This window comes from Eleutherodactylus coqui, chromosome 7, assembly GCF_035609145.1.
Source record: "Eleutherodactylus coqui strain aEleCoq1 chromosome 7, aEleCoq1.hap1, whole genome shotgun sequence".
Classification (NCBI taxonomy): Eukaryota; Metazoa; Chordata; class Amphibia; order Anura; family Eleutherodactylidae; genus Eleutherodactylus; species Eleutherodactylus coqui.
Window position 1 is genome coordinate 73,828,612 of NC_089843.1, and position 144,179 is coordinate 73,972,790.

The 144,179-nt window shown below is 43.9% G+C and overlaps 2 protein-coding genes and 1 non-coding gene across 5 annotated transcripts; 1 reads left to right on the forward strand and 2 right to left on the reverse strand.

Annotated features, from left to right (window-relative positions):
• Positions 1–20,626: 20,626 nt before the first annotated feature.
• Positions 20,627–52,903, reverse strand: ZCCHC4 (zinc finger CCHC-type containing 4). Of its 2 annotated transcripts, XM_066573219.1 has the most exons (13): positions 52,797–52,903; positions 50,754–50,872; positions 48,831–48,913; positions 48,455–48,730; positions 45,647–45,727; positions 45,249–45,321; positions 43,440–43,590; positions 39,085–39,182; positions 37,038–37,159; positions 34,881–34,956; positions 26,271–26,322; positions 22,908–23,052; positions 20,627–20,863 (listed from the first exon to the last, which is right to left on the reverse strand). In XM_066573219.1, exons 1-13 carry the CDS (start codon positions 52,885–52,887, stop codon positions 20,743–20,745), a joined length of 1,488 nt encoding a protein of 495 aa, XP_066429316.1. In that variant the 5' UTR covers positions 52,888–52,903; the 3' UTR covers positions 20,627–20,742. The 2 variants fall into 2 exon arrangements, 1 of the variants encoding a protein (XP_066429316.1); XR_010785808.1 differs by lacking the exons at positions 20,627–20,863; positions 37,038–37,159 and having other exon boundaries at positions 22,967–23,052.
• Positions 52,904–55,245: 2,342 nt separating this feature from the next.
• Positions 55,246–55,319, reverse strand: TRNAI-AAU (transfer RNA isoleucine (anticodon AAU)). Its single transcript has one exon. It is a non-coding gene; the product is annotated as a tRNA-Ile (tRNA).
• Positions 55,320–55,528: 209 nt separating this feature from the next.
• SEPSECS (Sep (O-phosphoserine) tRNA:Sec (selenocysteine) tRNA synthase) lies at positions 55,529–96,657 on the forward strand. Of its 2 annotated transcripts, XM_066573220.1 has the most exons (10): positions 55,529–55,722; positions 57,695–57,849; positions 60,045–60,163; positions 60,248–60,406; positions 61,627–61,780; positions 61,875–61,977; positions 63,546–63,767; positions 72,348–72,441; positions 85,785–85,875; positions 95,908–96,657. In XM_066573220.1, the coding sequence occupies exons 1-10, from the start codon at positions 55,609–55,611 to the stop codon at positions 96,194–96,196; spliced, it is 1,500 nt and encodes a 499-aa protein (XP_066429317.1). In that variant the 5' UTR covers positions 55,529–55,608; the 3' UTR covers positions 96,197–96,657. The 2 variants fall into 2 exon arrangements, with proteins under 2 accessions (XP_066429317.1, XP_066429318.1); XM_066573221.1 differs by lacking the exon at positions 85,785–85,875 and having other exon boundaries at positions 95,908–96,143.
• Positions 96,658–144,179: the final 47,522 nt, after the last annotated feature.

The window sequence follows — 144,179 nt, forward strand, 5'->3', positions numbered from 1 at the left end:
GATGTACAAGTGATTAGAGTTGTGGCATGATTAGGTGAATGGTCTTCCGCTTGAGGCTCTAATGTGCTATTTAGATAGGCCAAGAGTTGTCTAAATGACTGCTCGAGCGCTGATGTCACGCTAATGTCATTAGTGCTTGTTCAGAGCGTTTAGACCTTTAGACCGGCAGAGAACACCTGGATCGCAGGCTTCTCGCTAGCTTCTCACCTTCTATTTGAAGCGTTGAGTAGGAAGCATTTACACAGAGCAAAAATCCTGCGATTCACCAATTTTTTTTATGCTGACAAAGTCAGAGATAACGAGAGGTGAGTGAATAGTAAATTATTTTTTTGCATTTACACAGGATGATTATCGCTCAATTTTATTCTTTTGAACAAATTTTGAGCAACAATCATTCTTTGTAAAAAGTTCTTAAAAGCGGTTCCACTCTTGGCCTACAAAAAGGCTGTCAGAGGCTACTTGTGTGTAGTAGATCTCTTTTTGTGAACCACTAGACATAACTTTACAATGCAATTAAAGAGACAACTGAGTATGAGAGTGGGCACGTTATTGAAATACGAGAAGCTTGATGAAGAATTGCCTGCCACCTGGGCCATTTCAACGTACACAAGCCGACCCGGCTCAGACCACCACTAGAGAAGATTATCTGGTCATTCGATAAGCACAAGCAGCACCAACTGTTTCGTTGTCTGCCATTCAAAGACAGGTGACAACATTATTACAGGACCCAGGGTCTGTCAGTCTGTTTTTGTCAACGGCAGCTCCACTGTCCCTCGCTGGAGTACTTAGGCACGGTTCGGCATGGCAGCGCGCAGTGGTAAAATAATAGAAATGGTGGTGACTGTTTAATTTGGAATGTTCACGTGATGCCAGTGCCTCTTAGAGTAGTGAAACACATGAATCAAATAAAGAGTCAATAATCCAATAGTTGGTTGAAGTGGAGGCACACGGTTTACTTAACATTGCACTTATAATTTGCGAGGAGATGTGTGAAATACTGCATAATTGCACAGGAAAAAGAACACATCTGGAACTCATTAGCCATTTCAATCTTTGTGTATTTATTTGCCGTGTGCAAATGAGCATGCCTTGCAGGCGCAAAAAGTACAGCAAAATATGCCAATACGCATGCAAAAACGCTACGCTAAGGCATATGCCAATACGCTTACGCTCGTGTGATGCAGGAATTATGCATGGTATTTCTACTCTGGATGACTTAATTTCTTCTCCAGCTCTAGTACTGCCATTAGTGGTAATATTAGGCATTGCCCAGATTAAGGGTGAAGCCACACGAACGTATATCGGCTCGGTTTTCACGCCGAGCCGATATACGTTGCCCTCGTGTGCAGGGGGGTGGGGATGGAAGAGCCAAGTGCAGGAACTGAGCTCCTGCCCCCCTCTCTGCCTCCTCTCCGCCCCTCTGCACTATTTGCAATGGCGAGAGGCGGGGCAGGGGTGGGGCTAATTCGTGGAACTTAGCCCCGCCCCACCCCGCCTCTTCCCATTACAAATAGTGCAGAGGGGCGGAGAGGGGGCCGGGAGCTCAGTTCCTGCTCCTGGCTCTTCCATCCTCCCCCCCCCCTGCACACGAGGACAACGTATATCGGCTCGGCGTAAAAACCGAGCCGATATACGTTCGTGTGGCTTCACCCTAATACACACCTGAATCCCATCTGTTGATGGAAGCACAAGACAAACTAGAAGGTCCCAGATTGTTTTCAGGTCAGTTTAACCAAATATACATGGAGCGTGCTATTGAAGCCGCTGCAGTATTTGCCTGGAAATTATTTGACTTCTTCCCATCTGATAAATCCAGCTTAGAAAAGATCTCATTGTGCGCGGGAGAAAACCTTTACTCTGGGCTTTTTAGCAGGATGACCCTGATCGTATAACAGGTGTGAGATTAGCAATTGAGGAGTCCCTCACAACATAAGATATACATCCATAATTCACATGTTGGGGTTAGATTTGGACTTTTCAGCTTCTTTAACAAGCTAGAAGGAAACAAAGAAAGCTCACATAGTACACAGTGTAAAGTAAAATAGTTTGATCTCATCCCTCTGAAGTCACACAGGGACTTTCTGCTCTCCCTTTAGTTCATGGTCTGTCTGCCAACTACTGCACACCACTCAGGAGAAGAAAGCAGCAGAATGTTCAGTGTTAGACTCGAATATTGGCATCAGTTTTGGGGCGTCCGGCACGGCTCTGCTGTCTGTTACAGAGGTGCATCTCTTTTTGCCATATAAAAAATATTGTTTAATAGTTGTTGCCCAGGAGGACCACTCATGGTTTGTTGTGTTTCCACATCACCTTCACACATGTCCATAGTGCTGCAAAGGCAAGCTCAGCCTTTACTATTGCAGGCTAAATCTAGCCCACCGCCTAGTTCCTTGACAGAAGGGAAAAAAAAGAACCTATAGCATGACTCCTTGCACCACAGTGCATGGCTGTGCTGTTCCACCGTGAGCCGGAGAAGGGCTCACAAAAAGAGTTTTAACTGCGTAGTCCGAGGTGGAAGGAGAGCCATAGCCATCGATTAAGCACAGTCCACTTTATCCACACAAATGGAACTCTTCTGTGTGTGTCAACTGTAGGGACTAGAAAACCACTTCCTATCCCTATAGTGAGTGGAAGGGTGGTAGGGGTCTTTTAAACTCTCTGCCTTTCTGTCCCTGCACAGGTCAAGGGGCATCCTTCATTAGTGCTGCAATGATTGGATGAAATGGAAAAAACATCTTTTAAAAAAAAGTGTGAAAAAGTAACAAGATAATAAAAAAACTATATACATTTTTATCGATGTACTGACCCGCAGAATTAATTTAACTTATTATTTATACTGCAGGGTGAACACTGTAAAAAATAAATAATAAACCATGCCAGAATTGCAGATTTTGTTAATCTTGCCTCTAGAAGAAAAAACAGAATAAAAGTGATCTGAATGTTATATGTGTACAATTAATATTGCAATTAGGTATGGATTTTGAAGCAGATTTTGGTGTGGATCCACAGCAGATTTCACCCTTTCAATTGACTTACTAAGATATCAGTTTTCATGCTGACCATAGAAGTCAACGGAGAAGTGGAAAGAGGGAACTGTTGAAGAGAGATTCCAAGAGATACTGCTGCTAAAGGCTCTAGTATGTGCTCTATATCCGCCCAGTGTTGGATTAACAGATGCACTGCTTAATTGCTGTATAATGTCCTCCATGCTGCTGTGTCTGATGGCATGATCCAGCGAGGTAGAGGAGCAGGATATCCTCTTCTCTTTGTGTACAGGTTATGGGAAACAACATAACAGCTAGTTTAAACCCACCAGCTTAGAAAAAATAGCAATTAAAAATGGGGCCTGAAGAGGAAATTAACCCCTTAGTGACGAAGCCTGTTTGCGCCTTAACGACCAACTAATATTCAGTCTTTTCATTGTCGTATTCCAGGAACCATAACTTTTTAATTTTGCCATTGACATAGCTATATGAAGGCATGTTTTTTTGTGGGACAATTTGTATTTGGGTCGTGAACGACTAAACGGCTAACAACAACAACAACTGTATAACCGTTATTAATTTTTTTTTAGGGGGATTGAGGAAATAAAAGAAATTATGCTTGTTTTTCGGATTTCATTGCTTTTGTGTCGCTGCATTCCAAGAGCCATAATATTTTTAGTTTTGCATCGTCAGAGCTCTATGAAGGCTTGTTATTTGCGGGATGAGTTCTAGTCTTCGTTTATCCAATTTTGGGAACATTATGAGAACGTATAACATTTTAATTGCTTTTTATTCCATTTTTTCTAGAAGCAAGATTAACAAAAATCTGCAATTCTGGCATGTTTATTTTCAACAGTATTCACCATGCAGAATAAATTTGTCCAACTTTTGTTTATCTTTATCATCATCTTTTATCACTCTCCTAATACACTACTATACTTCAATATGATCAGCCATAGGCTGAGCCTCATAGGCCCTGGTAGCTGGCAGACCCAGAGGCTATATTCAAGCCTCTGGGTGCCATAGCAACCCATCAGGACCCCTTGATCACATGGTGGTGCTCCGATGGGAGAGAGAGGGGGCCTCCTTCCTCTGTCAGCTTTTTACATGCTGGGGTAGCACTGACAGCGGTGCATTAAAGGTTAAACATTGGGAAACTGAGGTTTCTCTGGTCTTTGATCTTAGAGCAAGTGCCCAGCTGTCATCCAACAGCTGAGCACCTACTCCACCCATCACGGGAAACCTGAGCCAGCCTTCTAATGTGGCACCGTCAAAAGACGCATGGGCAGTCATTAAGGGGTTAAAATAACTTGCAATCGATACTATTGAAAACATTACACAGCTAAATGATTTTTGCAAAAACACATGCTGGATGGTTTAGCCCCTTTAGTGGCACACCCGGAAAATCTCCGGGCCTTGCTGCACTGACCATGCAGTTAAACCCTGAAAGATTTCCGTGGACAGCTCTAGTGCTGAAATGTGCAGAGCATTGAGCTGTCATCTGAAATCTTCCGGGGTTTTTACTGAATACTCAGCGGAGCAAGCCCGGAGATTTCCCTGCCACAATACCAACTGTCAAAGTAGTACAGTACTTTCAAATACTTGCGAGATTTAATTGCATTGTTGACTCATTTAAAAAACCTGCCCTGTGAGGCATGACATGGTAATAATAAACCTGCCACTGAAGGGGTTAAACAGTACCAGCCAGACAGTGGAGCCTGCCATTGCACTGGTAGGCTACCACAGGAATAGATACCCGCTGCCACTAGTATTTTTTTCCTTGAGGCTTAGAGTTCCATAGAAATTCCCAAATGGGCCAATGACCCTAAGTGCATCCTGTTACCTGCACCTCCAGAGACAGCAGAGTAATTGCATTGGTATCTGTCCCTACAAAGCCCTAGAATGTCCAAAATTACAGATCAAAGCTGTTACCAAAGACTGTATAACAAAACACAATTGCCAAAACATACAATTAAAATATCCTTGCAGTTGCAAACAATACCACTTTTACTCCAAAGATGTGATTTGGCGAAACTGCACACAGCGTTCCTGGCTTTTGTGTGGTCATGTAAGAGACCGCGCATTGCCTTGAAAAAAACTAATGCTCCCCAAGAGTGGAGGAGGACTCAACTTCCCAGACATTCGATTATATAATGTCGCCAGTCTCATGAGATACTCCTTGAACTGGCTACGGGGCTCCAGCGACTATTTAAATACTACCCTTGAAGCAGAGTTGTTTGATCCATGGAGCCTCAATGACCTCCTACATACAACCTACACTAATCTCCCTGTCGAATGTAGCTCTCTATTATGGCAAAAGACACCATAGCTGCCTGGAAAATAACTCGCAAGACGTTCAGACTGTCATTTAAAATTTCCAAACATATGGACATATAGAATCACCCAGAATTCAAAGCGGGGAGAAAAAATAAAATGTTCAAAATATGGCGACAGAGAGGGATTATGAAAGTCCACCACCTTCTTCACCCAGAGATCCCTAGATACAAGACCTTTGGAGAGCTGTGCGGAGAGTACGACTTACCCCCATCCCATTTTTTGCCATTTGCCGAAGTGCGGAATTTCCTACAGGAAAGACTAGCTGATATATCAAGAGAAACGATAGTTAATCCAATTGATATCGTGATAAAAAATCATACATGCAAACAATCAATTTCAAGTTTGTATACCAGACTTAGAGAGGGGTGGATGGAGGAAAATGGTTCCGGACTGTTCCAAAAGTGGGCATGAGATTTACGGGACCCAAATCTACCGGGGGGAATAATTAGGAGTTTGGGTGCTGTGAGACAGGCGATATCGAACGAATGTTGGCGAGAAACATATTTTAAAATAATCCTCAGGGCAATATATGGGTTTAACAAACCCCAGAACTCTAATGGCCCAGCTAGACTACAAGCTTGCCCCAGATGCTCTCTACCAAACTCTGACTTTCTTCATGGCATCTGGCAATGACCAAAAATTAAGAAATACTGGGAAGGGGCCCATAAACTGATTCAGGATATGGGGGGGGGGGGGGGGGGGGCAGACCTTGCAACTCACTCCACAAATTTTCATATTCCACCAAATACCAGATAACACGAGAAAGGCCAAAATGATCCGTAACAAGTACAGAGTGCATGGCAGAAAAACAGAAAACATCTAATGCAGTTCCTTGACCTATAATTACTAAGTCACTACAGTCAAATGAAAGGAACCATAGAAACCAAAAATAAATTTGTTAAGTAATTCAATTATTACAATGTCCAATTATGCACAATCATCAGGCAGGTCCAGAAAATAAAGCATGTAAGACTTTTATTAGTTGCACAGCACATCACAACCCCATTTCAATAGTTTAAAAAAGCTGTAGTATCACGTGTAATCTTCATGATCCTGTTATCTGTCAGCACTATCATCCTACCCATCATCGTGCTGTACACACATTTAAATAGATAGGTTAAAGGTTAATTTGATTGAATGATTTTTCTTCTGGCACATGTCCAAGATGTGTGTTCCAAAATAACATAATATAATATACTGCTCATCATCTCACGACTGCCAATATGTTTTGTGAGTTTTTATTGAAGTTAGCATGTAATAACTCATGTAAGATCTGATATGTGATGGAGCCAGATGAGACCGATTAAGATTACATTGTAATTGTTTTACTACCAACCCTGACCACAAATAACTTCAAATGAGTATTTGCTTGCACAGCTGTAAATAAGGCTGACTTCACAGCGTGCTTCACTGAGCTCCCCAGCCTTTCTGTCATGGGGTTCTTTCTAAATCGCCAGAAACGACATTAAGACAGAACCATGTACAGAACCATAGGCTTCCATTACTCTATTTGACCATTTCCTTTCCTTTCTGCCATTTTTTTCTGGACAGAATAGAATAGTTGAATATGCTATTCTGTCCTTCAAAAATCGCAGAAAGGAAACTTGGTCAAATGGTTGTTAGAGTAATAAATATGTATCCATCTTGTATCTTCCTTCATGAGAACTTTGCAGATATTATGTCTAGTATAATTTTGCTTGGTCAGAACTTCCTGTATGTTCTGTACTTTTAGACAACAGGACCAGACTACACAATCCTGGCGCTGTCAGCAGTGTACTACATGAAAAGGCCATTTTACAGAATTCCTATGAGAAATAGTTCCACACGGCCTGAGACAAGTCCTGCTTGACAACTAAGACGTCACTGTTCTTGTTTAGGATTAATAATCAACGATAATAAATTATAATTATTACAAGTGAGGCGTGTTCTAGCCTCGATGCAAACGTCTTTGTAGATCTATATTTCTGATTGTGAATGGAATAAACAGGTGATTTCCAATCAAAGTCACAGAGGGGGCAGCCAAAAAGTCTCCAAAAACTATTAAACCCTATCACAGAGGGGACTTAGAATAAAAAATAAACTTTATTGAATAATTTATTTTAAAAGATTTCATACTAGGGTACAACAAATAACACGAACAACAAAAATAATAACGTGTGTCGCAGCTGCCGCGGCACATCTCATTTATTTTAGGACAGACCTTGGTTAATCATTTGCTGTTGGTAAGCTACTGGTTGGTCTGTGGTGTTATGTTTTCTACACCGTCAGAAATATTGAGCTACACAGCCGATTGATTATGTAGTGCTTATTATTTGCACTCTTTATGATGCGTAGTTCACAAAAGCTCTTCAGTTGTTGTCATTAGTACTAGACTTGTTCAAAACTTAATGCGTTTCACCACTTCATTGAGTGGATCCTCACGAGTGTTGCAGTACTTAGGTTTGACTCTTCAGGAGTGTTTTTCGATTTTGGCCAGTTATGCCAAGATGGAATTAGTCCTAAAAATATGAAACAGCTACGCTTCCAAAAACAGAGTGATAGAAATGAATCAAATGCTACATGCATATGCCGAGGGTATGTTAGAACTCATTTGTTCCTATAGTTATTTCTATTTGCCGGCTTAACCTGAGGAATCTGATAGTGAAGCCACAAACCATCTAATTAGCTTGTTAACCGGCAAAATTCTGATCTAGCCGGTATCCAGACAGGCTAACTAAGCTTTCATTAGATATGCTCTGGGACATCTGACAGAGTCCCTGGTAAAATAGGCAGGCGAAATATGGGAGGATTGGCTCTAACCTTGCCTGTCACAACCTTTTGAAGTTTGGCTTCCACTAATTGGACTTAATCACCATACCCTATAGGAAAGCTATAAACTATCTAATCAGCTTAGCAAGCGGCATACCTCTGTTCTAGTTACCAACTAGACAAAGTTGTGAGGTTTAATAAAAACAAATCCGGGACGAATTTGATTCCTCAGGTTAAGCCGGCAAATAGAAATAACTATAGGAACAAATGAGTTCTAACATACCCTCGGCATATGCATGTAGCATTTGATTCATTTCTGTCACTCTCTCTGTTTTTGGAAGCGTAGCTGTTTCATATTTTTAGGACTAATTCCATCTTGGCATAACTGGCCAAAATCGAAAAACACTCCTGAAGAGTCAAACCTAAGTACTGCAACACTCCTGAGGATCCACTCAATGAAGTGGTGAAACGTGTTGAGTTTTGAACAAGTCTAGTACTAATGACAACAATTGAAGAGCTTTTGTGAACTACGCATCATAAAGAGTGCAAATAATAAGCACTACATAATCAATCGGCTGTGTAGCTCAATATTTCTGACGGTGTAGAAAACATAACACCACAGACCAACCAGTAGCTTACCAACAGCAAATGATTAACCAAGGTCTGTCCTAAAACAAATGAGGTGTGCCGCGGCAGCTGCGACACACGTTATTATTTTCGTTGTTTGTGTTATTTGTTGTACCCTAGTATGAAATCTTTTAAAATAAATTATTCAATAAAGTTTATTTTTTATTCTAAGTCCCCTCTGTGATAGGGTGATTTCCAATCACATCCAATGTGCGGTTGATTTGTAAGCTTCTTTGAGCTTGAATGTAACCAATAATTTGAATTTGTAAAAACATACCAATTAGCAAATATTTATTGGTACTAACATGGTCTTCGCTTGACTAATGAAAGCCTATAGTATCATTTGAATGCAGTTAGCTCCTCCCCATCACCTTCCATTGCAAACAGCCGGAGGAGAGGAGGTGAGCTGTCTCTCCCCATCCTATGGCATTGCAGCCTCAGCGTATATGTGCCGGGCCCGGGCCATCTGAATGAGTACACAAACGTTAGATTTTATGCATGGATAATCTGCCCATGTAATAGGCAGTCACTCTGCTTCCTTTCAGCGAGCAATTATTGCACTTGTGTGAAAGCACAGAAGTGATAATCTTTGGGATGACTGACAGGCGCTTAAGTACTCATCAGTTGCCATGTGTAAAAGCAACTTGAGAGATTACGGTGTTTTTGTTAGAAGATTACTACACTGCTGTTTTCAATTAAAGTAACATTCAATTGATCATAAAAGCAGTCCAGATATTGTTGGGGTATCTTTCTATACTGCAGTTTTCACTCTGAACTTTATCCCCAATCATAGTTTGACACATCTTGTTCTGTGGAAAAAACTTTCAGCAGTCATCCAATTATCATCACAGGCAGGATTACAATGAAAGGCAATCTATATATATATAACGACGAATGCCCTCTCTAACTGACTCGCAACCAATTTTCTAACTTCCCAGTGTCCTACAAACGTAAAATTTTGCACAACCATTTTTTATGTCCTAAATGGGAAAATAAAAGGGGTCTGAACTTGATTATTCATTTCTAAGTGCAAAAGTAAGTGCACCCCTATGTAATGTACCTAATCTAATTCTTTAACTTCCTGATGTCATACAAGCTTGAAATTTGGCATAACCATTCTTTTTTTTTTTTTTTAATCAATTTTTATTAGTTTTTACAATAAGTCGGGTTACATACAAGTAAAATTGTCTGCTATTCCTGATAATGATGGAAAAGCTTGTCTTAGCATGAACATTGCCAGCAATTTAACTAATACAGACAAAGCTGCAGTATATTCCGTTCTCAACATTCTGAACTTACAGAGTTACTACCATCAGTTTCAAAACCAGATCAAACAGCTATGGGACGGTCTCTCAATAGTTGTTCAACTTGACTGCAAACTCTCTAACCATGTGGCTTTGGAACCGCGTTTGGAACGGGAGATATCAACTGGGTAGAATACAGGGGAAAAGGGTAGAGGGGATGGAGGGGGGGGGGAGGGGGTAGAGGTTAAGGAGGTGTAGTGAGTAGCTACGGTAGAGGGTTAGGAGGTATGAGACATATGGATGAAGAGTCCTATTTCCTCCTGTATGTGATGTGGTTCTTACCTAGTCCGGGACAGCGAGGGCTCCGGTCCCAATTTTGGCTGCGGCACTTTACTCAGCTTCGGATGTCCAGGGTCTGAAGGTCCCCCCCGACTTAGTGTTATCTGGGAGTTCTTGAGCATAACGGTCAAGGTAATCCTCCCTCCAGACGGGACACGGAAAGAGACAGGGGAGAGTCGGCAGGCGTGCGGTGCCAGAGGATGTGGTAGAGCAAAAAGAGTAGAGGAGATAGGGGAGGGGGGTCTAAGAATTGTGTCTCAGATTTCTCCATGGGGCCCAGATTTGGAGGAACTTGTCGTGCGTGCCTTTATTCCAGCTCGACATCTCCTCCATGTTGCACAGCATTTCTGTTTTTTCCCTCCACTGGGTTACGGTAGGGGGTGTCTTTTGCAGCCAGTGTAGGGGTATTAGCGCTTTGGCTGTATCTAAGAGGAAGGCTGTCAATTTATTTTTCAATGGATGAAAGGACTTAGAGGGCTTCCATAAGAAGATCATGTCTGCCCTCAAGGAAAGATTTGGGTGAACCTGTCTGAGGATCTCCTCGATCCCTCTCCAATAGGGAGTGATGCCTGGGCACTCCCACCAAATGTGGAGGTAGGACCCGACATCCGCATCACACCTCCAGCATCTGTTGTGTGGAGCTAGTTTATAGTTGTACAGCCACTGCGGGGTTTTATACCATCTGGCGAGCGCTTGTAGGTCTTCTATCCGCTTATTGTATGTTCCCTTCCACAAATTGGAGATCCCTGAGTTTTGTGGGATACCTAGTATTCTGTATAAGGTCTGAAGTGGCGCTTTTGGTGACGGTTAAGGTGCCAGGGAATCCTTCAGCCCGTCCCAGATCTCGCAGGGTCCTCTAAGTAGAGGGTTGAAGTTTTTTGCTCTATATGTGTTTTTCTTTGGGAACCAGAGGTCCTCCAAGAAGAAGTCTCCATGTGCCTCCTCTGCGATAGCACACAATAATGGATCCTTATTATTGTTAGTTAAGTCGCACCAGTATCTGAGCTGGGTGGCTTTGTAGAAGTCTTGGATAGATGGGAGGTCTATTCCTCCTTCGGCCCTTCCCTTAGTCATCAAACTATATGCCAGTCTGGGTCTCCTCCACCTCCACACGAACCCCGAGAAAGCCGTCCGTACGGTTTTAAAAAAGGACACCGGTAAGTGTATAGGGAGCAGACGGAGTTTATATGTTACGATAAGCAGAATATAAGATTTTAATACGTTTTTCCTACCAAACCAGGATAGAGCTGGAAGGTCATAGGAGCGTAAGAGTGCTTTTACCTGGTCAATTAAAGGTAGGAAGTTTTGTTCAAATAGGTTTTCTATTTTTTTGGTGAGCTTTATGCCTAAGTAGTCTACCGATGTCTCCGACCAAGAGAAGGGTGAGCTGGCCTTTAAAGTATTGCGATGTTTCTTGGGTATCGAGATGTTTAGTATTGTTGACTTGGAAAAGTTTATCTTAAAATTTGAAAAGGCGCCGAAGTCATTTAAGAGGGATGTAAGTCTAGGAATACTTCTCTCCGGTTCTGTTACGATAAACATTATGTCATCCGCAAAGGCTGCCGCCGAGAGCTTATGTTTGCCTATTTTCAAGCCCTTTATCACTGGGTCTTGTCTCACCCATTGAAGGAGGGGTTCCATAGCCAATATAAAAAGAGTGGGGGAGAGGGGGCAACCCTGGAGGGTGCCATTGCGGATGTCAAAGGGGGGAGATAGTATATCATTGATTTTTAACCTGGCGTGGGGTTCTGTGTATATTGAGAAGATCGCGGCGATGAAGGGGGCTGGGAAGTTAAAATTGGAGAGTACCCTTTCTATATATGTCCAGTCCACCCTATCAAAGGCCTTCTCGGCATCGGTGCTAATCAATGCTAAAGGGATGTTGTGCTTTTGGGAGTACTTTATTGCGTGTAATAGGCGTATGCAGTTGTCCCTGCCCTCTCTGCCTTTCACAAATCCTGCTTGTTCGGGGTCTACGATGGCTGGGATAAAATCTTCCAGTCTTTTGGCTAATAATTTGGCCCATATCTTCATGTCCTGATTAATCAAAGAAATGGGCCTATAGCTGCCGCAAGCTTTGGGATCCTTGTTTTCTTTATGAATTAATGTGACATGTGCTTCCTGTGCTTGTCTGGGAAGCTTTTCTCCTTCAAGAAGGGCGTTGAACATTTCTGTCAGGTGTGGTGTCAGTTGTGATTTGAAGGTCCTATAATATGCTATTGAGAAGCCGTCCGGCCCTGGGCTTTTTCCTTGGGGGCACGAGTCTATTATCTCCTCTACTTCTTTTATTGTAATTGGGTTTAAGAGGGTAGCGGTGTCTTTGTTGTTAAGTTTTGTGAGGTTTAGGGAGTTCAGGAATGAGTCAATCTGGCTTTTAACTTTGTGTCTGACTGGCGAGGTCTCGCTATCCTCTAGATTATAAAGTTGGGAATAAAAGTGTTGAAATTCATGTGCTATTTCTAAGGATGAGGAGACTACTGGCCCTGAACGTGTTTTTATCATCTGGATATGGTTTCTGGATCGGGCCTTCTTTAGCAAGGCTGTTGTCAGTTTGCTTCCCCTGTTGCCATGCGCGTATATTCGCTGTTTAAGGAAGAGATGTTTTTTATTAAACGCTTTGTTAAGGCAGCAGCGCAGATTTTTCCTTAGTATAGTTAGTTCATCTAGGTTCGCTTTGGACTGGGTTAATTTAGTTGTTTGTTCTAGTTTAGCAATTCTTGAGAGATAATTGTCTATCTCTTTTTGTTTTTGCTTTTTAATTCTGGAACCCAGCGCAATTAGATGGCCCCTAGTGAACGCTTTGTGAGTTTCCCAAATCAATGGGAGTTTGGGATTGTCTTTTCGGTTTATCTTAAAGAACTCATCTATCAGAAGCCCTAAGCGCGTTCTCTCGTCGGTAGAATCTAACAGGGATTCGTTTAAGCGCCATTTCCATTCGCGGGGTGCTTCAGTGCCTAATATGAAGTCGGCGTGTACAGGGGCGTGGTCCGACAGTGTTATAGTGTCGATTTTAGTCTCTCTGAGGCTGTGTAGGAGGCCGGAGGAGGCGAAGACATAGTCCAGCCTTTGGAAGGAAGCGTGTATTTGCGAATAGAAGGTGAAGTCCTTGGAGGAGGGCCGTGATAATCGCCATACATCCACCAGGCCCAGCTCCTGCAGCGACTTGCCAAGTCTCTTTAGTTTAGCCTGCGAGATCTGGGAGCGGGCCGAGGAGGAGTCTAACAGAGGGTTTATGGTGACGTTTAAGTCTCCTCCTAAGATTATATGTCCTTCAGCAAATTGTTTAAGTATTTCAAGTTGTTTTATTAACCATGGTATTTGTTCTGAGTTTGGAGCGTATAGATTTGCAATTGTTAGTTTAAGGCATAACCATTCTTTAGGTCGTAAATAGGAAAAATAAAGGGGTCACAACTTCAATATTTAATAAGGAGTGTGAAAAACTACGCAAAAATCCGCGATACATGAGATCTTTTCTCAGAAACCATAAAGCCCATGGAAATAATTTATATACGGAGGAGAATCTAAGGCTTCTCTATATGCATATACTGAAGAGAATCTACTTCACTTCTATGTGTATATACTGAGCAGAATCTAACTGACCTCTGTGTGCATATACTGAAAGGCTGTAAAGTGCATAAGGAAGTGGCCATGGACTGCAGGTATGGAGAATACCTTTTAGGCTAAGAAAGGGCTGCAACCTCCAGTCTGCGTTAAATTTGGATAAAAAGGGTAAAAAGGGAGGAGAGTGGGACGGGTTGCACATTCTGCAGAGGTATATCGGTACATGCAGTCTGAGGAGAATCTAACGCTCCTCTATATGTATACATATTTTATTCCTTGGTTCCTCTAAAGTAACCATGACTTCATGAAATTTTCTCTGCGAACAACGGGTAAACACCTGTACCAAATTAACTCGGGCGAAGCCGGGTATATCAGCTAGTACATACATATAGATAACACTGAAGACACCATTCACAATAGGTGATAATCACAGCTAACCTTCTTCCCCCCCTGCACAATGACTTCTGCACAGGTCACAGAGCATGTTGAGAAAACTTTCCTACAGGAGTCAATGGTTCAGGTCTTGTCCATTGTCTCCTATGGTCCATAAGGATGCTGTAAAGCACATATTGAAATACTGTTAAATCGACCCTCCGGTCTCACAACAAAATTTTATTTCAGGATTGGAGGGGGTAAATAAGCTGCTGCTGTTCTTCTTCGTCGTCCCTCTATTCCACCGATTCAAAGTCCCATTTTTGGCCATCGAAGACATCAACAAAATCTTCCCCATAGTGCATTTGTAATATTAGTGCATTGGTTATCTATGTCAACATTCTAGTTGGCCAGATCTGCTCATGTGATCAGCACTGGCTAATCAGAGCAGTGCATTGTGTGTTTAAGATAGTCAGAAGATTGCTGTAGCCGTCTTGGACAGCTGAAAAGGAGGGCCAGAATCAACAGGTTGGAGGGTCAGCAGAGAAGAACATAACGCTTATACAATTAATGTGCCTAGGGTAAAATGTGGGTGCAATGCTATTTTTTTAAGCCAAAATTAAATTTCAAACTTACTCGGTCCATACCCTAAAAGAAAGAATACTGCGTCTCAGTTCAGATATGCTGTGCTCTGAAATGTGTCATATAGTAGAGGGAATTATACGATATTACAACAACAAAGTGATGCCACCCCGCTGTCAGAGGGCGCCAGCCAGACTATGAGCGATTGTTATAGCTCAGACAGAGTTTATAGTCCTTCCAAGAACGAACAAGGCTCATTCGGGTCTGTGCACCCAATCATTAATCCTTGTTTATCAGATTTCCATTGTCATTTGATGATGAGAAAATCATTACATTTTGTGCCACCCAGTGAAAAGGATATTCATTGAATGGCTGTGATTGATTCAGCGAGCACTTGCTCTGATTGGTTCTCGAGTTCTGCTGCTCAGCCAATCAGAGCAATTGCTTGCTGGAGGTGGGGTTTACAAAACCCCGTTACCAGCAAGCAATGTTCTGTCGGCGTTGAGAACTGCAAGTAAGCCTGACGGAATTGGAGAGACCAGTGGGAGGGACTCGGATGGCGCCTGATATGTAAGTATAAGACATCCCCAGAAAAGAAGACCCTGTGCCACTTATGGGGCAAACATTACTATAGGATAGGGTCTTATTTTCAAGGTAACACAGTACAACCAAAATGCTTCTGCAACATAACGGACGAGAATAAAAGGTACAATTTATGATGGGAGTTCAGATCATATTTAGTGCTTAGTCACAAAGGCCTTTTTCACATTTGTATATCTGATCGATTTCACACAAACCCATTATATTCAATATGGCTATAAAAGAAATGGATGCATTTCCTATTCTGATTCGTTTTCACAGATGAGAATAGTTCATGCAATGTCCAGTGCATTTCAACTCCATTTCAATAGTTAAAAAAAAAAGTCATCATATAATATAGACCTGGTCCCCCTCATTACAGGATTGAGGCATAAAGTAATCTGCTACCTTTCAGCACTATCATCCTCCCCATCACCGTGCTGTACACACATTTAAATAGATAGGTGAAAGGTTGATTTGATGCAATGATTTTTCTTCCCGGCATATGTCCAAGATGTGTGTTCCAAAATAACATAATATAATAATAATCTTTATTTGTATAGCACCAATTTATTCTGCAACGCTTTCAAGCATAGTAGAAATGCAAACAATACAACAATTACATTTGAAATGCCATCAGTTTGAAATAAAGGGGGTGGGGGTGGTACAGAGGTGGGGGCGGGAGCGAGGCATGAGGAATACAGGCAGTAAGGGATTTCATGTGGAATTCAGTTATTAACAGGATGGGGCGGTTAGGGGGTGCAAGGGTAGAGGTTGTATGTGATCGGCAGGGTAGAAAGTGTGGGGAGTCATAGGGAGGGGCGGGAGCTAGGTCAGGAGATTTGGTATGCCTCCCTGAAGAGGTGCGTTTTTAAGACACGTTTGAAATTTTGTGCATCGGGAATTGTCTGGATGCCTTGGGGTAAAGCGTTCCAGAGGATGGGTGCTGCTCTGGTGAAGTTCTGTAGGCGAGCATGTGAGGTTCGTATTAGAGGGGTGTTTAGTCTGATCTTGTTAGCGGATCGGAGTGAGCGGGCTGGGTGGTGTACGGACAGGAAGGAGGTGATGTATGGTGGTGCGGCGCCATGCAGAGCTTTGTGGTGAAGTTATGGAGTTTAAATTTAGTTCTGCAGTGGATGGGCAGCCAATGCAGGGACTGGTATAGTGCAGAGGCGTCTGAATAACGGCTGGATAGAAAAATGAGCCTAGCTGCCGCATTTAGTATGGATTGGAGTGAAGAGAGTCTGGTGCGGGGGAGGTCAATGAATAGTGAGTTGCAGTAGTCAAGTCGGGAGTGGATGAGGGCGACCACAAGTGTCTTTAGCATGTCCGTGGTGGGAAGCGGACGTATTTTAGCAATATTCTTGAGGTGCAGGTGGCATGTTTGGGCCAGAGATTGGTCTTGGGGGGGGGGGGGGGGTTAAAGGAGAGCTCAGAGTCCACTGTGACCCTAAGGCAGCAGGCGTGCTGTCTGGGGATTAGAATGGTGCCAGACACTGGAATGGAGATGTTGATGGGAGGTCGTTTGGAAGGCAGAAAGACGAGAAAGTCAGTTTTAGAGAGGTTAAGTTTGAGAGAAAGGCAGGACATAGTTTTAGAGACGACAGCGGACAGTCTGTGATATTTTGGAGGAATGGTTCAGAGATCTCACAGGAAGAGGTGTATAATTGGGTGTCATCAGCGTAGAGATGGTATTGGAGGCTGTATTTGTGGACGGTTTGACCAATTGGGGCTTTATAGATAGAGAAGAAAAGAAGACTAAAGGACCGAGCCCTGGGTTACCCCGACAGCGAGAGGAAGTGGAGGAGAGGTAGAGCCAGCAAAGGAGACACTGAAAGAGCGGTCAGAGAGGCAGGAGGAGAACCAGAAGTGAGCAGTGTCCTTTAGACCAATAGAGCAGAGCATAGTGAGAAGGAGGTAATGGTCAACAGTGTGAAATGCAGCAGACAGGTCAAGGAGGATTAGTAGGGAGTAGTCACCTCTCAACTTTGCCATCATCAGGTCATTTGATACTTTTGTGAGGGCAGTTTCGGTCGAGTGTAGAGAGTGGAAACCAGACTAGAGGGGGTTGAGGAGTGATTTGTCAGAGAGAAAGCGTGTGAGGCGGGAGTAGACCAGGCGTTCTAGTAATTTTGAGATGAAGGGGAGGTTTGAAACGGGTCGGTAGTTGGCAGCATCAGTCGGATCAAGGGTTGTTTTTTTAAGCAGAGGGGATATGATGGATTGCTTAAATGAGGAGGGGAAGGTATTAGAGGTTAGGAAGAGGTTGCAGATTGTGGCAAGGTGAGTAATGAGAGCTGGGGAAAGGGACAGGAGGAGGTGAGAGGGGAGAGAGTCGCTAGTGCAGGTGGTGGGGCAGGCAGTGGAAAGCAGCCTGGAGACTTCTTCCTTTGTCGTTGGTTCCAACATAGAAAGTGAGTAGGTGATGGACGCAGTGATGAGGAGACTGGGATCGGGGCTAGCCATGCAGTTTTTGGAGATTTCTTTTCGGATGTTGTTGATTTTTTTTTTTTAAATAGGCAGCTAGTTCTCTAGTAGTCAGATCCGTCATGGAAGCCTGTTCTTTGGGGTTCGGGAGGGAGTGGAAAGTCTCAAAGAGTCGTTTGGGGTTGTGGGATAGTGAGAAGACAAGGGAGATGAAATAAACTTGTTTGGCATGGTGAAGGGCTAGGTTATAAGTTTTAAGCATAAATTTAAAGTGGGGGAAGTCTGCGGGCAGCTTTGATTTTTCTCCACAGCTGCTCAGCGCACCTAGAGCACCACCAGATGAAAGGTTTTTGGGACGTGAGCCAAAGTTGCCGTGGTCTGCGGTTGACGACTCGGGTCATGGTGGTGCCATAGCCACGTCATCCAGGGCACTGCTGAAGGTGCTCATCACTATCATCTCACGCTTGCCAATATGTTTTTTTGTGTTTTTATTGAAGCTAAAGTGTAATAACTCATGAAAGATTTGAAATGTGATGGAGCTAGATCAGACAGATTAGATAACATTGTAATTGATTTACTACAAACCCTGACCACAAATAACTTCTTCGAAATGAGTATGAGCTTGCACAGGCCGGCTTCACACTGAGCTTAATTACACTCCCAGCCTGTCTGTCTCGAGGTTCCTTCCAAATCACCAGAAAGGACATTCAGACAGAACCACAGGCTTTGATTAGTCAAATGGAGACCCAAATTGCGAGCTTTGGTCTCTATTTGACCAAGTTTCCGCTCCTTTCAGATATTTTTTCTGGATAGAATGGAATAGTTGAAGCTGCTATTCTTTCCGCCAAAAATGGCAGAGAAGAAACCTGGCCAAATGGAGACCAAAGGGGTTTTCGTAGGACTAATGGTATCATCTGAATGCAGTTTTCAGTTCTTCGCATGTAATCCTAATACAGTAAGGCAGGGCTACACTGAAATGCAGTGTGAACCAACATAAGTTACGCTACAGTTCAAAAGTTTTCAATCACTAAGGACACTTTTACATGGAATGATTGTTGGTCAGATTGGAACGTGCGAAATTGAATGATAATCATTGAGTGTAAATACGGCCAACGATTCAACAACCAACGATAATTAATTTGCGTATCATTTGCCGTTCATTTTATGCAGACTTAATCATCCCATGTAAACAGGCAGTCGCTCCACTTCCATTCAGCGAGTGATTATTGCTCCTGTGTGAAAGCAGAGGAGTGATAATCTTTGGGATGACTGACAGGTGCTTAAGTGCTCAACAGTCGACTGTGTTTTTGTTAGAAGATTACTACACTGTTGTTTTCAATTAAAGTAAATCCTAAATTGATCATAAAAGCAGTCCAGACATTGTTGGGGCATCCTCATATACTGCAGTTTTCACTCTGAACTCTATCCCTAATCATAGTTTGACACTTCTTGTTCTGTGAAGAAAACTTTTCAGCAGACATCTCATCATCATCACAGGCAGAATTAGAATGAAAGGCAACACATATATAAATAGATAACACTGGATCCACCATTTACAATATGTGATAATCACAGCTCACCTACTCCCCACCCCCCTGCACAATGACGTCTGCACAAGTCTCAGAGCATGTTGAGAAAACTTTTCAACAAAAGTCAGTGGTTCAGGTATTGTCTATTGCCTCCTATGGTCCATAAGGATTCTGTAAAGTATATATCGCAATGTTGTTAACGCGACCCTTTGGTTTCAGGACAAAATTCTGTCCCAGGCTTGGAGGAGGTATATAACATGTAGTTGTTGTTCTCTGCCTTCCCTCCAATCCACCAATTCAAGGTCCCGGTTTTGGCCATCAAAATGGCCAACAAAATCTTCAAACCATCTAATCCCCCGTAGAGCATTGGTAGTGTTAGAATACCAATACACTATATCTGCTTCCTAATTGACCAGAGCTGCTCAGTGGCCAATCAGAGCAGTGCATGGTGTGGTTTAGATAGTCAGAAATTTGCTGCAGCCATCTTGGACGTCTAAAAAATGAGGCCCATAGTCAACAAATTGGAGTGGCAACAGAGAAGAACAACTGCAGCCAATATACCACCCCTCTGTCTCTATTGTCCTGGGGGAAGAAATTTGTTCCAAAACCTGTGGGTCGTTTTAACTGCAGCTCAGGCGAGATGGATGCCCAAATAGTCATGTACACACAAGACAGTAAAAAAAATCTACAAAATCAGAAGATAAAAACAGATTAGTAAAAGAACATAGGTGATACATGCAAGGCCTCGTTCACACATTGAATATTTGGTCAGTATTCTATCAGGATTTATAAACTGAAGTACAGGTGAAACAGAATGGATAAATGTATAGATCTCTTCTCCCTGTTGCAGATAGTCCTGATTTTGGTTCATCTCCATCTTACCTATTGAATAAATGTGCATGTTGAGTGTGGAACATAGCAAGACTTTCATCCATGCCAACCTGTCACTGCTCAGTCATGCCGGTAAGTATGGCATGCAAGACACTGAGGCCTTGGATTGGCTACAGTGGTGATGTGCTGCCACGTATTGCTGGCAGTTTGTAAAAACAGACTGGAAGAAGACTGATGTAGCATCCGCGCTGGATCGGCTGGCGCTTGAAGAATTATTTTTTTTTTTTTACGACATTTGTCATTTTTTAAAAAAGCACCCAGAAAACCCTTTAAAAACACATCCCTTACATAGTACATACATATGTATGTACTAACAAGATACAATGTAGGGTGTATTGATCTGATGGTCAAGTTTACGTTGGTCGTCTACATAAGTAGCCTAATTGAATTTTTAGATCACAGGAAAGAAATTGCTTTGGTTGGTTTATTAGTTACAAAGATGTGACAAAATACAAGATAACATGGTGCAACACAGAGGAACAAGACAGTAGAACGTTCTACACAACTGCAGTTGGTTTGAGGTTATGTCGCTTTCTTCTTTTTCTTCTGTCTCTTCTGTTTCTTTTTATTCTTCCAACCAACTGGAAGATGTGAAGCTTTCTTTCCGCTTCTTTTTAGATTTCCTTTGCTCTGATTTTGCTTTCTGAAGGGAGAAGCACAGAGTTTTATTAGACATTTTCTCTATATAATATACCTTCCCGGTGTCGTACAAATATGAAATTTGGCACAAGCATTCTTTAGGTCCTAAATAGGTAAAATAAAAGGGTCACAACTCGATTATTTAATGCTAAGGGCTAAAGTATTGGCACCCCTGTGTAATGTACCTAATCTAAGTCTCATGAAATCTAATTATCATGAAATTTTGCACAAGCATTCTTAAGGTCCTAAATAGGAAAAGTAAAAGAATCACAACTCGATTATTCAATGCTAATTGCAAAAATAAGTGCACCCCTCCTGGTGGCATATTACCCTTTTCAGCCTTCAGCAGCCGTGTGCACTACACACTACAGTTAAGCAGACATGTACTACACACTACACTTAAGCAGCACGGGGTTAGGGTTTAGGCTTAGGTATAGGGTTAGGTTTAGGGTTAGTGTTTAGGGTTAGGGTTGGGGTTAGTGTTTAGGGTTAGGTTTAGGGTTGGGGTTAGGGTTAGGTAACCCTAACCCTAAACCTAACCCCGTGCTGCTTAAGTGTAGTGCACGTCTGCTTAACTGTAGTGTGTAGTGCACACGGCTGCTAAGGGCAATCCGCGTGCACGCTGTGTAGTCACGTGGTGCCGATTCCAGCCAGCTGATTGGCTGAATACGCCGCGCCAGAGAACTGCGGCTGAAAAGGGAAATATGCCTCCTGGTGTTGTACAAGTGTGAAATTTGGCATAACAATTTACCTCACCTCTATGTGTATATACTGAGATCAACTGACCGCTGTGAGTCTCCAAGAAAAAATGTAATTTAAAAAAAAAAATCAAAAAAAAAATCAAAAAGTCAAATGTACTCCAAAATTGTACCAATAGAAACTACAAGACACCCCTCAAAAATGAGCCCTCGCACAACTATGTCAACAAAGAATAGAAAAGTTATGGCTGTCAGAGGATGGCAGCAAAGAATAGAATATCTAGAAAAGAAAAAAAAATTTAATAGTACAGCCAAAAATAAAAAAAACTGTATAAATTTAGTATTGTAGTAATCATACTGACCCACAGAATAAAGTTATCATATCATTTTTGCTGCAGTGAATACAGTGAAAAAACAAGATGGCAGAATTGCGATCCCCCCAATTTCACTCCACTTAGAATTTCAGTACATTATATGGTACATTAAATATTACCATTAGCAACTCGTCCCGCAAAAAAACAAGCACTCATACAGCGATGTTGATGGATCAATAAAAGAGTTATGATTTTTTAAAAGTGGGGAGAATAAAATGAAAATGAAAAAAAAAAGGAAAGGAAAAAAGGACCATGTCCTTAAGGGGTTAAACATTTTTTAAAAATAAATTTTGGTGGTATTTTGTTTTCATTTTCGATGTCACAATGTCTATATCATAAAAGAATCCTAAAATTCTGCCATTTTCACACTGACCACTAAGTCTAATAATACGCTGACACTTCCTGTCCTGTAGAGAAACCTTTTCAGCATTCATCTCATTATCTGCACAGCCAGAATAACAATGGAAGGTAAATGGGGTGTGGCTTATCACTACGCATGCTTTTACCTTCCCCATTTCAGAGGCTCCAGTAGTAATAGTGCCACCGCTCAGTAGCCCCAAAATAATAGTGCCACCTCTCAGTGGCCCCAATAGTAATTGTACCCCTTCTCAATAGGTTCAGTAATAGCAATGCCTCCTTTAATGCTCTTTCTTTGTGCCCTCTCCACCCTGAACCTTTGACTGAGCAGCAACCATGTCATCAGACGCTATATCATACTGTGAAGCTCTAGTCAATATGGGACGCCGCTGCAGCACTCACAGAAGTGATTTACCAGCTGGGTGGAAACCCAACCTTCACTGCCCTGGCAATCGTCCTACAGAAACACAGCTGAATTTACCCAGGAAGCCATCTAGTAGATGGGAGCCAAAACTAGCAGGAAGGTGGGCTGCCAGTTGTGTACCTCTGCTCTGAACAATAGAGTGATGACATCTACAATGTTTATAAAATACAGTTGGGCGACGGTGTCATAACTTACTTCTCGTGGCCCCCGGTGGTAAAACGGCGAGGACAGCTGCTGCGCTTATGATCTTGGTCTCCACACCGAAAACAGCCTTCCACATTACTACCGCAGGAATGGTGCTCCAGAGCACAACGGTTACAAGAGGAGCAATGAGTCCATGCTGTGAAATAAAGCCCTGGGCAAGTAAGTAGATGCTCAATTATGTTTATTGTGTTACAGTTCATACAATTAATGGGCCTGGGTGAAAATGTAGATGCCATGCTATTTTTGTTTAATTAAGCCTTAGTTACATTCCAAGGCTACCCGGTCCATACCCTACCCTAAAAGAGAGAATACTGCATCTCTGTCCAGGTATATAGATATGCTGTGCTCTGAAATGTGTCATATAGTGAAAGGAATTATAGGATACTACAACATAGTGCCTATCAGAGGGCGCCAGACAGACTATGACCGATTGTTCCAGCTCATCTGCCAAGATACTGCTCCTCTCTTGAGTCACCAAGTGTGATCCTTTATACAGCAGTCATGATGACTACACATGGACCTTATTGCCTGCTGAGGAGTGACGCAATCAGAGTGATTCTTCAATATTCCGGAGAGAGAACAAAGTTACAATTTAGAACGGGAGTTCAGATCATATTTAGGGCTTAGTCACACAGGCTTTTTCCATGTCCGTGTATCTGACGGCCTTTACACGGACCCATTATATTCAATATGGCTTTAAAACCAACTTGATACATTTCCTATTCTGATCCGTTCTCACAAAAGAGAATAGTTCATGCAATGTGAAGATATTCATGACAATTCGGACACCGCGAGGGGCAGTGTGCTGGCCGGTGTTTGTGTCCCATTTTGTACTTCATATAATGCCCGCACATATATGTAAACTTCACTGAGGTATTCCATGTATGTGAAATGGGTTCACTGCACCTGTACGGTTATGGTCAGGCATTCGCAAGCACATTCACGTTGTCTATATCTACTTGGACAAATTCTTTGCGTAAATTTGGGCTAGCGTACAGTATCCTAAATAGTACACATACATACACACACTTTGCCTTCCCAGCATCCAAGTATTTACTGCCTATTCGGGGTTTCCATAGAAGCTTTATCCACAAGCATGCAGGTAAATGATTTGGGAGACAATATGCCCAAATCAAACTTGATCAATATTTCATAAAATTGCCTGGTTTTTTTTTTTTGCAGTTTCAATGAGCAGGGCCTTAAAAAAAGCAGATCAGAACCAAAAGTGCACAGTCCTCATCTAAGTGCTTCTACCTTTCCATTAGGCTGGATTCACACGAACGTATATCGGCTCGGTTTTCACGCCGAGCCGATATACGTCATCCTCATCTGTAGGGGGGGAGGCTGGAAGAGCCAGGAGCAGGAACTGAGCTCCCGCCCCCTCTCTGCCTCCTCTACACTATTTGCAATGGGGCGAGGCGGGATGGGGGCGGGTCTAATTCGTGGAACTTAGCCCCACCCCCGTCCCACCTCCTTTCATTGCAAATAGTGCAGAGGGGCGGAGAGGGGGTGGGAGCTCAGTTCCTGCTCCTGGCTCTTCCATCCTCCCCCCCCCCCCCTGCAGATGAGGACGACGTATATCGGCTCGGCGTAAAAACCCAGCCGATATACGTTCGCGTGAATGCAGCCTTACAGTGATCAGTGAGGGGTCTCAGCACCCAGACCATCACCACTAAAAATTGAGACTACTGTATAGCATGTTACACATCTTATGAAACTAAAGTTGTTCCTTAACCCTTTCCAATCCAATTTATATCCTGGTTTTCCTAGGGGGCTTACTCTTTTTTCTGCCATTATACAATGGCGCTATATGCTGGCTAAAGCCAGCACTGCATGAGGTGACACGTTGGATAGGCTCCGACAGCAGAGAGGCTGGCAATATACAGTAAGAGAACCCCGATGGACGTCTTCCAATATCGGAGCTGTACAGCCTTAAATCATAATGTCTTCAGAGGTCAGACAGTGGATTGGAATGGGTTAAGTTTCTTGTGACTAAACAAATGCTTAGAAAGGGTGTTCTAGGATAGGTTGTCAATATCTGATTGGAAGGGGTCTAATTTCCAACGGTGCTGGCTGTTCGCAGTAACCATATTGCACCAGAACTCCATACATTGTGCAATGGCCGTAAATGGTACTGCATGCTTATTATCAGTCTGCCTAACAGCAATCTGATGATGAGGGGACATCTACTAAGTATTCTATGTCAAAATATTGGCATAGATAAATGACAATTTTTGCAATTTGTCTGTACCACAAACTGGCGTAAATTATGCCAGAAATGTATGCCTGGCGCACAGAGGAGCTGGGGATGCGCGGAACACATGAGGCCTGCACCCCTCATGTATTCTGTGCACAAGAGACCTGCACCCCTCATGTATTCTGTGCACAGTGGTCAAGTTGGGGGTCGTCTCTCCTTAAGGAGAGCACCTATAAAGTATGTGGAGACAGCTAGGGGGTGGGTGGCTTGGGGGATGACATTGTCTTTCCCCAAGGAGAACACCCAGAAGGGGTGTGAGAAGACAGAGAGGTGAGGGAGGAGACCTATATGACCATGCAAGCTCCTCTGGGTAATTTATGCAAATAAGGAAGATGGAACAATACCTCTGCAGCGCCACCTATTGGATGGCAGCATTCCTTCAAATCAATGTACAACTTTTTAACAAGTCTATAAAACAAAGATTGGAAATAGGAAACCAAGCCAGAAATCCATCCACAGACAGCTGTTTGGGGGTGTTTGCCCCTCATCAGTGTGCAGTAGGTTTCTAGCTTGGCTGATGAGAGGCCTGTGATGCGGGTGCACCGTACGCTGAGGGAAATGCCGAGCTTAGAAAATTTCCGTAATGTTTTCACCTGGTTGTGTAAGGATGAAAAGAATTATAAGCCCTTGCTTTATACAGTAGGTTTCCTACCACTGGCTTTGGTGTAAAAAAAACCGCATCAACTCTTTAATAATTCATGCAATATCCTCATATATTAATTGACAAGAAGCTTCATTTCCGGAGTTCTGGCTGGATACAACAAGGTGCAGCAGCTGCGTATTCTAAGAAAGTAATATAGCCAAATAACTGCAAATGACATAGCAAACACTTACTTATATGTGCTAGGGGTGCGCCTAATTATTTTAATACTGTAGCTGTGCAATCTTATGATAATTTTAGGTTTTCTATCCACCTGGAATTATTTGCATATGGTTCATCGGGCCTAACGCCAGGTTCCACCCAATCTCTTCAGCTCTTCATGACAGCATGAAGTATTACAAGGAAGCAGATCTTAATAAAGAGTACAAGCCACAGAACAATACTCAGGTACTGGTCACTTATACTGCTGTACTTTATATGGCAGACTGATACTTACATGGCTTCACACATTTATTACATGGAGGACAGTGTTTCCATGCTCTGCCGTCCTATAAGGAAATAAGAACATCTTATATTCAGAATTATATAGTTCCCCTCAACAAACTCTAAGGAAAAATATAAAGGGGCTGCGTCAGGAATAAAAATTATCTCCTATTGGGGTCTGACCACTGGATCCCTGCTAATCCCTAGGTCCTTTTATAAATTAAGCGGCGGTCAACCATGCACACAAGCGCTCCACTGATTTTAACCCTTTGCAATTCAATTTTGGATTCAGGGTTTTCAAGGGGGTTTTCTCTTTCTGCCATTATACAATGGTGCCACCTGCTGGCTAGAGCAATGTGTCCTCCTTTCTCCTCACTACACCCCCACAGTGAGAAGTGTAGTGTCGCTCTATTCATTTTCAATGGGACTGTTGAGTATAAGCGCTTAGAAATTTCCATCAGCCCCACTAAAATTAATGGAGTAGTAGCCACACGTGTGACATCTGTGGGTGAAAGAAGTGACCCTGCAGTGATGAGAAGAGGGGGACACAGAATCCCTGTTGTCAGGATCGGTGGGGGCCTCAGGGTTGGGCTGGGTGATAAAAGTTGATTTTGGTACAACCTCTTTAACACATTTAGAGTAGAGATGAGCGAACGTGTTCGTCCGAACTTGATATCCGTGCGGATATTAGGGTGTTCGGGATGTTCGTTATTCGTAACGAACACCATGCGGTGTTCGGGTTACTTTCACTTCCTTCCCTGAGACTTTAGCGCGCTTTTCTGGCCAATTGAAAGACAGGGAAGGCATTACAACTTCCCCCTGCGTCGTTCAAGCCCTATACCACCCCCCTGCAGTGAGTGGCTGGGGAGATCAGGTGTCCGCCTAATATAAAAGTCGGCCCCTCCCGCGGCTCGCCTCAGATGCCTTGTGAGTTAGATGAGGGACAGTGCTGTTTGTACCGGAGCTGCTGTAGGGAAAGAATTGGTAGTTAGTGTAGGCTTCAAGACCCCCAAAGGTCCTTATTAGGGCCACTGATAGCTGTGTGTTGGCTGCTGTTAGCAGTGGCAATTTTTTTTTCTTCTCAAAATCGCCTCTGCAGAGCGTTGCACCCGGCATTAGGGACAGAAGTGCTGCATAGGCAGGGAGAGTGTTAGGAGTGAGTGTAGCCTTCAAGAACCTCAACGGTCCTTTCTAGGGCCATATTTAACCGTGTGCAGTACTGTGCTGGCTGCTGTTAGCTGTGCTGCATATTTTTTTTCTTCTCAAAATCGCCTCTGCAGAGCATTGCACCCTCCATTGATACTACAGGGAAAGAATTGTGTAGGCAGGGCCACAACACAGTTATTATTCATTGAATATACGCAGTGCGGCCTTTTGCTTGTAAAACAAGTGAAAAAAATTCTATTTGACCTGCCTCTGTCCGTCCTAAGGGCTGTGGACACGTGTCGGCTGCGTGTGCAACGTTTAAAAATCAGACGCACCCAGCTACGTTTTACTCCTGGCTTCGCCATTTGCTTTCCTTAATTTGGAAAAAAATACCTGCTCTGCCAGAGTTATAATAACTCTGCTACCCTCAAGTTCTGTGACACATTAGCAGGGCCACAGCACAGTTATTAAACTTAGATTATTCATTCACTAGAGGCAGTGGGGCCTTTCGTTTTCAAAAAAGGGAAAAAATTATATTTGGCCTGCAGTCTTGCGCCAATTTATTTCCTGCCTGTGAAATCAAATCACTGGTAATACAGCATGCTGAGGGGTAGGGGTAGGCCTAGAGGACGTGGACGCGGCCGAGGACGCGGAGGGCCAAGTCAGGGTGTGGGCACAGGCCAAACTCCTGATCCAGGTGTATCGCAGCCGACTGCGGCGCGATTAGTAGAGAGGCACGTTTCTGGCGTCCCGACAGTCATCGCACAATTCATGGGTCCACGTGGGAGACGGTTATTAGAAAATGAGCAGTGTGAGCAGGTCCTGTCCTGGATGGCAGAAAGTGCTTCGAGCAACCTATCGTCCAACCGCAGTTCTGCGCCGTCCACTGCTGCAAATCAGAATCCTTTGTCTGCTGCTCCTCCTTCCTCCCAGCCTCCTCACTCCACTACAATGACACCTGCTCAGCTGCGTGAAGACTCCCAGGAACTGTTCTCTGGCCCCTGCTCAGATTGGGCAGCAGTGGTTCCTCTCCCACCAGAGGAGTTTATCGTCACTGATGCCCAACCATTGCAAAGCTCCCGGGGTCCGGGGGATGAGGCTGGGGACTTCGGCAAACTGTCTCAAGAACTTTCTGTGGGTGAGCAGGACGATGACGATGAGACACAGTTGTCTTGCAGTCAGGTAGTAGTGAGGGCAGTAAGTGCGAGGGAGGAGCGCACAGAGGATTCTGAGGAAGAGCAGCAGGACGATGAGGTGACTGACCCCACCTGGTTTGCAACGCCTACTCAGGACAGGTCTTCAGAGGGGGAGGCAGGGGCAGCAGCAGGGCAGGTTGCAAGAGGCAGTGCGGTGTCCAGGGGTAGAGGCAGGGCCAGACCGAATAATCCACCAACTGTTTCCCAAAGCGCACCCTCGCGCCATGCCACCCTGCAGAGGCCGAGGTGCTCTAAGGTCTGGCAGTTTTTCACAGAGACGCCTGACGACCGACGAACAGTGGTGTGCAACCTTTGTCGCGCAAAGCTCAGCCGAGGAGCCAACACCAACAGCCTCAGCACCACCAGCATGCGCAGACATATGATGGCCAAGCACCCCACAAGGTGGGACGAAGGCCGTTCACCACCTCCGGTTTGCACCGCTGCCTCTCCCCCTGTGCCCCAACCTGACACTGCTATCCAACCCCCCTCTCAGGACACAGGCACTACCGCCTCATGGCCTGCACCCACACCCTCACCTCCGCTGTCCTCGGCCCCATCCACCAGTGTAGTTCAGCGCACCGTCCAGCCGTCGCTTGCGCAACTGTTGGAGCGCAAGCGCAAGTACGCCGCCACGCACCCGCACGCTCAAGCGTTAACCGTCCGCATAGCAAAGTTCATCAGCCTTGAGATGCTGCCGTATAGGGTTGTGGAAACGGAGTCCTTCAAAAGTATCATGGAGGCGGCGGCCCCGCGCTACTCAGTTCCCAGTCGCCACTACTTTTCCCGATGTGCCGTCCCAGCCCTGCACGACCACATCTCCCGCAACATTGTACGCGCCCTCACCAACGCGATTACTGCCACGGTCCACTTAACAACGGACCCGTGGACAAGCACAGGCGGGCAGGGCCACTACATCTCCCTGACGGCACATTGGGTGAATTTAGTGGAGGCTGGGACAGAGTCAGAGCCTGGGACCGCTCACGTCCTACCCACCCCCAGAATTGCGGGCACCAGCTCGGTGGTTGTATCTGCGGAGGTGTATGCTTCCTCCACTAAAGCACCCTCCTCCTCCTCCTCTGTCTCGCAATCAAGATGTGTTAGCAGCAGCATGTCGCCAGCAGTCGGTGTCGCGCGGTGTGGCAGCACAGCGGTGGGCAAGCGTCAGCAGGCCGTGCTGAAACTACTCAGCTTAGGCGATAAGAGGCACACGGCCCACGAACTGCTGCAGGGTCTGACACAGCAGACCGACCGCTGGCTTGCGCCGCTGAGCCTCCAACCGGGCATGGTCGTGTGTGACAACGGCCGTAACCTGGTGGCGGCTCTGCAGCTCGGCAGCCTCACGCACGTGCCATGCCTGGCCCATGTCTTTAATTTGGTGGTTCAGCGCTTTCTGAAAAGCTACCCACGCTTGTCAGACCTGCTCGTAAAGGCGCGCCGGCTCTGCGCACATTTCCGCAAGTCCCACACGGACGCTGCCACCCTGCGCACCCTGCAACATCACTTTAAGCTGCCAGTGCACCGACTGCTGTGCGACGTGCCCACACGGTGGAACTCTACGCTCCACATGTTGGCCAGGCTCTATGAACAGCGTAGAGCTATAGTCGAATACCAACTCCAACATGGGCGGCGCAGTGGGAGTCAGCCTCCTCAATTCCTTTCAGAAGAGTGGGCCTGGTTGGCAGACATCTGCCATGTCCTTGGTAATTTTGAGCAGTCTACCTAGGTGGTGAGCGGCGATGCTACAATCATTAGCGTCACCATTCCTCTGCTATGCATCTTGAGAAATTCCCTGCAAAGCATAAAGGCAGCTGCTTTGCGCTCGGAAACGGAGGCGGGGGAAGACAGTATGCCGCTGGATAGTCAGGGCACCCTCCTGTCTATTTCTCAGCGCGTACAGGAGGAGGAGGAGGAGCATGAGGAGGATGAGGAGGAGGGGGAAGAGACAGCTTGGCCCGCTGCTGACGGTACACCGGCTGATTGCCTGTCATCCTTTCAGCGTGTATGGCCTGAGGAGGAGGAGGAGGATCCTGAAAGTGATCTTCCTAGTGAAGACAGCCATGTGTTGTGTACTGGTACCCTGGCACACATGGCTGACTTCATGTTAGGATGCCTTTCTCGTGACCCTCGCGTTGCACGCATTCTGGCCACAACGGATTACTGGGTGTACACACTGCTCGACCCACGCTATAAGGAGAACCTGCCCACTCTCATTCCCGAAGAGGAAAGGGGTTCGAGAGTGTTGCTATACCACAGGACCCTTGCAGACAAGCTGATGGTAAAATTCCCAGCTGACAGCGCTAGTGGCAGAAGGCGCAGTACCGAGGGCAAGGTAGCAGGGGATGTGCGTAGATCGAGCAGCATGTACATCCCAGGCAGTGCAACAGTCTTTAAGGGCCTGGCCAGCTTTATGGCTCCCCACCAAGACTGTGTCACCGCTCCCCAGTCAAGGCTGAGTCGGCGGGAGCACTGTAAAAGGATGGTGAGGGAGTACGTAGCCGATCGCACGACCGTCCTCCGTGACGCCTCTGCCACCTACAACTACTGGGTGTCGAAGCTGGACACATGGCCTGAACTAGCGCTGTATGCCCTGGAGGTGCTTGCTTGTCCTGCGGCTAGCGTCTTGTCGGAGAGGGTGTTTAGTGCGGCTGGGGGAATCATCACAGATAAGCGTACCCGCCTGTCAACCGACAGTGCCGACAGGCTAACACTCATCAAGATGAACAAAGGCTGGATTTCGCCAGACTTCTCTTCTCCACCAGCGGACAGCAGCGATACGTAAGCAATACGTAGGCTGCACCCGCGGATGGAAGCTACGTTCTCTCTCACCATCCAAAACGGGGACATTTCTGCTTCATCAATCTGTGTCTAATATTCCTCCTCCTCCTCCTCCTGCTCCTCCTGCTCCTCCTCCTGACACCTCACGTAATCACGCTGAACGGGCAATTTTTCTTAGGGCCACAAGGCTCACTCAAATAATTTTTCTAAACAATTTTTAAAAGTTTCAATGCGCTTAAAAGCGTTGGAACTGTGACTTGAACCAATTTTTCGTTACACTGGGCTGCCTCCAGGCCTACTTACCACTTAAAGGGGTTGTCCCGCGCCGAAACGGGTTTTGTTTTTTTTTAAACCCCCCCCCCCGTTCGGCGCGAGACAACCCCGATGCAGGGGTTAAAAAAACCACCCGCACAGCGCTTACCTGAATCCCGGCGGTCCGGCGTCTTCATACTCACCTGCTGAAGATGGCCGCTGGGATCCTCTGTCTTCATGGACCGCAGGGCTTCTGTGCGGTCCATTGCCGATTCCAGCCTCCTGATTGGCTGGAATCGGCACGTGACGGGGCGGAGCTACACGGAGCTACACGGAGCCCCATTCAGAAAAGAAGAAGACGCGGACTGCGCAAGCGCGGCTAATTTGGCCATCGGAGGGCGAAAATTAGTCGGCACCATGGAGACGAGGACGCCAGCAACGGAGCAGGTGAGTATAAAACTTTTTATAACTTCTGTATGGCTCATAATTAATGCACAATGTACATTACAAAGTGCATTATTATGGCCATGCAGAAGTGTATAGACCCACTTGCTGCCTCGGGACAACCCCTTTAAGCCACATTAACCAAAGCGATTAATGGGTTTCACCTGCCCTCTTGGCTGGCCATGGCCAATTTTTGGGATGTACATTAGTACTGTTGATACAGCAATTTTTGTGGGCCCTCGCCTACAGTGTAATCAAATAAATTTTTAGCCCACCTGCATTAAGCACGACATTACTACCTCAGCTGTGTTGGGCAATGCAATGGGATATTTCTATGTACCGCCGGTGGCTTCCTGGCACCCACCTATGCTGTCGGTCCACAGGGAGTTGTAAATGCATCTGTGTCCACTTCTAAAGAACCCCAGTCAGACTGGGGCATGCAGTGTGGGCCGAAGCCCACCTGTATTATGCACGACATTACTACCTCAGCTGTGTTGGGCAATGCAATGGGATATTTTTGTGTACCGCCGGTGGGTTCCAGGGAGCCACCCATGCTGTAGGTGCACACGGAGTGTAACCTACATGTGTCCACTTGTAAAGAACCCCAGTCTGACTGGGGCATGCAGTGTGGGCCGAAGCCCACCTGTATTACGCACGACATTACTACCTCAGCTGTGTTGGGCAATGCAATGGGATATTTTTGTGTACCGCCGGTGGGTTCCAGGGAGCCACCCATGCTGTAGGTGCACACGGAGTGTAACCTACATGTGTCCACTTGTAAAGAACCCCAGTCTGACTGGGGCATGCAGTGTGGGCCGAAGCCCACCTGTATTACGCACGACATTACTACCTCAGCTGTGTTGGGCAATGCAATGGGATATTTCTATGTACCGCCGGTGGCTTCCTGGCACCCACCCATGCTGTGGGTCCACAGGGAGTTTAACCTACATGTGTCCACTTGTAAAGAACCCCAGTCTGACTGGGGCATGCAGTGTGGGCCGAAGCCCACCTGCATTAAGCACGACATTACTACCTCAGCTGTGTTGGGCAATGCAATGGGATATTTTTGTGTACCGCCGGTGGGTTCCAGGGAGCCACCCATGCTGTCGGTCTAAAGGGACTTCACAATAGGGAGTTGTACCTGCCTGTGTCTATGAATTAAAAAGCCCGGTCTAACTGGGGCATGCAGACACCTTGACAGAATGAATAGTGTGTGGCACATAGGTTCCCCATTGCTATGCCCACGTGTGCCGCTCCTGATGGCGGTGGCACAGGATTCTATTTCTCATTGCTTCTGTACAGCATTGTGGGCTATCGCCCCGCCCCTTTTAAAGAGGGTCGCTGCCTAGCCGTGCCAACCCTGTGCAGTGTGTGCCTGCGGTCCCTCGTCATGGCAGACGCACTTCTAAATAGACATGAGTGTGGTGTGGCATGAGGGCAGCTGAAGGCTGCGCAGGGACACTTTGGTGTGCGCTGTGGGGGGGAGGGGGGGCGGTTGGGCAGCATGTAACCCAGTAGAAGTGGCAGTGGAGTGTCATGCAGGCGGTGATTGTGCTTTGTTGGAGGTAGTGTGGTGCTTAGCAAAGGTATGCCATGCTAATGATGGCTTTTCAGAAGTAAAAGTTGTTGGGAGGGGGGGGGGGGGGGCCCTACTCTTGCCGGTATTCTGGCTTAATAGTGGGACCTGTGAACTTGAGATGCAGCCCAACATGTAGCCCCTCGCCTGCCCTATCCGTTGCTGTGTCGTTCCCATCAGTTTCTTGAATTGCCCAGATTTTCACACATGAAAACCTTAGCGAGCATCGGCGAAATACAAAAATGTTCTGGTCACCCATTGACTTCAATGGGGTTCGTTATTCGAAACGAACCCTCGAACATCGCGGGAAGTTCGTTTCGAATTACGAACACCCGAACATTTTGGTGTTCGCTCATCTCTAATTTAGAGTCATGTTAAACTTTGTTATATCTGTACATGTATAGAATCATGTTTCACGCTGGAGAACAAAGGAGCTGAATGCAGATAGGAGCCCTCCGGCTATTAACTGCTTTCAGCTAAGGCTTAATAGTTTATGGAAAATGATCGCTCAAAGCTGTCACTCAAACTGTCGTTTGAGTGATCTTTGAGCCATCATCGGCTTGTGTAAATGGGCCTTAAGGGTAATAAGGGTAAGAACAGTGACATTCATGAATTCTGTAAAGCAGTGTAATACTGAGTGAGTCGTATATCTGCAAATTTCATCCACTTTTCTGCAGCTGTATTCTGCTGCTGATTTTCTGTCCACAAATCTGTGCAAACAAAATCGCAAGCATACAAGCCACATATGAACAAGCTCTAAGGGGGCGCTCATACGTAGCCGATTTGCTGCAGATTTTGGCGCAGATATCGGAGCAGATTTGCAGCAGATTTCACCTTTTCAATTTGAGAGCGAAATCTGCTGCAGATCTGCACCAAACTCCGTGAATCCTGCCCCCACCATGTGAAATCCCCATGGATGTGCGACGTTTTCATGGCAAAACAGCCTCACATTGCTTCGACGTGTAGGGTCCCTCCAGCGCGGCTGTGACAGCCACAACAGAGGATCACAGAGATTCTCCAACAGTTTTTTCAATGGGGCTAGCGGTGCTGCCGCTGGCCCCCTTCGAAACAATGGGCGTTGTGGGAGCACGCAGAAAGATGGAACATGCAAAATTTGTTTCTCCATCGCATCGCAGTGCCATGCAGGGAAAAAAAAAGCTCATGTGTATGACCCTACTCAAAAGACGTTGGCCTTAAGAAGGAGAAATATAATTAGAAGACCACAAATTATTACCTTGGAGGTACAAGACATGCAGATTTCACAATGTTTATTCTCAGAGGACACGTATCTCCTACACACCGAGCAGAACCTAGGTTGTCAAATAACAGGTAAAATTAATTTCTAACAAGTGTGTATATATATATATATATATATATATATATATATATATCTATAAGAGATATTTATACATATTTTGTCATTATATATATGGAAACACCATACAAAATGCTTGGGAGTTCAATCATTAGCACTGAGCTGCCCTTTTTACCCCTACTTGGCTGAGAGCTTTCCCACCAAATTTGTATTTACTTCAGCTCTTGCCCTGCTCTAGGTGGTTTTGGGAGCTAACTGGTAAAAGGAGCTGAGTGGCTCAAACCCCCGACCAATGGAACCTTGTTGCTCGAGCAGGTGTTCACATCTACCCAGCAGCATCTGTGTTATATTACCTCCACTTAAAACCAGTCTCTACATGTCTTATTGAGATATACTTCATAATCCTATGTAACTTAAGCCATGCATTTCATAGTGTTTCCATATTTTTGTCCACCCCTGTATTTATTATACATATTTACACACACATCTAAACATTTATATGTACGTACATACAAACAAACATGTGATATTTAGGTCCCCTTTCTACTGGTGAGAGCGATTTCGGGCCGTGATTCACGGCCCAATATCGCTCTTGCAAACCTTTTAAAGCCCCTGGATGTGAGGCCTTTTCATGTGAAAACATCCTCACATCACTGCGGGGATAATGGGAAATTATCGCGATCCTCTGCCTCTGTGACAGCTGTTGCAGGGGATTCCTTTATCCCTGCCAGGAGTCCCCTCATCAGTAAACACCTTGACAGCACCGTCACAGTGTTTATTGATGAGGGGACTCCCCGCGGTGAGGATTTTCAGGGGATGGGTGGGAGGAGGTTTGAAATATAAGCCCTACCCCCAAAATAATCCCTAGCTGCAGAACAAAAAATAATACATCACCTTAGAAGCGCTGTCGTCTCCAGTGCATCTTCTTGCAGGTCCCTGGCACTCTTCTTCAGCATCTCTTCTGGCCGGGGATTGAAAAATCCCTGCCTCCTGAAAGCCCTGCCTCTGATTGGTCACAGCGCTCAGCTAATCATAGGCAGCGCTTTCAGGAGGCGGAGATTTCCTTAATTGATATGTTTAAACATGGCCTTCCACAATAAACATTCACTGTTGCAAGAAGACACTAAGTACTAAATAGCACAGTAAAATAAAGCTGGAACACCGCACAGGGTGACAACTTTGCCAGACAGGGTGCAAGAGGTTAAATCCTCTTCCAAAAAAGTGCAGTGCCGGGATCAGAAGCGGGCTTCCATTGTCCGGACAGCGAATATGCCAGACAAATCTATTTACCTCTCTTTGTGGGAGAAGAAATGAAATATTGAACTGTCAGATGTGGACTCCCTACAGAATTTAAGGCAAGCATACGGCTCTTCAAGATGTATAAAATTCCAAAAAAAGGACTACAAATTATTACCTAACTGGTACAGTAAGAAACCCCTGAAGAAATATATCACATGGGTTTAACTACTTCCAAACTGTGCTGGAGAAGTCAAAAAGAAAGGGGACTCATTCAGACAGTAAATCTGACAAATTAGTAAAAATAAGGTGCCTTTGACCCTTGAAACAATCGGCGTGGGTCTCTGCTCAAGCACATACCGTATCAACCTGCACGATACAGTTTAATTTAACCCTTTCCAATCCACTTTGTATCCTGGCTTTCCTAGGGGGCTAACTCTTTTTCTGCCGTTCTACAACAGCGCTATCTGCTGGCTGAAGCCAGTACTGCCTGAGGTGACACGTTGGATAGGCTCCGAAAGCACAGAGGCTAGCAATATACAGTAAGAGAACCCCGGCGGCCGTCTTCCAACATCGGAGCTGTACAGCCTTAAATCATATTGTCTTCAGAGGTCAGAGAGTGGATTGGAAAGTGTTAGCAGTGGAAAATCACTGCAGCTTACAGGCAGCGTTATCGACATTTATGGCAGGCAATGTGCAGGATGCTTCAATCCACACAACCAACTACTTGGAGCCGGTGTGGCAATATTCATATCTAGATGCAATTTACTAATATTGCACTTTATATTTCCATATGCATGGACCTGTCATAGGAGGCACGTTGCATGCACCAATCTGTACCTGTAGCCCTCACTTGCCGGTAGGACAATAGTTTCTGGGGAAATATTGGTAAAAATGCGGACAGGTGATTGTTTTCTTCCAGTCTTTCCGTATTTATACAGAGTGTGGTTATCATAATCCACCTGCAAATATATAAAGATGCTCCTATTAGAATTTGCAGTATAGAAAGTATTAACTCTTTCCAATCTAGTGTCGGCCTTCGTAAGATATTAAGATTTCCCTGCATAGCTCCGATGTTAGAAGAGGTAAGACACACGTTTCCAATAGCATACAGGACAGCGCGCTGATGTCAGAGACTGTTCTACAGTAACATACACATGCAGATCGTAATATACATATGCAGAACAGCCTCCGACATCAGAGCTATGCAGCGAAATCTTAACCCTTTCCAATCCACTGTCTGACGTCTAAAGACATTCTGATTGAAACCTGTACAGGTCCGATGTCGGAAGACGTCCGGCAGGGTATTCTTACTGTGTATTACTGGCCGCTCTGTTGTCGGAGGCCTCTCCAGCATGTCACATACCACAGTACTGGCTCTAGCCAGCAGATGGCACCATTGTATAATGGCAGAAAGAGAAAGCCCCCTAGGAAAACCCTGAATCCAAAATTGGATTGCAAAGGGTTAATGGCAGATGAGAGCCGGCACTGGATTGGAAATGGTTAATTTTCACAAAATGGCCAATAACATCATCATGTCGGGTCATTTTTATGTGTTTCTGTTGAGTAATCCCAAGGAATCCACAACGCACTTTCCCACCCGAAATAAATAAGAGCTGGGAAGCATGCGGCTGGCAGGGAAACTGGATTGGAAAGGGTTAAAATGGGATTGACAGATATTTCCCATGGAGGTCCAGAGAGTAGACGTTCAATGCCCCCTCGTTTTTCTGGTCTAAAGCTGTATAAAAAGTTGGATAACTGTAATGACATTACTTATCTACCAGTAAAATGACATCCAGTATTATAGCACAGAGCTGCACTCACAATTCTGCTTATAGTCTATATATAATGTAGGGTGACAGTTCATTTTCTGTACATCAGATTCATGTGCAGCGCCTGGTATAAAGTCTCCATTTCCCATATTTCACGCAATGAGAAAATGTTCTGTAAAGACATTATTAAAATCAAGGAATGCTGGAAGATTTCAGCAATGAAGCCTGTAGACTTGTGAATGCTGCTCTGGATTGTTATACACAAAATCAGAAAAGGAATACAATGTATTTACAAAGTTACTCAACTTGACTATATAAAAAGGCCAATGTGTGACTATAAACAGTGCTTACAGATGATCGGTCACTTTTAACCCTTTGCAATCCAATTTTGGATTCAGGGTTTCCTAGGGGGCTTTCTCTTTCTGCCATTATACAATGGCGCCATCTGTTGGCTAGAGCCAGTACTGCGGTATGGGACATTCTGGAGAGACCTCCAACAACAGAGTGGCCAGTAATATACAGTAGGAATACCCTGCCAGACGTCTTCCGACATCAGAGCTGCACAGGCTTCAATCAGAATGTAAGAAGACGTCAGACAGGAAAAGGTTTTATTAGTATATATTAGTATTAGGCATTTATTAGTATACATCAGTATTTTTTGTATGCAGTTTGCTAGAGATTTTGGGGGGAGCCCAAGATGTCAGCCAGTGTGGCCCACTTTGGAGATACAGGGCAACCCACTGCTTTGTCAGTGAGAGTTGCTATCCTATATGGCGGGGCACACCAATCTTTGGCTGGCTTCTTAGGTATCATTCCCATGTGTGCCGGCTATGTTTGTTTGCAGTCGTTCCTCCCCAATTTGGGCTGGGTTCAGTGGGTGACTGCATAATAGTCTGCACTGAACAAGTCTATGAGGGTTTACGGCAATAGCACCTGTCCTATGGTGATTGTGCCTACTCTACGGCGATTATGCCTAGCAGGTATTGCATTTTTTTTTTTTGCATTTTTTGGCTCTTTCAGTGAATGTGGATTGGAAAAGGTTAAAGCAAGAAAAGTTGATCCAAGAGGCTGGCGTGACCACTTCAATAGTCAGGTGGTACTAGACAAACACTCACCTGATAATCTAACATGCTGAAATCAGGAAAACACTTGAGGATGCGAGTCTCGAAGAAGTAGGGAAAGATCCAAAACATGGGCAGCTCTGCAGAACTGTCTGAAACAAAGACACTTTCGTCATCCTGTAAACTGTGTGATCATTTGCATGGATTACACAAACTCTCCAACAAGGAAAAGATGGCCTTGCCAATTAGCCGACACTCATAGCATTGCAAAACCATCATCAATGATCGCACCCTGATAAAGAAGCAGATTGGCAGAGCGTGGGGAGCTGGTGCAACCCAAACCTATGCAGGAACTGCTTAGCAAGTAAAAGCCCTGATGACATAATCCTTGAAAAGAGCCACAAAACACTTGTAATTGGGATGGGGATGCCTGAACTAGGCAGTACTCGTTACCATCTTGTGTAGGGGAAACTGCCAGCAAACTTGGAACAAAAAGAAAAACTTTTTTTCCAATCAAAAAAAGACCCCCAAAGCAGGAAAACACAAGCAGCGCTACCATCTTCACCAATAGTGTACGCTGCTTGGGGTTTCAGGTTGTCAAACAAATTGCTTTTCCACCATAGGTGATACACAAACTAAATGATCAGTGATGAGCGCTAGAAGGCTAGTAAATAAAGATGGACATGGTATGCCCTCTAGTGGACAATGCTGTACATGTTTGCTGCTGTCTGTCATTTTTAGAGCCTACATCAGGGGTAAACCTTGGGAGGATCTGCCTACATATAGCTTCGATGGAAGGCTGAGATGTATACCACTATATAGGCATATTGTATGCCATTATATCCATGTAGTTCCAAGCGCTGTGACATCATGTAAACCTTTAACTATGATGCTACCCGCATCTCATTTGAGGAAAGTTACTCACGCAGCATTATGGCTGCTGTAGTCGTTTTAAAACCCACTGGAGCAGAGCCGCAGAGTTTCCAGCGCATGTCCCGTCTGGAGGGTTTTGTGGCCCTTTCAGCCTACTGACAATGCAAGATGAAACGCCCCCAAAAAATTTAAATAATGCACACAAGGACGATAATTACAGTTTTCAATAGAAGAGTTTTTTTTTAGAACTGTTAATATACATTTTTTTAGCCACAAGGCAACAGCATTGTAGCATCTGCCTTATTGCTACAATAGCTGCACCCCGTATGGTTCTACCACCAATCCTATGGTGATCCAAGTTTGGATTAGTGGAGCGACAGGAGGCCCCAAAATTGTGGCTGTAATACGGATACTAAAAGGAAATGTCATTCAGATCATCTAGATCTGACTCCATCTGTGCAATGGAAATGAAGCATTATGTGGCACCAAATGGCATTTATGGAAGGTCAATGTAAAGTACAGACATGCCAAATCTTCTAGACAGAGACGCTGCTTGCAATGGCTCATGGATGAGATACCACAGTGGGCATACAGATATTACAGGGCCCAAAACTTAACATGTTTCTACACGGACCAATAATCGATCGGATACCCGCCATCCAGCGAGAATCTGAGCAATCATCGTTCAGTGGAAATGCATGACCCGACTGGACGATGAAAGGGAAGTCATTCGCTTCTCATTAGTCATTCAGTTTCTGCATGCAGAGAACCGAACGATGACTCGTCCCTGTGAGAACAGGCAGTCGTTCACTTATAAATGGCTGCCTGTTTACTGTGAATGGAGGCGGGTGGGCCGGAACGATCCCCAGCTGGCACAACCTTCATTCACCATTCTTGTGTAAAAGCACAGGAACAAATATCGCTGGCACAACCTTTTGGGCACCTGCTGCCCAACTGATCGTCCCCGTATAAAAGCATTGTCCCATCGGGAGGCTTTACATGGGGCGACTATTGTCTAAATAATCCCCCGAAAAGCAAATGCAAATGAAAGTTGTTCAGAGTAAACTCGGCCACCAGCAAGAATTTGTATACTAAATCGCTAGTTGGGGTTTTTCAGCTAACCTAAAAAAAAAATAAAAAAATAGCGGTTAATTAACCAGGTGTAAAGTTGTAAGACGTTCGCATTTAAATGACTTGTGAACAATTTTGCATGGAGATCACTCACTAGGAATGGCATGTCGGCTAACAAGTAAAGGCCCATTTAGACAACGATTCTCGCTCAAAATTCGCTTAAAGCCGTCTTTTGAGCGATAACCGTTGCGTCTAAATGCAGGGACATCGTACAGTTTCCGTGCACGTTTTTTTCCTTGCTAAATTCTAGTTTTCCAGAACTTTTATCAGCGGTGCAGGCTGTTATCACAGTCGGCAGCGCTGATAACATTCTTTCAGTTCGTGTCCCGTTGGTAGTTCATAGCGGGACGCAAGCTGTAAGCGCGCAGTACAATGCAACTGTTTGCTTATGCAGAACAGTTGTATTGTTCTCGTAGTAATCGCAGCGGTGTCCCGCTCCGCCTGTATTGCTCTTTAGTAGCTAATTAGCTACTCTAGACTAGTGTTGCCCAACTCCAGTCCTCAGGGACCGCCAACAGGTCATGTGTTCAGGATGTCCTCAGTATTGCACAGGTGATGTAATTATTGTCGGTGCCTCAGACATTGCCACTGGTGTTCTTAGCATGGGATATCCTGAAAACATGACCTGTTGGTGGTCCCCGAGGACTGGAGTTGGGGACCCCTGCTCTAGACTATGCAAAGATGATGGCTCAAAACGGTCACCTAAACTGCTGAGCAAAGTGTAAATTTGGTCTAAGTGCTTTGAGTAAAAGTTTTCAGAACACTCATTCGTATGCTTCAGCGCCTTCTCTGGGTGTAAAGATACCTTAATATAGGCTCCACCCCCCAGTAAGAACTTCAAATTTCAACAATTTTTATGGTGTTTATGATCACTGCCTTGTTATAGGGGAAGCTTGTTCATACTGCTGCACAGTGCAAGCGGTATCCCCCTCGCTCTGCGGCATGGAGCAGCCTGTGAATCGGACTTCGGCTAACCCCACCAGGTCAGACATTTTCCAAACTATTTCTAAGTAGAAAATTGGAGGAATTTTTTTTTATTGAACAGGTTGTGCGCTTTGAAGCTTTACCGGCCTCGTATGTGCAACGGGTATTTCATAAATGGGAGGCTCGGTCCAAAGACCTGTTATTTCTTGTTTTTTTCGCTCACGGCTTTCAAGAATCATAATGTTTTTAGTTTTTCCTGGATGTAGCTGTATGAGGGCTTGTTTTTTTGTGGGACAATAGCATAAAAAAAAAATCTTTATTTGTCTAGTGCCAACGGATTCCGCATTTTTCAATGGTAACATTTAATGTCCCATAAAATGTGTTGTATAGCTTAACATTTTTAGCTGAAAAAAACCTTAATTGTGCCATTATTGTGCGGTAAAAAGGACAGGTTCACTTTATTCTGCGGGTCAGTAGGATTACACCGATACCAATTTTACATCGTATTTTATGTTTTACTACTTCTAAAAAAAAACAAAACAAAAAAAAAACACCTTTATCTACAAAAAAAATGCATTCTTTCACCATATTCCGAGAGCCATCATTTTTCCCTATTTTTCAGTATATGTGTCTGCGTGAGGGCTTGTGTTCTGCAGAACGCCTTGTAGTTTTTAATGGTATTATTTTCGGGCACATATGACTTTTTGATCACTTTATTGGAGAGGCAACACAATTCTGGCATTGAGTGTTTGTTTTTCTTTTCTACAACGTTCACCATGCACCACAGAGAATGCAGATGCGTTGCTTTGATTTTTTTAAGCGGATACTGGGAGGGTTTTTTTTTTAACTTTTCATATTTTTATATTTTTCAATACCTAAAGAAATACTTCTATTACACTTATTATCCTTTTTTTTTTAAGCTCTCCATAGGAGATTTGAACTTGGGATTGTGCGATCACTTGTACAATATACTGCAATACTTTTGTATTGTCAGCCTTCAATAGGCCATAGAGTGTTAAGCAACCCACCAGCATTCCCTGACCATATCGTGGAAGCACTGGAGAGCCCGCTTCTGTATCTAGCTGCTTACAAACCGCAGTCTGCTTGGACCACAGCTGTTAAACGGATGCAATCGGTACTCTTTCCAGTAGCGGCTGTTGCAGCCGGCTGCTAGCCGTATGAACTAACTGATAGCTACCAGATATGGAACAGGCTGGACTCCTGAACATCGCTCATGCATGAACTACCGTATACCAACGTACAGGCACATCATAGGTCATGAAGGGGGTTAACATAATATATGCTGCCTGGAATCATTAATTGGGGGAGCTCAGAGCATATTAACTGAATGAGAGCTGTAAGGATCATGTATGGTCTAGCATCGCCCACTGCTTTATAGCTTATAGTGTAAATGCGGGTCCAGAGGGAAAACCCGAGTGATAAACATATAAAACACATTTCCTCCCTTACCGGGAGCTCACCTGTGTCTGAGGACATCTTCCACATATTGCTCATTTTTTTAAAGCTGAAAGCCAGGGGATCCACTAAACCCCCAAACGGTGGATCAGTCAGCATGATAACGCCTTGTCCGCCATCTTCCTGTAGGAACTTCTGGCAGATGCTCTGTGCGGCCTGAAATACACAATCGTCATCTGACATAATACAACTCATTTACAACCAGGGCTGGAATTCTAATTAAAGGGAACCCGTCGTGCTGTGCATCCTCAGCAGGTTATAGAGCAGGAGCAGACGGATATACAGATTTGGGCAAAATTATTCAATAAACTTGTATTTCATTCATTTACTTCTCTGCTTACTCTATGGTTAGGAATTAGTGATTGGTCCTATTAGTGATTGACAGCCATTTCTATATGCATCATCACACAGGGACCAGTCAGTCACTGATAGGACCGCCCACTGGACTCCTAACCATAAAATGAGCAAAGATTTGTATAAATTACAAGTTATTCTGAATCTTTTGTACAAAGCTATGTATCAGTCTACTCAACACCTGCTCTATAACCTGCTGCCCACAACTGCAAAGCATGCACAACATGACCGGTCCCCTTTAACTCCTTAAGGGGCGCAGGCATTTTTTATTTTTCATTTTTTTACCTCCCTGCTTGAGAAGAAGGGAAGTCTTCCACCGTGGGGGTCGCAGTCCAGGAAGGGAGTACAAAGTTATATGACAGTATCTTTAAGTGATTAATTATAAAGCGGTGTAGTAGTGCAGAACACAGAAGGCCCTGTAGAGGGCCAGAGACAGGACTTCTAGTGCAAGGGTTAACCAAGGGGTGGAGCAGGAACGAGATAAAAAGCCAGTTCCTACCAAGGAGAGAGAGAGGGCCAGCGCAGCATAGGGAGGTGCTGCAGGCTGGTGGCCTGAAAAGGCAAAGAGTCCGACAGGGATGACGCCCCTAGACTCCCACCCAAGTTGGGGTGCTTATTGACATTGTGTGATGTGATGTGCTATGCTGTGACGTGCTGTGCAATAAACGCTGGCAAGAGCCAGACAAAGATATCTGCTATTCCTGAGCCATATTTACCCGTGTGGTGCACCATTTCTGGTACAAGAGACCAGCGATCCCGAGGCAAGAGTACCCCCCCCCCCCCCCTTGCTACAGCGATTAGGGGACTATTATTTTGAAAAGGGAGGGCAGAGTCTATCCACGGGGTCCAGAAGACCCTCATCTCTATCAGCTATTTTTAATGTTAATTCTTCATTAAATACCAATTCATTCAACGTTTCACTTCGGAAAAGTCCAGGGAAGTTTTCTGTCATGATAGGAAAAAAAAAATAATAATAAATTCCTAGAGTTTGGAGAAAAGTTCTCATAGCTTCCCATGGATTTTCATATATGTTAACCCTTTCTAATCCACTGTCTGATGTCTAAAGACATTATAATTTAAAGCTGTACAGCTCTGATGTTGGGAGACGTCCGTTGGGGTTCTCTTACTGTATATTGCCAGCCTCTCTGCTGTCAGAGCCTATCCAACGTGTCACCTCATGCAGTACTGGCTTTAGCCAGCAGATAGCGCCATTGTAGAACGACAGAAAAAGAGTAAGCCCCCTAGGAAAACCAGGATACAAATTGGATTGGAAAGGGTTAAAGTTGCTGCTGTTCTGTTTGTAACCAAAGATACATCCCATGACTGAACTCTGACCTACGGCTGATAAAGATCTAAGTTAGTGGAAAGAGTGTGTAAGGTGCTGGTTTTGGAACACGACAAATTGATGAAAAATTCTTGTTGTAGATACATGGTCAACCAAATAAGTGCAAATTATTTACCTCTCCACCAAAAAAATGGTGGTTAAACATGTTGTAATGACAAAATTCATCCTCGCCATAGAACTGGGAATACCTGAAATAAAAAGGCAAAAATACAAGAAATTGCTTTTTATACTGAATTGGCCACACAGAGATCCAACAGCCATTCAATAGGTCCATCTTTCTCTGTACGGATAGGATGTGAAGAGTTGAGAAAATCACCCAAACTATTTTAAACGGCCTAAATTCATATGAGAATCGCAGTGCCAAAAGCATCGGTTGAAGGGATTGTCTATAAGAGACCCTGCAGTACTCGGCTCTTTCATTACATTATGCTGAGAGTCGCACTATCCAGGTTCTATAGACAAGAACAGCTTTCAGTTAGTAGTAGTGAGTGGTACCAGAGATGTCCTCCTTACCTGAAGTCAATGTCTAAAAGGAGACTCTTCACCTTTGGTTTTGAGCTTTCAAGAGACTTTATTCTTATCCACTCATGTAATCTGCAAAATAATACACAGAGCTCAATACCGAGACAGGCTAGGACTCACTGGCGTCACTATAGGGGATGCAAGGGATGCGGTTGCACCCGGGCCCAGGAGCTTTAGAGGTCCATAAGGCCTCTCTTCTCTATATAGGGAGCCCCATACTATGAATAAAGCGTTATAGTTGGGGGCCCTGTTACTGATTATGCATTGGGGCCCGGAAGCTTCAACACTATAACTGGCCATACACGTTAGACAGATATAGGCTGATGGTTGAACCAACAATCTCCTGGTAAATGATAGTTTCAGAAAGGAAGCCATATACATTGTTGTCCATACAGGCCATTATAGTAATTCCGACTGGTAATGGGTGTTTCATGACACCAGGTGACGGATGAAAGGTCTTTCTGGGAACATTCTTTTAAAGAAAAATTAATGGCTGGCCGGAGATATCAGACCCAGCCGACTTCTTTCAGTCTGTTATTAGTCAGCTTTAATGATCCTTGATTGTAAAATTTCACCCAACACAGAACTGTATAGGTTGAAATTGTCCCTTTTTAGCAATTTTAGTCTAATGTGTATGGGCGCCTTAAAAAGAATTGTCAGCGGCACATCCCCTGTTTTCACAGAAAGACGTGCTGTCAACATCAATGATTTTTGGTGCTGCATAAAAGATACAATCACCCGACAAAGGAGAGTTTGTTCATTTGTCAGGCAATTGCCAGGATCTCTACACAGGGCAATGATCCTGCGAACCAGTGTTCAAGCGACCGTTCCTTTCCAGTCATCAGCCAGTGTAAATGGCCCTTACCCCTTTAGTGGCACGCCCGGAAAATCTCCAGGGCTTGATACACTGACCATGCAGTTAAACCCTGGAAGATTTCCATGGACAGCTCTAATGCTGAAATATGCAGAGCACTGAGCTGTCATCAGAAATCTTCCAGGGTTTTTATTGCATTGTTGACTCATATAAAAAACCTGCCCTGTGAGGCATGACATGGTAAAATAAGACAGTGTCTTATATTAATTTTTGCTTAAAAAGATTTAACTTTTTTTACATATATAGCTGCCTGGACACTATTTAAATTGACTTTTTTAATTAACTGTAAGCAGGGCTTAATTTTGGAGTAGGGCTTATATTTCAAGCCTCCTCAAAAATCCTTAAAAATCATTTTGCATCTGCAAAAATCCTGGAAAATTATACTATGTCTTATTTTCAGGGAAACAGGGTAATAATAAACCTGCCACTGAAGGGGTTAGAAGAGTATTCCGGACACTGGGCAAAATTTTAAAAATTTCCCTAACATTTTTTTATTGTCATTATTCTAAAAGTTTAAAGCATCGAACTGAACTCCAGCACCTTTTTTTTTGACGACCAAGTCAGCTTCAGATTTCCATGTGGTTATTTAGAATGGCCGCTGGGGAGTGCAAAAACTACATCTCCCACAATGCAGCATTGTCAGTTACTGATGAGTGCGCACTCACAGCTGTACAGACTGCGTCATCATTGCAGAACTGAGCATGACTGACCAGTCAAACAGCGGAGCATACAGGTTATAACCACCAGATACCAAAGGAGGACTAAGCAGGGGGGACCACAGGTAGAGCCATATCCCTGCAGCTTTGTATAAAACCAGTTATTACAGTATATTGCAATATTACATGTCATCCCATCATGAAGCATATAACTTTCACTTTGGATTGCCAGAGTATTTTGGTTCTAAAAAAGGACCAGATATTTTTAGTGATTTTACTCATGTGGAGGTTTTATGGCCGTATTTCTCTTCTTGGGCTGCCAAAAGTATTTTTGTGTCTTTATTTTTCATGACATATAGGGCTACTTTTAATACCTTTTTTTCACTTAGTTTTTTTTGTAACTGAGTGCATACTAAAAAGTAAAAACAAAAAAATAAGTTTTTTTTACATTTACAGTTTCTTAGTCTTAAAAATAGTATATTCACGCTAGGATTAGTACAGGAAAGAGTTCTTCATTTATTTTGCTTTAGACATTTAAATATATAATTTGGGATTATAAGGCAGAGATGCTGACAGTTTAGGTTGGTGTAGTCAGATTTTTTAATTTTGTGTTTGAATAAATTTATATTTATATATAAAATTTTATAAATTTGTTCTGTGCAATGTTTTTAGTTTTTTTAACCTCTTCAGGACTGACGACCGACTATAAACATCCTGCCGTACTGAAATGTGTATGGAGCGAGCTTAGGAGCCAAGTCCACTCTATACTTGGCGGCTATTACTGTTTTTCGCGGTAGTAAGACCTACCCCGATTTTCGGGGAAGGCTTAAAATATAAGCCCTCCCCCGGAAAGAAGTCCTAGCTAGGCTACATGTTAAAAACAAACAAAAAAAAACAATACTCACCTTCCTTTTCATGGCCGTCATATAAGACTACTGGAGGAAAAATGCATGATGTCATTGAATGGCTGTGATTGGTTAATACAGCGCCGGCTCTCATTGGTTGACGCCACCCTGGATCAACCAATCAGAGCATTAGCTTGCTGAAGGCGGGGTATTCAAGTCCCGCTACCAGGAAGAACTGCTCTATCGGCTTGAAGGAGGATGCTGCAGCCTGCAGCAGCGACCAAGACCAGCGCGAGGACCGGAACGCCGGCTGAGTATTTTTTGAGGCAAAACTAAATATAAGACAGTGTCTTATTTTTGGGGAAGCAGGGTAGTTTCTAAAGCCAAAAGTAGGTTGGTGCCCCTATTTAACCAGCTGACATACCTAGGAGTTCCCACGCACAATACCCGGGTATACCCCAGGCTGATAATCGTGTCCAAGAGAAAGCTGCAGCTTCTATCTGTAAACAGGTACTGGGCGTTACTCTTCTTGTTCTCCAGCGGATGCAGCAGCTGGCTGGGTCTCTTCATATTAGCCAAGGAGACATCGCCAAGAAGATGGTGCCCAGAGTGCTCCTGCCAATCAGCCTCCAGTAAAAGCTGCTGGCACTCTTTGCAAAACTTTCTTTTTGCTAGTGGGAGTGCGATGAACTCCTGACACCTGTTGTGGCGATATAGGGTACTTATTCATTTCACATTGCGCATATTCGTGGCAATAAAAAAAATTAATATCCACAATAATCAAGAAGTCAGATCGTTACCTGGTCATGTACTGCTGATGGGTCATAGGGGGCCGACAGCTGCCATTATACTGCTCTCTTGCTAAAAGTCGGGCTTGTGAGACCTGCCAACATTGTCAGAAGAGATAAGGAAGGCTTTTATCTGGGAAACGCTCGTGATGCATTGGTATCTACCAGGCGCATTAAATATGAAAAGGAACATAGACATTCGGCAACGGGTGTTTTAGTAAAACCTTCAGGATGTACTAGGGTATTGCTTAAAGGGGTATTCCTATCTCAGTTAGTCATTGCTGAGCTGGAAATACCCATCTATATGCCGTGGCCAGAAGTACCGGGATTACTATCAGCTATGGGAACAGCATACAGCCAGCACAGCCATTTCCATAATCCTGGCCACTGCTTGTCGTTGCATACAGGCCATAACTGACTAAGATGGAAATAGCCCTTTAATAGCCACTCCAGAAACTGTCCTCCTCTTGGACTTTGGCAAAATTCCTATTCTGACATTCCTTAGTGATATGTTTTTGGGAAAGCTGAGTTGTAGCCAACATAACTGTCATTAAAGTGTACATCACAAGTTGTTACGTTGGTCTTGTGATGACTTCCAGTGAGCGCAGAGCCGCTGGCCACGTCCGTATCACCTGACAAGTGGTGCTGCGCTCACCTGAGGTTGCCAGGTGAAGGAGAGCCAAGAGTGCAAAGAGGTGAGAGGGAGCAAAGTGTCTTGTGAAATCACCTGATTTTGAATCAAAATCTACTCCAACAGTGCGCATTTTGAATCTGTGACTTTTGCGGAAATGCTGCGGAAAATCTGGAACATTTCCGCTATGTGCACACATACGCTAAGGCCCAATGTCCATGGGTGGATCTGATCTGCGGAAGATCCGTAAATCAAGCCGCCCATACAGATACATGGGCGTCTGCAAATGAAATAAAGCATGCGACCCGATCCGCGGACCGTCCGCTTTTCTGCAGAAAAGCAGGAGTTTAAAAAAAATTAAACTCAACTGCACACGTGTGGCGGAGCGCCGGCTGGGCCTTCCGCACACATCTGCAGGGAAGAAAATGGAGACCCGGATGGATAAACAGAAGACCCGCATGGTCCTAGGCTGTGGGCAGGGTCAGAGTTTGCTGCAGGCTCCCGCCCGTGGACATGAGGCCTAAGGCTGCGTCCCCAAAGGGCTGATTGGCTGCGGTTTTGATGTGGGCTTTACTGCAGAATTCATCCCCTCATTGAGAGGAAGTGAATTCCGAAGTGAGAATGGTGATAAAATTGACACGCTGTAGAAATTAATTCCGCACCACATGCCAATTTCTGCACAGGTTTTGTTTAGATTTTTCCGCAGCTTGTTAACGAGATTTTCAAAATCTCATCTACGTTGCTGCTGTAAATGCAGCAGAATTTCCATAGGAGGGTCTGCAAGGAAATTTCCTGACAAATCTGTCCTGCGTGGACCCAGACTAAAGGGGTTTTCCAGAAAGCACCTGCCAGGATACACCGCAAGCACTGCTCCGACCTCTGTGTAGTGGCCAGCGATCGTAATTGCTGAAATCAATGGGAGCTGCACCAGCAATTACAAGCGCTGGCCACTACACAGGGGTCGGAGCAGCGCTTCCACTCCAACCCCAGTGAATCCGGGGGGCACTGCCTAGAAAGCCCACTTATTGTCGGCTGAGCGATTCCCAGGCTGGGAGCTGCGGCACCCTGGTTGGGAATCACTGCGCCAGAGTCTGTCCGCCCATTCCACTTTGTAGCAGTGAGAAGGTAGGAGAGGCGTAGGAAAAACACATGAGCGGTGCTGCAACAGAGATGTATATCCCAGCTACACCGAGGGGGCCAATGTGTTACATGAAGAATGCTGGAACCCCCAACAACAACAGCTGGTTTACCCGAAGAAATAGTATGTATTCTTCCATTTTCCCTGCAGCGGCGACTACATTTACCTTTTCGTCTGCCCACTGGAAAAAGTGACAATCCTTCCTGTCACGACAGGCAGAACATGCATAGAACCTTCTTCCCTGCTCCTTCCCTTGAGACACCTTCACAAATAATAGTGTTGGGCCTGTGGACATATAAGGATGCAGTCTGATTAAAGTGACTGCTGCATTTAATATACAGTCACACCTCTAGTTTGATGCTCTTCTACTTTAGCCGGCTTCCAGTTTCACAGATTTTTTTTAAGCCAGAATTTTGCCTCTAGTGTCATTGGCGTCCGCCGGCCCATGTGATCTCCTGCTCAGCGTCTCCTCCTCCTGATGCTGAAACGCTACCCACCCTTCTCCAGCGTCGCTGCGGGCGTTAGTGAAGGCTGGTTTAGATGCAACGATATTCGTATAAAAGATGCTGCTCAAGCGACTTTTGAGCGAGCGCTCCGTGCGGGGTATGAAGAACAGAGCTGGATCGCTCTGTTCTTCATACTCATCCCATTATCAGGGAGCGGGATACAGCTGAAACAACAGTATCAGCTGTATCTTGCTGTGAATCCCTGATAAGACTCATCGTTGTCTTTCAGCACGCTGAAAGACAACGATGAGCGACTGCTTAACAACAACTTCATGTTCTCTGCACGGAGCACCCGGCTTACACAGCCGAGCGCTCCGAGCGGGGGATGCAGAAGACAGATAGACCGATTGCGTTCTGCATACAGCTGTTGTCTTCTCGCAGCGCTCAGTGGGTATACAGCTGAGCGCTCCAAGCGGGGTATGCAAAACACATCTGGACCGCTGTGTTCTCCGAGCGGGATACCAGCTGAAACAATAGTATCAGCAGTGTCCCGCTGAGAGCTCAGCACGCGGCACTGATAAGGTTCATTGTTCTCTTTCAGCTTGCTGAAAGAGAATGATGAACGACTCCTCAGCGAAAACTGCACGATGTCTGCGGAGTTAGACCCAACGGTTATCGCTCAAAAGACGGCTTTGAGCGAGAATTGTTGGGTCTAGATGGGCCCTTACAGAGATCACTGATAGAGATGAGCGAATGTACTCGGTAAGGGCGATTTCGCAATCGAGCACCGCGATTTTCGAGTACTTCACTACTCGGGTGAAAAGTACTCGGGGTCGCCGGGAGGCGTGGTGGAGCAGGGGGTAGCAGCGGGGATCAGGGGGGAGCCATCTCTCTCTCCCTCTCCCCTCCCACTCCCCGCTGCAACCCCCCGCTCACCCACAGCGCACCCGAGTACTTTTCACCCGAGTAGTGAAGTACTCGAAAATCGCGGTGCTCGATTGCGAAATCGCCCTTACCGAGTACGTTCGCTCATCTCTAATCACTGACAAGAGGCCCAGAAAACTTTTTGCCCCTGTGATGACAACTTTATTTCACCTATCCCAGCTCTACAAATATTTTGGCCACGCTCACGCGGGTGGATTCCAATTGTGGAATCCACGTGAAGGATCCACAACAAAACGTGGGCATTGAAAAGCATGTAAAAATCACCTTTTCGCTCACACTCGTGGATACGAGCCGCCGCAGTCATACGCAATACAAGAAAGGATCACGGGCCAGGCTCACAGCCGGAATCCGGTCAGCCCGGCCGTACATACATCCACACAAGGAACATTAGCGGCTCTCTAACACGTGCCCTATTTACTGTAAGGTCGGTGTCACATGGGAGTATTTACACGCAAAATATGTGTACACGCAAAACTGAAAATAGAGCCCATTGATTTCATTGGATTCGTTCACTCGCGTCTGTTCTGTGCGTGCAATTGTATCGTGCAAAAAAAACCGCAGCATGCTGCATTCTCCTGCGTATTTGTGCGGGCGCAGAACACATCTTGAACTCATTTATTGTCCGTTCCAATGGACGAGAGCGTCAATGTGTGCGTTTTTTGCGCACGTAATTGCGCACACAGAAAGTAAAAAACACTGTTGTGTGCAAAAATCCGCAACGCCGCTGCGCAAATACACATCCTCTGGTGTGCCCTAGGCTGTTAGATGTACGCTCCAAGAACAGAGGTCAGGATATACGGATACATATACGGGCTCACCGTGTGGGCAGCGAGGGACGTCTTCCCCGCTCCGCTCACTCAGCAGCACCTGGATGCCCTCATGCTGCACTTCCTCTCCAGCCTCCTCCATGCTGCAGCGTGGGATGATGCCGCTGTCATGTGACTAGTCCTGGGAGGGACCGCAGTGCGTCATGTGACCAGCCAGTCCTCAGGAGAGGAATGTGCACGCTGAACCATACAATTTAGCAGTCATAGGGTTAACTCCGACTGCCACCTATGTTCCCATACTGCAGATTTGTTACCTCGTTCATCTGGAAGGAGTCTGGAGAAAGTCACCTGCTTGCTCCCATAATGACCGCACTGAGGCTCCAGTTAACCCCTTAAGGACACGGCCTTTTATTGGCTTAAGGGTGCAACGATTTTTGGGGGATTTTCAGCTCCACTTTTCAAAAGCCATAACTTTTTTATTTTCTGTCGCCGCGCCCGTATGAGGCGAACTGTAGTTTTTATTGGTACATAGACTATAATGTAAAACTTTTATGAACTTTTTTTGGAGGGCAGGGAGAGAAAACATCAATTCTGTCATTGTTTTTTTTTTTTCTACAGTGTTAATCGTGCCGCATCAATGACATGATACACTTCTGCAGGTCTGCGTGATTACAGTGATACCAAAAATATTACTTTTTTCAGGTTTTTCCCACTTTTGCTTAATTAAAAACCCCCTTTTTTTTAACGTCATTGCATTCCAAGCCCCATAACCTTTTTTATATGTTCCCACGGCCGGAGCTCTGTGAGAGCTTGTGTGATGAGCTGTAGTTTTTATTGGCACCATTTTGGAGTACATACAGCTTTTTTGATCCCTTTTATTTCCTTTTTGCTGGGAGACAAAATGAACAAAAAAATGCATTTTGGCTCTGTTTTTTTTTAGGTTTTTGTTTTATGGCTTCTGCCGTGCAGGATAAATAGTGCGTTCCATTATTGTACAGGTTGTTACAGATACGATGATACCCAATATGTGGGATTTAAAAAGAAAATTCATTTTTCTATACAAAAAAAGTGCGCAAAACAGAGTTTTATGGTTTGTTTTTTACACTATATTTATTTTTTTTTATGTCCCTGTAGAGAACTTGAACCATAAAGCTGGGTTCACACGGGGCGTAATTGCCGCAGAAAGTCTGCACGAAAATTCCACCTGCGACTTTTTATCCCGGGATTAGCCAGCAAAGTGGACGAAAGGACGCCCGGTTTGAAGCTGCATTTCTTCCGTGGAAATCTTGCGGTATTTCCGTGCGGTCATTTCGCGAGATTTTAGTCCCGTGTGAACCCAGCCTTAGAGTTCGATCGCTGTGATATTTTGCAAAAATCTCATCTACACAAGGCTGCCAATCCATCGCGGCAAAGCCATGCGAAACTGGAGGTACGGCGCTGAATTGACAGCCACAGCATGTCAATCCTTTTTTTTTTTGTCGCGGCCTCTCTCCCGTCAATGTGGAGAGATGGCTGCGCTTATCCCGCGGAAATCTTGCGTTTTTTAGGTGCTGTCAAACCGCGGGATTTCCGTCCTGTGGGAACCCAGCCTAATGCATTATCGCTCACAGTAGTGATTGCAGACCATGGTAGGCCCAGGAACATGTGTGTAATGTCGGCTTGTCCGCTCCATCTGTGAACCCTTTACATGCCACGATGTACATTGATTGCGGCATGTAAGGGGTTAAGAGCGGGAATCGATCCCCACTGTTGCAGCAGGAGGCTGGCTATCAGTCACAGCCCACTCCCGTTGCAGGATGGCGCGGCATCACTTCTAAACCTGCACCACCCACTGAACGTAAATTTTATATCCTGCCGCATAAGTGCCCCCAGCCAGGAAACGTACGTCCTGTGGCGTTAAGGGGTTAAACGGGCAAAGATGCCATCATTGTAGGAAGATCAAACCTATATTGTATTCATGCAAAAAAATCGATAAAACATGCCCAAGCGCGCACAATAACGTAACGCCGTCCTGCAAATATGCAGGGAAAAACGTACACAAATGCGCTTATGTTCGTGTGAAGCCGGCCTAATGGCAGATTCTAATCAGGGGCTCTTCAGATGGGTGCATGCGCAACTTCGTTCTAATTATTCATGTTCTGCACTAGTCCGCGTGAGTTGGAAAAAAAAAAAAAGCAAGTACCGTCCATAGCACCAATTGTGGTTTCTGCAAGCTGAGGAAAAATCGCGGCATGCTCCATTTTTGCACGGATTTCGCATGGATTCTGCGTCAGCGCCTCGTGACTGCGCGGGAGAAAAAAAAGTTGAAAAAGAAAATCTATACGGCGCATGTCTAACGACGAGTGGCCGGGTCACAGCTATTGGTCTTTGATTGTAGAGTTACAAAAAAATGTCCAAAACGAAAGGTTTTTATTGCATTTAGTTTGTGTCCTCTGACTAAAAGGGGTCTGAAGGGGTTAAATAGTCTTCGTTAGACCATAACATATTAAATAAAAATATCTGGCCCGTACGGGGATCGAACCCGCGACCTTGGCGTTATTAGCACCACGCTCTAACCAACTGAGCTAACCGGCCACGCTGCTGATTCTGTTCTAGCATGTTTCCAAGACAAATTCGTCCACGTGACTTGTGATTACATCGTTTTCTCCTCCCCTCTATAGGCGTGGCCTTAGCGAATTGCTGAGTAAGCTGTGAGTGACTTTTGCCCTAGTCTAATTCTTCTCATTGCAGCCTGATTGGTTAACTGATTTGCCCTCCTCTATGTTCGCTTTTGATTGGCCAGATTTACGAGTATGGGCGGGACTTAGTGGGAGCCGAGTCACGCTGTGTCTGTGGATGTTGAGTTCCGGTGAGCTGACCGGCCATGAATGAGGATAGTTTTGATGCAGGAGAGCAGATCGTGTCTCCGGCTTATATTCGGCAAGGAAGGGAAGCGCGGCGCAGCCATGAGCAGCTCATCAGAGTCCTGCTGGAGAAGGTAAAGGGGCAGCCTGCGGGCCTGCAGAGCGTGGTCACATGACAGCGGGCCGCAAGGTATCATGGGACTTGTAGTTCTGACAAACATTGGTGCCTACCAAAACAGAAGGCTTAATATAAGTGCTCTATAGACACCCCTGCCTATAGCTATACAGGTGCAGCTGTAATGTAAAGAAGGGGGAGAGCTGCACAAGCATGGAAAACACTGTTCACACTGAGGGCGGGTTTTACCATATGTTACCACCACTGTGGCAACTGGTTTTAGTAGCCTTTCCGACAACTGTCGCCATAAATGGCATAAATTCAATTAGTTTCCCGGCTGCGCAGGCTGGTAGATGCGGTAAACTGTCAGTCGTGAGCGCATCATACAGGGCCCTGTTGTTTCCATAGGGGGCGGTACCAGGTATAATTAGGCCTGGGGGACATGATGGAGTACGGCAGTGCGCAAGGGACCTATGTTTCCTCCAGCCTTCGTCTTACGGCGCCCTCACACGGGCGTCAGTATGAAGTTTATCTGTGCAATACGCAGAGGGTTGTACCCATTAATGTCAATGACTTTGTACACGGTTCCACATTTGCGCACCAAAGGTCCCCATAGAAGTCTATGAGGGGGGGGGGGGTAAATACGCACGGAGGCGCACAATACACTGCGCAATTTCACTGGAAAAAAAACCATCTGGAACTCATTAGGCTAAATAGCCATTCAGGGTGTGTTTGTGTCCCGCGTGCCAATGAACATGCCCTGTGGGCAGAGAATGTATAGTAAGGCGTCTCACACGGGCGCTTTTTACCGCAATGACCGGCGCGTTAATCTCGGTATAACACTCCCATTGAAATCAGTGGGGCCTCGCGGATATGCACTCGATTGTGCCGCTGGATGGCGCTTTCCAGCGCCGTGATTTTTGAGCTGCGTCTGCTCTGTATTTGACCGTTTAGCGCACCTTATCACCCATCACAATGATGGGGTGCGCTAAAACACTATCAGCTGCAGGGGGCTGCGTCTGAAGACGAAAGTAAAATCGCAGCAAAGTGTCACGTCCGTGTGTGAGAGCGGCCTTAGATACGCCGCTATGTGCACAAAAAGACTCCCTAACGGTGCAAATACATTGCGTCCAGGCCCACGCCAAATTTGTCCCAGTGCCGCGCGCTGTGTGATAGTCGGCGTCCGTGCCAGACTCGTCTCTAACCTACATCTGCTCTCGGTCGGCTTACTTTACTGGATTGTGCACCAAAATTGTCGCACTGGTCACTAATGAATTGGGTGCGTTTTTGCACTTTACTTAACTCCGCCCCTTCTGTAGACCCTTATGAAAAGCATCTAGCGAGGCGCACAAACTGTCTAAGGCCTCGTGTCCTCTGGCGGTTCTTACTGCGTATTACGCACGCCCGTGTTATCCGTGGTGAATCGAGTCAATGGACTTGTGTTGATCCATGCACATTTGTGTGTAGATACGCACCAGACATAGATCGCGGTTTTTAGGACACTTCTACAGCGTTTTTTATGTGCTTTTTACCCTGAAATTCCACGGTTTTGCAATGCGTTTTTCAGCTGTTTCTATAAGGGAAGCACATTGAAAATGTGCCTTAAAAGGGGGTATCCCAAAATAGACTTTTATCACCTACACATAGGATAGGCAAAAAGTGTGATCTGTGGGGGTCTCACCACTGAGAACCTATTAGTCCCAGAAATAAGAGTCTTGTGTCCCCCTCTTCTTGTCACTGTGATGCAACGTTTACCCACCCACAGTGACATCAGACTGAATGGAATGACATCACACAGCCACTGCTCCATGCAATCTGATGTCACTGCAGTTGGGGTGGAAGTGACCCCAAGTGATGAGAAGAGAGGGACACTGGATCGGAAGGGGCCTCAGCGGAGAGACGCCCCACTGATCAGACTCCAGATAAGTGATAAAGGGTTATCCCGCGTTAGACTTCCATGGTATTAACACGTCATGTTCTTTGTCTTCCAGGGTAAGTGCCCGCAGGATGCTTGGGGCGAGGGCACGATCGAGCTCTTCCTACGTGAGCTGGCCGTCATGGACAGTAATAACTTCCTTGGGAACTGTGGGGTAGGAGAGCGAGAAGGAAGAGTGGCATCCGGCATGGTTTCCCGACGGCATTACCGGTATGATCCTTGGCTAATGGGGGATATAAAGATGCAGGTGGTAACTGCACTATGGAGCTTTACTGCAGATGAGCTGCTGCCTGACACTTCTGGCACCGCTCATCTTAACCCTTTCCAATCCACTGTCTGACGTCTGAAGACATTATGATTTAAGGCTGTACAGCTCAGATGTTGGAAGCTTTCCGTCAGGGTTCTCTTACTGTATATTGCCAGCCTCTCTGCTGTCGGAGCCTATCCAATGTGTCACCTCATGCAGTACTAGCTTTAGCCAGCAGATAGCGCCGTTGTATAACGGCAGAAAAAGAGTAAGCCCCCTAGGAAAAGGATACAAATTGGGATTCGAAAGGGTTAATGGAATCAAAAGAATTAAACAAAAAAAAAGCATTCTGTTTATTTCAAGTTTCTTCTGATCTCCGATATGAGGAGAGCATCTTGCATCCCCTATAGATGTTATACAGGGGGGCCACGGAGAAGTATCCCGGCACCACACTCTTAGGAAAGCAGTTTGCAAGAAAACCTGCCTTTTGTTGCCCTTAGCAACCAATCACAGCTCAGCTTTCATCTCTTATACTGCAGAGGTAAAATCAAAAGCTGCGCTGTGATTGGTTGCTGTTTTCCGTGTATATGACGCACCCCTAGTCTTCCCTCCCAAAACTCAGAAAAAAAAGATGTTAAACCTAGACTAGTACACATGTTTATGTAGTGCTGCTCTATGTTTAAACATCACTAAAAGTCCCTGTTCTACTCCCCGGCTGTCCTCTCATCGCTGCCGGCAGGTTCTCCGCAGCTCCTCCCCCTTCACTTCCTGTTTACAGGTTGCTATGGGGTCCAAGCGCAGGAGACGGCAGACTCGGCCGGACAGCGCTGATAGTTGGGACGTTGTCGGGCTTACTCGCCTAGACGCTGCTCTGTACTGTGCCAGCATGTTAGTGTAAGTTTTCGCCATATCGCTTCCGACAAAAACTTGCACTATAATGTCGGCACCCTGTGTATAAGACGCGGGGGGGGGGGGTTTAATTAAAAAAATTGTCAAAAAACCGCATCGTATACATGGAAAAATACAGTAATTAGCCTTTAACTATTGCTGAGTTATCCACTGTTTGGGAACCCGGCTGATTAGCTGTTCTTCCGATAGCTGTCAGTGTGTACGGAGCAGGAAGCTGATGGTACCATACGTGTTGCAGTGGCCAGGGTTGGTAATGCAGGTAGTGCCACCATTGAATTACAAGAGGGCTATATCTGCATTACCAACCCGGGCCACTTGGAGCTTTCTGCTCCGTACACATGGACAGCCATTTGAAAAACAGCTGAGCGGTGGACCCCTGCTTTTCAACTATTTATCACCTTTCCTGAGGATAAACACCTTTTAAAGTGTACCTGAATTTTCCAAAAGTTTTCAGAAGCAGACTAGCTCTTTATTGCTGTTTGCACTTGTTTGAGCTTTTATAAATTCAGTTTTCCATGTTGATTTTCCTATTTTTCTTATGCCTTGTTGTTTGCAATCCACTTGCAGGTGTGATGGGGTGTACTAAGCAGGCGGCCATTCTGCCGACACTCTACTGGTTGGGATTTCCTCTCTCACATTTCCCATGCTGCCTTGCATAGTCCTGCTACAATCAGCATGTGAATGCCGCCCCTCTGTTGCCTGTAGTAATCAGCAGTATTCCCATGTCTCGTATTACTAGAGAAGCTACATGCCTAACAATAGGCAGTGGATTACAAAAGTGCTGGAAGGGAGACCTCTAGTGGCAAGCACTTCATACTTGATTTTCAGCAGTTAAACAAAAATTGTACTTTCAACTGATTTTATTAAGAAATAGACTGAAATAGCCAAGCGTTTGTACTTGGCTATCTCCGGCAGTCACGTGCGCGGTCATCACTCCATTCAATCTCCTTCTCACTGCAGGAGGTATCAGCTATTAGACCCCCACTGATCAGCAAGTTATCCCCCCATCCTCTGGATAAGTCTATCTTGGTACAGCCCCTTTAAACATTCTGAAGTAGGAGAAAGTAGAAGGAAAAAAATGTGACATTGTCTGTTGAAGTTTACATTTTACAGCGTTCACAGTGATGTAAAAATTGCATGCCCTTTTTTTATGGATCAGTAGGATTTTAGTGATTTTTACATTTTATTTAATTTTAATTTAAAAAAAATGTAATTGCATTACAAAATTTTTTTTTTTTTTTTTTCGCAGTCTCATCCATGGAATTGGCCGGTCAGGAGATATATCTGCTGTGCAACCCAAAGCTGCAGGCTCAAGTCTGCTGAATAAATTAACGAATTCCATGGTGCTGGATATTCTGAGGACTGCAGGCAGGTGGACTCATCAATTACATTTCACTTCTTCACACAATGCCATGAAAAATGAGTCATTGTACTGTTGACTTCTCATTACAGGTGTGCGAACTGCAACAAGCTGCTTTGTTGTTCCTATGGCAACTGGAATGAGTTTAACTCTTTGTTTCCTTACGCTCCGACATAAAAGGCCAAAAGCAAAATACATTCTATGGCCGCGGATAGACCAGAAATCGTGCTTCAAGTCGATGATTACTGCCGGTAGCGCTCAATGTCTTATTTTCCTTATGGGCATCACACATGTTAAAGGGGTTGTCTGGTTAAAATTAGAGCTCAGTGGATTAAAAGAATGAAATAAATGGTTCTCAGCCCCAGTGATCCAGCATTGCAGCCGCGTGATCCTCTCGGCCACTGACAGCGGACGTCAGGTGACTGCTGTCTGCCAATCAGAGGTAGCACCTTCACGGCTCTTTCTCCTGGCATCAGCCTTACTCATATACTGGACGCCATAAGGCTAGGTGTTATGATCAGTGATACTGTGGCCTCTGATTGGCAAGCAGCAGTCACCTGACTTCTGCTGTCAACAGAGACCGTGTGAATCGTGTGGCGGCACACCGGATCGCCAGGACTGAGGACAAGTAAGTACTGTTTAATTTTATTTTAATCCATTGGGCTCTAATTTTAAAAAGTTGATTTGCAACCGGACAGCCCCTTTAAGTTTCCATCACATATTAGGTATGAATATTGAACACAATGAGGGATATTCATCAAAATGAAAAGTGGAGACCCTAACCATTATGTGACCCTTATTCACCGATTGCCAGCCGTGACGCTCTGTGTGCAGCTCAGTGAGCAGGAGGCAGCTTATTTATGCTGCACTCTCTACTGCTGTCTTGGGAGTTATGTCTGCCGGCTATGTCTTGTATTGCATTTTAGCTCCATTCACTTGAATGGGGACGGGATGCCATACCAAACACAGCCTGTTTGATGGATTAGGCACTGACTCTGGAAAAGCAGCATGCCTAATCCTAGCTTCATCAGAGACGGTCGAGCTCTCCCAACAATCTAATGCATATGGCTGGCTTTAAAGGGCTTGTCTCAACTGGTAGAAACACAATATTACAGGTCGTAGTATGGTGTGTTGAGTCTTCCGGAGTGTGGGGGTTCCTGGGTGAAGGATTCCTCTCTTAGACGCCCTACAGCCTAATGGGCGTATACAGAAAGGGGTCGCCCTCACAAGTACAAACTTGACAGCTTGGTCTAGCTCACTAACCCAAACTTCTAACCCTTATAGCAGTTAGTCCATCCATGATATGGCAGCTTCCCAATTTCTTGCCTGTAGCACCTTTATCATCCATCATCAGTTACAGGAAGTTTACATGTAATTGCAATGGGGAGGGGGCTAAACATCAGTGCTTATACTGTAACGAACTACAACTAACTACCCTTCCATACTGTCCTCCTATCTATCTCTTCTTAAGGTTTTGAGCCCGTTGTGATTGAGAATGTTCTGGAAGGGGATGAATTGCGAACTGATCTGAAGGCTGTTGAGTCCAGGATTAGTGAGCTGGGAGCGGAAAATATACTGTGCATTCACTCAACTACATCATGTTTTGCCCCTCGTGTGCCAGACAGGTAAAGTTTTTCCAAACTTTTTAAAGTTCTGTCTACAGTTAATCAGTAATTAACTCCATATGAATATGATATAATTCACTCTGTTCTCCTTTAGACTGGAGGAACTGGCAGAGATCTGCGCCAAGCATGATATTCCTCACATAGTTAATAATGCCTATGGCGTCCAATCCTCAAAGTGTATGCATCTTATCCAGCAGGTTTGTAATGTATTGTAATACCCTGGAAATGTGGTGTATGTGTGCGTTCACTTGCATGTAGTCTGACATCTGTCCCTTTTTTTTTTTTTTTTTTTTTTTTTTTGAAGGTACATTTACACATAGCGGAATTTTCTGCAGTGGAAAATCTGTGTCAAATTTGGCATCAAAAAGGTGCGGATTGGATGCAGATCCTTACCGGACTTTACCCCTATAGTTAAAAGGGTGAAATCCGCTGTGCAGATCTGCACGAAATCCTGCTACATGTGTATGTACTCTTAAATGGGCTTCTACATTAGACATCTATTCCCCCTATCCACAGTATAAGGCCTCATGTCTCAGGGGCAATATATGATTTTTAAATCCGCAGCGGATCACCCGCACGCGGATCCACACCCCATAGGGATGCATTGACCACCCGCGGGTAGATAAATACCCACGGATGGTCAATAAAAGTGAATTAAAAAAAATATGGAGCTTGAAAAAAAATGGACGTGCTGAGTACATCCGCCAGCCGAAGAAAGAAGATCCGGCCATGAAGAAGAGAAGACCTGCACGGTCCGCTGCGGGTAAGTTTATTCTTATTTTCAGCGCTCATGTCCGCGGGGCAGGAGGGACCCGCTGCGGATTCTACATGGAGAATCCGTAGCGGGCCTGATTTTCCCCGTGGACATGAGGCGTAAGGGGTGACTATCTGATCAATGTGGATCCGACTACTGGGATGCCCAACAATTCTGACACTGGCGCACTCAAATGCCTCATTTGAATGAAGCGCGGTGCACAAGCCTGACTGCCGCTCCATTCACTTCTATCAGACAAGCGGAGATGTGCTCGGCAATCTCCCTCTGTTGCTCGGATCTGAATAGAAGAGCAATTGGAAAAAGTCCACTGGAATAGACCGCTTTGGCCACTTCAGTCAACTATCTTTTGAAAAATTGCGTGAACTATTTACTTGGCAATGGCCAACGGCAGATTTCTTACTGACCCATAAAATTGTGACCCATAAGATTGGAAAATCAGTATAGCTTTGGCTTAATTTAGCTGTACATTTGCCACTTTACGCAACTCCAACTTGTCTCCGTTTTCTCTACTGGCTCCCTGATCATCTGATATTCTACCATGTTGCTGGCGGGATCGCTTATATGAATAATCCCACAAAAATACGGATTGTTCGCGTTCGACGATATTTCTTTCGTGCATATAGGCTTCTATAGAGACAGTATTCTATATGTAGGAGCTTCTATATGGATATGGTGTATGAACTGTATCTCTATATATACTGAGACTACCTGGCAGATAAAAGGCACGTACACCTTGACCACCCGTAGGTCAGTCTGCTGACATGGCGGTAGATGGTGCACACTTGCATTTTATATTGCGTTCATTTTCCCGTGAAACTGACCCGAGCGCAATGAAAAAATGCTAATAAATTGGCATCCGTTGTTTTTCCACCCATCACTACATAATGACGATGGATCCTGTATTGAAAACAAAAGCACAAAAATGTGAGTAATATTAGAATATTATCAAGTGTCTTTTTTTATATATATTTTTTTTTCTTCTTACTCCAGGGTGCACGTAGGGGCAGGATTGATGCCTTTGTGCAGAGTTTAGACAAGAACTTCATGGTTCCTGTGGGTGGCGCTGTTGTAGCAGGTTTTAATGATTCTTTCCTTGAAGAAATTAGCAAAATGTATCCTGGGAGAGCGTCCGCCTCGCCATCTCTGGATGTCCTGATAACATTGCTGTCACTTGGTGCAAGTGGATATAAGAATCTATTGACAGAAAGGAAGGTATGCCGTTCTGCTGCAGATGTTCTTTAATCTGAAGGGCATAGCTGTCCAGCTAATATGCCAACGCTATAAAGGAAAGTGAACCCGACACGTGCATTTATTTTATACTTGTATGCCATCTTTGTGATCGCTAATATAGAGAATATATAAAATAAATGCACATTGGGGTCACTTTTCTTCATAGTGTTGGCATAATAGTGGATAGCAGGACAGTTATACCCTTCAGAGAGGTGTGTGTATATTATATATGTGTATGTGTGTTATTTTTTATTTTTTTTAAAATCTGCATTTATCTCTAGGATTTTGTAAGATGACTCAAGACAAAAGAAGATTTTAGAATACCTACACACACTAATATTATAATTAGAGATTTATTAAAAAGGCCATAAATCACACAAGTGTTTGTCTGCCTAAATATACAGGGTGTTTACAAAGAGATGGACCTAATTTGAAATCGCTATATCTCTGCAACCATGTACCCCCTCCCCTATAATGCCACCATTAGTAATTAATATGGATGACATCCAAAATTGGAGAGGGGTAAAATTTGCACCTTCTGAGTCATTAAGAAAAAGGGCTTTTAACCCCTTCCCTCCATATGACGTAAGGGTACATCATGGCTGCGGGGTACTTCCCACAACTGGACGTACCCTTACGTCATGTGGATAGCACGAAATCAGAAGCGATCTTTCGCTATCCAGCAGAGGGAGCCGGCAGTCACTGATAGCTGGCCTCCTGCTGCAATCGGAGATGCACCCCCCCCCCCCCTGCTGTTAACCCCTTACCTGCCACGATCCATGTAGATCGCAGCATGGGAAGGGTTCACAGAGAGAGCGCGCTCCCTCTGAAGTTGCTGGGCTCTTGCGATATAATCACAAAAAGCGCCCAGCTGGTTGCCAGATACCGGCGTCCTGTATTGCCATTGCCTATGATCACTGTAATAAGATACAGTGGTGTTTAAAAAAATAAAAAATAAAAAAAATAAAAATGTTAAAAAAAAATCCCCTTTTGGGGCTTTTCTTGTTTTAGCAAAAAAACCACATATTTGGTATAGTCGTGTCCGTAACGACACGTACAATAGTTGAACACGCTTTTTATCCTGCATGGCAAAAAGCGTTTTATAAGATGCTAAAAAACTTAGGCAGAATGCTAATTTTTAGCATTTTGCCTCTCAAAAAAACGCAATAAAAGTAACCAAAAAAGCCATATGTACTAATAAAAGCTACAGCTTATCTCGCAAATAAATAAGCCCTCACAGAGCTCCGTCCATGCGAAAATAAAGTTATAAGACTTTGAAAGCAGCGATGTGGAAGAAAAAAAGATTTCCAAAAAAGGGGTTTTATTGCAGAAAAGTGGAAAAACCTAAAAAAATAAAAATGTTCGTATCCTTGTAATTGTACTGAGCCACGGAAAAAATGTATTGGCATTTATGCTGCGTAATTAACTCTTAAAAACAGGAAAATCTATGGCAGAATTGATGCGTTTTCTCTCCCTGCGATCCTAAAAAAAAATAATTTTAAATAATAAAAGTTTTACAATATAGTCGATGTACCGAAAAATGGCCCCGATTTAAAAACTACAGTTCGCCGCACACAAAAAAAGCTCTTATAAGGCCGCGTCGACGGAAAAATAAAAAAGTTATGACTTTTGAAAAATGGAGATTAAGATCTGCCAAAAATCATTGCGTCCCTAAGCCCAAAATAGGCCATGTCTTAAGGGGTTATTTGCTCTTTTAGATTGCAATATACAAGTAACTGAGTAGTATCAAGAAAGAGTTGGTGGTCATGTATGTTACTATTCTTGTATGTTTTGTTTGTTATTCACTTGTGTATTTTTGTGTTGATTTTTGTTTTTTGTTTTTTTGTTTGTTTGTTTGGTTTGGTTTTTTGTTTTTTTTTGGTTTTTTTTATGGGTTTGTTTCATGAAAACAGCCCAATACTCGCCACTGGTGGCCGAATATATGGCAACAGCCATACATCCACAGAATTGAATGGAAAGGGCATGGCTCACTGTGCCGCACTGGTTCTGTAACTCCCATTTGGTTCTATGGCGGCTAAAGACAAATCTGATGTTTCTGCGTTTGTGGCCAAGTGTTCTGCAACAGAAACCTTGGTATTCCCATCTTAGCCATGTTTTGCTGAGATAGGACTACAGGTTTAATGACTGATATTTACTCTTTCACAAGCGAGTAAGTGGCAGGAGAGATTCTTCTCTACGGTATGTTCACATGTAGCGAAAATGGTGCATGTTTTCCGTCAATCCCACCATTGATGCGTTATTTTGCTGTAGATTTGTGGCAAAATGCGCACCAGTTGTGGTAATGTCTGGTTTCCGCTCCATGTGATTGTAGCCTTGGGTAGTAATACCAACACCAAGGTGCCTTTAAGATTCAGCCTCTTAGTGACTGATCTAGAAATGACCTTCCCTGTCACTTATCCTTGAAAGCTATATAATAACCTATTGAGAATCAATTGCTGTAAAAACACACAAAGGATAATATGTTTTTCTATTTCTTCAATCCCATTTAGCCTTTCCCACCGTTGTACTTTCTACTGTACGGCATTGATTTAGTTTGTGGATTCTCCCCACCCAATCTGCAGCGCTCACTATGCAGGCACAGGGCACACTTCAGCTCTCAGGATTTTCTAACTGTTCATCAGAAATGAGGGCTGAAATTAAGTTTAAATATAGTACATAAAAATCAATGCCGCCGCCGCCGTCTAGTTTCTCTGAAACCTTGCACCGCTTTTGCTTGGGGTGCTATTAAGTTACCCTTCAAAGTCACTCAAAAAAAAAAGCCTGTTATTGATTTGACCCCTGAAAGAAAGCTCCTCCAAGCCCAACCGTTTTATTAATGAGCGTTAACTAGAATTCCCATCTGTTTGTGACCAAACAGGTCGTGCGCCCGTATGTATTTTAGGCTGGGGCGAGAAACTTATCTTCACAGCTAGAAGTTATAAAAAAGTCGTCGTGATTGATGGAGATGACTTGCATGGTATTCCCTTCCTCTGATGAAACCGCTGATACTTAATGCATTTTATTGATGGGTAAGACCAAGGTCAACAGTCGTCACACAAATCTGCGGTCAGCTGAAGGAGAAGCCACAACGATGGTGTTATCCGCTCGCTATCTGATTAAACATAGCATATTATTAATTAAAGCTCCCAAGATTTACATCACTGATAACCAACCGGCTGACCTTCCATGTGCCAATCGCCTCCTGCTTATTAAACTACTTTGTAATAACTCCTGCAAACATTGGAACAGTGTATATTGTGAAGATTCTGTGCAGAGAACAATATTCTTAAAGGGGTATGTCACTAAAATGGATGGCAATATACTATAATATTCTACCGAAAATATTTGGACACCTCTATCAGTTGAATGAATCCTATGTAAGCATGTAATGACTTAAATCATCCTCTAGACCAGGGGTGGGCAATTAATTTTCCCATGGGGCCACATGAGAAATTGGAATGGTTTTAGAGGGCCAGACCAACATACGAAGGCTCCATGCACATTGCCTTAATGGGGCCGTATTCCAGCCGCCCGATTTGCGGCCAGAATACGGCCGCCATTGAAAATGAATGGCGCTGTAATATCTAGCAAATCTTCAGATACCCGTGCCCGCTCTGCCTCCGTCAAGTTCTTGTATTTCTCTCCGTGTTTAGTCTCATAATGGCGATGCAAATTGTAATCTTTAAATACAGCTATCTGCTCTCCACAAACTAAACACACAGCTTTACCTTTGGTTTCAGTAAATAGATATTTAGAAGTCCATTCTTTGTTAAAAACTCGGCATTCTGCATCAATTTTTCTTTTTTTAATGTTAGCCGCCATATTTAAGGGTTAACAGCTAACCTCGGAAAATAGATTTTTTTTAATACACAGTAGTATGCTCCTAGGAGAGGGCACAGAGAGCTGCCCCAAGAAGAGAGATTAAAAAGTGAATATTATTAGTATTATTATTCTAATTACAATGCAAAGGGAAAAGTCCTGACACTTACCAATGACGAGCGTGGAACGATTGTCCTGGCACTCCCCAAGGTCCGCAACGAGCATCCTGGCACTCAGAAGTTACAGTGGCATCACTTACTCAGCATCGGGAAGCAGTGAAACTACAAACTCCGAAGCCTTGTCCATTTTGTTAACTTATGTGCTGTTTAATAAAGTTATTCAAGCCTACGTCATTGGTAGAGGTGCTTGAATAAGTAAGGCCTGAATAACTATTAGCACAGCACAGAAGTGAACAAAATGGACAAGGCTTCGGAGTGCATAGTTTCGCTGCTTCCCGTTGCTGACACCGGACTCATTGGTGAGTCACCAGGACACTCTTTGCGGGCCGGTCCGAGCTATTCAGCGGGCCGGATGTGGCCTGCGGGCCGTGCTTTGCCCAGGTCTGCTCTAGACCCTCGGAGGTGTCGGCTATAGTTCTTGACAGTAACGGCACGCTATTGGATATACAGGTTATGCCGCTGCACATAAGCCATCCACCACGACGCGCAATGCATCAGGCCGTCTACAATGGCGCAAGGAGCATCGTCATTGGACAGTTGAGCAAAGAAAGAATGTTTTATGGAGTGATGAATCGTGCTACGTCCTCTTCAAATGAGATGGACGTACCCGGGTGTGCATGATGCCGGGCTACAGCTTTTGCGTTGAGTAAGTTGTGCCAACTGTTAAGTATGGCAAAGGTTTTGTTATGATCGGGGGATGCTTGACGTGGCATGGTCTCAGTCCGTTGGTTGTAGTGACAAGAACCATGAACATGGAGGTGTACCTTGGCATTCTAAACAATAATGTGCTGCCGACAATGTGACAATACTCTGGGAATGGTCAGCAATACTTCCAACATGGATGGAGGCACTGGCGTAACTATAGGAGATGCAGGGGATGCGGTTGCACCCGGGCCCAGGAGCCTTTGGGGTCCTAAAAGCCCCTCTCCTCCATATCGGAAGCCCAGTACTAGAAATAAAGCATTCTAGTTGGGGGCCCTGTTACAGCTTTTGCATTGGGGTCTGGAAGCTCCAAGTTTCGCCTCTGCATTAAGGGGTTAAGAGAAGTTGGGGGGGGGCCCCAAGATAAACCTTTGCACCCTGGCCCATGAGCCTTTAGCTACGCCCCTGGATGGAGGGAAATACCAGCTAAAGTATATCAGACATTAGTAGAAAGTATACCATGGATAGTATCCAATATCATTAGGGCCAAAGGAGGCCCCACTAAGCAGTAACATATGGAAATAAATAATACTATTGATTCTTGCTCAGGTGTCCAATTAATTTTGGTAGGATAGTGTATGTAAAAGCTTAGTTCCCAAGGACTTGCCTTGGGAATGATGGGCGAGGTGGTGGATCACAGATGATACCAAGGAAATCCTTCAAGTGTTCGCAGAGAAAGTAAAGCATGAAGAGTTGTTTTATATGTCAATGATGGCAGACCTCCAGAGAAAGCAGCCTCTCTCTGCTGTAGTTAATGCAGAACATTACCGATTTAGAGGACTGTGACTAGTTGCCTCCCTCACATATGGCATGTGGACGTCCAAGGCAAATATCCACTCTACAATGGATTCGTCCTCTATAGAGCTTTCCAGGATAATAATTGTCTCAATCGCATGCATATAGCAGTAATCAGCGGTGGAGCTTTGATTCAGTTAGTTTACAGTGCCACCTTAGGAAAAGCAAAGCCTCGCATGCTACTAATTGACATTAGTGGGCCGTCCATGTAGTATGCCGATACACTGGGTACCCCAGAGTGAGAGACGCTCTTTATACCACTTAGACTAATAGATGAGGCTCTTGAAAGGGGGATATTTATTATCGCAGAATGACCTAATAAGCTCTTTAAATATCTAAGCCAAGCAACCGCTTTTTAAAGGGAAGCAGTCACATTGAAAATGAAGTCCAGTTTACCGACTCTTGTGTGTTAGAGCAAACTAAAATGGGAAGATTGATACATATTTTTGTGGGAAAAGATTCTGTAGAACTTTGTAGTTATTTGTAACTTTGCTCATTTCAGACTTATGAGTCCAGTGGGCGGTCCTATCGGTGAGTGACAGTGATCTCTGTATGTACACCGATAAAGGGAAGATGGGCCTTCGCTAAGTAGGATTTGTCATTGGACTCATAAGCCCAAGATGAGCAACGTTTTAAAGGGGCTGTTCCTCTTACCCTTTTTTTTTTTTTTTTTTTTTTTTTTAAATTCAAATGATTTTTAAACACAAGTCCGCATAACACAATTCAACCCCCACACCCCTCCTCGAGTCTCTCCCATGTTCCAATCCCGTATGTCGTCTGTAGTCACGGCAGAATATTTATGTATAGAGTTCGTTAAAGTAAAGGCTGATTTAGACACAACAGTTCTCACTCAAAGCCGTCTTTTGAGCAATAATGGTTGTGTCTAACTGCACTGACATTGTGCAGTTTTCGGTAAGCCATCGCTGATCTATCAGGAATTCACAGCTGGATACAGCGGATACTATTGTTTCAGCTGTATCCTGCTCTCTAAAGACAGGTGGGGTATGAAGAACAAAAACTTTCGAGCTGTGTTCTGCATTCCCCGCTGGGAGCGCTCTGGTGTATAACAACCGGCCGCTCCGAGCAGAGAACAGCTGGATGCAGAAGACAAGCGGCCCCGGGAAACCAGGATATACTACTTCTCCTGTGTCTTCCAGAAGGCTGGCAGTTTTTTCTGGATGGTAAGCTAGGAGCACACTCATCTCCATCTCTTACCTTTCTGCTCTATGACATGATGCCTGCAGATTGGACTGCGTTTTTAATAGGACTTGTTACTTTTTAAGCTTGCCATACACATTAGATTTTTACCCAATCCTATGCTTAAAGGGTTGATGGCAAATGTTGACTATTGAAGGTTTATATCCCACAGAGAGGTTTTTCCCACATTGTTACAAAATGTGTGTTCATACTCGGTCCTCCACTTGCATTCTAGAAAAACCATGCCAGCGACATATATAGAGAATCTAGAAACCTGAGTATATTCAATGCAATGTACAGTGTATTCACTAGAGTCTCGGTGCTGCAACAACACCGATGTGTCAGTAACTAGATCTGGCCAGCCATAGCCTGTAGTATAATGGGTTCCTCTTGGTGTCACTGTAGACCACAGGATTATTGGGTTTCGGAAGAGTATTACTCCAACCATCTATACATCAGTGTTAAAGACACATGTAAATGTAATAATATTTATTTATCTAGTGACTACATATTCTGAGCACGTTACAAATCAGAGGGAACATCTAGATATGAAGTCGGGCATAACATAGAACTAATAACTAAACTGAGCAGTAGGAGTGAGGGCCCTGCTCTCAAGAGCTTACAATCTGAGGAAAAGGGGTGGCACATGAGGGGCAAGTTCTGTACATTGGGGTAGTATATATAATGCTATGTGAGCTGGTCACCAGCCGATATCTATGTATATACGGCGTGAGGGGGATTCTGTGATCAGGGTTGAACGGAGAGTGCAGTAAGAGGATAAAAGAAGAGTTGGGGCCATGTTACGTGGGCCAAGAAACCGTTCAGGTCCCTGCGATCCGGGAGAATAGGAAAGATTATTCAATCTAAATGCAGGATCGATACATTTGTTCGTTGTTCTACATAAAGACTGAGCGATGGATCGGCCCGTGTAAACAGGCAGTTATTTATGAACGACTGCCTGTTTACTGTGAATGGAGGTGGGCTGGCCGGAAATCTCCCCGTCCCATTCAATTGTGATGATCGTTCCTATGTGAAAGCATAGGAACCATTATTGCTGGGATGAACTGTTGGGCAATTGCACCCAACAGCTTGTCCCATGTAAAGGCACCCCTAGAATAGGGGACAAGATGTGCCTTCCTAAATATTTTAATAAACATTGAAGGTCGGTGATGTTTGCGCTTTGAATCTTCTTGAAGAAGGCACGAAGTACTGAGCACATATTTTGGCAAGAGCACATGGCTGGTATACAGTTGTGCCTCCACACCCTTCTTCGCAATATATATATAGATGCCATTGTCCAGCCAGTAACTATCTTCTGAAAACTGCAGCTCAGCTATGTGATAAAGATTTTTTTTTTCCTTTGATTGTGCCTAGGTCTGTGATGGCGAACATATGACACGTGTCAGCAATGACACGCGTAGCCATTTTCGCTGACACGCAGCTGCATGCAGAGAACCGAGAAGGATGTTTCATCCTGAGCTCCTGCATGGCCAGGTGCAGTAGCCGAGGATAAAACATTGCTGTAGAGGAGGTCTGTAGGCCAAAACAACAGAACTTCGGCACAGAGCATCTAGTTCTGAGACTTCCGGTTAGGCCGCTGACTTCACTTCCAGTCAGCGGAGCAGGGAGCTTACACACCAAGCTGAAAAGGTTGCCCATCAATGGCCTAGGTCGTGCGTGCGTGCGTGTGTGTGTTTTTTGTTTTTTTTTAACTAGGGGGCCAAATGACAATATGCAAAAAGCCGAATCCATTTCTATGCACTGCGTTGTAATGTTTGTCCTAGTTGTCCCATTATGACCATGCCAGTATTTTATTCTGTATCATCAAGGTTCTCTAAATCTAGTTAAGTAACTGGCTTCTTTCTTCTAGGAACTATTTACCTATCTTGCCAATGAACTGAAGGCCCTGGCAGCCAAACATAACGAAAGGTTACTAGATACTCCACATAATCCCATTTCATTGGGTAAGTGAAATAAAATTCTTAGTAGGAGCAGTCCTTGATATGCTTCATAGTACATGTTTTATAGAACAGGTGTCCAACTGACCCGGCTACCCGTGGCCAACAAGCTGCGCTAGTCTTGTGAAAACCAGTTACATTAGAGTTTACATCCATGTCTTGGTCAGCTTACACTGCTACAGCATATGCAATATGGAACGCCATTACTTTGGCACCCGATGGGATGGAAATTGTCATAATGCGTCATGGAACAAAAATGGTCTTATGGCGCTGTGTTACAAGGTGTTCTCACCTACATTCAGCGTGCTAAATCCAAATACAGCAACCACAATTGTCTGCCAGGCAAGATGATGACGTTCTAGAGCTCCTAAGAAAGTAGGATATTCAATATTGTACCATTTTTGTTACAGTATATTGACCATGAACCCCTTAACGCCGCAGCTCGTACATTTACATCCTGGCAGGGTGGTGGTTAACGCAGTTCGCGTCCTGTAGATAGCGCAGGCTCAGAAGTCATAGTTGGCATCCCGCTGCAACAGCAAAAATTGATGAAACCGCCAATCCCTACTCTTAACCCCTTTAGATACAGCAATCAATGTACATCGTGGCATAGAAAGGGTTCACAAAGGGAGCGTGCGCTCTCTATGACCTCATTAGCTCTCCACAATGTAATCGCGTAGACCCGATGGGTTGCCATCCGTGCAGAATTTCGCAGCGGCAAATCCGCATGCAGCCACTAATCCCGGGATTAGCCAGCCATGTGGACGAGATTTCTCAGAAATCTCATCCACACGGGACGGCAAATCCGCTGCGGCGCGGATTTGCCGACCGCAGCATGTCCATTTAATTTTTTTTCCGCTGCGACCACGCTCTCCTCTATGGTAGCGCCGGCCGCAGCAGAAGAGTGAGCTGCCGGGCCGCTTTAAAGCTGTCGCGGGTTTTGCAGCAGCGGTTCTCCCGGCGGAAATCTCGGTTTTTCGCTGCGGCCAAACCGCGAGATTTCCGCCGAGAATCCACCCTGTGAGAACCCAGCCTAACTCTTTACCGATTAACACTTGCATTTAGGAAAAGGTACGCTGCATGGCGGCTCCTTACTCGCACTCTCTCAGTATGGAAGGAACACACTGGCATCTCCTGGGTACAGCAGGCCCAGGGTAGGCTGTAGATTCCTTCCAGCCTCCTCTATTCTGGGCCACATAGGGCTGAAGGTACCTGTGTGGCTTCCTTGCAGAACTCAGAAGACCTCTCTCTTGGAGGTCCAGAACAGAACGCTCTTGCACACCTTGCAATCACATGTAAGAAGCATGGTCAAGTGACCACCAACTCACAACATAAAACGATACATTTCCAGACAGTCAGCTCACATACCAGACAATTAACTCTTTCAGTGCTGCAGCTATGCAATACACACCAATCATGCAACACAGAAGACACTGACATTAGTGGACAAATGCATACACCCTGTTATGGAGGGGCCCCATTGTTCTGAGCCACTACACTACCCCCTGACACTCCGGTTTTCTTGTGCTTGGTTTCCTTTCTCTACAGCGGTCATGGGGGTTGTTTAACCACATGATCGCTGCAGCCTGACACAAGATATCCCTGATGAGGAGGCCCGTTGCTTCTACATTAGTAGCCCATGGCACATGTTTATGGGGTGACACCAGGCCAGAAGAGCCGGTGGTGTTACCAGTGACCTGCCATGACGTTGAAGCAGCACTCTGGTGCCACGGTAATTATACCAAGGTTTGACATGGGGGAAAAAACTAAATTTAAAAAAATAACTCTTACAACCCCTTTAGTATAGCCGCCTGCATGGGGGCTACAGAGCTCTTTAAATTTAGTTTTATTCAAATGTCCTCCATAATTCTGTGATCAGTTCTGCAACGTTTATTTACCTTGAGTAGTTTGATAATGTGGCAGCATAGTGACCAAGATTTAACTATCTGTATCTGGAAAGATATTCCATCTTCTAATGTATTTTATAATTTTAGGCTGGGCATACACATTAGATGAATATATGCCGAACCCATCAATTTCAGGGTACCCTGCCTGGTAGTAAATATGCTCTATCCTCTGTTCCCCCCCCCCCCCCCCCCCGGAGATTTTGGGCTCAGGTGCTCCAAGCATGTATGTTTATGGGAAGTGGTCACGTATGTGGGTAGCTTTAGTGTGCTCTTAATTTAATGTTATTTATAAAATAAAGAAAAAGTCTAAGTACCCTCATAAAATGGAATTCTAATTAGTAACCTTGATGTTACATCCTTAGGATATGCCATAAACAGTTAACTTGTGGTGGTCCCATTAGTGATTGGGAGAACTGTACTCTAGATCCGGGGTTGACTACATTAGCAAAGTACAGGAGACACCGGTTGCAGTATGTCCGTATGGGACATGATGCTCCAAGCTGACTTGAACCTGAAAAGGTCAGGGAGCTGAGTATGACCCAGCATCCACTTGCCTGCAGGGTAATAAATGAAGGCAGCTCCCTGACTAGCTTTCCCCCATGACAGCCATGTCCTCCCTGAACCTCCAGCTCACCAAAGTTTCTCCCCTTTTTGCTCTCTTTCCAGCTCCATAAACCGCCACCAAATGTCCTCCACAAGAGGTGATGTCTTGCCCATCTCCTCCCCTCAGTTTGCCACAGTCTTCCCTTCCGTGATGTTGCCTCTCTCACTATTTACCCCAGTATACATATGCTGAAGTCCAAAAGGGACTTTGACAGCTGATTTGGGAGCAGGGGAGCCCACCCCTGTTCAGTCAGTACTGCCGAAGCAACTTTGCGCTGCAGTACTGACTGAACTGGCTCTCGGGATCTTCTCGGCATTTGTTGGCGTTCAACTGGTCGCCTACCCCTGATCTCTAAATCCAACACAAGTACAGGACAGGACTAGTGATTCTCACTTAAGGGTGCTGATAGAATTGCTGGTCTACTCATTCCCTTGTTCCCCAAGATTAGAGTAGTCACAGGGGGCACAGAGCCCATTCTCCCAATCAGTGGGAGTCCCAATGATGTGTGCTTTATTCACCTGACCTAAGGACGATCTCAGCACATTCTGCTTGACATAGCGCCATCATTCACATTTCCTCTGATGAGGAAAAATCACGGTGTTAACATGAAAACAAATAGTTATGTTGCAATGAAGCTCAACATTTTTTTTTTTTTTCTGGGGAAATGCTCTACCGGTTTGATCACATACCTACCTTCCCATTGGAAATATTAGCGTTGAATCCAAGAGGGTGGCATGGCCTAACAGGTTTCCACCTTCCAATGCAAAATTGTATCACCACCTGCCAAACCGTTTTCATTCTATATGGGTGTTTCCACGCTTTTTGAGACTCTCCGTACTATCGTGTATTACATGTTGCCCATTTAAGAGAATGGACATCTTAAAATACTACACTCTTTCCCCCCCCCCCCCCCCCTTCAATGGACTATACGAGGAAAATAAGTGGCTGCCGAGAACTTCTGTCCAGTATTGGGTGCCTTTTAAATCTAATTCTTCATATTCAGATGAAACGATGTAAAATGAGTATTTATCTTGGATCCTCTTTGTTCTGTGTTCCCTGGCTACAGTGAATCTGTATTATCAGCACAAAGGGATACTTGCAGTAAGCACTTAGACCAGACGTAATGGGTTAGTACAATCAATGGATCCATTTCTTTATGGCGCTGTGTGAATGCTGGGCACAAATGGTCTCTGATACTTTTGTGCAATGTGACATTAAGCCTATTAATGCTATAAAGTATTCAACTGCAAGGAAATGCTTGTCGGCGTCTCCTGGGATTCTGCAATTTGCAACATCCTTTTTTTTTATTTTTAAGATGTCTTGATTGTAGTGCAATTTTTGGCTGAGACGCATGTACTCTGATTCCATTTATGTAGCTTATCTCCTTACCGCACACTGAGGTGTATTTACAAAAAGTGTCAAGATGATGTACTATGCTAGATGTGAGCTTAATGCAAATATTTTTGCTTTAGAGTGTGCATTTTGGGGTACAAATGTTGACCCTTCTCTGCAATCCATTCATGGATGACCAGTCCAAGAAAATGTACCTGCATTGTGTATGCATGTCCCTCCCACCCTGGATGCCAGATGCCACCACTGTGTTACATGTCCTTCAGCAGGCCCAGAACGAGTGAAGGTTCTTGGCACTGCTATTGTTGTACTTGCCGTATTCTAGCGTTCTAATCTGGCCCTAGATCATTTTTTTCATTGCTGGGGGTCCAACCTGAGGACCCCTTCTGAACAGCCAAATTAAGGGGCCTTGGTGGTTCAGAATGCTTCATTGTTTACACCAGTGTTTCCCAAACTCCAGTGCTCATGGACCCCAACAGGTCATGTTTTCAGGATCTCCTATAGTAAGAACACATGTGGCAATGTCTGAGGCACCGACTATAACTACATCACCTGTGCAATAATGAGGAAATCCTGAAAACATGACCTGTTGGCGGTCCCTAAGGACTGGATGTTGGGAAACACTGGTTTACACAGTCATAGCGCCATACATACAAGTGTGGCTGTATCTGGTAGTGCAGTCCCTCCACTTGAATTGAACTGAGCTACATTTACCAAACTCAGCCACCCCTCCATTGCTTTAATTGGTGGAAATATTGAGGGATGGGCACCCACAGAAAGAATATGTTCACATAGCGGAATTTTCCACGTGAATTCCGCCTCTAAAAACCACGGATTTGCACGCAGATTTAGCCCTGTCACTTCTTGAGGGAGAAACGTGATTTTTTTTTTTTTTTTTTTTTTCCCGTTGTAGAAAATTTACAGCATTTTTTTGCTGCTTTTTGCTGCTTGTGAAAATACCCCAAGACAACCCCCAGTTGGGCTGGGGGTTGTAAAAGGGCTGTGACCTAGAAATAGATGGAGGTCCCACCTCTGCAACCCACGCCTATCAGACTTACAGGGCATAATTTGTGGATATACCATGAAGGTCTCAGATTGGAATACACCTTTAACCTTCCACTTGGCTTGAAATACATGGTGTGAGAGGATGTAGGCTCCCATGTTAACCCCTTAATGACGCGGCCATTTTTCTTTTTCCATTTTTGTTTTTTTCCTCCCCCCCTTTAAAAAAATCGTAACTCCTTTATTTATCCATCGACGTCGCTGTATGAGGGCTTGTTTTTTGCGGGACGAGTTGTATTTTTCAATGATGCTATTTAAAGTACCATATAATGTACTGAAAAACTTTTAAAAAATTCTAAGTGGAGTAAAATGAAAAAAAAACGACATTTCGCCATCTTTTAGTGCGTCTTGCTTCTACGGCGCACAAACGGCAACAAAAACGACATGATAACTCTATTCTATGGGTCGGTACGATTACTACGATACCAAACTTGTATAGTTTTAATTTTTTTACTATACTCCTTTTTTTTTTTTTTTCAAAGGCATTAAATTTTTTTCAATTATTTTCTGCCGTCATTTTGTGCGCGCGATAACTTTTTTATTTTTCCGTCAACGTAGTTGAGCAAGGTCTCATTTTTTGCGGGATGTCCTGTAGTTTCTGATAGTACCATTTTGGAATACATACGACTTTTTGATTGCTTTTTATTGCGTTTTTTCTGGGAGACAGGGTAACTAAAGTGCATTTCTGGCGTTCTTAATTTTTTTTTTCGGACGACGTTCACCGTGCGGGAAAAATAATGTGCTACTTTGATAGCTCGGACTTTTACGGACGCGGCTATACCAAATACAGATTTTTAATTTATTGTTTAGATTTTTTAATAATAGATATGGCAAAAGGGGGGTGATTTAAACTTTTACAACTTTTTTTTTTTTTTTTTTTCAATTAAAAAAAACTTTATAAATTTTTTTTTTTACATTACTTTGAAGTCCCCCTGGGGGACTTAAAGATGCGATGCTTTGAGCGCTCCTGCAGTATGACGTAATGCTATAGCATTACGTCATACTGCTTTTTTACAGGCAGTCTATCAAGCCACCCTGTGTGGATAGCTTGATAGGCAGTCTGTTAAGGCAGTCCTGGGGCCTTTCATTAGGCCCCCGGCTGCCATGACACCTGCACGGCTCCCCCGAATTGACAGCGGCATTTAAATGGTTAATAGCCGCGATCGGCCGCGCGGCCGCTCGCAGCTATTGCCCGCGGGTGTCAGCTGTTATAAACAGCTGACGCCCGCACTGTATGGAGAGAGGTTGCATCGCAACCTCTTTTCATACATACCCCGCAGCCACATGACGTACCTATACGTCATTTGTCGTTAAGGGGTTAAACACCTATACCTGTGACAGATGCCTTGAATGGATGCCATCCATCGCCCATAGGCTTCCATACTTAAGTAAGTTTTATGTTTAACATATATCCTTTTTTTTCCTGGATGGGATAAGAATGTTTCGGGTTTTCTATCCTGACAAATTGTCAGTAATTTAATAAAATTCAAGCAAAGACAAAGTTAGAGAGGTCTGGACATAAAACTGCCTTAACGATAAAGCGATCTTCATTATAAAGTATCATGTTATTGTTCATACACTGTAATTTAATTTCGCTACAAGCAGAAACACGTGGCAACAGCACTCATACACATGTAATATCTGAATAAAAATGTAACGCTTGTATGTACTAACCACATAAGGTGCAAGGTTCTTGGCACATATTGCGATCAAAGAATGTGGGCCCATCCGCCAACATCCAGGTGACCATGCTATTGGACACGTCGCATGTCACAGCCATGCTTGAGGTACACCTATATGTATTTAATTTCTTTGGATCTGCAGACCTTGGGTTTTTCGTTGCCTTTGAGCAATGGCCACCTCACTTGTTCCGTGCACTCCTTTCTTCTATCTGCCCCAAGCCTTTTTCATTAGACTATATAGCTTGGGGGTGCGGCCTAAAGCATGATGTGAGCAATGGAGACCTACCTGGAGAGGTCTCGCCTGTCATCTAATTTGGTTTTCTTCCTTAAGCGGTTTCAAACTCTGCTGTGCCAGCTGCCTTGCTGGTCTCTGGGCCCTTGATTATGCCACGCCATGGTTCCTGTTGTGGGTAAGCAGAAGAGCTATGCAGGATACGATTAGTGAATACGAGCAACATAAAACAGATCATCTGGAAAATAGACTTAAAAGAAATACCAGTAATTTGTGACTGGTGGGGGTTCCAGAAAAGGTAGATTTGTATTTTAGAGAATTTTTCAGATGGCTGAAATAAACTATTGGGGGAGCTACTATGTCCGTTTTCTTTGTGGTGGAAGGGGCTTGGCGTTCCTGCTAAACCACTTCCAGCTGGGGCCAAGAACTGTTTAGATGATATTCATATATTATAAAGATTGGAATATTATTTTAAAGCGGGCAAGAGAATGAAAGGGATAACTATGGACGGCCATCGTATAGCTGTCTTTCCAGGTTATTTAGGGAACATGCGCAAAAAAAAAATGGATGCAGTTTCACAATGTTAGTGCTTATTCACATGAGTGAAAACTGGGACGATATACGTGACCATCTGATGCAATCGGTTCAAATGACCAATTTTTTTCAGGTCCGTAAAAGCGGTTGGCCCGGAAAAGATAGCGCATACGGTGCGCATTCTGGTCGGCCGTGTTTACGCCGGACAGAAAAGATAATTCTGGACCTATCCTTTAGTCCGGAATACGCTGGCCAGTCCAATAGGCTCTTCTGAGAGCATATGAGAACTGCTGAGAAAGAGATGTGGGAGGGAATTTAGCAGCGTCTCTGCTTAACTCTCTCCCCCTTCTCCGCCTCTTTCCGGCTGTTGGCAAAGGGACGGGGCAGGAGATTAGCACACAAGCTCCCGCCCCGTCTTGCCCCCTCCCATTGCCGACAGCCGGCAAGGGGCAGAGAGAGAGAGGGAGGGAGTTTAGCAGAGTTAAGCAGAGCTAAGCTCTCTCTCCCCATCCGACGGTATTCCGGGTTCTGGCGTATACCTGCCGCACCTGGGCCGTCTGAACGGGCGCATAAACGGGAGATTCAGCCGTAATTTAGTCACGGCTGACACTCTTTCATGCAATTTTCGGCCACGCTGCGGCTGTGATATGGCCAACCGGCAATCATAGTGCCCATGTGAAGGAGCCCTGAAGAGAAGACTACGGGGCTTGTAGCTGTTTTATATTATTTTGTACCCGGCATGGCTGAGAGTTGGGATGCAGGGGGAGGCATTTTTTTCTTTGAAAATTCTAGCTATGCTGCCTCTTGGACTGATAAACATGAAGAACATTTATCTAACAGCAATAAGTAGCACATTTCACTGGTGGGTTATTGGTAGAGTTGTTGACTGCTTGAAATGAAATGTGTAAAACATTAATAATTATTATCATTTACCATGGTCCAGGAGGTTAATGTAATTTTGTGGAATGTGCAGGGTATAGGGGATAAAACCTAAGGCCCCCTGTCCATGGCCGTGACGGAATATCACTACGGGGGAGCGTTGACAGGTCTCAGTGGTGAGCCTATCTTATAGATGGGCTTCCCGCGGAGAATCGCAGCATGCCACGATTTAGATCCCGCGAGCGGAGAATCGCTATGATTCTCTGCCCGTGGACGCCGCCGTTACCCTTTCCATAGCAACGCTTTGGCAAGCTTCACACAACGTGATCCGCCGGTGATTTATTGTCGGCTGATCATTGGCCGTGGACATGCAGCCTAAAAGATGTACTGTGTTTTTGTTTTTTTGTTTTTTTTTCATCTATTTAGCAATTTCAACCAGCTATTGTTTGTCTATTAGAAACACCCTTAACAAAAGATACTGCACACTTGCCTCACCATTCTGTTTGGGCACATTCTTTTCATTCTGTGTATTCAAGTTTTTCACGTAGAGTAAGTGTACCGATTTGTAAAAATATCTCTCTTTTAAATCTGAGACCTCTTTTATAGATTCCATGGGAAGATTTGTTTGTCTTAGATGTAGAATTGCGCAGAATAAATACTTTTAAAATGGCAATCTATATATATCCCCCACCCCTGTCCTCTTGCACACCTTTTGCTAGATTTAACTCAGAAAAAAAAGCCAAGAATGCACCATCTGATAAACTGCAGGGCAGGCTCAATCACTATTAGACCCTAGTAGTATGCAGAGAGCCAGATTGCAATATGAGCAAGCTAAATGTTCAGTGCCGACTAGTATACAGCCACCCAACTCAACCCAGCCCAGATTGGGGTAGGGGTGACTGTTAACAAACATAGTCTGCACATATGAACTGATACCAAGGATTGATCTTATTGATAGAATTTGGTTTATGTGATCTGTGGAGGTTGACAAATCCAGAAGATCGACAATACTCTTGTTATTCCAGTTCATATAATACTTTTTCTAAAATTGGTCTCCCAATAGATATTTAATTTATGCTTCCTTATATATGTGGAGTGAAATATCTTGCACGAACTGTCTGATCATTCTCCACTCTGCTTGTCGGTGACTAGTTAATAGTGCTGGATTTGGTTTGGCTACAGTTTGGAGGTTCAATGTCTTTTGGTTGAATCTGTTTGATGGTAATGCTGGAATGGGGGAGGCTTTCTATTAGATATTTTTTGCAGGTTAATACTGGCTCTTCCTCGGTGTCTGTAGTGTGGAATGCTATGAAGGCATTTAGACAGGGTCATTTTACATTATATAAGTCTAAATCTCGGGGAGGTTATTAGGGCCCTCCACTGATGAGTAGAGTTGAGCGAACATCCTCTGCCAAACTTGATGCTCATTCGAGTATTCGCATACTCGATGGTGCTCATTACTCGAATGAGCATCAAGCTGTGTTCGACCCCTGCCCCAGTTTTTGGCCCCTCCCCGCCGCGACGCAGCACGCATCAATGGCAAATTTTTTGTCTGGGAGAGAGACCGAGAGAGAGACCGGCGCCCCACATACAAAAATGCTTGAGTCTCCCATTGTAGTCAATGGGGTTCGTTACTCGAGTAGTGCTCTCGAATTTTACGAAAAGCTCGACTCGAATAACGCGGACCCGAGTATTTGGGTGCTCGCTCATCTCTACTGATGAGCTTTACATGCTGAGCAAGCATATTTATATTCTCCCACTAATCAGGCAGAAATTAATTGCAAAGAGGTAAGTCTCTCCTTTCAGAACATCTGAGAGGTGTTGCAACAAATAGGCGTCTTTTTATGAAGTGGAAGATCTTTAAGGAAAGGGGAGTTGTGCTTTTGTCCTCCAACTAAGGCCGCCTGCACACGAGCGTTCCGGATTCCGCTAGCGGATTTTCACGCGCGTATGGTACCTAAATGTGCTTGCGGATGCGTGAAAAATCACACACGGATGTGTTGCGGAAAAAAACGCGCAGAAAAACCAGCAGACACCCCTTATTGTAAACCCAACCCCTAGAGAACTGCCCATTCCTTGAAAAACAGCTTAAAAACCAACACCCAGACTCCGTTTGTCCCTCTTGCTTGTGCGAGCACCGTTAAATTATTCTGGCAACATGCTTTCACCCGGTGAGCAGATGTCTTTCTGGGCATGGTTGATCCATGTAACTTTTTTCAGGCGCTTCTCCAGCGTGACTTTATTTCAGTCACTGCAAAAAAATTCACAAGAGGAATTCATTACTACTAGAGATGAGCGAACGTACTCGGTAAAGCACTACTCGTCCGAGTAATGTGCTTTATCCGAGTACCTCCCCGCTCGTCCTGAAAGATTCGGGGAGCGCCGCGGAGCAGGGAGCTGCAGGGGAGAGTGGGGAGGAACGGAGGGGAGATCTCTCTCTCCTTCTTCCCGCCCGCTCTCCCCTGCTCCCCGCCGCAACTCACCTGTCAGCAGCGGCGCTCCCCGAATCTTTCAGGACGAGCGGGGAGGTACTCGGATAAAGCACATTACTCGGACGAGTAGTGCTTTACCGAGTACGTTCGCTCATCTCTAATTACTACAGATTTTGCATTCTTACATCCTGCATTGGCAAGAAATACTACCTATCTCCCTCTACACATTGCGGGTGTCTGCTGAACAAGGCTATTAACCCAATAATGGCTGGTGGCTGCAGGCTGGTGGCTTGTGGCTGCTGTCTGGTGGATGAGGTGACTGGAAGGACAGTGCTGCTGCTGAAATTTGCCTGTGAAGCTCTGTGCTGTGTGTTGGGACGCCTCCTAGCATGCCTACTTCCTGTAGTCATAGCAACCAGTGACTCCATCCGCAGCTGCACTGCGGATGTACTGCGTGAAAAAACGCACCCATTCACTTGTATTGGAGGCTTCACGCGCAGAATCCGACCCAAATTAGAACAGGTCGCAGATTTTTTCAAGCGCGTGAAAAAACGTGATACAAATCCGTCCGTCTGGGGACAACTGCGGATCCTCATAGGAGTATATTGGCTGCGGTCTGGGGCAGATAATGTGCCTAAAATAACGCGCTAGAAATTCCGTTCGTGTGCAGGCACCCTAAGGCATCGTATGTGGAAGCATTGAGAAGGCCTGATCATTCTTTAGTTATAAAGGAGAATAACATTTGAGACTTTTTTTTTCCCCTCTTTTTTAAAAACTTCTACACTTCTAAGTCAAGTGTGGATTGTGCAGATCTTTATAAATATTTGGCTCTGGTGCAATTGCCAGTTTTACTTGCGATCAGATTACTTTTAGTAAGGACTAATTTAATGCATGAGGATTCGTTCAGCGTTATGCCAAACAAATCAACTGCTATTAATTTAAGGAGGTTCTATTTGAATCTTCATGCGCATCATTGCGTTTGTGGGAGCAGAGTTGTTTCTTCACTCGACATTGCCAAAGCCGTTGACAGCGTCAAGTGGAATTATTTGTGAGCCGTTCTTTATAGGATGGGTTTCGGTGAGAAATTTTTGGAATGGGTTAAACTGCTCTATTCAATGCCGTATGACTCCAATGATATCTCTGTATGAAAGTCAATTGCATTTAGTGCATAGTGTGTCATATTCCATTAAAGTTGTTTAGCATGGGTATTAGACTAAATTTAGACTGTCCCAAATGTTATATGGATGGTACTGATTTAATGTATATGGTCTGGGACTGTAAAATGGCATGAATTTTGGAATGGAATACTAGAGATAATTTAAAACGTACATCTTGTTGACATTGGTGTTTATCCCAGAACTTGTGATCACTGAGGCAGTGGGAATTTACTATTCAAAACTGCCCTTCACAGATGAGAACCCTTAATACTTGACTTTTAATAACTTAAAGCTAAAACCTACAGGCTCTACAAAAGATAGACATGACCTACGAACCAACAGAAGGTATCCCCTCGGATTAGTAATGAGGGTCACTCAAAGTGAGCCTCTACAAGTGCCTATTCATTGGGGAAACCAGTAATGAATACATAAAGTCAGGCTATAGGAGTCTCCAGTAGAATGAGCACCCCAGGACGTAGCGTTATACTCCTATCTGGAGTGCCCAATATAGATGGTGCCAAATATATCACCAGGCACTATAAGAGAATAGATGGGTGCATCAATTAGATGGAACCAGCTATGATGCATCTAGCATGGTAGATGGAGTCTCGATAACCCACCTTCTTGCATCCTCTTCCTGCCTATCAACTGAGTGCCTAGTTGAGCCACTAAAAGAAGAACCACCCTATGTTAGGGCAATAAACTAATACTTTCGACGAAGGATCTTACTAACGTGATTCTTAGAATTGAATCTGATAAGCAGTGTAAATGGTTCTTGCTAACATGATTATTTAAGAATCCTGTTAGTAAGATCCTAGATAAAGAACTGTGTTTTCTAGCTTCATTGAAGTCTGGAAGTATCCATTTATTCCCCTAACATAGGATGGCTCTTCTCAAAAGACAGGTATCTGCTAGTGTTGGGACCCATCCCTTGAGCATGGTCACCTGGACATGGTAGATGGGCCCACATATTTTGATCAAAATACATGCAAAGACCCTTGCGTTTCTATGTGGCTAGCATATACAAGAGTAATGCATCTTGATTCTGATATTAAATGTGTATGAGTGATGTTAACACACATTTCTGCTTGTATTGTATTGTCGCAGCCATAGTTGACTAGCAGCGATGCATTTAATTTATTTATCGTATGTGCGGACCTTGTGCGCTTTGTTGTAATTTAATTTCACATCTGCAAACCGTTCAGCAGGTAAAGAACAAATGCCCTTCTAGACTAATAGAAATATTATTGCTGCACTTACTGGGATACTTACTTAATAATAAAGCAATACGCTTATTGCTAATAAAGTAACCCGTAAAACCGGAGCTGTTAAATCTCACCTGTGAGACTCGTGAGCCTATAAAGCGCGGGGCTCACGTCTGTCCTCTCTTTACAATACAGTGTATGAGGGAAGGTTTCTATGCCTTCCTCTAGTAGTAATTGTCTTATGATGTTCGTCTTATGTTTGTATGTAATACTCGATTTCTTCTTGCTTCCTTGGAACCATAAAGCGATGTCTCTGGAGAATCTGAGTGAGAAGGGCGGTTCGGCCATCACACAGCTGGGGTCAATGCTCTTCACAAGACAAGTGTCGGGTGCGCGGTGAGTGCTTTATGAGCTGATGTATGGGACCCAGCAGTGTAACTATAGGGGTGCAGACGTAACAGTCAGACCTGGGCCATCGTGTCTGCGGGGGCACCTTTACTCTAGATGGGGACAATGTTCCAGACTTAGTAGTGATGTTCTTGGAACTTCACATTACAGCTTTTTGTGGGGCTTTTAGCAGCAGAAATCTGTCTCCATCAGCTGCTGAGATCTGCAGTGCAAAAAGGGGACAACTGCATGAACCCAGCAAGAACTTTTTTTTTTTTTGCCTTTTTTTTTTTTTTTTTTTTTAAAAATCCAAAATTTAGATAGAATTTGGAAACCTTTGCATTTTTCAAAATTTGACACTTTCTGCTTGTAATACAGTCAGTCAAACCACGCAAAATAGTTGATAAATGACATTTACCATATGGCCACGTTATGTCTGCGTCGTTTTATAACTTTTTTGTTACTGGATATTGCAGGGCTTATACGTATAGCAGCAATTTTTCAAATTTGTAGGGGCTGTGGGGGAAATCTCTGCAGGGATGTTTTAAAGACATCCATGCAGAGAAAGACCAGGACTGCCTGGATGTTTATTTTCTATGGGTAGTCTAGAAGTGGCTAAGTTACCATTTTTTCTAATCTATTAGAATGAAAGTAAAGTTACAGGATCTCCTTTTTTGAGGACAATTAGCTGATCATTAACTTCTTGGTGAACTTGTTCTAATTTGCCTCCAATCTGAGATGAAGCTGCAGTGTAAAGGACGGTAGATGGATTTCAGACTGGCTGAGAATCCAAAAGACAGTGCAGCTCAAGGCCCATTTAGACACAACGATTATTGCTCAAAATTCACTCCAAAGCCGTCTTTTGAGCCATAATCGTTGTGTGTAACTGCACTTATATCGTGCAGTTTCCCTGATGCCGTCACTCATCGTTGTCTCTCAGCGTGCTGGATGCGGAAGGCAAGTGGGGACACCCCGCTTGGCCTCTGTATCCTCCGCTCGGAGCGCTCAGTTGTATTAGGCTGGGTTCACACAGGGCGGTTTTGCCGTGGTTTTTCCATTGCGTTTTTGCCACAGAAGAACTGCTTCTGCGGCAAAACCGCTTCAAAGGTTAATTTGGGCTTGCGAATTTTGCTGCGGATTTTCGTGCGGACAAATCCGCAAGCGTTTTTTTCTGCAGCGCTTTTTTACTTTTTGTCGCGTATTTGGTGCGGTTTTGGCTGCGTCCATAGAGGTCTATGGACAAAAAAGCGCTGCGGAAAAGACCAAAGAATGAACATGCTGCATCTTTTAAAACCGCGCCGCAGTTGTATTTCCGCACTGCGGCTGTGCGGAAAAAATCCGTCCTGTGAGAACAGCTTTTTGGAAAATCTAATTTGTGCTGCATTGCACTGCAAATGCAGCGGTTTGGCCGCAGTGCAGATATGCAACGGCAATCCGCTGCAAAACCGCAGGAAATCTGCCCTGTGTGAACCCAACCTAACAGCCGGGCGCTCCATGCAGCAAACAGCTGGATGCAGAAGGCAAGCAGGAACACCACGCTTGTCTTCTGCATCCTCCGCTCCGAGCGCTCAGCTGTATAACAGCCAGGCGCTCAGAGCGGGGAACAGCTAGATGCAGAAAACAAGCGGGGACATCCTGCTTGTTTTCTGCATTCTCCGCTGGCAGCGCAAGGTGATCGCTCATCTTGAGCGATAATCTTGCGCTGTAAATGACATAACGATGTTCGCTCAAAAGTCGCTTGAGCGACATGTTTTGAGCGATAATCGTTGTTTAAATGGGCCTTGAGTTACAGTCACCCATCATATCATGGAGCAGAGCTAAAATACAGCAAAGCAACCAACACCGAAGATATTAAAGTGACCCTCCTGTCCTGGACAAACAAAGATGCGGGCGGACCGTGGATCGGAAGGCTTCCATTGACTTCAATGGAAGCCGTCCCTGTGGGAAAATGGAGCAGGCTGCGATTTCTTCCCGTGCGTTCGATCCGGCAAGAGGTGCGGATCTCCCGCACTGGAGACACATGCGCAAATCCGCCCGTGGACATTGGGCCTAATACACAGTGTACATCAGATAGTCAGAGAAGTGGTGCGGCCATCTGTGTTTCTTCAACAGCGGAGGATCACTTTAAATGGCAGAAATTCATTACCCATAATTAGTGACTTTAGAAGTCATTTTAGACCCAAATTCTGAAGCGTACCCGCATTGAGGAATATCGCTGTTTAGTCATTATGAGACTTGTATCCTGCATTTTCCACCGTGTTTCCCACTCTGCAGGCTGTATCCATAAGAATTTTCGGGCCATGTGCGGTCAGTATTCCACAGGCAGCACATGGCCTCATTATAGTGTATGAGCTGATTCACATGTCAGTATTGTGGCCGTCCTATTCTGGAGGAGAATAGGACTTACAATGTGCAGGGTCCGTGTAAATTGGACAGGACATGAACAGGGGTCCACGTGCTCTCCAATGCCAGTTGTGCCCAAGTTCCTCGGGTGCAACTTGCACTACAGCATTGTGTCTTTTGGCTAATTCTCAGTTTTCTCTGAGGTGATGGGAGAAGACTGTTGCTATGTTTTCCTGGTGAAAACAGTAGATTCTGCTCCCTAAAGTTCTGTATACACAGAGATCGAACACCATAATCAATGAAATTAGACAAGGACTGTGCACTATAAATGTGATTTCATTATCTGTAAATCACTTTCCAGTAGCTGCTGCAGTGTCTGTGTGAGTCTCTGCTGCTCTGCTCCTCCCTCTCCTCTCCACAGACTTCTATAGGCAATTTGGATCATCCCCCCTAATCTGTTTTCTGTTTTCTATCTTGGTCTATCTGTTACTAGAGACGGACTTCACTTGACAACATACAGTGGGCAGCAAATTAAAAGGAAGAGAGACCCTTAGTGGCCAGCACTATAGAAGGATTTTTCAGCACAAAAACGTTTATTTTAGGCAAATAAAGAGATCTGCAATTTTTTGAATAATCCTATTAGCTATCACTTAAGCACAAGTTGTCCCAAAGTGCAGTGACCATTTAATGTCCACTTCCTTTTGTATGTCCCAAAAACCTTCAAGGTGTGCATATATAGGCACTGAATGCTATGCAAGAAATACTACTTAACCCCTTAAGGACATGGCCCTTTTTTCCCATTTTGGAATACATATGACTTTTTGATTGCTTTTTATTGCATTTTTTTTCTTGGAGACTGGGTGACCAAAAAAGCGTATTTCTGGCATTCTTTATTATGGTTTTTTTTCCTGACTACATTCATTGTGGGGGGGGGGGGGTAAATAATGTGTTATTTTGGTAAATCTGACTTTTACGGACGCAGTGATACCAAGTATGCATTTTTGTTTTATTTCGATTCTTTTATTATAAATATGGCAAAAAGGAAGGGGGGAGGGTTAAACTTTTATAACTTTTTTTTTTTTTTAAAGAATTAGTAAAACCTTATTATTCTTATTTTTACCCTTTTTTTTTTTTCATAGTTGCCAGATGGGACAACAACTTGCGATGCTTTAATCGCTCCTACAGTATGATGTAATGCCACACCATTACATCATACCACGATCGGGCAGGCAGTCTATCAAGCATGTCTTGATAGGCATTCTGCCATGACAGTCCTAGGGCCTTTCAGAAGGCCCCTGGCTGCCATGACACCCGCACTGCTCCCTGCGATCTCCTCATTCAGGGCATTTAAAGGGTTAACTGCTCCGATCAGCCGCATGGCTAATCGGAGCTGTTGCCACAAGGTGTTGGCCATAAAAAACAGCCGGCACCCACGCTGTATGGAGAGAGATCGCCCCGCGATCTCCCTTCATACATACCCCTAAGCTGCAGGACGTAAATGTATGCCCTGCAGCGTTAAGGGGTTAAAGGTAACGTCACAAGGCTCATGCTGCCTGTGGTACAAACGGGTATACACAGTACCACCCATTTATGTTTTAGTCTGAAACATTGCGTTTCAGAAAAAAGACTCTTTAAAGCTTGACTCAGAACGGAACTCTTAAGTCATGGGGGCGGGCCGCTCCAGCCTCACATCACGTGAACTGACAGCTCTCTCCCGATTTCTGTATAGGGAGACCGCTGTCGCTCCATATACTGTGGGTGGGGAGAGGTTATCACGGTCCGTTCCATTCCAAGTCAAACTTCAAAGTATGTTTATTGTGGTTCGGGCAGCATGATCCGGTGACAGGTTCCCTTTTAAGTAAAAAATGCTTTACTACTCATTTATTGAGTTTTCCTGACCAGCCGTGAGCAAAACTGCTGTAGTCACGTGTCGGGCGCTCAATAACCTTATGGATCATATTTAGCTGAGGCAGTAATGTCTCTGTACTGCTTGGAAGTACAATACCTGATCCATATCCTACCTCAATGCTAGTAAGCAGATACAGGGCATGGGAGGGGGGGTTTGTTATTTCAGCACTGTACCCATAGGAATCTCATCCATTTTTAAACAGATTATTGCTCATAATATAATTCTGCATACAAATGGAAAACTCAAAGTGAATCCATTGCCCTCTTTTAGCCCTTTAAGTTAAGCTTATGGGCTGAAAGTAGGTGATCCGCTGAGTCCGGGAATGCAAGTTTTTTTTTGTTTTTTTTTAAATACTTTCCTTCCCCGTCATTCTCCCGGTGTCAGCGCTGAAACTCTCGCTGTATCTATTGAGATGGGTGATAAGGAGTCCGCCCTTCTAATTTAACAATGGGGAGGGGGTACTACGTAATACGCCGCTCAATACCTTTCAGCACTGACACCGGGGGAATGATGGGGAAGTTGAGCATAAACTTCCATCCCCTACTCAGCGGCTCACCTACTCTCGGCCCATAAACGTAGCTTATAGTGCTAGAAGAAGCTAACGGGCACCCTTTAAATTTTACAGGCCTTCTGTGTGATTTAATTTTTTTAAATGCTGATAGTCTTTGGTGATTGGATACTTTCTGCAATACTTTTCTTCTATCATCATGCATACTGTGTTTCAATAGTACATAAGGCGGGTTTCACACGGGCAAGAATCATCCACACGGTTTGTGCATTGCTAGATGCGAATATGAACACTTGAGCAATGTTTTCCCTCACAGCGATGCGAAGAGGGAAAAAATTTGTGGCGTGCTCATTATATATATATAAATATTTTTTTGCGTTCCTCGAACCAGATTACTCATTGATTTCAATGGAACCTTAAATACATAGCATGGCGATGCAAGGTTTCCCAGAGCGTATCGGAAGGGTTTCCCAGCTATTTGAATCATGAAGATCAGCCCGATACCACGCTCGCCCATGTGCAGTTAGCCTAAGGATGGGTCCACAGAAATGGTATCTTACAGATAACTTCCAGTTCAGCTCAATGTTGATGACCATCAGTTAAACTCTTCTTCTGAAGACAACCCCACCTCCACCACTACAGATCACCAATGATTGTCTGTCCACTGTCTCTAACATCATATTCTCTCTCTATCTCAAACTGAATCTTTCAAAACTGAAGGTCCTTCATAATCTGAACCTCGCACTCCAATCTCCAAGATTTTTCACAAGCTGTACCAGTTCTCCGGAATGTGCTTTCCCCAAGCAATCAAGTTAATTGGCAATATCTACTGTTTTAAGCATGGCCTACAAGCACATATCTCTAGGGAGGCCTATCCCGTTCCCTAATCTAGACTTGACTTATCCTTTTATATAGATCCTCCAAACCGGATTCCTTTATCTCACAGTATCCGCCACAACCCTTATGACATAAAGCACCTCATGTCTGTACATGCGCAGATACCGGCTGGTGACTGGCATGGACAGCTTTACGCAAGTCTATTTCTATAAAAGATGGCTGGACCTTTGTAATATAAGGTGCTGTGGAATATGTTTGTGCTATATAAAAAGATTCTAATCTAAGTAATTATTAACCCTTTCCAATGCAATTTGTATCCTGGTTTTCCTAGGGGGGCTTACTCTTTTTCTGCCGTTATACAATGGCGCTATATGCTGGTTAAAGCCAGTACTGCATGAGGTGACAAGTTGGATAGGCTCCGACAGCAGAGAGGCTGGCAATATACAGTAAGAGGACCCCTACGGGCGTCTTCCTACATCGGAGCTGTAGAGCCTTAAATCATAATGTCTTTAGACGTCAGACAGTGGATTGGAAAGGGTTAATATAATATTAGATAATATAACATAATTCAGGCCTCAGCTGGTGCTAGTCATAAAGACAAATAGATGCACTGTTCCCAGTGAGCAATCCAGTTGCCCAGTTGCAAAAAAAATAAAAATAAAAAACCTCATTGCTTGCTGTATGGGGTGTAAAATAGAATGGGGAAGATATATCATTACCAATGTAGCATATCACCGGGGGTAGCCTTGGTATTGATAAATTTAGGGTAACTCTACAGCTCACACATTGGTATGTGCGAAAAAATTGACACTGGCTTCAGAAATGTTCCATTTGGGCCAAGCGCCATATTTTACAAGTATTTTTGCCAAAGACCTGTATTAGTGCACTGAGAAACATGCACTAATGTCTTGTGGTCATCTTAACCTCTGATCTGTACACATGCCTGCTGCAGAGACCTCCATGTTTAAAGGGAAGGTGTCATCAGAAAGTGTCCTCTTATATAAATCACATTTTTGAGTTTTGACCACAGAGCCTAATAATGGTCTGACCCTTACTGATCTGTAGAGATGACTTTGCAGCAGTCGTCTCACTGACATCACAGGCAGGATTACACTGAGAGGTAAGACCTATATGTAGATAACACAAGATCCACCATTCACAAGAGGTATAAACATTGACTACTCCCCGCCTGACAGAATGACGTCAGCACAAGTCACAGAGCATGTCTGAAGTGGTCTCCTCTACAAGTCAATGGGTACCCTCCTGTCCATTGTGTGAAGGGTCCATGAGGCTGCCGTAAAGTATCTCTAACTAAACTAAAAGCCGTTAAATGAAGCTCAAGCAAGATGTAAAAATATTCTACAATTTGGAAAATAAAAACAAATGAGCAAAAATGGAAAATGTATCCCTACCTGGTTTTAATTTAATATTTTTTTTCAGCCCTTTTTTTCACATGCTTGGTAGATTTAATCTTGTGCATGCAATTTACTCCATGGATGTAGGGAAAAAACAAAGTTCAACTTCCTTGGTACTTTCAGGCTTTTTACTTTTTTTTTTCTCTATCCAATTAAGGAATTACTGAAGTAATGGGCAACATTTCCTTTGATCATTTCACGATCACTCTTGACCCACGAAGAGTTAAACTGTTGAGATTTTGTCCATTCGAGGAGGAACTAAGCTGGCATTAGATAGCCACGCACCTGGTCCATGGCAGAGGAGGACACTTGTGCAGAGCTTATTCTGTACCGCCTCAATGACTGCTGTAAAATGGCAGATTTGTGCCTTTGGTATCTTTATCTGGTTGGGGCTGAAAGTTTCCATATTTGCACGGGTTATTTTAGTTTGGTCCAAAGAGTGAAATAAAATGCAGAATGAACTTTATTTGAGCCATGAAAGCTTCATAAAAATGTTACAGAATCGGTTCAGCTGACACGTCAACGCTTGAATGAAGTTTATTCTGCATTTTATTTCACTCTTTAAGGCTGGCCATTTTAACCATGGTTTGTGGTCTGACAAGAGGCTGCCGTGCCGCGGAGTGGAGGATGGAGTATTCAGGATACTGGTTTTTGGATGTTATTTTAGCTGGGTGTTATATTAGGATTCATTAAATGCTCGGGTCCGTTTTATTCGAGTCGAACTTTTCGTAAAATTCGAGAGCTCTACTCGAGTAACGAACCCCATTGACTACAATGGGAGACTCGAGCATTTTTGTATGTGGGACGCCGGGTCCCGAGCTTTTTTTTTTTTTTTTTCTTGGTTCTTGTTCGCTCCCTCTCGTTCGCTCCCTCTCGTTCGCTCCCTCTCGTTCGCTCCCTCGTAACGAGCGCCATCGAGTACACTAATACTCAAACGAGCATCAAGCTCGGCAGAGTATGTTCGCTCAACTCTATAATCTATCCTTCGCAGAGCCAGTAACCTTATGAGATTCAAGATAATAGATGCTACAACTTTTTGGACCTTGAATATTAAAGGGGTTGTCCCGTGAAATCAAGTGGGGGTATACACTTCTGTATGGCCATATTAATGCACTTTGTAATATACATCATGCATTAAATATGAGCCATACAGAAGTTATACACTTACCCACTCCATTGCTGGCGTCCCCGTCTCCATGGCTCTGACTAATTTCTGTATCTTGTGCCTTCTTTAGACGCGCTTGCGCTGTCAGGTCTTCTGCTGTTGACTGGGGCCGCTCCGGCGTGCTCGCGCCGGAGAGCTGGTCTGCTCGTCGTCATCGTAGCTCCGCCCCATCACGTGGTGCCGATCAGCCAATTAGGTGGCTGTAATCGGCAGTGGAACGCAAGACATCCACGGTGCACCATGGGAAAAGACCCGCGGTGCACCATGGGAGAAAACCGCGGTGCATCCTTGGGAAAGGACCGGCGGCCATCTTTAAAAGAAGAAAAGAAACTGCCCGAACTTGGATGCAGGTAGGCGATTTTTTTTTATTTATTTTATTTTATTTTTTTAATAACAAAGGGATTGTTTTTAACGAAAAAAGTTTTTTTTTATTTCGCCGCGGGACAACCCCTTTAAGAAGACAAATGTGTGTAAATGAGGCCTTGGAGAAATGTCTCACTTACAAGATGACCCTCATTAAAAAGGCCACCAATATTGTAAAAACAGTCTTGTTTCAGAATGTTGTGTTTTTTTTGTTTGGTTTTTGGTTTTGTTTGAGTATTTTTATTTTTGTGTCCTTTTTGTACATGCATTTATCTATATGCTTTTAAAGCTCTGTAGAAGAATGCAAAGCAAACATCAATGTGTAAAGTTAGTGCTGCAAAAAAAAACACCAAAACTACAGGTAAAGGTTGTGTGCAAAACTTCTGTATACTGATTTCTAGAGGAATTCACTCACAACGGCACTGATTCCTCCTGTAAGAATTTCTGTTCTTGTACCCAAGTGGGCAGCAGATGCACTAAAGACAGCACTCTCATTGTATAATCCTCGCTGGTTACTGCCTGGCACCCAGTGAATATGGTGCTTACACTAAGACTACATTCACGCAGGATGTGTTTTGGACACTTCAAATTGTGCTGTGGATTTTGCTGGGATTCTGCAGCCAGATAAACAATGAATCCATGGCAAAATCCACATGGAGATTTTAGGCAGATGTCCTCCTATGGATTGCAAATGGTGGAATCCACGACAAAGATTCAAGAATAAATTGACTTGCTGTGGATTTGAAATCCACATCGCAGGGTAATTTACACAGTGGATTTTTATTGTTCAGTGTGTGGATAAGATTTAGTAAAGTCTCATCCATCCTGCTGTTACTAATATTTATGCCTTTTTGGATCTATCATTGAGAGCCTTGTTTCAGAAGCATTTAGCACCCTCTTAATGGGGTTGTATGAGGATCACAATTATCCCCTATCCAAGGGATAGAGGATAATTTACTGATAGCTGTGGGTCTCACTGCTGAAACCCCCACCGATCACAAGGATGGGGGTCCTGTGTCTCCTGTCGTCCTCACTTTGGGCTTACTGAGCAGTGAGGAGGAGACTGAATGGTGCACTAATAGTGCAAGTGTACTTGAGCTCCATTCCCTTTCAATGAGACTGCAGAGATAGCCGAGCAGCAAGCACTTGGGTGTTTCCATCAGCCCCATTGAGAATTAATGGAGCACTGACCTGGCCGTGTATGCTCGGCAACGCTCCATTCATTCTGATGTCACTACAGGGAGAGTAGTGACCCTGCTGTGACGGGCAGATGGGGACACTGGACCCCTTTTCTTGAGATTAGTGGGGATCTCAGCCCTGAGACCCCCACCGATCAGCAAGTTATCCCCTATCCAGCGGCTATGATCCTATTAAACCCTTTAATCACTCCCATATGTTGTATATTCTTCTTAGATTCTTCTCACGCAGTGGTATACTGGATTGCATTACTCATCCTTTCTTTTTGCATAGCTCTGACTTTCTTCACTTGAATCTCTTCCAGGGTTGTGCCACTTGGAACATCACAGTCAGTCAGCGGATATGTTTTTAAGGGCTTCATGTCTCACAGCAATGACTATCCTTGCGCTTACCTGAATGCAGCGTCAGCCATCGGCATTACAAAGCAAGATATTGACCTATTCATCAAAAGACTAGACAAATGCCTAAGGCAATGCAAGAAAGGGAAACCGTTGGAGGATGTAGCTTCAGGTGCTCCGCTGACAACACAGGAAGATCTTACAGAATTATCCAAGGGTTTCACAGCCTGTCTGCAGGTGGAAGCGGAGACCTGACTGTCGAAAAACCGAAGATCTAGACTGAAACTGCGATGCAGTTGGCCGCATCCACACTTGTCATGAATCATGTGTAATTGGCTGTTAAGAATGCTAAATCCTGTTTTTTTTATTTCAGAAGCTATACAAATTGGAAGAAAATAAGAGACCCTTACTGATGAGTCATATATTCATTATTCCGTCTTTAAGACAAAGCAGAGATGTTTTGTCAGTAGGAGATGGAACATGGTAAAGCCGGGGTTGAGCAAAACACAATAAAGTGCCTTGTACCCAAGAACTGTTCTTTCCCAATGCTGCGTTACAGGTTCTCTTTTATTTCAGAAGTTACAATTTATGTAAAAATGATATAAAAAGTTTTATTTACTCTAAGCATTTTCCAGAGGTACATGATGGACAGGTTGTTCAACATTTTCTTTCAACACAAGGCTGCCTAAAAGTAATAAATGGGAAAGTAGATGGAATTTCTGCCAGTACTGAACAAGACTCCTTTATGAAAAGTTTTTTTACACTTTAAAGGGGGTTTCCAGGGAAATGCTATTAATGACCTATTATCAGGATAGGTCAAAAATAGTTGATCGTCTGGGATCCGTCGCTCAGAACTCCGACCGAACAGCTTAGCAGGTGCAACAGCACAGAGGTCGGAATTGAAGCCTCCGTGCTGACCTCCATGTAGTGGCTGTTGCTTGTAACAGCAGGCATGGCACTTATTGTAATCAATGGGAGTTGTGTCTGTAGTTTCAAGCACTATATGGAGGTCGACGCGGAGGCTTCTGCTCCCAACTTTGTATTTGGAGCAGAAGTCTACGTGCCGATCTCCCATGTAGTGTCCGGCACTTGTAACTGCAGGCACAGCTCCCATTGATTTCACTGAGCGCTGTGCCTGGAGTTACAAGCGCCGCCACTACACTGAGGTCGACACAGAGGCTACTGCTGCGACCTCTGTTGTTGCGGTGCTGACAACATACACCTGCTCGGTCAGGGTTCTGAACGACGAACCCCGGCTAATCAACTCTCGATGACCTACCCTAAAGGTTCCCTTTTTTGCTGTAAAGAAAACTCTGTGTCCAGATGTCCGCTGTATATCAATGGTATAATATGAGAAGCCTCGCAAACACTGATTTTCTTTTTTTTTTTCTTCTTAATTTCAATTACCGTATATACTCGAGTATAAGCCGAGTCAATACGTTTTACCACAAAAAACTGGTAAAACTTATTGACTCGAGTATAAGCCTAGCTATACTAGAGTATATACTAGGTAAAGCTGTCAGCGCTGTGTAAGTAAGCGCTGTGATTGGATAAAGCGCCAGCCAATTACAGCCGGCGCTCGATAAACCAATCACAGCCATTCAGTGATGTCATCCACTGCATGGCTGTGAATGATTGAGCGCTGGCTGTGATTGGTTAGCGCTCGATCCAATCAGAGCGCTTACCTACACAGTGATGACGGCGGGGGAATTCAAAGCTGCGCAGGGAGATGACAGCGGGAGAAGACTGAAACGGCTTGCCACACCGCCGGGAGGACCATCACGCTGGGGACACAGACACAGGCTGGGAGGTAAGTATTGAGGGTTTTTTGGGGTTTTTTTTGTTTTTTTTTACCTCACTCGAGTATAAGCCGAGGGGGGCTTTTTCAGCATAAAAAAATGTGCTGAAAAAATAGGCTTATACTTATACTTTTTTTTTTTTAACATGGAAACTACACTGACATGCCAAAAGTCATTGAAGATGAACTAATATCACCTTTAGACCAGCGAATTGTAGAAACTCAACATGGTATCTATTCCAAAAATGAAGAAAAGATGTCTGCAGGGATATTGTGCCATGCGATCTGGATAGCCACCCACAGCTCCCTTGTATCTACGTTCAGGATCTCTGGTGCTGATGGACCTCTCCGCTACATCCTATAAATGCTCGGTTTGGCTTATGTCAGGCGAATGTATTGGCCACACCATTTGTAGCTCTCCAGCATCCTCCTTGAACCAATTCTGGACAACTTGGGACTAATGTTACATTATCCTGGTAGACTATCCATCGTTATTGGTTACATGCAGTCTATGACGAGCCAAGTGTGATCACCAAACTGTGCAACATTGTGGATACCATTCAATGATGTGTTTAGGTGGACCCATGCCATGAGAATACGACCCACACCAATATGGAAGCACCACCACCTTACATAGTGCCTTGTTGACAGCTGGGGTCCATGAAGCCAGACCCAAACCCTACCATCGGCTCTAGACAATTGATGCTGTAACACATCAGACCACGTCGTATGTTGCCAGTGCTCTAGCAATGACCGTGGCGGTTGGTCTAGTTGGCAATCACAAGAGCCTAGCTGTGGTGCTGTGTCCAGTGTTGTTGTGTTAACAGAGGCGCTCTGGTGGGTCTTCTGCTCCCATATCCCATGGAAGCTAGAGAAGCTACACAAAACATCAATTCTGCCATTTTTTATTTTTATTTTACAGCATAAATGAAAGGGTAAATTCTTTTCTGCGGGTTGATATGATTACAACAATACCAATTTATTCTCTAGGTTTTTCCACTTTTGCACCACAAAAGCCTTTTTTTTTCTTTTTGTTGCATCGCTGCATTCAAAGTTTTATAACTTTACTTTTCCATGTTCTTTGCGTTTTCATTGGTACCATTTTGGGGTACAGTACATACTGCTTTTTAATCACTTTTATTGCTTGATGAAAAAAAAACCTAAAAGCAAGCAAATTGTGCTTATTTTGTTCATTTTGACCGTTTTTAGGGCGTTTTTCTTTTCATGCAGGATAAATAGTGGTTTCAGTTTATTGCACAGGTTGTTATGGCTACAAAGATACCAAACATTTTTTTTTTTTATTAAGAGTGGAAAGTGCACAAAAAGGTGTGTGTTTTTTTTTGTTTTTTTTTCTTTCGTATGGTTTTTATTTATTTTACATTTTTTCAGCTCTGATCTCAATGCATTACAGTACTTCTGTACTGCGATGCATTATTGCTCACAATAATGATCACAGGCCATGGCAGGTCTGGACTACAGTGTCTGGGGTGTCAAGTAGCCAAGACAACCCATTGGCTTTCTGCAAATAACATAGCTGAGGGCCGATGATGTCACAGAGGGAGCTCGCTCTCTCCATGAACCCTTTACAAGCCACAATCTACATTGATCACTTGATGTAAGGGGTTAATAATGAAGATCGGTGATCTCACCAATCCCCGCTGTTGCAGCTGAAGGCTGTCTGTCAGTCAAAGCTGGCTCCAGTTGAAGGATGGTACAGGCTCCGTGCCATCCATAGGACATAAGTTTACATCCTGGTACATTAACTACCACCCTGCCAGGACATAAACATACATCCTGTGGCATAAAGGGGTTAGGCACCTGTGGGCGGCTACAACGCTGTCCACTGTGGGCAGTAATGGCTTCAATGAGGTTTTCCCAGTACACACATGACACTGTGGGTCTATGAATATTGAAAGCCTGCATAAGTTCTGAAAGGGAACGTCCCATCTGTCTTTAATCCGCTATCATGCCTGATTTGAACTTCGATGGTTTGTCACCTTGCCACGAGCATGCTGGGCAGTGTTCAACCTCGCAACTTATACAAGTGTTGGAGTTCCTCAGCTGTACCCTGAGGTTACGCCACTTCATAATTAACACAGCTATCCCATGACTTTTGGCATGTGAGCAGCCAATCAGTTGGGGTCTGCACAAAATGGCATCGTGGGCCATACGTGGTGCTCTAGAATATTTCACAGACTCAATCCGAGTTAATATACTTAAAGGGGTTGTCTCGCGGCAGCAAGTGGGGTTATACACTTCTGTATGGCCATATTAATGCACTTTGTAATATACATCGTGCATTAAATATGAGCCATACAGAAGTTATTCACTTACCTGCTCCGTTGCTAGCGTCCACGTCTCCATGGCTCCGTCTAATTCTGATGTCTTCTTGCTTTTTTAGACGCGCTTGCGCTGTGCGGTCTTTCTCCTGGTGAATGGGGCCGCTCGTGCCGGAGAGCTGGTCCTCGTAGCTCCGCCCCGTCACGTGTGCCGATTCCAGCCAATCAGGAGGCTGGAATCGGCAATGGACCGCACAGAGCCCACGGTGCACCATAGGAGAAGACCCGTGGTGCATCGTGGGTGAAGATCCCGGCGGCCATCTTGGTGAAGGAAGAAGAAGGAAGACGTCGCAGAGCGGGGATTCGGGTAAGTAATACAATTTTTTTTTTTTTTTTTAACACATCCTTTGGGGTTGTCCTGCGCCGAACGGGGGGCCTATGGGGAAAAAAAACAAAACCGTTTCGGCGCAAGACAACCCCCTTTAAGTTGAAAAAAGAAAGTATTGTAAATTTTTTAATATAATTTTTTATGTAGGGTTTTAATCCATCTATAAACTAAAATAGAGTTAAAAATAGATATTCCTTTTAAGTAACAGGTGATTTCACTTTTGGGTGTATGAGATATCTGCTATGTAATGCACACGATATGTGCCTGTATGTATAGGATGATGAGCTGTTCATTACTTTATGGAACTGTATGTTATTTAATGGCAAATTCTAAAATGGCATGGACCATAAACATCAAAGGCATTCCAACTGACTGACAAATGGACATCAGCACAAAAGAACGAGTAAAAATGGCCTGTGGATACATTGCAACCGTGACGGAGATGACCTGCCCAGCGCCCACGTTGAATAAATTATCCAGGTACGTCTGTTTTCCGTGGCTGCACATTCTGTAGCACTTCACATCCCGTCAAGGTACATTAAAGTTGGATTTAAAATTAAAAAGAGACCCCAGTCGGAGGTAGAAAGGAAAGGGCAGAATGATCTGCTGTGTAATTGTGTTTTGCTTTTGTTGAAATGAGCACTTTATAATTTGTAGCTGCTGAGAACGGAACAGGGCAACCAGATGCATCGAATCTCCAGAGCCCAGTAGGTGGGGGGAAAGAGATTATGTTGCAAATGTTAATGCTGGCATTGCAATTTAGCTCATACAAACTGAAAGCGCATTATTGAAAAGTCATTTGTAGTGTATAATCATCATTTTCGGGACAGCTGGAGTCCAGAGACCTACATCCTCCTCCACTCCGCCGTACATCAGCAATTTTTCTATTTTTCATTGCTAAAGGAATGATAGAGCTAATTGAAGATTAATTGAAAGATTAATTGCATGGCCAACTTTTATGACTAATGGTCGCAACAGAACATAACATTTTCTAAACAGATGGGGACGGGACCATGATCATCTTCGAAATGCTTTTTAACCAGATTAAAGTTAACATATTTAAGGGTCTGCTCCCTCAAGATATGATCCAATGAAACGGATCATTACACATTGTAGAACTAAGGCAAAGAATGACGAAGTGTGTTGAGCACCGCTCCGGAAAGCCTTAAGATCGGCTGACTGTATGGCTTAAATAGAAGGTTTATTCAGATGAGTACTTGAAGACTGTCATGGTGATGAAGCAGCTGGAATAGTTGGTTTTCATGACCATTTGGATTTAAAATGATACAGTGAAAACTTGTAGCTTTATAACAAGATTATCTGCTACTTTACCAAGGAAATTACCTTAAAATCACTTCTCTCCAATGTGAAAACAAATCACTGGTTAATATCTCTTGTCGTCTTCTGTCAGGTGGATAATAATTCTACACAGCTCTTTATTAGTTACATATTGGGAGTGTAGAATGGCTAACAGTCCCGTGTACTGGGCCACAAAAAGGGGTTTATGCTAATTTGTATTAAAAAGTGGTCTTTCCAGGTGTTAGGGGCGTTACCAGGCTGAACAGGGGTAGGGATGCCGGCCTGGATTTTTTTCTGGCAACTTGTCCAAAACTCATGAACAGCTAGCATTTTTTTTGTGGATAAATAGGAAAACCATGATGAATGATAAAAATTATAGGTCAGATACTGATATGAAATCATTACTAAGAACTGTTAAATGATGACAATGGTCAGCTGAGGAAATTTAGTGTAGCAGATGAAAGACACATTATACTAGCTTCCCTTCGAAATGAGATGATGTCCAACCGTGCCATCAGCTCCGAACTGGCAGAAACCAGGGACACCCATCTATTGTTTGATGAAGTCTGTCCTGAAGTGGTCTTCATGGAAGAAATACCACCAAAAACCCATTCTTTTGATGTAGAAACAAGGCCAAGTAACTCAACCATGCATAAAAACATAGGAACTAGAGTGCAGAAAAATGGCAGCAGATGCTCTGGTCGGATGTAAGAGAAGGCCTTTTATTCACCAAAGAGCTGGATAGCGGTACAATAATGAGTGTCTGCTGGGAGCAGTGAAGAATGGTGGAGGTTCGTTGCAAGTTTGGAGCTCCAACTGAAGTTGGGGATTTGTCCCAGATTAATGGTGTCCTCAATGCTGAGAAATACAGACAGATACTATCCATGATGCAGTAATATCAGAGAGGTGTCTGATTGGCTTCAAATCTATTCTGCAGTATGACAATGAGCCCAAACATACAGCCAATGTCATGAAGAACTATCTTTAGCGTAAAGAAAAACAAGGAATCCTGAAGGTTAATTTTCTTTCTAACAGGTGGTATCTCAAGGCCTTGAGAGGCCACGTAATAGCCAAGAACTTTTTCTTAACAATTATGTAGTTCTCTTTGCGTTTGTTAGTTTTCTAGTCAAAAATAACACTGGGTGCTCTACTCAATCAGTGACCTGGGATAAGACTGTTCCCAGTCTGGTGCTGGAGGTTTGAAAGGCCGTTTCAACCTCCGGACTCCATTTTATTAACCCGAGGTGTGTCGTCCAATCCATGCTAAAGATGACTATATCATCCAAATAAGCAAATGAATTGTGCTAGTGGGATCTCAATATTCTGTCTATTAGCCTTCTGAATATTGCTGGGGCCCGCTGCAGTCCAAAAGTATTTTAGTACTGAAAGAGTCTGTCTGGTGTGAAAAAGGATGTCTTTTCTTTTGCCATATCAGTCATATGCCAGTAACCTTTTGTCAAATCTAGTGTCATAATATAATGGTCTATATCAACTCTCAATAAGTTCATCCCCCCCTGAGCATAGTGTCACTTTCACCCAGGACGCGCTGGATCCGTAACCTGCAGATCTCACACAAATGCACACCAAACAGTGTTACGGAACATCCTGTCCCTAAATAACCTAACCCAGGAAAGGGACCTGCATAAACGCAGGTAACCCGCCCTGAGAAGGGTGAACCTGGTCACGTACCTAGACTACTAGCTGACCCTACGTGGGATAGGAGAAAACCAACAAACAAGATGAAAAGATAAACCACTGTACTTAGCTTTAGAAGACACAGCCTAACAGGACCTCCAGCTCCGACTATACCTAAAGCCAGAGAGAGACTAAGATTAATCAGATCAGAGCTAAGCACAAGACCAGGCTAAATAGACCTGATAAATACCCACAAGGGAGGCCTAACATGTCTCACCTAATACCACTCCTACCAGGCCAGAAGACATAGAAACACACACAAAACCTGCACCAGACAACCTAGAAAGGAAGCGATCCCAGAAATGACGCAACACATAGGATATATTTCAAACTTAGATACTGCATTCCATTTCCTAAAGTCATTACTGAGCCTGGTAGTACCATTCGCTTTTGGGATCATTACTATCGGACTCGACTACTCCCTGTGTGATTCCTCAATCACCCCTAATTCTAACATGGTTTTTATTTCTTTGGAGATGGCTTCACGACGGACTTCTAGGAATCCTATAGGGTTTCACATTGACCTTCAAACATGGTTCTGTAATAATATGTTTAATCATCATAGTACAGCCTGGCTTCTCTGAAAAGAAGTCTTTGTTTTGGAGGACTTTAGGCCCTTTTACACGGGCCAACAGTCTTTTAAGCGACTGCACGAGCGCTGACATCACCGCTATGGTCGTCAGCACTCGTGCAGAGCATTTAGACTGAAAGACTTGCCACCGGCTCGTGGGCTTCTCCTCCGCTTCTTGCTCAGCACTTCACCTCCTATGAGAAGCACTGAGCGGAGAGCATTTACACATGATGAGAAGCCAGCGAGCCAACAAGGTTTTTTAAGCTGACTGAAAAGTCAGCTTAAAAAACCGCGAACAATAAGTGAGCGTTTTGGGTTTTTTGTATTCACACTGAATGATTAGCGCTCAAATTTGCTCGTTTGAACGTATTTTGAGCAATAATAGTCACATGCAAATGTCTTGCCTCCTGCTTTTGAACATCTGATAACTCCTTGACGATCTTAATCTCTGGTACCGTCTGGTCAATCGTAGCTGGAGCAAGTTCCATAGACGAAAATGGACCATCTTTCCAAAGTTTGATCAGAATTATGTGGTAAACCTGTTAGGGTTTTCTTTTCCCTGGTTGATATACCTTATACATTACATTAGCAAGATTTTCTTTAATTTCAAATGCTCCCTGCCATTTGGCTAAGAATTTGCTTTCCACTCATGGAATAAGGACCAACACTCGATCTCCAGGTTCCAAATTACGTACTTTGGCCAACCTATCATAACTCATCTTTTGGGCTCATTGAGTCTTTCCATATATATTGAAGTTTCAAGAATAAAGATGAATTGCATGCAAGCATTTTTCATATACTTATGTCTGGTTGATTAGGGTGACCGTTTCTTCTATATGCTGATGTATATATGTTTCCAATGTATAAGTATAATTAAGTTTGATAATGCCAGTACTTTGTAGGCCAGAAGTCAAAATTGTGTCACTTGGTAACTGATATTCATCAAAGCCAATGAAGAAGGTTTCTGGACTACATAACCCACCAGAAAGGATAATAACTAGAGATGAGCGAGCATACTCGTCCGAGCTTGATACTCGTTCGAGTATTAGGGTGTTCGAGATGCTCGTTACTCGTAACGAGTACCACGCGGTGTTCGGGTTACTTTCATTTTCTTCCCTGAGAAATTTGCGCGCTTTTCTGGCCAATAGAAAGACAGGGAAGGCATTACAACTTCCCCCTGCAACGTTCAAGCCCTATACCACCCCCCTGCAGTGAGTGGCTGGCGAGATTAGGTGTCACCCGAGTATTAAAATCTGCCCTTCTCTATATGCGCTCAATGGGGCCGGCGGCAGCAGCGCCGACCCCATTGAGAACATATAGAAGACAAATCATTCTTCTCTGCCACAGCTGTAACAGCTGTGGCAGAGAAGAACGATGTTTGCCCATTGAATTCAATGGAGCCGGCAATACAGCAGGTTCCACTGAAAGCAATGGGCTGCCGGCGATCGCGGGATGAATTGTCGGGAAGGGCTTAAATATATAAGCCCTTCCCTGCAATTCATCCAGAAATGTGTTACAATAAAAATATATACCGGCGTATAAGGCGACGGGGCGTATAAGACGACCCCCCAACTGTCACCTTATACGCCGGGAATACAGTGGAGCAAAGAATAAAAATCATTACTCACTTCTCCTGGCGTTCTGCGCCGCTGCTGCAGGCTGTCGCTCCCTCCTGGTCCACGGCAGAGCATTGCTTTCTCTACGAAGGGCTTTAAATCCCCGCCTCCAGAAACACACGTGCCTTCAGCCAATCACAGCCAATGACAATGATGTCATTGAATGGCTGTGATTGGCTGAAGGCACGTGTGTTTCTGGAGGCGGGGATTTCAAGCCCTGTGTCCAGAAAGCAATGCTCTGCCGGGGACCAGGAGGGAGCGACAGCCTGCAGGAGCACCGCAGAACGCCAGGAGAAGTGAGTAATGATTTTTATTCTTTGCTCCACTGTATTCCCGGCGTATAAGGTGACAGTTGGGGGGTCGTCTTATACGGCCCGTCGCCTTATACGCCGGTATATATTTTTATTGTAACACATTTCTGGATGAATTGCAGGGAAGGGCTTCTATATTTAAGCCCTTCCCAACAATTCATCCTGCGATCGCCGGCAGCCCATTGCTTTCAGTGGAACCTGCTGTATTGCCGGCTCCATTGAATTCAATGGGCAAACATCGTTCTTCTCTGCCACAGCTGTTACAGCTGTGGCAGAGGAGAACGATCTTTATGCTGACAGTGCGCGGGGGGGGGCACTCTTGCCGCTATTGTGGCTTAATAGTGGGACCTGGGAACTTGAGATGCAGCCCAACATGTAGCCCCTCGCCTACCCTATCCGTTGCTGTGTCGTTCCCAACACTTTCTCGAATTACCCAGATTTTCACAAACGAAAACCTTAGCGAGCATCGGCGATATACAAAAATGCTCGGGTCGCCCATTGACTTCAATGGGGTTCGTTACTCGAAACGAACCCTCGAGCATTGCAAAAAGTTCGTCCCGAAAAACGAGCACCCGAGCATTTTGGTGCTCGCTCATCTCTAATAATAACCAAAACACAGTCCCAATGTAGATGGAGAAGAGGACAGTTCCATAATATATGCAGTAACAATCCCGTGCCACTACAGTTTCTCCAACAATTAGCTGAACAATTAGGATACATTTGGGCTAGACGAGCTGGTGTATTATACCATCACAGTGTGATTTTCATTAATGTTTAGCGTGTGTACTACACTTGAGTGCTTTATGAGTCTAGAGAGAAAGCTTGTTTCCATTCTTTGTCGCTGAATTTATGGCCCAGCTCCTTCTAGACTGCGTAGCAATGTATATATAAATTTTAATCCTTCATCATTTTGGGGCAGTTTAAATATATTTTAAATTATGTCTGGAGGAATTAGAGGTTTATGTGCTTGTAAGAAGTGCTGTATTTGCAAATATTTGTACCGGTACCGAGGGGTCAAATAATACTGATATTTCAGTTGCTCAAATGAAACAAGATTCTTCTCGCAGAAAGTGTGCGGAAACCGGATTATCTCCACTTTGAAATATTCACCTATTGGATGGTGTATTGAAACAAGTCCAAAGTAATATATTCTTTTGAGAGAAAGCTTGGGGGTTTGGGGAAGTTATGTATTTTTTCCCATACTTTTAAAATGTTTGAGTCAGCAGAGAAAGGTGGAGTGGCAAAGGTAGATGCCATAAAGGAATTCTAAGAAAAGATTTAATGGGAACAGGAGAAGCTAGGTGATGGTCAATGTGGACTCAGTGTTTCTGGTTCTCAGATCTACACCGTGGAGCTAATTGGGAGACAAGTGTAGCTATATAGTAGTCTAGATTGGATTTTGTACATGTTTATTAAAAAATGTTTTGGTAGTTCAATAGGGAGGGTGCAAAATAAATATATCACTTTTGGCAATAAAAGCATTTTAAAGGTGGCGATTTTTCCCATCAAGGATCTCTCAAATTTAAATTATCTTTGTGAATCTTCCTGTAATATTTTCAACATAGGCTTGAAATTGTGTAGGTAAAGTATTTTTTATGTGAGGTGATTATTGTTATGCCCAGATATTTAAGGCCTCATGTCCACGGGGAAAAGAAGAATTAAAATCCGCAGCGGATTTTAACTCTTCCCCTGCCCGCGGATCCGCACCCCATAGGGATGCATTGACCACCCGCGGGTAGATAAATACCCGCGGATCGTCAATAAAAGTGATTTTTTTTAAAAATGGAGCATGAAAAAATCTGGACCGTGCTCCATTTTCGTGCGGGTCTCCCGCGGGGACGGCTCCCGCGGGCTTCTATTGAAGCCTATGGAGGCCGTCCGGATCCGCGGGAGACAAAAATCAGAATTTACTCACCCGCTCCGGTTCTTCCCTTCGCCGCGGCGCCATCTTCTCTCCGTCGCGGCCGGATCTTTTTTCTTCGGGCTGGCGCATGCGCAGGGCACGTCACCGACGTCATCCGGCGCATCCGCCGACCTGAAGAAAGAAGATCCGGCCGCGACGGAGAGAAGATGACGCCGTGGCGAAAAGGAGATCCGGAGCGGGCGGGAGGTAAGTATATTCTTATTTATTCTCATTTTCAGCGTTCATGTCCGCGGGGCAGGAGGGACCTGATTTTCCCCGTGGACATGAGGCCTTATACCTTCATTTTGCCAGTCAAAGTGATGCTTATTATGTAGGTAATGTAATAAGTCTTTAGGAATATTCACAGGCAAGATTTGAGATTTTTGTACATCTATTTTGCATTAAGATATTTGTACAAATTCTTTAGGAATGTGTTTATTGAGAGGCGGAGCAACAGGATGATATCATCAGCATATAATGATATAAGGTGAGGACGGTCACCAATCTGTATTGCTTTGATAGAGGTATTTTCTTATCGCTTGTGCTAATGGTTACAGAGACAATATAAAGATCAGCGAGGATAAAGGGAAAGCCTTTCTAGTGCCATTTGTAATTTTGAAATCCTCTGATGAAGCACCACTGGTGAATACTCGTGACGAAGGACTTGAATACAATGCAGATATGGCCGGCAAAGCCCATTTTATCGAAGACTGTGAAGGCATAAGACCAGTTTATATGATCAAATGCCTTTTTGGCATCCAGAGCAAGAAATTGGTGGATTTGATATAATGCAAGGGATTTAGAACCTAGCTAGTGTCTGATGCTTGTCAGCTTTTCACGAATCCAACTTGATCTTCTTTAATCAAACAAGGCAAGAAAGGTTCTAGTCTGAAGGCCACAATTTTAACATAGATTTTGATATGTGTTTAATAGTGATATAGGCTGAAGTTCTGGGCGTATCTGGTTGCTTCTGTGGTTTAGGAAGACTAACTAATAAGGCTTATTGGTTTTCTTTATGAAAAGAGCCTTCTGTAATCGCCAATTGAAAGGCCTTGCGCAAGTGCGGAGATGAGATATTTTGAAAGGTCTTATGATAAGCATTTGTAAGACCATCCGGGCTGGGCGATTTACCAGCTGGTATTGAGTTAATATGTTTGAGAACATCTGCTATCGTAATAGGTGAAGCAAAAGCTTCCTGTCGAGTTTCAGAGAAAGTAGGTAGGTCAATTTTTTTGCAGAAACTTTTTTTGAATCTGTTGTGTTGCACTTGGGAACGTAACAGGGTTGTCTTTAAGATTGTATAAGGCTGAATAATCCTGGAAACTACTTGCTATATCGATAGAGGTTTTGTAACTTTTCCTTTGTTATTTTGGCCAATTAAATACATAATTTGTGATTTACGATGTTGCTCTTGAAGACAAGATGCCAATAATTTCCCAGATTTATTATTTTGAGAATAATATTGGGCCTCGGTCCTTTATAATTCCCTCATAGTTTTGACGTTTATGTCTAGACTGAAAGAGCTCTTCTGCCTGTTGGGTTATTTGCTTCTGTTAATTTTCCTTTTCGAAAGTCTTTATTTTGCTAAGTAAATCATTTAGGGTTTTGGTCCTTTTTTTAAACATGGTGTCCTATTCTGATAAAAGAACCTCTTATGTATGCCTTGTGAGCGTTCCACAAGATATGAGGGTTCACACCGAGGAATGTATTGTGAGTAAAATAGTCTTTAAATCTCTCTCCAGATTATTTCTATTTTGCACCTGCAAAACCTGGATGATTACCGTATTTTTCGCTTTATAAGACGCACTTTTTCCGCCTCCAAAGCGGGGGGGGGGGGAGTTCCTGCGTCTTATAAAGTGAATGTGGCGAAAATTCGTTCCGATCGCCATTTTTAGCGCGATCGCGAATTTAACGCGCGAACGCGATTTATTTGGCGCGATTGCACGTTAAATTCGCGATCGCGTGAACAAATGTGTGATCAGTTAGAAGAATTCTCTCCTCCTGTCAAAAAAAAAATCAGTACTCACCTCCCCCGGCGTTCTGCGGCGCTGCTGCAGGCTGTCGCTCCCTCCTGGTCCCCGGCAGAGCATTGCTTTCTGGACGCAGGGCTTGAAATCCCCTCCTCCAGAAAGCTAATACTGTGATTCACTAACACACGCCGTCAGCCAATCACAGCCATTCAATGACATCATTGAATGGCTGTGATTGGCTAACACACGTGCGCCAATCACAGTATTAGCTTTCTGGAGGTGGGGATTTCAAGGAGGGAGCGACAGCCTGCAGCAGCGCCGCAGAACGCCGGGGGAGGTGAATAATGATTTTTTTCCCCCTATTTTCCCTCTCTAAAACGGGGGTGCGTCCTATGGACCGGTGCGTCTTATAAGGCGAAAAATACGGTATATTGTTCTGCAAGGGTCAAGGAGAATGCGGCATGATTAGACCAGGTGATCATTTCAATTGTTGACTCTTGAGAAAGTAATAGTAAATTTCTATCTACTGTAAACATGTCTATCCTCGAATAACTGTTATTCACGGTCGAGTGGAAGCAGTCAAAGCTATGCATTGCTCGCCAAACATCGAAAAGTTCTTCCTTCCACCAAATGTCACCTAGAAATTGGGCCTGATTGCACAGGTTGGGGGTGGTATCAGTGCTATCTAAGACTACATTGAAATCACCACAAATAAGTAATTTGTCTGGTCTGCATTTTGAAAGACTACGTAGGATTTTATGTGTAAAATCCCTTTCGTTTTTTTTGTTAGGAACATAGATTGAAGCTAAAGTATATACTGTATTGTTTATAGAACAGGCCAAAATAACTCATCCGACTTGTGGATCTATTGTCTCTGGAATTAGCTGAAACATTACAGTCTTAAATTACAACTTGAACCCTTCTCGATTTAGTAGCAAAGCGAGATTGAAAGATTGTGGGACATCTAGGATATTTTATACAGAAGGCATCTTTTGATACTGTATGTGTCTCTTGTGTGCAAAAAATATCCGGTGACCGCTTTTTAACATTATCCCACATAAGTGCCCATTTTTGTGGGCTGTTGAGTCCCTTTACATAAATATAATTCTTTTATTTACTTTTAAGGTAGTATCATTAATTGTTGAGTCTTTTGCAGTAAAAGCTGTGCACAGTTGTCGTCATGGGAGCAGTTTTCTTATGCCATGCCAGCCAGTGGTCATACCTGGTATTCGACAGGGAAAGAAGAAAAAAAAGAGACTGAAAACTTAACAATAAACAGTCCTTTACAAACTTGCGGATGAGAAGGTAAATGTAGAAGCTCCCCGGATTACCACATGGGGGGAGTAAATGTTCTTTGGTGTTTCAGAATCTTGAATGTTTCATAATCATACCAACAGGGCAGATTTGGTTTGTGAGATTTCATGACATGCCATTCCTCTAGTTGTCTAGGATCTCTGGTAGGCAAGGAGAAGTCTAAGTTCCATTATCGCAAGAGACCAACTGAGAAGGAAATATATATATCCTTGTAGGTAGAAAAGAAAACACTGGAATATATACATTTATATAGATATAGTTATGTGCCTTTCTTTTTATATGTATACTAACTTTATTCTCATATGTACTAACTCTATGAAAAACGTAATACTTCGCCTTATACCAGATATTCCAAAGGCCTTGCCAGGCGAAGACAAAATGTATTTTAAACACAGCAAAGAAGAACCAGACACAAGGCCGTGTACTTGGCCGTTTTCACAGAAGCGCCATATCTAGATGAAGACCGTTCAACTATGCATCTGAACTTTCACTGTCTCAGGCCGAAAATCCGGACTTTCCATATTTGGTTATGCGGTGAATTTGAGCCAATGAGCCCATCACCCATTCCTAGTGATGAGACCAAAGGGTATAAGATCCCATGAAATCTGTAATAAAGGGCGCAGTCATGTCCCCGTGTGAGGAGCTATACCAGACCTCCGTGTGGTGTCTCTTCTTTACCGCCGGCAGCGGGGCAAGTGGGGTGGGCCTGATTGGTGCTGTACTTAGAAATTTTCCCTGACACAACTCCTTCTTCTTGACAACAAAGGTAGTGCCAGTGTGAGTTATCCTTAGGCGCACAGGGAATACCCATTTGTATGCTTTTTTATTGTCTCTGAGCATTGTGGAGATAGGGAGCAGTTGTTGCCCTTGCGCCACAGTTGCAGCAGATAAATCCATAAGTAGGAACAACACTTGATAAGACCTAGGTAATGAGCCTGTTTTCCTAGCCGTCTCCAAACCACTTTTCTTTGATATGGAAGAAATGAATGTGAGCCAGAACCTCTCTTGGTATGTGATCCGCTGGATGTTTAGGATGGGGGGTAATCTGTGTGTCCTGTCAATTATGAGATCTTGCAAGGAACACTCCGATAACAGCGATTTCATGAGATTCTGCAAATAATGCATCAACTCAGAGGTGCAGACTATTTTGGGGATTCCTCAGAACTTGTTGTTGTTGAGGCATGACTTGTCCCCCAAGTCTGCCATGTTATTTCAAAGTCTCTCAAGTTCTGATTCCAAGTTGTAATGAGAGTCTTTAAGGTTATTGTGCAATAATGCAAATTCAACCATTTGGGTCTTCATTTGGATAATTCTTTTCTCAGCTTCAGTGAAAGCTGAGTTAAGGGATTGGATAAATTGAGCAAAGTTGGATTATAAGAAAATTTGAAGTGCTTCCAATTTTGCTTTCATGAAAGTATCTGTAACTAATGTATCAGTAACAGGAATAGTGTCGAAAATGCCCGTATTGCCAAGTGATGTAATTTTAGAAACTGTATGGTCGCTTAAAGTGTGAAGGGGGCTTTACTCTTTATTTAATAAATAGGGTGAAATTTATTTATACTTTACTAAGGCCGCCAGCACATGGGCATATTTGCATTGCGCAATCTGGTAGCGGGCAAACACCTCTGCATTCCGCAGCAAAATACCACCCATAAACATGCTATTGAAAATCGCTTTTTCCTCTACAAGAGCGGACATCAATTGTGATTTTCCGCTCGCAGAGGAAAAACCGCAGCATGTTCTATTTTTGCATGGATTCCACACGCCGGCTTCCATTGACGTTAATTGAAGCCATCCAATCTGCAGCCCTTCTGCAATGACATTGCAAAAAGGTCACAGATTCCACATCATCGCTAGGCAATGATGCGGGAAAAGCGGAGGTTTAATTAATAAAATCTGCAGATGGTCCATGCGGACCATCTGCAGTTCAGAGAAGAGAAAAAAACGGGTACTGCCGGATGCTGGCTGGGCACAGGGTCGAATTTTGCATGCGGAATCCGACCCGCCGTATGCAGGCAGCCTTAGTGAACACAACTGTTTGTCTCCAAGTCCTGATGTAGCAGCACAGTCAGTTGCCGAGTAGATTAAGTTGGAAGAAGAAGAGGGTTATGTAGGAAAGGTAGCGGCACCAGCAGGAACCCCCTCTTGAGAAAATCCTATGTACGCTCCTGCAATCATACATAAAACACAATCATGCATTTCCCCAATATACCAATTTCACCGATGATAATATCTATGCACGTGATATAGCTGTGGATCCCGGGCATCTGAATAAAAACGCATCAGCCTCCACTCACACTGTTTGCTATTGAGAAATGACCATCTGCATGACCACAAGTTCCATATTCCAAACCCAGGATTAATTTGTGAATTGCCCCAATTATAACCTCCCATAGACTTTATTACTTCCACTTTTAATATTCGGGAAAGTAATGTGCATAAAAACTATCCAAAGTTAAACTTCAAGTTAACCAACATTTCTGCCAGCAAGTGACGCCTGTTTTCAGAGTGAGCGGATTATAGAAAAATCTTTTAAGTTTCTTCAATTGAACTTTTTCCCTGCACATTACAATACTGTCCAAGTGATTTGCACATTGTTTGTATTCCATTTCCTTTTTGCTACCTGAATGTGTTTCTCAGCCAGCTCAATTGGCCAGAAATGCTTATGTTTTCATTCCTGCCGTTTGCGAGCTTCCTGAGCATGAAATGAAGTGATGCTATAGGCAGCAGGTGTCTGTACACATATCATTAGTCCATGTTATTGTGGGTCTCGGCTCTAATTGATGTGCTACAGATGCTATTTTAAGTGACTTACATGTAACCCTCTCAATACCGGAGTATACCTGCACTAAAACTTTCTTTCCTTCCGGTACTTTTATGAAAACACTCTGTAATGAATAAAGAAGTAACAATACGTATAGAAGCAGTAATTGTATTCTAGTGACCCAGTTTCTAATATGATGATGAGTATCTGTTCAGTTGCATCCGGCCTTCGGTCACTCTATGGATCAATGTTCTCCACGCATTCCTGTCTTTCACGGCTTCTTTCAGTTCGGCGATTGACATGCTCGTGGTGGCCTTGATTGTATCTAGCCATCTTGTTCTTTATTGTCCTGATCTCCTCTTTCCACTGACCTTGCCAAGCATCAGTACTGTTTCCAGTGAGTTAGCCCGCATCACGTGGCCAAAAAAAGAGAGCCGCTGTTTGATGATTTTGCCCTCTAGTGATATTTTCGGTTTGACGTGATCTAACACTACCTTGTTCGTTGTCATGGTGGTCCAAGGTATCCGTAGCATTCTCATCCAGTGCCATAGTTCAAACATGTCTGTTTTCCTTCTGTCTGTTTTCCTGAGCGTCCAACTTTCGCAAACCATACGTCGTTATGGGAAAGACGATTGCATTGACCAGTCTGGTTTTTGTTGTAATGCTAATATCCTTGCTTTTCAGATCTTTTCCATTCCTTGCATTGCAATCCTACCAAGTGTAATCCATCTCTTGATCTCAGGTCCAGATTGCTCGTTGCAATCGATTTTCGATCTAAGGAAGATGAAATCTTGGACCGTCTCTTCGTTGTTAATCTTTATGTTCACTGTACCGTTGCCTACCGTGGTCATGACTTTCGTTTTCGTGCTGTTGAGATACAGTCCCATGCGTTCGCTTTCCTTTTGCACTCATTGGATAAGGTATTCCAGATCCCTTTCACCTTCCACAAGCAGGGTGCTGTCATCTGCATATTGAAATTTGTTGACTTTTCTGCCACCAATTTCAACTCAGATTTCTAATTTGCCCAATTTGCATCGCCTCATAATTGTTTCTGCATACAGATTGAAAAGGACTGGTGATAGAATGCAGCCTTGCTGTACGCCTTTCTCGATTCCAAACCAATCCGTGTTTCCATAAGCTGTCCTGACTGTTGCTTCCTGGTTGTTGTAAAGCGACCTTATAAGCTGCTCAATATGTTCTGGGATGCCCATTTACTTCCTTCTACAAGGAAGCCAGAAGATGGCCGCTGGACCTGACGGGATGTGAGCATGAACTCTGTGTGTGTGTGTGTTTGTGGGGCTGCGTGCCCTGAATTTTTTCAAGTTGCCGCTGAGGGACCAACGGTCTCCATAGCAACTTATATACAATGCAGGACCTGGTAACGCGAGCGCAGTGCCCCGAACGCAATTGTAATTGCGTTAGATGGGTCTCCTATCTTTTCTATGGGCACTGCGTTCGCGTTTGACGCTAAGCGCACGACATGTCGCGTCTCCTTTTCTGGACGCGACCTTCATGCGTTCAGCGCAGCCCTCCATCTGCATGTGGAAATGCCTTCATTTAGAAAGCACTGCCCACAGCCATCGTGGTAGACGCAAGCGTTCAGAGCCTGCGTCTAACGCGATGAACAAACGCATGTGGAGAAGGGTCCGAAGACCCCACTTTTTCTGAGAGTCGTTTTGCCTGGAGCAAACCTTATTGGTGACAAAGAGTCGCCTCACACTTTCCAAAAGTTTGTAGAACTTGTTTATGAGTTCATTAGTGCCTCGAACAAAACTACATCCTGTACCAGCAGAAAGGAAAGGGCAGAATATAAAGAAAAAAACTATGGTCACCGGACCACAAGACACGTCTCTTCTTTACAAAAATCTATATTATATCGCCTTAAACTATCGATGTTACTGATATATCAGACATAACAGTATCGATGAAAAGTATCGCCAAGGCATTAGCGATAATATCGGTTTTCGATGTCCTAACCTTATATGAGGGTGATGGTTTCCTATATACACTTAAAGAAGGATAACAGATACAAGCTCATAACATAAATACAGTACTGCATCCAAGCTCACAACATAAGTAGCTCACCAGAACGAAGTTCATATCATTTATACAGCCAAGCTCCGTACATAAATACAGCACCAAGAACAAGATCAATGCAGGTATAAGTTGCCAGCTAAAGATTAGTTAAATCAGGCTAGCCTCTTTTATATGGGTTTGTATCATGTGAAGTAGGAACTCCCAGTTTATGCTGAACAATGGTAAGAATGTTCTCGGGGTGGGTATTTAACAAATACGAATTCTATCACTCATCATTACTCTATAGACTATACAGTGTCTGAAGTACTGATAGATGTAGTCAGTGGCAGAATAAACAATGACATACAGTGACTCATAGGTGACACATCTGTGATTGGAGTCTTAGGACTTTTCTTTTCCACCCAGCTCTGTCTGCCATGATGACTTCTGCCAGTCATGACTCATCTGTGCAGAGTTTGCCACACAGGTGTCTTTGGCTCTTTACTTTTTCACATTGTTAACCCCTATATTAAGACTGTTTTAAAAGGGAACTTGCCACAACCTTTATGTTGCTTGAACAATGGGCAGCATGTAGTCAAACAGAAAAAAACCCCAAATCATTTGTATTACTGTAACCATAACAACCCACCCAATAAGACTATAGCACACTTTTAAACAGCATATAAGCGAATCAATCCCAAAAAACAATGGGCCCACCTGCCCCTCCGGCCCTCAAAGATTGAATAATATTTTAAATTGATGTAATCTCCAAAATATTACCCTTGCTGCAAAAACAAGCCCCCAAACAGGTACGTTGATGGACCAATAAAGAGTTAAATCTCTAGGGTAGATCTCTCTTCTGAAATCTTCATCATTATCAAACTCATTTACTAATTAGTGAAATGTTACCCAGTGATGTTTGACTGAATGCCACTGTCAGATAATGTCACGTAGACTATACCAAGCTTACATACACTCTATGTATTCCTTGATATGTAGCCCTTGAGATGTCTGACCGGGTATATGCCCCAAATGCAAGAGGGCCTTCAACAATGTGCTTTGTCTTGACAAGGGTAGCAAACTGATTGTTTGCCTCAGGTGAAACTAGGCTTTGCAATGACCATTTCTTTTGATATACATGAGAATCATGGCCAGGAGATGGGAGAGGGCAAATTAGAGCTGGTATGCCTTACTATATATTAAATATGTAGTCACTGTATGTTCATTATTAGAGTTGGGTGAACCAAACCATTAGAACCCTGTGTTTGGGTCGAATCTTGCTAAACGTTTGGCTTGGCAGGAACCCAAGTTGAGTTTTTAGCAAAGTTCTACCCGAAGCAGGGTTCCATCATTTCGGTTGACTCAATGCTAGTGCTGAACACTTGTGTATAACAATGTATTGTTAGGAGCTGGTAGACGGTGTTATACACCAGTTTTAGGGGTTTTGGTGAACTTCTGGTTCAGTTATAACTAATTTGGACTGAACCAAACTTTTATTACACTCAAAATTGATAATCATTGTGCAGCATATAATTGCCTTACACCAGCAGGTAGTGATGTAGAGTAGCACATCTCCAGGTCTGGTACAACAGCATAAGTCCCTTTATTCACCCAAATTTGGATATCAAATCAATCTAGTTTCAATCAAGAAAAAAAAATAAAATTTAATATTTTTGCAAATATGTCATTTTAACCCCTTAAGGACATGGACTATTTTGGGCTTAAGGATGCAACGGTTTTTGGCGGATTTTCATCTCCATTTTTCAAAAGCCATAACTTTTTTATTTCTCCGTCGATGCGGCCATATAAGGGCTTGTTTTTTGTGTGGCGAACTGTAGTTTTTAAGTACATAGAATTAACTTTTATTAATTTTTTTTATGATAGTAGGGAGAAAAAACACATCAATTCTGCCATAGATTTTTAGGGGTTCTTTTTTACAGCATTAATCATGCAGCATAAATGACACTATACATTTTTTCCGCAGCCGGTACGATTACAGCAATACCAACATTTTTATATTTTTTTTTAGGTTTTTCCACTTTTCCGCAATAAAAACCCTTTCTTTGGGAAGCATTTTTTTTCTAAATCGCAGCATTCAAAGTCCTATAATGTTTTTATTTTTCCATCAACGGATCTCTGTGAGGGCTTGTTTTTGCAAGATGAACTGTTATTTTTATTTGTACCATTTTGGGGTACATACAGCTTTTTTAATCACTTATTGCGTCTTTTCTGGGGCAAAATGCTAAAAATTTGCGTTTTACCTCAGTTTTTTAGGGTTTTTCTTTTTATGTTTTTTGCCGTGCAGGATAAAGAGTGCTCAACTTATTGTATGCGTTGTTACAGATACGACGATACCAAATATCTGGGATTTAATTAATTTATTTTTAAATGTTATGCTATTATGAGAAAAAGCACAAAGGTTTTTTTTCAGCTTTTTTTTTTTTTTTTTTTACATTTTTCTTTTTTGTACATTTATTTTTAGCTTTTTTTCTTACAATTTTTATGTAAAGGTAGGAGACTTGTACAATCACACCTATGATCGATATGATAAGGCATTGCAGGACTTCTATCCTGCAATGTTTTATCGCTTGTTTTAGCGATCACAGGCACTGGCAATGCAGGACACCTGTATCATGGCAACCCATCGGTCTCTCCGCAATTATATCACGAAAGTCTGATGATGTCACAGAGGGAGCGCTCTCCCTCTGTGAACCCTTCACCTGCCGCGATCTACAAGTCAGGCTCTCTTCTAATCTTGCGCTAAGTAACTCCCTGCCAGGACATGTAGTTACTCCCTGTGGCGGGAAGGGGTTAAAGGCAGGGTTTTTTTCTATAGTGCACATGAAAATGAGGATTTACACCCCAAAGTGGATCCCCCTGTTTGTCCTGTGTTCAGAAACCTACCCATTGTGGCCCACTCTGCTTACAGGACACATGGCTAGGCCTATAATGGAGGGAACACCCACTGGATTTCAGGGCACAACTGAATAAATTCCAAGTCCCGTCGCTCACTTGTGTGGAAAAAATATTGACTCCCTAAAACTAATCCCCCCCCTCCTTTTTGGCATCCCCCAAATCTTAGATAAAAGTAACAATGTAAACTGTGTGGTATGTCCAAAGACAGGGGTAATTAAGGGGGCCTGGTTGTCATGGGCACATGGGGCAATAAAACCGGGTATCCTTCCTCCTCCAATGCTTGCTGCAAATCCAACTCTTTTTTGGGGGTATTTCTTGACCTCAGTGGCAGAGATGGGGTGTAAAAAGTGGCGCTCTGTGAAGCTTCGTAAGCTTGCTGGGGTGTTGGAGTCCCACACAGAAGGCGCTCAACAAGCTGCTCCTGGAACTGCAGGAAGGCGAGCGTTCCAAGGGCTTCTTGTAAATTATGTATCACAGGTAGCTGTCTGAATAACGCCGTGGCTGACACGGCCGTGGCCCTGCATACGTACCAATGTACTATGCATAACTGCGTACTCACACAGACGGTCATGCGCAGTACACCTTTTTTGTTTATATTTCCCCCGCCGTCGCTTAGCGATGATGCGGGTATTTGCAGCCCCTACAATGTAGTTGCGTATTGGGGTACAGGTATATCTGCGACCAAAGAGTACAAATGGGCTCTATGTCACAGATATCCGCGGTAAAATAGAGCCTGCTGCGTTCTATTTTCTGCGTGTGGTTTACGTAATTCCGACCTGCTAATGTGAGCGGAATTGTGTAATCCAATGCATTTAATTAATCCACATATTACCGCAAATCAAACGCATACAGAATCCGTAATTTCTATCCGGTCATGTGAGACCGGCCTAAGGTAAACCGCTACCTTTTTATCACGTGACCGGAGACCGCTCAACGAGGCCACCGATCACTGCTCCACTCTCTCAGCGATCTTTGGTGCCTAGGCGCAAGGAGATTTTAAATTTCCCAGGCTCCCCAGCTGTTGCGCATGTGTCTGGCATCTTGCCGGGGGACGCATGTGCAAAAGGAGGAGGATGATTGGAGGAGGATGATTGCGTCGAGGTTCAAATGCGGAGGCCTCCGGAAAGAGGTTTTATCTCCTCTCACCAATCGCATCAGTGGGGGGAGATGAAACTTCAACTTTTTTAAAACTTTTACGTCATTGCCGTTATCCATTGGATAACGGCGATCACGTGACCAGGAACTGCATACCAGAGCCCCCCGTGACATCCCCAGGCTCTCAGCTACCTTTGGTAGCCAGGAGCAAGGAGATTTAAAATTTCCCGGGCAATCCTTGACTTTTGCACATGCGGCTGCCATTTTGCCGACAGACGCATACGGCAAAGCTGGGAAAGATTCGCAGATAAAGATCCAGCTGGGGGACAAATCCGGCGACAATAGGTTTGTAACTTCATCCCCTGTCATGGATACGATCTGTAAGGGGAGATGAAACTTTAATTAAAAAAATTTTTTTTACACCTTTTAACTTTACATGATCAAATGGATATGGCAGTTCCAGGAGACATCTCTCTGACAGCCAGGTGCAGGGGGATTTTAACCCCTTAGTGACGGAGCTTTTTTGCTTTTTTCCATTCTTGTTTTTTCCTACTCCCTTTTAAAAAATCGTAGCTCCTTTATTTATCCATCGACGTCGCTGTATGAGGGCTTGTTTTTTGCGGGACGAGTTGTATTTTTCAATGGCACTATTTATTGTACCATGTAATGTACTAAAAAACTTCTTAGCGGAGAGAAATGGAAAAAAAAAACGACATTCCACCATCTTTCGGTGCGTCCTGTTTCTACGGCGCACAAACTGCAACAAAAACGACCTGATATTTTTATTCTATGGGTCAGTATGATTACTACGATACCAAACTTATATAGTTTTTTTTTTTTGCTGTAGTACTTGTATTTTTTTTTAAGATATTTAATTTTTTTCAATTATTTTCTGCGGTCATTTTGTGCGCGCCATAACTTTTTATTTTTCTGTCGACGTAGTTGTGCAAGGGCTCAATTTTTGCGGGATGTCCTGTAGTTTCCGATAGTATCAATTTGGAATACATACAACTTTTTGATCGCTTTTTATTGCATTTTTTTCTGGAAGACAGGGTAACTAAAAAAGTGTATTTCTGGCATTCTTTATTTTATTTTATTTTTTTTGGACGACGTTCACCGTGCAGGAAAAATAATGCACTACTTTGATAGATCGGACTTTTACGAACGCGGCGATACCAAATAGATATTTTTATTTTATGATTTAGATTTTTTAGTAATTGATATGGCAAAAGGGGGGTGATTTAAACTTTTATAACTTTTTTTTTTACAATTTCAAAAACTTTATTGATCTTTTTTCTTACTTTACTTTGAAGTCCCCCTGGGAGACTTTAACTTGCGATGCTTTGATCGCTCCTGCAGTATGACGTAATGCTATAGCATTACGTCGTACTGCTTTTTTACAGGCAGTCTATCAAGCCACCCTGTGTGGATGGCTTGATAGGCAGTCTGCTAAGGCAGCCCTGGGGCCATTCATTAGGCCCCCGGCTGCCATGACACCTGCATGGCTCCCCCGATTTCTCACCGCGGGGGGGGGGGGCCATGCGGGCCCCCCAAACAGCGTTCGGGGCATTTAAAGGGTTAATAGCCGCGATCGGCTGAGCGCGGCTATTGCCTACGGGTGTCAGCTGTAATAAACAGCTGACACCCGCGCTGTATGGAGGGAGATAGCGGCGCTACATCCCTCCATACACGTCCTGCAACGGCAGGACGTAGTTTTACGATAGCGCCGTCACTAAGGGGTTAAATTTGCTGGCTCTCTGGCCTTCTGAGCATGCGAGCCACATCGGTGCATACGCAGAAGCCCGTGGCAGGTCCAGATCACCACTGGACATCATGAAGGATGGGGGTGAGTATTTTCAGCTGCCCTCATGGATCGGATTCATGAGGGCAACAGAAACATTTACTTTTTGTTTAACTTTTCCGTGATCGACGATATCCACTGTATACTGGCAAGCAAGGGACTGGGGACCACTCACCGCAGTCCTCGATGACATCTCCAGCCTTCCAACTACCCTCAGTAGTCTGGAGCCAGGAGATTTTAAATGTCCTGCTGATCTGGTCTTCTGCGCATGCATCGTCACTTTTCTTTTGGCGCACATGTGCAAAAGACGTTGGATCTCATCCAGAACAGACCCTCAACTTGGGACATCGTGGAGGATGGGGGTGAGTAGTTTCAGCCCCCCTCATGCGACCCATGAGGGGAGCTGAAAATCTAACCTTTTTTTAGCTTTTTATTTACTTTTATGCAATCAGCGTTATCCATTGGATAGCACTGATTGTATGGCCGGGGAAGGGGCTTCCCGCGACCCCCCCCCCCCCATGACTGCTCCAGGTTGTCGGCTACCTGTCGGCTGTCATATACACAGCCTGCAGGGCTTTAATACCCATAGGGAGCATGTTTTTACGTCCCTGGGGATTAAAGCCCATTTAGGCAGGACGTAAAAACACTATGGAGTGGTCACTAAAGAGTTAACCTAGTATACAGAACTTTGCATTTCCTTTTTACATATTTGGTCATAATCACAAAAAGCTACATATATTCACTATTACCAAGAAACATCACAAAATATAAACATGATACAGCTTCAGGGCTCAGTCACACAGGCGAATCGGCGCCCGTGTTACTGCAGCCAGCAGACGGCCGTACCCGAAGACGAACGTCTCTCTGCAGCGCCGGGAGGAAGAACATGTGACCGGCTCCATTGCCGATCATGTGCTCTTTCATAAGCGCTGGAGAGAGACGGCCGTCTTCAGGTACGGCCGTCTTCTAACTGTCAGTCACACGGGCACATCGGCGCCGGTGTACGGGTGCTGATGCGCCCGTGTGACTGAGCCCTCATTGTGAATTCTCATCACTAGATTTAGTGGAAATTGCTATTTTTATATTACCACAACTTACTTAAACCACAGTGTAGACTAATTTTGGTTCTAAAAAACAGAAATGTAAAGGCTTTCCAAATCTCACTGGCCTAAAAGAATCGAGGCCAGTGGGACCCTCACATTGGCAAATGTTCATTGACACGGATGGAACAATTCTCTGGTGGTCTATGGACCAATTGATTGGCTGGGAGGTGGGCATCCGGGTCAGCCAATTAGCCTTAGTTTGTGTATATTTATTCCTGCTCCTCACATAGCATGCTAGTTATCCTCTTAGTCTGAAGGGGTTTCTGGTCATGCTGGCAGCTCCTGGTCTTGACCTACATCTCTGTTAAGATAAGTCTGCTGCTGGTTTATTCATTAGCCTGGAGTGTTTGAACATCTATTCCCTCTATACTTGGGGCACGACCTATAAGTATAAGTAGTCACAGGTGCTGTGTTGTTCTAAACACTTGCTTAACCACTGGTCCTTCAATGTACTAGGCTGGCAGCACTTTTCTTAATAATTCTCTCTTGATCCTGCACAACTGTACTTTATTGCAACAACACCTATGAATGATTATACTTAAAGGTCGATCCAGAGCCTTAGCTTTTTATTTCCTCCCCACTATGTAGGGAAGGTCAAGATGGCCCGAAAACCTTTCTTGGCACGCAATGGCACAATTAAAGGCAAAAATGGGAAGGAACTAAATGGCCAGCAAAGTATCAAGGATAGGTGGAGGGAATACTCAGAGGAACTATATGCCTGCAACCACATACCAGGACCATTGCATGAGGTGGAGTATGTGAACTTGGAGCCCTCCATTATGGAGTCAGAAGTGGTTATGGCAATGAAACAACTAGCCAAAAATAAAGCACCAGGCATAGATAACATGCCGACAGAGCTATTGCTACCAGTACCAGTAAAAACCATCACAGAGCTGTGCCAGGCAGTATGGGAATCCACACAATGGTCACAGGACTGGAAAAGATCTGTCTTCATCCCTCTACCAAAGAAAGGCGACTCCTAGAATTGCTCCAACTACCGAACAATAGCCCTCATTCTACATGCAAGCAAGATCCTTCTCAAAATTATACAGGAAAGACTGAGATCAGTAGTTGAAGCGGCGCATGCGCAGGCTGGGTTCCGGCAACAACACTGCACTCGTGACCATATTACAAACTTGCTTTGGAACATGGAAAAAGCTTGAGATTACCAAAAGAATATCTTACATGTGCTTCAATGACTACATCAAAGCCTTTGATTGCGTCAACCATGACAAGCTATGGCAGGCCCTACAAGAGCTGGGCGTATCAGCATATCTAGTCAAGCTGCTAAGATCATTTTATACCAATCAAGAAGCCACTGAGAGAACACAGTATGGGGACACAGATTGGTTTGGAATCGGCAATGTGTCCGGCAGGGCTGCATCCTCTCACCCTTCTTATTTAACCTATATGCGGAAGTGATCATGCGGCAAATGGACCTAGATGAATTGGAAATCAGGGTGAAAATAGCTGGAAGAAACATCAACAGTCTCCATTATGCAGATGACACAACTCTGCTTGCAAAAACAGAAGCTGGTCTGAAGCAGCTAATATGTAATATTAAAAAAAATGGCCCTCAACTTTCACACGGGCATCAAAATCGCGCAATTTTCTCGTGATGCGACAGTGCTACAAATCGCATATATGTGAAACCCATGCTTTCCAATGGGTTATTTCACATTAGCGATGTTTTGTAAGCTGCTACATTGAGAGAAAAGAAAATCGTGGCATGCTGAATATTGCCGCGATTTGCTAGGTTTTGTAGCCCATGCTTCCCTGTGGAGCTTTACTTTGTGTTTGATATCACAGAAGAGAACACAGATGCGATATTGCTGCGATTTTCTCCTGGTGATATCGCTGTCGCCCGTGTGAAAGATGTCCAAAGAAGATGAATTATGACAACTGCAAAAAATGATCAAATTCAAATCAAAATCCACAACAAGGCCATGGAATGTATGCGAGACTTCATCTTCCATGGTTCAAAAATTAACCAGGATGGAGAATCTATTGCACACATAAAACGTAAAATAGCATTGGGGTGAAGCACCATATTAAACATGGACAAAGTCTGGAAAAATAGGGATATCGGCATAGCAACTAAACGTAGGATAGTGCAAACCACCGTTTTCCCCATAGCCATGTATGGATGTGAAAGCTGGACTACGAAAAAAGATGATAGGAGGAGAATTGATGCATTTGTGCTGTGGTGCTGGTGAAAGCTGCTGCGTATACCATGGACGGCGAGAGTAACAAACAGAGAAGTCCTGAATCGTATAAGTACCTATAAATCAGTGGAGGACCAGATGGCTGGGCTCAGGCTCACGTATTTTGGCCGTGTAATTTTGCAGTAGCAAAAGAAGACCTGGCCGCCAACATGATGGCTGATACTGTCAGAGCTGATACTGGCATGGGTATCACACAACTCAATGAAGCCGTGCAAAACCAAAAAACATGGTGGGAGCTCGCCTTTAGGGTTGCCGAGGGACGTGAACGACTAAACGGCTAACAACAACATGTAGGGAAAGTCAGAGTCACACCAGTTTCCTGATGTGGGGTTATCTTCATCAGGGCGAGCACTCTGCTGGGAAATTTAGATCTTCGCTGAGGATTTAGGGATAATTTCCCCATTTAGGTTTCCTTGTTACATTTTTGTGTTATCTGCGTTTATACTGTGTGTCTGTCTGTGTGTGTGTGTGTGTGTGTGTGTGTGTGTGTATATATATATATATATATATATATATATATATATATATATATATATATATATATATATATATATATATTATATTGTGAGACAGTGACCAGCAAAGTGCTGGAGGGCAGATATATTTTGCCTAGGATGCTCTCCTATGCGGCTTTAGGGAGCACTTGGGCAGATACGTGCCACCGAGTAGCCTGGGCTCGGTGGAGGAAGCCGCAGTCGGGTGTCAGTAACATTAAGTTACTGGCACGTTGTAGTGTGGAAGTGGCTCCAAGCCGCATAATCTGGGCCGGCTTTTCCTGGAGTGGTCAAAATGAAGGGTGGGATGGCCACTCCCACAGACCAGGTGAGGCTGGTACCAGGCCTTATAAAGCCTGAGTGTCATCCAGAGCGTCACTGTCTCTGACTGGTTACGCCCAGATTGCTACCTGTTCTAATGCTGAGCCCTCACAATATATATGTGATTGTAGTATGCAACAAGGCCAAGCTGAAGACATCCCTTCTTTGGTTTCTGTGTTATTACATCAAAATATGACTTGTTGAATAAGATTCTCAGCTCTAATTCTTTATAATAGTCTTAAGACATTTTCTACTACTGTATATGGTTTATAATAGGCCCCTATCGAATGGCTTTTTAATTCCATGCATGCTTTCTGTTCTCCAGGTGCAGTTTCGAGTCAGCAGTGATCACAATGTAGCTTCCTCTCTCGGTGCCAGCCAGCCGGACACCTGCTTCTGGCGCTTTTCTGAAGATATAACAGTTTTCAACAAGAACAAAAATTGAGAAAGTCCCCTAACAGCTGGCATCGGTAACTCTCCACTCCTTTATAGATCTCAGCCACCTGGACATTTGCTGACATAAGACTGTGTTAGGAAAACAAAAAAAGGACATGGCGAGGTTTTAGGTTTCACTACAAATATAAATAGCTGGGTTTCTTGCACCTGAAGGTTACTCAACCACGTCATCCGGAATAATGATTTATTTCAGATAGCTACTCCAGCCATACTTGGCGCCATTCATTTTAAAGATCTCACAGTGTCCTACGTCAATGGAGACAAAGGAGCTCGGAATATTTCTGCAATAGTGATGATAAAAATGTACTAAATTGAAAAGCTAGTCATCTGACGTGGATTGTAATTAGACAAGAATGTCAATCTGTCTTCACTCAATTAAAAATAAATCTTTACGTTGTTAAAAGGCTGAGAAGAAAAGCAAGTTTATGTATCTTATTAAAGCTGAAAATAGGACTGCTGATTCTAGTCTTGTACTTCTTGTTTTTTCTTCATTTTCGTCATTTCATTTTTTTATGAATCCCCTGAGCAGGTTGCGTAGTCTGTTTTCTTTTAAGTTAAAAGACATTCTTAGAATTATTAATTGTATTTTTTTTACTCATTCTACTTTATAAACTTTAGTATTTGGCTCTAAGAAAAATACTTTTTTTATAGGCCTCATTCACACAGCAGAGCCTGTTTGGCAGTATAGGGAGTCTCTATGGTTCTATGTTAGCATGAATACACTCTTCTGAATGAGGTCTAAGGCTAGTTTCACATGAGAAAAAAAATCGCGGTATGCCCCATTTTCTGCGATGTGCAATTTTTAAAAATTCCTTTTTTATCTCCCATGTTTCTCTATGGAGACTCCTTTTTTATCGCATCGCAAAGCATGAACTTGCGATTTTCGTGTGATGCGTTTTTTAGCTTTGGAACGTCCTGTTAACTTTCACGCTAAAAAAAATCGCAGCAAAACCGCACAAGAAAATCGCTAGCGGCAGCAATGTTTTTGAAAGAAAGAACAGAGCTAATGCTTAAAAATCGTGGGGAAAAAAATGCGCTTTTGCCATGATTTTCTTGCAAAAAAAATCACGATTGCCCGTGTGAAACTACCCTTGGGTTTCCTTTAGGCAGTCTTTTTTCTGGCATTTTTGTGAAATAATCCATCAGACATTGCATGTACTTTTTGACTTAGACTAGCTTCACTTGGGTGTAAGCGTATTTGCAGAATGAACAATGGTTTTTTGCAAGCAAATGGGCATTTCTTACTGTACTTTTTGCCCCTATAAGACACGTTTATTTACACGTGTCAAACAAAGATGCACTGCTTGAAATGGTTAAGAAGTTCCAGATGTGTTCTTTTTCAGCTGAATTACCCAGGGTTTCATGCACCTCCTTGCGTATTGTGCATGCGTTTGCACAATCTCCTCATTGGCTTCTATAGTGACCTTTGAGCATGTTCTATTTTTTTTGCGTGACTGAAATGTGCACGCAAAATACGGAGATGTGAATGAACCCATTAAAATCAATGTGTTCTATTCTCATAGAATGGTAGAGTTGGAAGAAACCTCCAGGGTCATCGGGTCCAACCACCTGCTCAATGTAGGATTTACTAAATGATCCCAGACAGATATTTGTCCAGTCTTTGTTTGAACATTTCCATTGAAGGAGATCTCCCCACCTCCCGTGGTTCACCTGTTCCACTCATTGATTATCCTCACAGACAGAAAGTTTTTTCTAATATCTAATCTGTGTCTCCTCCCTTTCAGTTTCATCCCATTTGCTTCTAGTCCTTTCTTGTGCAAATGAGAATAGGGCTGATCCCTCTGCACTGTGACAACCCTTCAGATATTTGTAGACCGCTATTAAGTCTCCTCTCAGCCTTATTTTTTGCAAGCTAAACATTCTCAGGTCCTTTAACCGTTCTTCATAGGACATGATTTGCAGACCGCTTACCATCTTGGTAACTCTTCCCTGAACTTGCTCCAGTTTGTCTATGTCCATTTTTTTTTTTAGAGTGGGGTGCCCAGAACTGGACACAGTATTCCAGATGAGGTCTGACTAAGAAAGAGTAGAGGGGGATAATGACCTCACGTCATCTACACTCTATGCTTCTCTTAATACATCCCAGAATTGTGTTTGACTTTTTGGCTGCTGCATCACATTGTTGACTCATGTTCAGTCTATGATCTATTAGTATACCCAAGTCTTTTTCGCATGTGCTGCTGCTTAGCCCAATTCCTCCCCTTTTGTATGTGTTTTTTTTTTCATTTTTCTTGCCCAGATGTAGGACTTTGCATTTCTCCTTGTTAAATACCATTCTGTTAGTCCCCGCCCACTGTTCAAGCTTTTCTAGATCTTTTTGAATACTCTCTCTCTCTTCCCTAGCGTTAGCTATCTCTCCTAGCTTTGTGTCATCAGCAAATTTGATCAGTTTTCCATCAATTCCCTCCTCCAGATCATTTATAAAAATGTTGAACAACACTGGGCCTAGGACAGAGTCTTGTGGTACCCCACTTGATATATTATTGCACTTGGATGTGCAGTCATTTATGACCACTCTTTGAGTACGATCACTCAGCCAGTTGTGAATCCACCTAAGATTTGCCTTGTCAATCCCATATTTGGTCATTTTTTTCAATAAGTATGGTATGAGATACTTTGTCAAATGCTTTACTAAGGTCAAGAAAAACTATATTCACTACATTTCCCTGATCAACCCAGTCAGTGATACTATCATAGAAGGAAATTAGATTTGTCTGGCATGACTTGTTTGTTACAGACCCATGCTGGCTCTGGTTAATTACTCAATTTCCACCAAATTCTTGCATACATGCTTTTTAATAACTTGTTCAAAGATCTTTCCCAGTATGGAAGTCAGGCTCACAGGCCTGTAGTTTCCTGGATCCATCTTCTTCCCTTTTTTGAAGATAGGGACAACATTTGCCCTTTTCCAATCTTCTGGGACTTCTCCTGTTCTCCAGGAATTTTCAAAAATTATGGCGAGTGGTTCAGCAATTACCTCTGCTGCTTCCTTTAGTATCCTAAGATGCAATTCATCTGGACCTTGAGACTTGAATTCATTTAAGTTAGCTAAGTGTTCCCTTACCATCTCTCTGCTTACAGATTTCCTGCATTCTTTTATTCCCCCAATAGCACAGGGAAGATCAGTTGATGTTCCATCTACTTTCTGAGAGAAAACAGATACAAAATAAGAATTTAAAAGTTCGGCCTTCTCAACATCATTCTTAACGAATTCACCATTTTCATCTTGTAAGCATCCAATAGCTTCTTTGACTTTTCTTTTGCTTTTGATATATCACCAAAATCCTTTTTTATTGCTTTTGGCCTCTGTTGCAAGCCTCAATTCATTATTAGCTTTAGCTTTTCTGACCCTTGCCCTACAGTTTCTTCAGACTGCATTATATTCTTCTTTAGATACTTCCCCCTCTTTCCATTTGATAAACATATTTTTCTTTGTTTTTAACATGTGTGCAAGTTCTGCATTCATCCATCCTGGTTTCTTTAAATGCTTCCCATTCTTCCTTCTTTTGGGGATTGTTAATAAATTGTGCTTTGAGAATCTCATTTTGCAATATTTCCCAACCTTCTTGGGCATTTCTGCCCTTAAGAACATCCATCCATTGGAGTCTTTCTACGATCTTTCTGAGTTCATTGAAATCTGCCGTTCCGAAATCCAACTTTGAGGTCTGAGTTTTCTCAGGTCTTCCCCCCCCCCCCTTCTTATCTAAAGTTCAAGGATAGCATGATCCCTGCCTCCTAAGGTCCCAGCCACCCTTACTCCCTTAACCATTTTCTCCCTGTTGGTAAGAATTAGGTCCAAGATAGCAGATCCCCTTATTTTCTCTTCTACCTTTTGGAAGCTAAAGTTGTCAGCAAGAGCGGATAAGAATTTGTTGGATCCATTACTTTTACCTGAGAGAGATTCCCAACAAATGTTTGTATAAAAACATTTTAGTTTGTGTTCGGTGGCTGTTGCTCCTCTACTTGCCTTCAAAATTTTTTGTCTTTGTTCTTTTTTTCCACTTCTAATAGCATGGGTCTCAAATGTATTAATTAGCTGTATATTTTTACCTGGCTTTTCACTTCCCTTCCCATTTTGTTCTTGTTTAAAACTCTACCAATGAGTGAAGCTGTTAGGATCGTGTGGGAAAACTAAGCAGGGGGCCCACGCAATTGTGATCAAAGAGTATACACACGGGTTTCAGGCAACTGACCCTGTGCTACAACGGAGTTTGACATGGCCCTACCTAAGCGGAGGATTCACCCCAATAAAGGGCAGCCCAGTGGTCTTCGGATCTGGGCCCTAGCTTATACTAGGAACCACGCACCAGAACAGGACAAACAAACATGCTACAGGCAGGGACAGAACAACAGGACACACAGAGCCAGGAATCACCTCATACGCAACCAAAATGCAAACACTAATAGCAAATGATAAGCTGAATATAAATACTAGGTATTAGTTGACATTTTGTACAAAACATGGAAGCTAACGGGCCACTTCACCGCTCCTGGTTATACCGCTAGTCCCTACACTAACCAGGAGTCCAGCAGAACAAACTGACACAAAACTGACAGAAAATAAATGTACAAATGGACATGAATCAGCAAGACACCAAACACACAGCAAGCTGCAATGGACAAGGATTCCTGACTGCTCACCCTGAACACCAAACACACAGCAAGCTGTAACAGACATAGATACATGACTGCTCACTCTGGACACTAGCCAGAGACTGACAGGAGCTGGATTTTATATGTGAGCAAAGATCCAGGGGATTGGCTAGCAGGAAGTCACCACACCCAGCCAGCTCAATCATTCACCACTTGTGTAGCTGTGCTGCTAGAAACCATAGCACTACAGGTCTCAACAGCACACGTAACAGAAGCAAGGCACCCACCAAAAATGTGCTTACCTGTTTTGTGCAGTCCATCATATAGGTAATTCATTCCTTGGCCTAAGAATCTAAATCTTTGCTGACGGCACCTTCGACGTAGCCAGTTGTTCACCTCTAGAATCCTGTTCCATCTTCTTATTCCATGGCCATCCACTGGGAGGACGGATGAGAAGACCACCTGTGCTTCTAGTTCATTCACCTTCTTTCTGAGGTCTTGAAAGTCTCTGCAGATAGTTGCAAGGTCCTTTTTTGCAGTGTCATTTGTCCCTACATGTATTAGTAGGAACGGGTGGTGTTCTGTAGGACTGAAGAGTCTTGACAACCTATCAGACACATCTTTGATTTGTGCACCTGGAAGACAGCACACCTCTCGTGAGGTTATGTCAGGTTTACAGACAGCGGCCTCTGTTCCACTCAATAGGGAATCTCCTGCAACCACCACTCTCCTCTTCTTCTTCACAACAGCACTTCTTTTTCTCCATGCAAGAGGACTCTGTGCACTTCCTACAGAGTTCTTTGTGGGTAGAGTCATTTCTTACTGTACATCTTTCTCCTCTGCTTTGTTTTCTGTGGGTAGAGTCATTTCTTGCTATACCTCTTTCTCCTCTGCTCAGTTCTTTGTGGGTGGTCATTTCTTGTTGTACCTCTTTGTCCTTCTGCTCAGGAACCAGTACCAGCTCCCCTTGTGTGAGAACCTCGTACCGGTTCCCAAGCAGTATGGGTGCTGGCTGACTCATGCTCTTCCTGCTTCTTTAGGTCACATGCTTCCATTCCTCAGCTTCTGCAGGTACACTGGACACTTCTTTTCCTTCAACATTTTGAAGACTTTCTTCTACTCTGTCCAGGAAATCCTCATCTTTCCTAATACGTTTCAATGTAGCTATTCTCTCCTGAAGACTATGCACCTTTTCCTCCAGTAGAGACACAAGCTTGCATTTCTGACAGGTGAAAATTAGCTTTTCCTCTGGTAACTCTGTAAACATATAGCATATATTGCAGCTCACCAAATGGCTCCTCTCCTTTTCCATGTTGTTAAAGGGGTTGTCCCGAGGCAGCAAGTGGGTCTATACACTTCTGTATGGCCATAATAATGCACTTTGTAATGTACATTGTGCATTAATTATGAGCCATACAGAAGTTATAAAAAGTTTTATACTTACCTGCTCCGTTGCTAGCGTCCTCGTCTCCATGGAGCCGACTAATTTTTGGCCTCCGATGGCCAAATTAGCCGCGCTTGCGCAGTCCGGGTCTTCAGCAGTCTTCTATGGAGCCGCTCGTGCCAGAGAGCGGCTCCGTGTAGCTCCGCCCCGTCACGTGCCGATTCCAGCCAATCAGGAGGCTGGAATCGGCAGTGGACCGCACAGAAGAGCTGCGGTCCACGAAGGTAGAAGATCCCGGCGGCCATCTTCAGCAGGTGAGTATGAAGACGCCGGACCGCCGGGATTCAGGTAAGCGCTGTGCGGGTGGTTTTTTTAACCCCTGCATCGGGGTTGTCTCGCGCCGAACGGGGGGGGGGGGGTTAAAAAAAAAAAAAAAACGTTTCGGCGCGGGACATCTCCTTTAATTAATGTCCACTTCCAAACTTCTAAAAGTCAAGAATTGTAGTGAAGCTATATAACCGGTAAAATACCACTAAGTATACAAGTTTGACGATGTTCTCCGAGCAGCTAGACCCAGCTAATCCCAGCAATCTTCCCGCTTATGGTGATTCTTTGCTCTTCCCAGAATGCACAGGGAATATGCAAATGATTTTCCTGCAGCTACAATCTCTGTGTATTGTGTGCACAAACACTCCCAGGTGAAGTTAACCTGAGGATACATTCACACAGGTGAGCACGATATCTGGGCGATTCAAAAACACCTCCCATCACTTCTGTGAAATTGCAATCCTCACGCACGTGTTTCATTCGTGTCAGCGGATCACAAGTGTTTTCCATTGATTTCAATTGGAAACATCACATCAATTGGAAACATCACTCGCATGCACATCATATGCAATGTGAATACCATGTGATGTATTTCTAGGTCCCACTGGAAACAATAGTTGAGACGTTCTGAGGGAAGACTGAATGATAGAACATGCCTACGCTCGTGTGAATCCGGCCTTAGACAGTATTAATAAAGAAGCCCTAATGTTTGTCGGGCATCTTATAATTTCCTACTGACCTACACCAAACATTTGAAGGGCTCCCTGTTGTCCAAGCCCCACTGTTCGCAGAGGGCAGAGGTGAGTTCCCACTGGGAGCACTTACCTCTCCAGACTGTACTCCTGTATCTTCCGCAGCCTTGTGGCGTTGGGCTAGGAAAGCAAAGAGCACTGCTTCTGGGTTGCGGCCTGGTGGAGATAAATCGCGCTGTGCGGGCATCTCTGTGCCTCTGCTTGTATTGGAGATCACCCAGGGAGATACCTCCTGTTCTCCTCTTTTCCATTATGGCCTCCAGTGCTGATTTTGAGGCGCTGGATAGCTCTTACTGCGGCCTTGTGGCAGGAACTCTGCAGGCCAGTGTCTGCTCTTCGCCATTGCCAGGACACCACCCCCTCTGAAAACGGCACCAAGGACTACATTTGGTAATTCGGCTTATCCCCAAAGGTTGTCAGAAATGAGAGTCAGGAAATGAGAAGGTGTATTGAAAAAGTGACGTGATGTGGAATGCAACAGAGGAATGTTGTGCATATTGTATATATTCACTACAGAATGCTACTATTATGTTGCTCCTTATTTAAAGAGATTGTCACCTACTTTTAGCCCTATAAGCTAAGCTTATGGGCTGAAAGTAGGCGACCCGCTGAGTCCAGGGATGTAAGTATTATACTTAACTCCCTTGTCGTTCCCTTGGTGTGAGGGCTGCTAGGTTGTCCGCCTATTATAAAATTAGAACAGTCGGACTACTTAGCGTGACACTAAATGCACTGAGCGGGAGTGTTCAACAACGGGAGAGGTAAGTATAAAATTTAGATTCCCAGACTCAGCAGGTCACCTATTTTCAGCCCATATGTTGCTGATCAAATTGGAGTTTTGGAATAATCAAGTTGGATTTTTGGAATGATATGGGAACATATGTCTCTATGAGTTTTTATGTAGTTTCTACAATTAAAAAAAAGCAGCGTACAGTACAATGTTCGTCAGCTGATCATTGGTCTGTTTATGTAGCTCAAGTGTCGGGTGTATGAGTATTCAGAGGATGGCTCAGGCCTGATCAGTCCTTGTAAAAGGGCCATTAGTCTAATGTAGGATGCAAATGTGGTGTGAATCTAGCTGTAATCTCCTACTCTCTAAAACGTTAATTTAGAAAATTATTTGGAGGCGCTTTAACATTCATTTAGGATTTATTGCATTTCTGCTTCTACAGACTGAATGATGATCAAGATTTCAAATCTAAAATAATAATAATACAAGTAATGCTATACCACTTATGCACCAATGACACTCCCTAATAGTTTATTTTTGTCAATGAACAAAATGCAAAGTGAATGAACAAAAGAGAAGTCTAGATCAAATCAATATTTGGTGTGACTGTTCTTTGTCTTCAGAACAGCATTAACTCTACTAGGTACGCTTGTACAAAGTCAGGGATATTGTAGGTTTATGGTCGGATGTATGATTTTCCATTTATAGCAAACAGGTGATAATGATCATCATTTTTATATGTAGGCTGAAACACAGCCATTAACTGAAACAGAAACAGCTGTGTAGGAGGCTTTAAAGTGAGGAATAGCCAAATTGTGCTACAAAGGTGAGGTTTTGGAAGACCGTTTCATGTCACAGGTCATACACCATGGCAAGACTAAGCATAGCAACAAGACACAAAATAGATATACTGTATCAGCAAGGTCTATCTTGGGCAAAGATTTTAAAGCAGACTGGGGTTTCAAAATGTGCTGTTCCAGCTTTTTTGAAGAAGCACAAAGAAACAGGCAACATTGAGGACAACAGTCGCACTGGCTGGCCAAGGAAACTTGCTACAGATGTGAGACACATCATAGTTACCTTCAAAATTCAAGCAGTGCCATCAGCTCAGAACTGGCCGAAACCAACGGGACCCAAGTACACCCATCTACTGTTCAGAGACGCCTGGCCAGAAGTGGTCTTTGAAGCCAAAAAGCCATATGTTCAATGTAGAAACAAGCCCAAGTGACTCAACAATGCACGAAAACATAGGAACTGGGGTGCAGAAATATGGCAGCAGGTGCTCTGGACTGAGTCAAGATCTGAAATATTTGGATGTAGCAGTTTATTCACTGAAGGGCTGTAGAGCGGAATAATAATGAGTGTCTGCAGGCAACAGTAAAGCATGGTGGAGGTTCCTTGCATGTTTGGGGCTCCACTGAAGTTGGGTGCTTGATCAGGATTTATGGTTTCACTAATGTTAAGAATTACAGCAGATATATATCCTTCATGCAGTACCATCAGGGGGGCACCTGATTGGCTCCAAATTTATCCTGCATCAGGACAACGACCCCAAACATACAGCCAATGTCATTAACAACTATTTTCACCGCACCAATTGATTTGATTTAATTCCTCTCTTGTTCATTCCCTTTGCATTTTGTTAAATGGACATACATAAACTATTACCCCTTCTATTTCTGAAAGCATTCTTACTTTGCAGCACTTTTCCACACCTGCCTAAAACTTTTTGCACAGCACTGTATATGAGATGCATATTCTAAAGGAAAGAATCAAATTCTCCAATTCCCTTTATCAATGTAGTCTTTACTTCTACATTCCCACTCTAACTCCTTTCCGCATCCTTCTGGCTCACATTACTTCCTATGAATGTATTTTCACCCATAGACTACATTCTTCCAGGATAAATTATTCATCTTCTAATGACAATACCAAAATATAAAGCATAAGCCCATATTTCCTCAGCTCCAATGAATATCCTTCAGACATTGGCTAGAGCCTTGTAAAAGAAGCCAGAAACCCTCGCTTCATTAACCTCTCTGTCCCCGCTCATTGTCTTTGCTCACCACGTTCAGTATGGATTTCGGATTGGGGTTAGTTAATCTGTCATTTTGACTAAACTCAAAGCTTCCCACAGACAGTGTGTTCCGGACTGGAATATGAGGCTTGATGTAAATGAATGCGTGCCACCACTGCTCTTTTCACAGCGCACAAAGAAGCGAAATTGCTGTGTGTAAATGTGGAAAATGCTGATATTTTGTTTCTATAAATATCCTGCCTTTGGAGTGTCGGGTTTCATTGGTGCCGTTTCCTGGGAGTTTTTGGCTTCTTATCGCTGTTTTTCAGAGAGCTGAATACAAATGAGACTGTTGAGCAGTGCACCCAAGAATCCTCGGCGAGAACACTGGTGACTGCTCTCCATTCTTCTGAGCCCGAGCGATTATTGGAAGGAATGTGCAATCAAACTTTACACAATGGCGCACAAACTATAATTAGTGAAGGTGTATTAAATTTTGTAACAGCGGCTTCCCTGGATGCTACCTGATTTCAAGCATCAGTGCAGCATCGACAACATTTTTCAGTCTGAGTAAGGAACTCGGGAGACAATAGCGCTGAAGTCACACAAGTCGAACTAAATACCAAAGACCTAAGAAGTCAGCAGGTGGCTATTTTGGGGCATGATGACCTATACCAGGCGAGAACTCAGTCCTTGGCGCATGGGGCAGTAGACTTTGCTAAATGATGCAAAGAGTACAATTAGCAATAAATCATCATAACTCAGCAGCTGTCACGCAAGACCGAGGGGTCTAATCATAATGACACTTCCAAGACGTCTGAAAAAGTTTATTTCAATTTAGTTTTACATAGTAGTCTCTGACGGGTTTAGTTTAAGGTAAGACGTTCATGTTAAAGGGAACTTGTCATGGGGACAGACCATTCTTCCATCTCGTGCTACTTCTTGGAAATGTTTTAATAACTTTGAATTACTGATGTCATTCAATGAAGGGCTGTGATTGATTAATCGAGCGCCGGTTTTCATTGGCTGACACGGCGCTCGATTCACCAATCAGAACATTAGATTGCTGAAGGCGGTGTAGTCAAGCCCCGCTACCAGGAAGAACTGCTCTGTTGGCATGCAGGAGGACACGGCAGCCTGCAGCAGCGATGGAGACCAGTGCGAGGGACCCGAATGCTGGCTGTTAGGTAAGTATTATAAGAAACCCCTGAAAATAAGACACTACCTCTTTTGAGGCAAAAATTAATGTAAGACAGGGTCTTATTTTTAGGAAAAATGCGGTGTATATATATATATATATATATATATATCCCCTGCAGTGATTTTCGGGGAAGGGCTTTAAATATAAGCCCTTCCCTGAAAAATCATCCCTAGAATGTGTAAAAAAATATATACTCACCCCTCTGCTGCTGCCGGGGCTTAAGCGTTTCTAGCTGCTTGGTCCTCCTGAACTGCTCTGAGGAAAAGTCTTTGGCATGTTAAAAAAACAAAATGAAGTATGTGACACTGCGGACAACGCAGGGAAAAGAAGATAGCCGGCCCTTATTAGGTTTTAATAGCCATTTTATTCCATGGAAAGGGAGTATCACAAGCATGTAAACTGGCATGGTGAGCGCAAAATTTACATTACTATGCGCTGGCACGCATGTTTCAGCCTGATAATTGCCATCTCTAAACCTTGTTCATGTGCATAAACGCTCCATTGCGGCGACTGTATTTGCGCAAACGTTCGTCTGTCAAAGCTCTAAGACTTACCAACAGGATTGATCACACAAGAAATGCAGGTGCAGCACCCATAACACGGCGCAGGGACAGTTACCCATATGCCGTCTGATTTGCATGAACCATGAATTATTCATGAATAGCTAAGCACTAGCTATAATTGGCTGAGCGCTCAGCTAATAGCTAAGCACTAGCTGTAATTGGCTGAGCGCTCAGCCAATAGCTAAGCACTAACTGTAATTGGCTGAGTGCTCAGCCAATCAGCACAGCCCTTTCAGGAGGCAGGGATTTTTAAATCCCCAACTGCTGAAAGTGCTGGACAGCAGTGTCGGAGAGCCAGCCGGAGGACATGTCTGAGCGGTGGAGAGGTGAGTAATTTTCTTTTTCTTTTTTTAACCAGTTATTGATGATTTTCAGGGAAGGGCTTATATTTCAAGCCCTTCTCCAAAAATCATACTGCGGAGTTTGCCACAAACCACTGCTTTCAATGGGACCGGAAGCAGCCCCAATCCCATTGAAAGCAATGGGATAGCATGCTGCACTTCTGCCACAGCTGTGACAGCTGTGGCAGAGGATTCCTTCATCCCCGCGGTCCCTGCGGGGATGAAGGAAACTCCTGCAACAGCTGTCACAGCTGTGACAGCTGTGGCAGAAGTCCGCGGTATTCTCCCTATCTTTTCTACCCTTACACATAGAAAAACTACATGCAAGTAAAAAAGTGCTATCTTTTCTCGCGCAAAGCATTAATGCATGAGAATCAGTCTAGTGAAAACAAAACCATTAAATTCAATGGCTTTGTTTCAGCACATTTTGCCGGCCTGCAAAATGAGACAAAATCACGGTCGTCTATTTAAGACCTTACATCAACCAGTAGTCCATTTAAAAAAGCACCCGTCTTAATAGCCTCGTAGGCTATAATGGGGCCATGAGCTGCCCATGAACTACACAGACAGTACATGGCCGGAAAATACACCCTTGTGAATGAGCCCCAAAGGGTATCCAGTCACCAGATTACAGAGGCCAGAAAAACACAAAATGATAAGCGACGTTTCACATCTGCGCTTGGGTACAGCTTTCCTGATCCATTCGTGGAGCAGGAAAGGGGGATCACCGTGCTGAAATGACCCCATTGAATATTATGGGAACTGTCACCTTTCCGGCCAGCTGCCCGGCTTTTGAATGGAAGAAAAAGTACAGATGCTAAATGAAGGGGACGTCACTCAGTATCTAGGCCAGGACTACAGCAGCTTCAAACTACAGAAATGGCCAATAACTGGGTGCACTTGGTCCTTGTTGCCTTTGAGCACCCAATTACCCCAATGCCCCATTATGGGACCCCAGCCCTGCCGCTAACAAAGTCATGGGCCTCATTGTAGGGTTTGCAGTGGGGTCCTGCAATAGCCGCCTCTCACTAATACCATGAAAATGATTTTTTAGGGCATAATTGAAATCCAGAGTAACGCAGAATATTTCTGAAGTGACTCCTGACACCCGAGTGAAAATGCAAATAGCTGAAGAGCAATTGTCCACGCCACAAACCTGTAATAGAAATCCAGGGACTCCTTTATGCTGACCGTCCGCTTTGCCTTCCATTATTTATGACACAGTATACCCAGCACCATATAAAATGCTCTGCTCATTATTTTTATGCATGCTGCACCTCTTAGCCCAGCATATTAAATTAACTTTTTCTGCTTTGTGATGGCGTTTGAACCATTTTTCTCCGTTTGCAAGTGTTTCACAAGGTAAAATAGGAAAATTGATGTAGCTGAGAATGTTATTTACTTTGTAATAAAAAAGCAATCAGTGAAGTCAAAGCCGTTGCTTCTTGTAAAGAAAGTTGCTAAATTACTCTTTCCAAGGCATTTGTCAAAAACTAGTTCTGTTAAATTGTATTGTAAGATACTGGGCTAGTGTTCGCTTGCAGATTTGTTTTCTTGAAGGATGTTTCTTGAGACACTATAGCTGAAAAATTGGGTTATCTTTCTCTGTTTTTACATTTACTTTTTGATACCCATATATCGGACCTTTTGGTGGAAACCTATCTGTGCCACTGTAATCTTTGGCAGAAAGTTAATAATACAGTTGTTCCCTGGCAGGTAAACCTTTCTTCTCCAGGGTCAAGGTTTCAGTTTGAATACACAAGCCAAGGCAAAGTGGCCTGTTGGTACCACCTGGGGGTACAGGTATTTCCTTATGTAGTGAAGTAGCTTTTGAGCCCCTTCAGGCTCTAGGATCCAGGTGCTATTGCTATGTGTGCACTACATATACACTATGCTACCAAAAAAAAATTGGACTCCTGAGCCAGAAACAAAAGTAGTATTTGTTTCTATATGTTACTAGTTAGTGGGGCTCCTTTGACCCTAATGATATTGGATACTCGACGTGTATAACTTTCTACTCTCTTGTACACTTCAGATGGTATTTCCCTCCATTCATCCTGCAAATGTCTATAGAGCTCTGAAAGAAGATGGATGCTGTTCATATTGCCTGACCAGATGTTCCAGTTGGTCCCAGAGATGTTCACTAGGGTTCAGTTCAGGACTATGTGTAGCTGGTCCAATCGTCAAGCATCCATATCCTCAAATCAACGTGAAGCAGTGCTGAATTTGTGACAAGGCACGTTGGAAGTATTGTTGACAATTTCCAGAGTATTGTCACATTGTCGGCAGCACATTATTGTCTGGAATCTCAAGGCACACCTCAGTATTCATGGTTCTTGCCGCTACAACCAACGGACCGAGACCATGCTACATAAAACATGCCCAGACCGTAACGGAACTTCCACCATACTTAACTGTTACCACAACCCACTCAGGCTAATTTCATACGGGTGAGCACGATATCAGGCTTGGGAATGTTCGATTTCCCCGTGGATGCAAGTTACTCATCACTTCGGGGTAGCAGTGATCCTCCGGCGCGGCTTTCAGCTTTGCATCGTGTACGCTCATGCGCTGTGTGATGTTTTTCACAGCCCCATTGAAAACAATTTGCAAGGTGTTTCGAGGGAACGCTCAAAGATAGGACATGCCACAATGTTTTCCTACATCTGGAAAAAAATAAATAAAATCGCTCGTGTGTATGACCCCATTCAAAAAAATGAGGTTGATATTTTTGCAAGATTTGTGTGTTTTGCAAAGCACAAATCTTGCACAAATTTCTTGGCTGTGCGAAACAAACCTCAGGCATACGACATTCTCTGGGCATCCTCCACACCCAGGTGCATCATCTGATCTGAAGATGGAGTAGTGTAAGCCACCACTCCATAGAATGTTCTTCCATTGCTCCACTATCCAATGCTGACGCTGATTGCACCGTTGTAGACGCACTTTGTGATGGATGACTTGTGTGCAGCTTGTATATCCCAGCATAACTCGTTGTTCCCGTCCCAAACTATGGCTGACATCTCCAATGGTCTGCATCTTATGTAGCATGGTATAGGACACGTGACATGCTAATAAGACACAATCCGTTCTACCGACAGGGGTGTCCAAATACTTTTGGTAGGATGGTGTAATTAGCTTCAGCTGGGGAAAAGAAGGTGCAAGTACTGGTTTTATATAAGTGGCAGTTAGATTAATTTATCCTAAAGTCAGATAACCCCTTTAACTTGAATGGGACAAAGCTACAGTACCCAGCACAGCCACTGGGAGAGTTGCCCCCTCCCCCCACCAATCTAATATTGACTTAATTTATATTATAAATCTAGAGTGAGTTCTAAAGTCTGGAAGAAAGCAGCTATATTTTTCAAAATGCATACAGCAACTTTAAATCTTAAGAATATTGGTTCTTATGTGTTGCAGGGCCGTACAGGAAAGTGTCTATCACATAATGTTTACTTACACGGGTACTCCAAGATAGATATATTTAGATAATTTAACCACATTTTCTTTCACAAAAACAGGAATCTTTAATAGTATGAATAAAAATAATGGTGAAATAGCTGCTCCAAATTCGACTATCTTTTTTATGATTTATTGCTTAAAGGGCTTATATATTTACATACTTAAAATGGTGTAAAATAAGGGAAAAAATGGATACTCATCTACTCCAGCAGCTCCCCCTCAGGGCTGGAGCCCTAGTGCCCATCAGTAAGAACCAAGAAAAAGCAGCAAGTGGTCACCTACCATACATCATCTAGCCAATCACAGGCTCTAGTGGCCATGGATGTATCACAGCTAAAGCCTCTGATTGGCTGAGATGTCAAGTGCACAATGTATGACACGTGACCACTGCTAGCTTCTTCCAGGTTCCGAGTGGTTGGCACCAGGGTTCCAGCCCTGACGGAGAGCTGCTTGAGTAGGTGAATATACTTTTTTTTTTAAATTATTTTACACAATTTTAAGCCTGTAAATTTATTTTTACCATACAGGAAAACCCTTTAAGCTAGAGTTATAATACAGTGACATACTATAAAGTACGAGTCACTATAATGTAGCATAAAAATGGCCTTCAATGCAATATCATAGGGGGCTTATATAGCAGTAGACTGAACATTTGTCCAACCACATGATCCTCCAATCCAGGAGCTGTACATAGACAGAAGACCTCAGTATGTGTTCCCTTTTCTGATCCAGACTATAGTCAAATGATAATGTCATCAAACTACTAACAAGTGAGTGAGTGAGTGAGTGAGTGTGAGTGTGTGAGTGTGTGTGTGTGCGTGATATTTATGCTCCACCCCTGGTGATGTCATCGCTCCGCCCCCTAGTAACGTCATTTAAGGTCCTACAACATATATAAAACACAGAGTCTGACCGACAGAAGAACAACACAGTTAGGGCTCTTGAAAAGGGGAGGTCAAAAATAACACACTGAGAATACAACTAAATCGCTATTATGTCAGATGCAACTCAGCAGTTCTGACAGAACACACTGACCTACATCCACCATAGAGATCTGGTGGGCTGAAGGACCTGTTTGTCTTCTGTGGTAATCAAGTTACTGTGTGTGGGATGTGCCACCAGAAACACTGATACTATAATGTCCTAATAATTACTAGTTGTGTCATAAAAGTCTGTCCTTTTTGCAGAGATGTACATGTCATTACATAGGCAAAATTACATATCTAAACCTTACCGATCAAGATAGATTTACATGACAAGATGGCGGACTTTGTTTTTCACATTTTCACCCTTTTGATATATTCCTCTCACTAACTATCCTACTTATCTGGAAACAGCCCCCTATACAGTATAAGGACTTAACCCTTTCCAATCCACTGTCTGACGTCTGAAGACATTCTGATTGAAGGCTGTACAGCTCCGATGTCGGAAGACGTCCAGCAGGGTATTCTTACTGTATATTCCTGGCCACTCTGTTGCCTGGGGCCTCTCCAGCATGTCACATACTACAGTACTGGCTCTAGCCAGCAGATGGCAGTATTGTATAATGGCAGAAAGAGAAAGCCTCCTAGGAAACCCTGAATGCAAAATTGGATTGCAAAGGGTTAATCTTTTTTGCGAAAGTTTTTCCGCATGTGGAAATCATGCCCACAAAACGTGTCGAAGAGAAGCCCTTGATTTCAATGGTTTTGTTCTCACGAACTTCTCTCTTTCTCGCATTTATTTTGTATACTTGTGAGTATACATACATCCTGCGCTATCTGTCTGCTTTTTTCTTTTTTGCGTGTGCAATAGCTCTGGGTTTGAACTGTAAAAAATAGCGAAGACTTATAACTTGTTCATGCGCAAATACACTTCATTGTGCGAGCATATTTGTGCATACTTTCGTCTGTTTAAGCCCTAATGATAAGCTTCATAGACCATGGGATGCCGAGTGTAGACATCCATTCCTAGCTGTTTCAGGGCGGTTTCACACAATAGAACCCATTGCTTTCATCTGATTCATTCTAATATTTGGGTTTGGGTTTGGGAGTCGATTGTGCAATACGCTGTGTAATTTCATGGGGAAAAGAACACCCCGGGACCAATTAAAGGGGTTGTCCCGAGGCAGCAAGTGGGTCTATACACTTCTGTATGGCCATAATAATGCACTTTGTAATGTACATTGTGCATTAATTATGAGCCATACAGAAGTTATAAAAAGTTTTATACTTACCTGCTCCGTTGCTAGCGTCCTCGTCTCCATGGTGCCGACTAATTTTCGCCCTCCGATGGCCAAATTAGCCGCGCTTGCGCAGTCCGGGTCTTCTGCTTTCTTCTATGGAGCCGCTCGTGCCAGAGAGCGGCTCCGTGTAGCTCCGCCCCGTCACGTGCCGATTCCAGCCAATCAGGAGGCTGGAATCGGCAGTGGACCGCACAGAAGAGCTGCGGTCCACGAAGGTAGAAGATCCCGGCGGCCATCTTCAGCGGTAAGTATTGAAGTCACCGGACCGCCGGGATTCAGGTAAGCGCT

What these genes read in the sequence shown, in the direction of transcription:
- ZCCHC4 (XM_066573219.1), bottom strand. Translation starts at nt 52,887, where the DNA reads ATGGAGGAGGCTGGAGAGGAAGTGCAGCATGAGGGCATCCAGGTGCTG. An exon ending in CGTCCCTCGCTGCCCACACG is followed by an intron (nt 50,873 to 52,796) that starts GTGAGCCCGTAT and finishes ATATGTCCACAG; the next exon opens with GCCCAACACTATTATTTGTG. An exon ending in TCCAGTGGGCAGACGAAAAG is followed by an intron (nt 48,914 to 50,753) that starts GTAAATGTAGTC and finishes CAATGTTGGCAG; the next exon opens with GTCTCACAAGCCCGACTTTT.
- SEPSECS (XM_066573220.1), top strand. Translation starts at nt 55,609, where the DNA reads ATGAATGAGGATAGTTTTGATGCAGGAGAGCAGATCGTGTCTCCGGCT. An exon ending in GTTTCCCGACGGCATTACCG is followed by an intron (nt 57,850 to 60,044) that starts GTATGATCCTTG and finishes TTTTTTTCGCAG; the next exon opens with TCTCATCCATGGAATTGGCC. An exon ending in GTATGCATCTTATCCAGCAG is followed by an intron (nt 61,978 to 63,545) that starts GTTTGTAATGTA and finishes TTCTTACTCCAG; the next exon opens with GGTGCACGTAGGGGCAGGAT.